This window comes from Bos javanicus, chromosome 6 (assembly GCF_032452875.1).
Source record: "Bos javanicus breed banteng chromosome 6, ARS-OSU_banteng_1.0, whole genome shotgun sequence".
Lineage (NCBI taxonomy): Eukaryota > Metazoa > Chordata > Mammalia > Artiodactyla > Bovidae > Bos > Bos javanicus.
Window position 1 is genome coordinate 86375446 of NC_083873.1, and position 109657 is coordinate 86485102.

Consider the following 109657-nt stretch of genomic DNA (forward strand, 5'->3'; position numbering starts at 1 on the left):
GACCCCATGAATCGCAGCATGCCAGGCCTCCCTCTCCATCACTAACTCCCTGAGTTCACTCAGACTCATGCCCATCGAGTCGGTGATGCCATCCAGCCATCTCATCCTCTGCTGTCCCCTTCTTCTCCTGCCCCCAATCCCTCCCAGCATCAGAGTCTTTTCTAATGAGTCAACTCTTCCCATGAGGTGGCCAAAGTACTGGAGTTTCAGCTTTAGCATCATTCCTTCCAAAGAAATCCCAGGGCTGATCTCCTTCAGAATGGACTGGTTGGATCTCCTTGCAGTCCAAGGGACTCTCAAGAGTCTTCCCCAACACCACAGTTCAAAAGCATTAATTCTGGGACTTCCCTGGTGGTCCAGCGGCTAAGACTTCATGCTGCCAGTGCGGGGGGCCTGGGTTCAATTCCTGGTCAAGGAACTAGATCCCACATGACACCACTAAGACCAAGTAGAGTCAAATAAAATAAATAAATAAATTAAAAAATAAATAAATAAAAGCATTAATTCTTCAGCCCTCAGCCTTCACAGTCCAACTCTCACATCCATACATGACCACAGGAAAAACCATAGCCTTGACTAGACGGACCTTTGTTGGCAAAGTAATCTCTCTCTCTGCTTTTCAGTATGCTATCTAGGTTGGTCATAACTTTCCTTCCAAGGAGTAAGCATCTTTTAATTTCCTGGCTGCATTCACCATCTGCAGTGATTTTGGAGCCCAAAAAAATAAAGTCTGACGCTGTTTCCACTGTTTCCCCATCTATTTCCCATGAAGTGATGGGACTGGATGTTATGATCTTATTTTCCCGAATGTTGAGCTTAAAGCCAACTTTTTCACTCTCCACGTTCACTTTCATCAAGAGGCTTTTGAGTTCCTCTTCACTTTCTGCCATAAGGGTGGTGTCATCTGCATATCTGAGGTTATTGATATTTCTCCCAGAAATCTTGATTCCAGCTTGTGTTTCTTCCAGTCCAGCGTTTCTCATGATGTACTCTGCATAGAAGTTAAATAAGCAGGGTGATAATATACAGCCTTGAAGTTCTCCTTTTCCTATCTGGAACCAGTCTGTTGTTCCATGTCCAGTTCTAACTGTTGCTTCCTGACCTGCATACAGATTTCTCAAGAGGCAGGTCAGGTGGTCTGGAATTCCCATCTCTTTCAGAATTTTCCACAGTTTCTTGTGATCCACACAGTCAAAGGCTTTGTCATAGTCAATAAAGCAGAAATAGATGTTTTTCTGGAACTCTCTTGCTTTTTCCATGATCCAGTGGATGTTGGCAATTTGATCTCTGGTTCCTCTGCCTTTTCTAAAACCAGCTTGAACATCAGGAAGTTCACGGTTCACATATTGCTGAGCCTGGCTTGGAGAATTTTGAGCATTATTTTACTAGCATGTGAGATGAGTGCAATTGTGTGGTAGTTTGAGCATTCTTTGGCATTGCCTTTCGTTGGGATTGGAATGAAAACTGACCTTTTCCAGTCCTGTGGCCACTGCTGAGTTTTCCACGTTTGCTGGCATATTGAGTGCAGCACTTTCACACCATCATCTTTCAGGATTTGGAATAGCTCAACTGGAATTCCATCACCTCCACTAGCTTTGTTCATAGTGATGTTTTCTAAGGCCCACTTAACTTCACATTCCAGGATGTCTGGCTTTAGGTCAGTGATCACACCATCATGATTATCTGGGTCGTGAAGATCTTTTTTGTACAGTTCTTCTGTGTATTCTTGGCACCTCTCCTTAATATCTTCTGCTTCTGTTAGGTCCATACCATTTCTGTCCTTTATCGAGCCCATCTTTGCATGAAATGTTCCCTTGGTATCTCTAATTTTCTTGAAGAGATCTCTAGTCTTTCCCATTCTGTTGTTTTCCTCTATTTCTTTGCATTGATCGCTGAGGAAGGCTTTCTTATCTCTTCTTGCTATTCTTTGGAACTCTGCATTCAGATGCTTATATCTTTCCTTTTCTCCTTTGCTTTTCACTTCTCTTCTTTTCACAGCTATTTGTAAGGCCTCCCCAGACAGCCATTTTGCTTTTTTGCATTTCTTTTCCCCCATGTCCAAGGAGCAGTGGCTGCGCGGGCACAGGAGGGCCTAGAGGAGCTATCCCACGTTGAAGGTCAGGAAGGGTGGTGGTGAGGAGATACCCCTCGTCCAAGGTAAGGAGCAGTGGCTGTGCTTTGCTGGAGCAGCCGTGAAGAGATACCCCACGCCCAAGGTAAGAGAAACCCAAGTAAGATGGTAGGTGTTGCAAGAGGGCATCAGAGAGCAGACACACTGAAACCATACTCACAGAAAACTAGTCAATCTAATCACACTAGGACCATAGCCTTGTCTAACTCAATGAAACTAAGCCGTGCCCATGGGGCCACCCAAGACGGGCAGGTCATGGTGGAGAGATCTAACAGAATGTGGTCCACTGGAGAAGGGAATGGCAAACCACTTCAGTATTCTTGCCTTGAGAACCCCATGAACAGTATGAAAAGGCAAAATGATAGGATACTGAAAGAGGAACTCCCCAGGTCAGTAGGGGCCCAATATGCTACTGGAGATCAGTGGAGAAATAACTCCAGAAAGAATGAAGGGATGGAGCCAAAGCAAAAACAATACCCAGCTATGGATATGACTGGTGATAGAAGCAAGGTCCGATGCTGTAAAGATAAATATTGCATACGAACCTGGAATGTCACGTCCATGAATCAATGCAAATTGGAAGTGGTCAAACAAGAGATGGCAAGAGTGAATGTCGACATTCTAGGAATCAGCGAACTAAAATGGACTGGAATGGGTGAATTTAACTCAGATGACCATTATATCTACTACTGCGGGCAGGAATCCCTCAGAAGAAATGGAGTAGCCATCATGGTCAACAAAAGAGTCCGAAATGCAGTACTTGGATGCAATCTCAAAAACGACAGAATGATCTCTGTTCATTTCCAAGGGAAACCATTCAGTATCACAGTAATCCAAGTCTATGCCCCAACCAGTAACGCTAAAGAAGCTGAAGTTGAACAGTTCTATGAAGACCTACAAGACCTTTTAGAACTAATACCCAAAAAAGATGTCCTTTTCATTATAGGGCACTGGAATGCAAAAGTAGGAAGTCAAGAAACACCTGGAGGAACAGGCAAATTTGGCCTTGGAATACGGAATGAAGCAGGGCAAAGACTAATAGAGTTTTGCCTAGAGAACACACTGGTCATAGCAAACACCCTCTTCCAACAACACAAGAGAAGACTCTACACATGGACATCACCAGATGGTAAACACCGAAATCAGATTGATTATATTCTTTGCAGCCGAATTTGGAGAAGCTCTATACAGTCAACAAAAACAAGACCGGAGCTGACTATGGCTCAGATCATAAACTCCTTATTACCAAATTCAGACTGAAATTAAAGAAAGTAGGGAAAACCACTAGACCATTCAGGTATGACCTAAATCAAATCCCTTATGATTATACAGTGGAAGAGAGAAATAGATGTAAGGGCCTAGATCTGATAGAGTGCCTGATGAACTGTGGAATGAAGTTTGTGACATTGTAGAGGAGACAGGGATCAAGACCATCCCCATGGAAAAGAAATGCAAAAAAGCAAAATGGCTGTCTGGGGAGGCCTTTTAAGAATCAGTCCAACATAATTAGATCAACATTCAGAAAAGGAAATTACTCATTCTAACTGCTGTACACCAATGGAGTTAGATTAAAAATAGGGGGATAAAAACCAGCTAGGAGTCCTTTGCAATAACACAGGCAAGAAGAGACGAAAATTTCAATTAAAGAGGACAGATTCAAGGAAAGATTTGAGAGAAATTTCTAAGGAAACTTGGAAAAAAAGAATGAAAATTGGAACAAAGTGTGGGAAAAGCCACAAAGCAAAGCAACAAAGGTCAGCAAAAGCAAGTAGCCACGTAGTTTCAGCAGTTCTATTAAGATATTGAAAATCTAAATAGACACAAAATAATGATAAGCTCCTCTAGGGTGCCTCTCGAGTTCCACAGTATACTCAACATAATTTTGCTGTGAATAGATCATTAAAAAGATATAATTATCAATCTATTAATAAAACAGTCATTCAACATTTTATTTTCTATTATAAAAGTAATATATTCATTATAAACTTCTTAAAAATGCAGAAAAGTAGAAAAATGGAAAAATACATCCATATTTCTACCACCCAAAGAAAAGGGCCATTGTTTGATCTTGATTAAATATATTGCTTGGGTTTTCCAAGTGGCACAGTGGTAAAGAATCTGCCTGCCAGTGCAGGAGATGCAGGTTTGATCCCTGGGTTGGGAAGATCCCTGGGTTGGGAAGATCCCCTGGAGGAGGAAATGGCAACCCACTCCTGTATTCTTGCCCCCAAAAATTCCATGGACAGAGGAGCTGGTGGGATATAGGCAATGGGGTCATGAATCAATGGGTTCAAGAGTTGGACATAACTGAGTGACACACAAATATATTGTGTAAGAGAAATATATTTCTTTAGAGTCCATTGTACTCTTAATAAGAGTACTGCATTCAAAGTAGTGCTCATAAGAGGGGCAGGCAGTTGGTACAAGTGGGAAGACCTTGAAGTCACCTCCAAGACATAGGAAAGTTACAACTACTTAAAGAGTAGTGACCTAGGAGAACAACCTTAAGATTAGCAGAGAAGATTTCCCACAACTAAAGACATAAAGAAGGAGCCACAGTGAGACAGGGAGGGTAGACATGCAGTATAGTCAGGACCCACATCCCCTGGGTCTGGTGACCCACAAACAAGAGGAATATTTTAATCACAGAGGTCTTTCCCCAAAGAGTGAGGAGTCTGAGGCTTGCACCAAGCTCCCCAGCCTGGTTGTCATGGATCAGGAAGATTAGCCCCCAGCATTTCTGGCTTTGAAAACCAGCAGGGCTTATGTTCAGTAGAGCCAGAGGCTTATAGCAAACAGACTGGACTCTTAAAGGGCATGTGCAATATCTCACATGTTCCAAGTCCCAGCACAGAGGCAATAGTCTGAAATGAACTGGATCAAACCCAGTTAGTGAGGCTCAAACCTTGGTGAGGCAGGAGGCAACTGGGACTTCCCTTTGAGATAAAGACACTGGCAGCAACCATTCGGGGAGCTTGTTCTACTGTGATAACACCAGTGCTGTTAAGTTCAACTTTGGAATCCTCCCTCTAGCTTATTAGCACCAGAGACCCAGCCCTGCCTTATAGCGGGCCACAGCAGCCGCAGCACAAGACACAGCCTTGCAGCCGAATGGGCCGGGGGCCAGCAGGAGTCATTTACCACAAAAGAAGGGCACACACAGTCTACGTGGAGTGGGCACCACTAGAGCGCTCTGGTGACCAGAGGGGAGCATGTTGTTGGACTTCACAGGGTTTCTTTTACAGAACGCCACTTCTCTGAGATCAGGAAATGTAGGGAGCTCCCTGGTGTCCAGTGGTTAGGATTTGGCGCCTTCACTGTCACAGCCTGGATTCAACCCCTGATGGGGGAACCGAATTCCACAAGCTTTACTACAAAGCCAAAAAATAAATAAATAACAAGATCAGGAAATTTAACAACCTACCTGACACATAGGAAATAAGCATAGGGAGTTGAGCAAAATGAGACAGAGGCATATGTTCCAAACAAAGAGGCATAACCTCAGAAAAAACTAAATGAAGTAGAGATAAACAACAAACCTAATAAAGTGTGTGTGTGTGTCTGTGTGTTAGTTGCTCGAACATGTGCCCATGAACTGTAGCTTGCCAGGCTCCTCTGTCCATGGGATTCTCCAGAGAAGAATACTGGAGTGGGTTGCTATTTACTTCTCCAGGTGATCTTCCTGACCCAGGGATCAAACCCAGGTCTCCTGAATTAGCAGGCAGACTCTGCCGTCTGAACCACCAGGGAAGCCACCAACCTGATAAAGAGTTCAAGATAAGACCACAGAGATGCTCACCGAACTGGGGAGGAGGATAGATGAACACAGTGAGAATTTTAACAAAGAGAAAACATACAGAAGGCTCAAACAGAGCTGAAGAAGATAATAACTGAAATAAAAATATACTAGAAGGAATCAACAGTAGATCAGATGATATAGAGAAATGGATGAGTGATCTAGAGTAGTGTTACTCAAGCTGAACAGAAAAAAAGTGTTTTAAAAATGAGAATATTTTAAGAGACCTCTATGACAGCATCAAGCATACTTTTATAAGCATCCCAGAAGAAGAGAAAGGGGCAGAGAACTTACTTGAAGAAATAATAGCTGAAAACTACCCTAACCTGGGTAAGCAAACAGATATTCAGGTGCAGGAAATACAGAGTCCCAAACATGATAGGCCCAAAGAGGTCCAAACAAAGGCACATTAAAATTAAAATCCCCGGAATTAAAGATGAAGAGAGAATCTTAAAAGCAGCAGGAGAAAAGCAACTAGGTACATACAAGGGGACTTTCATAAGGCTGTAAAGTTTTTCAACAAAACCTTTGCAAGCCAGAAGGCACACACACACGCACACGCACACAAACCTACAACCAAGAATACTCTACCCAGAAAAGTTATCATTCAGACTTGAAGAACAGATAGAATTTAACAGACAAGCAATAGCTAACAGAGTTCACCACCACTGGGAAATAGATGGGGAAACAGTGGAAATAGCGTCAGACTTTATTTTTGGGGGCTCCAAAATCACTGCAGATGGTGACTGCAGCCATGAAGTTAAAAGACTCTTACTCCTTGGAAGGAAAGTTATGACCAACCTAGACAGCATATTCAAAAGCAGAGACATTACTTTGCCAACAAAGGTCCGTCTAGTCAAGGCTATGGTTTTTCCTGTGGTCATGTATGGATGTGAGAGTTGGACTGTGAAGAAAGCTGAGCGCCGAAGAATTGATGCTTTTGAACTGTGGTGTTCAGTCCTGGGTGTTCTGGGTGTTCTTTGGAAGGAATGATGCTAAAGCTGAAACTCCAGGACTTTGGCCACCTCATGCGAAGAGCTGACTCATTGGAAAAGACTCTGATGCTGGGAGGGATTGGAGGCAGGAGGAGAAGGGGACGACAGAGGATGAGATGGCTGGATGGCATCACTGACTCGATGGACGTGAGTCTGGGTGAACTCAGGGAGTTGGTGATGGACAGGGAGGCCTGGCGTGCTGCAATTCATGGGGTCGCAAAGAGTCGGACACGACTGAGCGACTGAACTGAACTGAACTGAAACCAGCTTTAAAAGAAACCTTAAAGGGACTTCTCTAAGCCGAAAAGAAAAGGCTGCTACTACTACAAATATAAAAAGTATGAAAGAAAATTATCTCACATACATGTACTGAAAGTGTGAGAATGGAAAAGGTATTCCATTCAAATGGAAATTAAAAGACAGCTAGGGCAGCAACACCTATATCAGACAAAATAGACTTTAAAGCAAAGACTGCAGAGAAGGACGTTCAGTATGATAAAGGAATCAATCCAACAAGATGTAACAATTATAAATATATATGCACCCAACATAGGAGCACCTAGATATATAATGCAAATATCAACATATAAAGTGAAAAACTGACAATAATACAATAATACTAGGGGGAATTTAACACCCATTAGGGGGAATTTTCGGAGAAGGCAATGGCACCCCACTCCAATACTCTTGCCTGGAAAATCCCATGGACGGAGGAACCTATTAGGCTCCAGTCCACGGGGTCGATAAGAGTTGAACACGACTGAGCGACTTCGCTTTCATCTTTCACTTTCATGCATTGGAGAAGGAAATGGCAACCCACTCCAGTGTTCTTGCCTGGAGAATCCCAGGGACGGGGAAGCCTGGTGGGCTGCCATCTATGGGGTCGCACAGAGTCGGACAGGACTGAAGCGACTTAGCAGCAGCAGCAGCACCAGGGGGAATTTCACATCAATTGACAGAACATCCAGACAGAAAATCAATAAGGAAACAATGGCCTTAAATGACACATTGGTACAGATAAACTTAATAGCTATTTATAGAAGATTCCTTATGAAAACAGCAGAATATACATTCTTTTCAAGTACATACGGGATAGATCACGTGCTAAGCTACAAAACAAGTCTCAGTAAATTTGAGAAGACTGAAATTTGAAAAAGAATATCATCCCTTCCCAAGTGATATCTTTTTTCCAATCACAGTTCTAAAAAGCTTAGCCTAAAAGAACATCTATGACATTGATCTTATAAAATTTTTAATATATTCTGTGTCATCCTTAAGATCACCAAAGGGTTTCAGAAAACTGAACATGAATAACTAAAAACAAAATGCAAATAAAATTGAAAAACACCTTTTGCTTTATTTCACAGCAAAATTAATAGAACTTGATTCTTACAGTGGCTTGGATTTTAAAACAGTATAGGAAGTTGTTCACTTCATAAAGGAACATCAAGATTAGCCTCATTTTATAACCTGAGCGTCCCTAAATGTTCCAGCTAACTCAGCCCTTTATGTCTCTGAACCTTATGTAGAGCTGTGATTATAATATTGAACCAAAAGCTAAAAGCATAAGAAACTAGGAACCTGAATATCATCCACCTTTAAAGAAAATCCCTATAAACAGCCTTGCCTGTAAATTTTAAAGGACTCATATGTCAGCTGATTTTCTATATTCATTGTATATAGAATGTACATGGTGAACTCTTTTAGCTAATTCATTGTAATTGATGACATAAAGCATAAATAGAACTGTTTTAAAAGTAAAGAGGCACAAAAGACTCAATATACCGCAAGGTTCCATAGCATGTCAACGTTTCTAACACCGTAGGTAACGTGGCTAACTGGAAAGGAGAAAGCTGGTAATTTAGACTAGATAACATTTTATAGTTTGTTAACTTGGTGACTCCTTTGGCTACAACTGGCCTTTCTCAAAAGTCTGATCTCTTTTCTTCTACCTACAATGGGATTGGTATATATTCTTGTTAAATTCTTTACTGAAAAACTGCAAAATATCTTTGTGAAGGAACCTGACAAGAATATGATACTTATAAATTTCTGCATGCAAAAACATGGTAAGAGAGCCAGTTAGGGACCACTTTGTTATACAGAAGAAATGAGCACAACATTGTAAATCAACTATATTTCAACTAAAAAAAAAAGGCAATTAAAGACGGGTAATAAAATCCTATATCTGGAATGTTATAGTTTTTCTCTTCAAGGCATTATAGTTTATAATTCCTAAAAGGCAATTTTATTTTTTACCAAGACTCCACCCTCAGACTGAAAAGCAAAGGCCCAGCAAAATTCCAAAATGCTACAAAATAGGATGAAGACGCTTTCCCCCATTTTGTTTTTATTACTGCAGGTTGTAGGCTGTTTTAATAAAACAATAATACATAGTTAATAATAACAATTATTTCACCCTATACCAGAACAGGAATCCAGGTTCACAGGACAAATAATTTAAGTAGGCAGTAGCACTGGAATCAACAGGTCAGGAAAATGCCAGAAACTGAAAAACTACTAACTTCTTGAAGTTCGCTTCTTATAAATACCTCCTTTTAAAATGTTTTGTTCAGAAGATTTGGTGATAGTATTAGAAGTCTCACGATAATTTCTTGTAATTTCAAGATGATTTTCAGAGAATAACAATAATAAAAAGGTTTACTTTCCCTTTCAGAGAGGGATAACGACAGAGGGAAAGGCAGACCAGAGAAAGAAGGAAAATCAGGTGGACAAAACGTTACACAACAGTGATTTTTAATTACGAGTCAACATGGATTCTATGCCAGCATTTTGCAGCCGGAACACAAAGCTAAACAGCTGGGAAATACTCGGGCACGTTCAAGGAATCTAGCGTAAGGAATAACAATAGTAACTGGAAATTGTCTTATTCAAAAAGGAAATGTTTATTTATGGGAATTACTGGATCAGTAATCGTTGATTCAAATATTCAAGATAAAGCAACAGTGGCCAATTACTAGCGAGACACGGGCGATATGAAAGTGAAAACTGTCGACCTGTAATAGATGCTTGTCATATAAATTCTAAGCTGTTTGGTTTAAAACGCATTCATGCGCACCGGAAACACCGGAAAACCAGGGAGTTAAAGCAAATACAAGATTTTTATACAGGGCACATGACAGCGAACAATAGAGGTGGGGGAAGGTGGACACCCACCTCTGGTTTCTCACATAAAAAGCTCATAAATCAAAACCTTGAATGAACGGTTCAAGTTATAGTGTGTGCAAGGCAAACGGTACAGTTTAATAAGAGGGTGGGGGGAGCGGGTAGGTTCCTATTTAAAATTAGCTTTCGCCTCTTTTTCAACCCAGATCTTTGTGCCTCCTTGCTACTGATAAAGTTGGGCGGTTACACACACAAGCGCCGCCAGCTATTTCGCCGGGTCTCCCATCGTTCAAGCACCGGGGGTACACACACCTGACCGCTTAGGAGGGCCGTGCCGGGGGCGGGTAAGGACCGGGCTCCCGGCGCCGTCTCCACCCCCGGGTCGGGAGGGAGCTCAGCGCCGCGGGAGCCGGGCGGAAGGTGGGCACTGGGAAGAGGAGGAGGTCGCCCCCTAGGGGAGCCGCGCCGCAGGCCCGGGGCCGGAGCGGGAGGGGCGGGCGGGAGGAGGCGGCCGGTAGGGAGACCGCGCCGTCGGGCGGGGCCGGCCCTCCAGCTGGCTCGGACCCCGGCGGGGCGGGCCGTAGACGAAGTGGCAGGGCCCGGACGCCGGGCCGTAACCCAGGAGAAAGGGGGCAGCGGCGCGGACGGGACGGGGCGGCGGCTGCCCGCCGTGACCCTCTGCTCCCCCGCCCAGGTCTGGGCGCGAGTCGGAGGCGGCGGCGAACGAAGGAGCCAGCATGGCTGAGACCTCGCCGCCGCCCACCGCCGGCGCGGAAAGTTGTAGCGAGGAGCCGGCGAGGGGTGGGAAGCAGCGGCCGGAGGAGCCGCGCCGCGCTCCAGCCGGGGGCGCGGACCGGGAGGACGAGGCGGGGCCGCCGCTGGCCTCCCCCGCGGGGCAATCGGAGCCCGGCTCTCCGGTGGCCGCCCCCTTCTTCCTGCTCTACCCGGGAGATGGAGGCGCCGGCTTCGTAGTGCGCCCGCCGCCGCAGCAGCAGCGCTCCTGGAGGACGCCGCCGTCGCCGGGCTCCCCGCTGCCCTTCCTGCTGCTGAACTACCCGAGCGGGGGCGGCGGCGGCGGCGGCAAACACCGTGAGTGGCGGCGGGGAAGGGAGATGCCGGCAGGGAAGGGGGGCCTCGGCCGGAAGGGTCAGTCAGGCTGCGCAGAGCTCCGCCTCCCGCAGGCTCCCCGGAGCGGAGCGGGGCGCCGGGCCAGCGGGGAGGCAGGGGCGCTGGGGGCTGCTCTCCGGAAGCTCGCGTCCGGGGGTGCAGGGGTGGCGGGGGTGAGGGGGACGGCCGCGGTCCGGGCGCCGGACTGTTTACCTCCGAGTCTCCCCAGGCCTCAGGCTCCCGCCCGGCCTCCCCACCACTCCCCTCCCGGGCCGGGCGTTCGTCCTTGCCAGCCTCCCACGTGCTCGCGGATCGCAGCCCCGGGTTTCGGGTGGGAGTCGTCCCGGGAAGAGTCGAGGAGGGGGCGGCGCCCGGAGCCTGGGCCGCCGGGCAGGTCAGCCGGGTACGGGCTCCCAGCGCCGCGGCCGCCGAGTAGGTGTGGCTGCTGCGCTGCTGCCGCCGCCCGCGTGGCCTCGGTTGGACCACTGAATTTTTTACGAGCGTTCAGTCTACACCCGTAAATATCACAGATCCGTCCTCCCACAGTGGGAAGAGAAATCAGGAACTGTGCGCCGGGGTGATGAGAAGGGAAAGTGTGGCTTGGGGAGGGCACCTCTTGGGATGATCTCGTTTGACAGGAAGAGGCCTCCACCTTTTTAAGAACACTGTCACCGGAGCCCTCTGAATGCAGAGGACCCACTTTGTGCTGGATCGGTCCAAAAATGTCTGGCGCTCCTTGCTAGTGAGCGCGGTCCTAGAGTAGGCAGTGTGTACACAAGACTTGCGGCAGTGTGAAGTCTGGTTTAAGACGACAGGATCTTAAGAGTGTGAAAATGTGACTGAGGATACAAGACCTGAAATAATTGCCGAAAACTTGGCTTGTATGAGTTCTGAAAAGGGAGACTTGCCTAAGGCGAAGAGAGAATCAGTCTATCTCTGTCTCAGGTCTGTCTCATAGCTAGAAATTTCTTTTTTAGCACCAAAGCAAACCCTTTAACTGTTCTGCACTGCCAAGAAACCCTGACATTGCCCTTTCTCCCTCTGATCCGTCCCCTAGAAAAAGATTAACATTAGTTGAATATTTTCTGTGTGCCTGTGCTGCTATGATCGTAGTTAACCCTCACATCGCTATAATTCAGTATGCCGCTTTTTCAGGTGAGGAAGCTGAAAATCAGTGTGTTTAAGTGATTTGTCCTAAGTAACAGTGTGAGAGAAGGAATGAAGTTGACCAGATTCTGCCTACCGAGCCCAACGCTCTTTGAGCGAAGAGCAGACGTGATTGGATGGTTCTTCTCCAAACTAGGGTCCATTGGGTTCTCCTGGAGGGAGTCCTTTGTTAGCTTCTCTGTTTTACTTACCTAGAATGGGGGCCAACACTAACCATTGACTAAGAGTTTTAGTAAAATCTTCCTTTGGGTGTTGCAGTAATCCACTAATCTCCAAAAGGGAGTGTCTAATATTGTCAGAAATGAGTCTTTTTATAAGTAGAGGAGGTGAAGGTAAGAATATTCTCAACACTAGTTTTCATTTTCTAAGGAATCTGCTTTCTGATTTGTTCTTTAAGCACTGCCTTCTTCTTCCTAAAACTGTATTTTTGTATACCGCTTATTAACCAGTCATTGTAGAATGAAGAAGATCCTCCCCTCAGTTCTTTATAACTCTGTGTAACAGTTGTGGTAGAAGGTGTAATGTAGAAAAAATTTTTCAATTATTGGCCAGTATCTGTTATGGGCATTACCTGAATTTCATTGATTTATTTGATTCCTTCCTCTTATAAGGGCTGACTTTTTTTTTTTTTTTTTTTTTAAGTATTTTCAGAAAATTGGGGCCTTAGCTTGATCAAGATCAGCAGTGAGAATTTAAAGCTTAAATTTTGTAACTGTGATTCCTTGGTCTCTACCTTACGATAGTAGATATGTGGCATGATTTGTCCACACATAAAGTTCTCCTGTCCTTTAATTTCTGAAATAGTTTATACGTGTGTAAATACCCAGAAAAATTATTGGGGAAATATGTGTCCCACTTAACACTTTTTATAGACCAGTCACTGAGGGACAGTTTATATTGTAAAAGATCACTGATAACTTACATTATTCAACTATAAAATTGTCTTCAAGTGGTTCTTATTTTGTACTGTTTTTATTTTTATCTGTTATTTTAATATATACTTTAGAATACACAAACTTGGAAGAAGGAATACCCTAGATATTAATAAAAATACTTCCTTGTTGCTACTCTGTAGAGTCAGTGCAGTATTGCTTTGTCTAATGTACTTGGACATCAGAACCTGGGGTCTTCTGATTCCTTATTTGAGCAACCTCAGACCAACTGTTTTTAGAAGACTTCTCACTTCAGTTACCAGGGCAGTACTTAGACTCAACCTCAACAAGTAATGAACATTTGCCTCTTCAACACCAAATTTTTAACTCTTGCTAATGTATTTGCCAGAAGTGTATACATATACAGTAATTTTGACAGGGTGTCTATTAAGGTATTATTATCTCCATTTTAGAAATCTTGACGGTACTCAGAAATTTAAAAAATTAACCTTTACGTTTGAGTTTAGGAGCTTTGTTGTAAATGACACCGATGAAGAATAGCAAAAATGTGTGCAGAGGAAGTAGCCTAAACTGTGTAGGAATCATGATATATAAGGTTTCAATGTAAAATCTTGCAGGATATACGGTCTATAAAAGAACTCAATGAGCTTAAATGCAATATGAAACTTTTCTGATGTGCCAGTCTGACTCTGTGTGCTAGTAATCTGCTAAATTTTTATGCTTCTAGCTTTTAAGTCTCAAAATTCTACCATGCCTTTTTTTTTTTAATAAAAATTACAAGTAATGCATGCATCTGTTCTTACTCTTTAAATGTTTTATAGTGCAAAAGTACACTGAGCACAAAAAAAATAAAAAAGTACATTGAGCACGAAGTGAACTTTCCTCTTTGTGGGCCCTCAAGCCCTCCTGTCCCCCGGCTTCTTCCATCAACACCATAGTTTATTATCAGAGAATACCACCTTTGAGTTTGGTGAGTTTTCTTGCAGAACTTTTGCATGCATTCACACAACTGTGTGTGTTCATATTGCATGGGGCATTCTCCCCCTTGGCGTATGACTGTTCATTCCAATTTTTCATCAGCTCTCTGAGAAGGAGCTTCTTGCATGCCACAGCCCAATACTTTTGAAACCAAGTCCCCCTAAAACACAATTCTTATGCCGAGTTTTTGGTTAAACCCTCTATTGAAGACTTCAATCTCTTTCTTGTCCCACAACTGTTCCCCTCAGGATTAAAGAGTATCAAAGAAAGGGGGGGATTGAAACCAAGCAGGACCCTGTGGGGCCTTTCCAGGAACAAAAGTCATTCTGTGTCCCCCATTTCTTACTTGTAAAAAAAAAAAAAAGACTTTAGACTCAGGCTTTTCCTGAGTGCCAAAGAGTAGCCTCAAGCCAAGGACAGGTTAATGAAGAGGACTGTCGAGTCACAGGATTCCTAGTTTCTCCTGAAGGGATATAGATAACAATCTGACATACACCTTTGAATTGTTCTGTAGAAACTAAGACCCCCACCCAGGTGGAAGATGTCCACCACACGTAGATGTCAAGCATTGTAGACCCCAGACTGGTTGGAACCAGAAAGTTGAGATTCCTGAAGCATAAGCATGTTATCAGCCAATCAGAAGAAGGTTCTTGAGCTGATCACGCATCCTGTGACCCTCTCCTCTTGCTGAAAGCCATCCAGGAGTTCAGGTCTTGTCAGCATGAGCTGCCCATTTTGCTTGCTTGGCATCCTGCAAATAAACCCATACCTTGTTTCAAACACCTATGATCAGAGTTTGGCTTTCTGTGCCAAGGGCACACCAATAACACTTTTAATGCCTTCCTTTTCCATCTTAACTTTTGAGATGTCTTATGGGTGGACAGAATGGACAAGAGATGGCTTCTCCTTCCTTAGTCGGAAGGAAAAGGCACTCCTGCCATCTGCATGGTTATCAGCTTCTACTGACAGCTCTTTTCCTCTTTCAGCTCCCAGATCCACCACAGACATTTGTGTTTAAGGCAGTGTCATGCAAATAGCCCACATCTCTGCCATTTACTCTCTCGAGTACAGCAGTGTACAAAAAAAGTCACACTTTCATAGAAGCAGCTTTCTGTATTTGTGTATGCTGTTTTGAGATGGGAGGAGGGCTAGGAAAGGAATAGAAAGAGGGGAGAAAAAGCCTTGGGGAGGACTGGCAGCGTTACTATGACTACCCACTTCAAAGTTGAGTATACGTAACAGTGAATGCCTTGGTTGAGCCCTGCAAAGTGCAGAGGACGAGGCTTCTAGAAGCATTCAGCTGTTTCTCACAGATGCGCTTTAAGAGTCCATGATTTAGGGAAGGAACTTTCTCATTTACGTATAAAACCATGAATGTGTATTTAAGGGGAGAAAGTCAATTTTATGTTCCCAGTTTCGTACACACATTTACTGTATAAAGATATATATATATATTATATATATATGTGTGTGTGTGTGTGTGCATATATACATTATTTGTATATGTATGTATTCACTGACTTTAGTTTATTCAACATGGATATTTCTATTATTATGTCTCTCTCCTTTTTTCATTGTTTAACAGTACTATAGAAAACATTATACCTGGTTAGGAGTTGAATACACATTAATCAGTTCATCTGCTGTTTGCTTTTTAAACTTTGAAAAGACAAAAGTACTTTTTCTGGTTTTGCAAATATAGAGGCCTCTGCCCCAAATGCAGAGGTACGAAGGGAAGGGTCCAGCCATCAGAATGGAAAAGTTTTGCACATTCACCTCATTAGTAGGTTTCTGCTTGATTTGTGACTTTTAAAAAGACAGCCTTTTGTTATAATCAATGTAAAAGCAGTGCCTTTCTTTACAGCCTTGTGATTCACAAATCTATAACCATCAGCTCTTTTCCAACTGTGTTCAGAATGCAAGCAGCCACTTTCTGATTCATTAAATGCCATTTTGTCAAATGGCAGCTATAAGGACTCGTAAGAAAAGGGGGAAAACCTCAGAAATGCAGCATCTTCAGTGTATAATTGTTTGTAGCTTGGTGACTACCAGAGACCTGTAGTTTAATTCTTGACCTTGCTCAGTTGCTGAGTCCTGTCTGATTCTTTGCGACTCCATGGACTGTAGCCTGCCAGCCTCTTCTATCCATGGGATTTTCCAGGTAAGAATACTGGAGTGGGTTGCCATGCCCTTTTCCAGTTTAGTCCTTAAGAGTATCTCTTACTAAATCGTAATCTATTATTAAATCTATTACGTAATCTATTACTAAAATTATTACTATTTAGTAATAAATTAACCTAAATTACTAAATCGTAGTATCTATTACTAATAAATAAATACTAATTTATTTATTAGTAAATAAATTACTAAATAGATGCGTCCTTTCTACACACAGTTGAAATGCCCTGGGATCCTGAGCATTTCAGGCACTGGGTTGTGCCCCAGTTCCTGCCTCATGACTAAATTAGCTGTCTGCCTCTTGCCTTGCTGATGTAACTTTCATCACCACTGCTGCCTGGACTGTCACAGTTGTCTCCCCAGCCATCTTCTCCCCTTCTTTTCTGCCTGCTTTCTTTTCTTTTACCTACTCTTCTGGCCTGGCATTATCAAAAACTCCTGTTAGGCTCTTAATAGACAAAGCAACAGTTTCAGAATATTAGATGTAATCTCTGAGCCTTTGACTTTGTTTTGGCTGCTTTGCTAGTGATAATCGTGGGTTCATTCATTCAGAGTTTTCTTATTTCTTAGTTCTGATCTTAGCTTCATTTTAGATACTATAGAATCCTAAAAGGCTGTTCATTAGATGACAAAAATTTTACTGTAGTTCTATAACCCAGACAATTATGAATAAAGAACGTAACTAGCAAGATAGTTGTGGTACTTAGTGACTACCATTTCTATGAATAGAATATTTTTATGTGCTAGGCAGGCAGGCAAAAACTTCACATGTATCAGTAGTTACCAGTTTAGGGGGTTATATTTATGAGGTATTTCTTAGAATTTCCATCAGATAGAAGAGCCAATACACAAAACCACTCACTTAACAATGAAAGCTGAAAATAAAAAATGGGGAGGAGGAGTAGTGCATATAGAATTCATACAGGGAAACAGATGGGTGCAACAGATGTTTGTCATCGGAGTATTTGACTCAATCTCTTAAGTGCCTGATCGAAACTATTACGTAAAATAAATTCTGATAGTAACCTTGGATTTAGAAGATTATATTCTGGAGATACTGATTTTTTGGTTTTAGGGAGTCTTATCTCAAATATCAGCACACATCAGATTCACCTGGAGGTCTTGTTAACAGAGATTTCTGACCCTGTCCCTAGAAGTATGTGTGTTTTGTTTTGTTTTCTGTTTTTACTGAGGTATAATTGACATTTTTAATTTTAAATGGAAGCCCACTCCAGTGTTCTTGCCTGGAGAATCCCAGGAACGGGGAAGCCTGGTGGGCTGCCGTCTATGGGGTCGCACAGAGTCGGACACGACTGAAGCGACTTAGCAGCATAGTTGATTAACAATGTTGTGTTAGTTTCTGGTATACAGCAGAGTGATTCAGTTATATGTATACATGTATCTGTTGTTTTTCAAATTCTTTTCCCATTTAGATGATTACAGAATATTGAGCAGAGTTCCGTGTGCTGCACAGTAGGTCCTTGTTGACTATCTGCTATAAATATGGCAGTGTATACATGTCAGTCCCAAACCCCCAATCTAACCCTCTCCCCACCCATCCTCCCTTGGTACCTATTATTGACATATTATGTTAGTTTCAGGTACACAACTTGATAATTCAATATTTGTATATATTGCTTTTTTTTTTAAACTGAAGGATAGAGAATGAATTCACATTCCTGAATAGTCTGAGTATCCAAAGCTCATGAGTTAATCACAGTATGCTCCCTCACCAAGGCCCTAAAGAAACCAGTTTGGAGAGAGGGCAGTAAAAAAAGTTGCTGGGTAGGAGAGACAGCAGAGGAAAGGCGACAAAGAAAGCAGCTTTTCAGACTGAAAGAATAGTATTGGCCGAACATGTTCACCAGAATGTATTTTGTCTCACATCTTTTTCCCTTTGTGACTTTTTAAAATTTATTTATTTTTAATTGGAGGATAATTGCTTTACGATATTGTGTTGGTTTCTGCCATACATCAACATGAATCAGCCATAGGTATACACACGGCCCCTCCTGCTTCAACCTCCCTCCCACCTTCAGAAGCTAAGAGAACATATGTTTCTAGTGTAGGTCATAGGTAGTAAAAAGTCTAGGTGGATGATGATAAGAGTTTAGCCTTATTAACTGGATGAAATGATAACTCCTTGTCAGCTAATATTTTTGAAAATTCCTGAAATAATTAAACAAGTTGCATAAAAGACATGCTGCTTCTCTGTCATTGCACAGGCAACTGGTAGCCATCATAAATAAAAGTAGAATCCCATTTTAATGAACTTTGCAGAATATCACAGCTGTCACATTTCTATACAAGTGTTATTAACATTATAATCTCTTCTACAGTGCAAAGTAGCTCAAATATGAGCTTTTAAATTTATTCTGGGAATAATTTAATAGTATACCAAAGCATTAAAGAATTGATTTGAAATTATGTGAAAAGAAATGCTTTTAGATTTACAAAAGCAGTGGTACTTGAGAGGGTACGTATCAATATGGTCATGCCCTCTACTGTAGCTATTTGAATAACTGTGCAAAGTTGATTCATAGTCTTCCTAAAACATAACAGATCAGGAATCAGGCGCTGCTGGGCCAAGATCATACTCTTTGCAAAGAACATCTTAAGTGTGTGGTTCTAGACTTGCTGTATACGGAGTGGACATGAAACTCCGCATGTGTCGGGTGAGTGGCGTGAACGGTGGGGCAGAGGTGGGAAGTTTTGAAACCTCACAATCCATAAGGAAAGGAGAGATTGGCAGACTGTGACAAGTGGCACATAGGAAGCAGAATAAATTAATTGGTTCAGCGTGTTGCCTTTTAAAATGAGGTTCCTGTCTCTAACCATACAATCTTTTTAGGGACTCTCCACAGACGTTTATCTGCTTCCCCTGCCTTTTTTTAATGAACTTAGGAGATACAGTCACCAGATGTGGAGGCTTGGTAAAACTCTGACCCCTCTCCTCTTCCTTCCTCAAGCCTCAAGAGTTACCCCACCATACCCTTTGCTAAGATCACCTTTTTACTTTCCTCTACCTTAGTCCCTTGAACATTGATCCTTACTGACTCTTATTTCATGTGATGATAGGTTTTTGTTTATATTAGAGTATAATTGCTTTACAGTGTTGTGTTAGTTTCAGCTGTACAACAGCATGAATCAGCTATGTATATACATATATCCCCTTCCTCTTTTTTTTCCCAGAACTCTCAAAGGCAGAATCACTTGTGAAATGATAATAATGGCTGCCATGTACTGACTGTCTGCTTTGTGCAAAGTGCCATGCTGAGCATTTTACTTACGTTATTTCATCTAACTCTGAAGTAGTTAATAGGAGTATCCCCATTTTGTCAGTGAAGAAACGGGCGCCGAAACAAATACTTTGCCAAGGTTACTCAGCTTCTAAGTGGTGGACTAGGATTCACTGTGGGCATTCTGACTTGAGTCCATGTGCTCTCAGCCTCCTTCACTGTCTCCCATAACTGGAATCACATTCCAAACTGGAGGCTCCTCCTTAGGCAGCAGTGGCCCTCAAGTTTCTTGTTCTGCCCAGCAAAGCCCTATTTGCTTAAAAAAAAAAATGAATGTGAAATTCACAAGATACCAGTGTGATAGAAAAAACAGTTATATATGTAAGTAACACTGAATTAGCCACATGTGTCACAGGGACTTCGGAAGTCCTTAAACGCCCATAATTTTCTGTTTCTTGTCTTTGCCTTTGTTCTTTCTTCATATCCATAGTGCCTAGCACATAATACCTTATACATTGTATGGCGTCATCGACTCAATGGACATGAGTTTGAGCAAACTCCAGGAGATAGTGAAGGACAGGGAAGCCTGGCATGCTACAGTCCCCGTGGTCACAGAGTCGGCACAACTGAACGACTGAACAACAACAATACTTGTTAAATGATTGAATTTGTTATGTATAAATGAATAAAGCCTGTGTTAGAATGAAGTGTCTTTTGGGGCATAAATATAGCTTGATTTTCTAGAACTTGGGGTTTTCATGACTGAAGTGAAACAGGAGGGTGGAAATACACCATTGCAAAAATATAGAGTACTTTAAAGTTTCATATCTATACCAACAAGTATCTACTGAGAGTCTGGTATTGGGAAGGTACTGTTTTAAGCAAGTGTGTAGTGGTTTGCAAAACAGGCCAAGTTCTTACAGAGCCTGTGGTCTTGAAGCTAGTTATTTATTTCCTTTTTAATATTTGAATGACTTGAGATAGGATAAATTTCTCAAGATGGGCTACCAAGCAGTTGGTAGCTTTACATCTGTAAATTATTACCTCCTGCCACTTAGCAATGAAGCCCACTTTAGTTATTATGGCAGGAGTTATTTTTGTCTTGTGTTGGTTAATTTTAACAAGAAAAATGTGCATTATAATATTACTCCTGGTGGTGTTTGGCAGTCAGAGTCTGGCCGTCATGACTCAGCTTCTCAGGTTACTCATTGTATATAATATCATTCTTGGCTAATATCTAACCAAGTAGTACTGAGCTTGCCAAATGTATAAACCTAAACTTGCAGCAATCTCAACATCAGCAGTAGATATAACGGAGCTTTGTCTGTGAGAGGGAAGGAAGTGGAGGGAGGATGGGAGCATGTGACAAAGTCATGATCATTCAATTGGATAATCTTATAATTTAGCAGAAACATCTGGTCTTTCCCACGTGTCATCATGATGATAATTCATTGAGAAAAACACTTTTGTGCTCACAGCAACTAGTGAAATTTGAGGGAAGGTAAGACTTTTCTTCTTAAATTGTAAAACCATGACCCAGGAAGCCTTGGGAAACAGAACTTGTGAGCTTCACAAACTGATTTAGTTGCACAAGTTGACTGATTTTAAGAAGCACTATTGTGTGTAGAATAGGAACTCCGTAATAGGAGTAGTCAGCTAACTATAAAAGGAATAAGTGAAGTGGTCTCTTACCTTCAAAGCTGTTGGAGAGGAATTGGCATACCTACCAGAAATCTATTTCTGAAAAGCATCTAAATAATATCATTTAAAAATGAAAACTTACTAGAAATAAGCCAAATGCTCACCAGTGTGAAAATGGATAAAAAACTGTTTATATATAGAATGGACTATTACCTTGTAATCAGCAGCCCGAAAGGTAAAGTACAGCTACACACTACAGTATGAAGATATTAAGAAGAGATGGCAAGAATACACAGAAGAACTGTACAAAAAAGATCTTCATGACCCAGATAATTACAATGGTGTGATCACTCACCTAGAGCCAGACATCCTGGAATGTGAAGTCAAGTGGGCCTTAGAAAGCATCACTACGAACAAAGCTAGTGGAGGTGATGGAATTCCAGTTGAGCTATTCTAAATCCTGAAAGATGATGCTGTGAAAGTGCTGCACTCAATATACCAGCAAATTTGGAAAACTCAGCAGTGCCCACTGGACTGGAAAAGGTCAGTTTTCATTCCAATCCCAAAGAAACGCAATGCCAAAGAATGCTCAAACTACCACACAATTGCACTCATCTCACATGCTAGCAAAGAAATGCTCAAAATTCTCTAAGCCAGGCTTCAGCAATATGTGAACCATGAACTTCCTGATGTTCAAGCTGGTTTTAGAAAAGGCAGAGGAACCAGAGATCAAATTGCCAACATCCACTGGATCATGGAAAAAGCAAGAGAGTTCCAGAAAAACATCTATTTCTGCTTTATTGACTATGACAAAGCCTTTGACTGTGTGGATCATAAGAAACTGTGGAAAATTCTGAAAGAGATGGGACTACCAGACCACCTGACCTGCCTCTTGAGAAATCTGTATGCAGGTCAGGAAGCAACAGTTAGAACTGGACATGGAACAACGGACTGGTTCCAAATAGGAAAAGGAGTTCGTCAAGGCTGTATATTGTCACCCTGCTTATTTAACTTATATGCAGAGTACATCATGAGAAACACTGGACTGGAGGAAGCACAGGCTGGAATCGGGATTGCCGGGAGAAATGTCAATAACCTCAGATATGCAGATGACACCACCCTTATGGTGGTGAAGTGGAAAGGAACTAAAAAGCCTCTTGATGAAAGTGAAAGTGGAGAGTGAAAAAGTTGGCTTTAACATTCAGAAAACGAAGATCATGGCATCCGGTCCCATCACTTCATGGGAATTAGATGGGGAAACAGTGGAAACAGTGTCAGACTTTATTTTTCTGGGCTCCAAAATCACTGCAGATGGTGACTGCAGCCGTGAAATTAAAAGACGCTTACGTTATGACCAACCTAGATAGCATATTCAAAAGCAGAAACATTACTTTGCCAACAAAGGTTCGTCTAGTCAAGGCTATGGTTTTTCCTGTGGTCATGGGTGGATGTGAGAGTTGGACTGTGAAGAAGGCTGAGCAGTGAAGAATTGATGCTTTTGAACTGTGGTGTTGGAGAAGACTCTTGAGAGTCCCTTGGACTGCAGGGAGATCCAACCAGTCCATTCTGAAGGAGATCAGCCCTGGGATTTCTTTGGAAGGAATGATGCTAAAGCTGAAACTCCAGTACTTTGGCCACCTCATGTGAAGAGTTGACTCACTGGAAAAGACTCTGATGCTGGGAGGGATTTGGGGCAGGAGGAGAAGGGGACGACAGAGGATGAGATGGCTGGATGGCATCACTGACTCGATGGACGTGAGTCTGAGTGAACTCCGGGAGTTGGTGATGGACAGGGAGGCCTGGCGTGTTGCGATTCATGGGGTCGCAAAGAGTTGGACACGACTGAGCGACTGATCTGATCTGATCTGACACACTACAGTATGGATACATCTTAGAAAATGCAGTTTTGAGTGAAAGTGTGTTAGTCGTTCAGTCGTGTCCAACTCTTTGCAACCCCATGGACTGTAACCTGTGAGGCTCCTCTGTCCATGGAATTCTCCAGGCAAGAATACTGGAGTGGGTTGCCATTCCCTCTCCAGGGGATCTTTCTGACCCAGGGATAAAACCCCAGTCTCTGACACTCCAGGCAGATTCCTTATGGTCTGAGCCACCAAAGAAATCTTAGAAAATGCAATATTGAGTGAAAGGCTTAGATTATATATAGTATGAAGCCCTTTTTGCTGAAGTTAAAAAGCTGAAGCTGAAATACTACTTGAAAGAAAGTGTTAATTACTCAGTCATGTCCAACTCTTTGTGACCCCATGGACTAGATAGCCTGCCAGGCTCCTCTGTCCATGGAATTCTCCAGGCCAGAATACTGGAGTGGATAGCCATTCCCTTCTGCAGGGGATCTTCCTGACCCAGGAATCAAACCCAGGTCTCCCACATTGCAGGAAGATTCTTTACCATTTGAGCTACCTGGGAACCCCAAGATATTGTTTAGGCATCCATTATTTTTAAGAATAGTTTTAAAATAAGGTAATGGTTTACACAAAATTCAGAAGTAGTTGCCTCAAAAGGGGAGGCAGAAATTCAAAAGAGAAGTGAAAGTCGCTCAGTTTGTGTCCAGGCCAGAATACTGAAATGGATAGCCTTTCCCTTCTCCAGGGGATCTTCCCAGCACAGGGGTCAAACCCAGGTCATTGCAGGCAGATGCTTTAGCAGCTGAGCCACAAGGGAAGCCCAAGAATACTGGAGTAGGTAGCCTGTTCTTTCTCCCGCGGGAACCAGGGTCTCCTGCATTGCAGACGGATTCTTTTAACAACTGAGCAATTGGGGAAGTTATCAGAAGAAAGAAGGCATGTGTAAATGTCAGACACTGGTCTATTTCTCCAGCTGAGCAATGGTTTCATGGATATTAATGTGTTTTTTTTTTAAGACTTAAAATTACGCATTGAAGTTTCTTGTTTAAAGATGTTCTGAAATGAGTCGTTTTAGAGAATAGTTCCCCCCTTCATTTGTCTTCTCACACTTCTGAATGTATCAGGTATTCTTAACATGTTCACCTGAGTAAGTGAATGTGGCAGAAACTTGGCAAGGTGGTTTTTTCAGCTCTCAGAGAGGTGGTACAGTAAGCAAGCGACATCCTTCACGATAGTCAGGAAGAATTCGGTTGACCCTTTGCCAGCACAAGCAGAAAGATCCATACTGGATTCGAAGCCTCTCAAAAAATGCCCACTTGGGAATTCCGTGGTGCTCCAGTGGTTAGAGCTTGGTACATTCACTGCTGGGACCTGGGTTCAATTCCTGATCCTTGAAATAAGATCTCACAAGCCACACTCCAAGGCCAAAAAAAAAGAGGAATAGAAAAAAGGCCCACTTGTTAAGAACCTGAACTAGCTATATAAGGGTGACAAAATAGAATATATAGTTTATGAAGCATTAAGGTGTAAATTATGAAAGCTGATAACATTTTTTTCTTCTTCATATCGTAACTTTGTTGAAATTGATGTTTAGGAAATTTCAAGAGTACCTTGCCTGTGTTACTTTGTTTTTGCTTTTATTTCCTTTTATTTTCCCTGTGATCCTTGGGGTGAAGTGCTGAAGTTGCAAAGTATAGAAGAAAACATGGACTTTAGGGGCATTCTAGAAGCAGCTGGAAATCGCAGATCTGCCACTTGTTAATTGTGTGATCTTGGACCAGTTAGGTGGCTCTGCTTGGCTTCCTTGAATGTAAAGAGGGAATATCAATATCTACTTTGCAGGAGTCTTGTGAGGACTTGCTATAATATTTATGTATGAAGCACCTAACAGAAAAAAGAAATCCAATAAATGATAGTTCCTTAAGTAGTGATAATTTTTCCACATTGTATAACAGGGACACTGAGCATGACAAATCAGTCTTTGTCTTAGGAGCTGAGTAAATATACTTTAAAGGAATGTAACTACTAACTTTGAAAAGTGAATCTCATTTGCTTTCAATCATAATGTGGAAAATTCAAGCTGTGTAAGCAGCTAGAACATAGGTATTATTCAGATCATTATCTTGAATTTAAACTTTACATAGTCTTGTTAATTCTGTTTTACGGCCACAGACTGTACTCCAGGCCCTCACAACTATTTTACAAGTATATGCTGTTATTCACAAGTGCATTCACGTGAGAAAATAGTCCAATACAGCTTATAAGTAGTATGTTTATGAGAAAAAAGTTCAAAGTTTGTATGTTTTGCCAATGACTTAATATTGCCTTTATGTTCTAAGCTAATATGTTTACATAATAAAGACCCAAATGTGAAAACATGACTAAGCAATAATTTAAATTACTTTTATTTATTGGAGAAGGAAATGGAAACCCACTCCAGTATTCTTACCTGGAGAATCCCATGGACAGGGGAGCCTGGCCTGGCAGGCTACAGTCCATGGGGTCGCAAAGGGTTTGACACAACTGAGCGACTGAGCATAGTTCTCTATAAATTGTGCTGGTTTTCATAGTAAATGTATTGCTTATGAACACTGAGCAACTGTCATGTTGAAGACTCAAGAGTGTTTACCTGCAAACAGGTGTAACTTGGTAGAAGTACAGGTTTTCCTGCCCATCCACAGTTCTTATTTCTGAAATAAATGTTAACACCTCCTCAAACTGATACATATGGGAAACTCAACGGTAACCAGTGTGTACACATTTTTCTCTCCTGGGAAAAAGTTTTAGTTGCTTTGGACTTCGCTCCCTGTGCCCTCCACCTGAAGAGAAGGACCTTGGAAGGAATGTTAACCAAGGTACTCTGCTTGTTGACATAGATGTTCATTTTGTGCTGCTATGTTGTAATGAGTCCAAATCTCCTGTTCAGTGTTAAATAAATGCTTTATTGTTTGATTGATGGGAAGATTGTCCATCACTGTTTGTGACCTGCTGGATTCATATATTGGTGTACTGTGCTTAGTCACTCAGTCATGTCTGACTTTGTGCAACCCTGTGGACTGTAGGCTCCTCTGTCCATGGGACTCTCCAGGCAAGAATACTGGAGTGGGTTACCATTTCCTCCTCCAGGGGATCTTCCCCACCCATGGATTGAACCCATGTCTCTTAGGTCTCCTGCATTGGCAGATGGGTTTTTTTTTTTACCTGCTGATACCACCTGGGAAGCCCAACACAGGCAATCCCAGAGCATTCAGATTAATTTATATAATCACTGTTCTATGTTTTAAGAATGTATCAGTGACCTAGAATCTTGATGTCATATGTACAGATAGCCAGGGCTGTTGGATATTGTGGTTCCAGGAACTATTCAGTGTAACTTTGAAGATTTTCAGTTCAGTTCAGTCACTCAGTCGTGTCCAACTCTTTGCGACCCCATGAACTGCAGCACGCCAGGCCTCCCTGTCCATCACCAACTCCCAGAGTTTACCCAAACTAATGTCCATTTTGATGCCATCTATCCATCTCAATCTCTGTAGTCCCCTTCTCCTCCTGCCCTCAATCTTTCCCAGCATCAGGGTCTTTTCAAATGAGTCAGCTCTTCACATTAGGTGGCCAAATTATTGGAGTTTCAGCTTCAACATCAGTCCTTCCAATGAACACCCAGGATTGATCTCCTTTGGGATGGACTGGTTGGATCTCCTTGCAGTCCAACGGACTCGAAGGAGTCTTCTCCAACACCACAGTTCAAAAGCACCAATTCTTCGGCGCTCATCTTTCTTTATAGTCCAACTCTCACATCCATACATGACCACTGGAAAAACCATAGCCTTGACTAGACGGACCTTTGTTGACAAAGTAATGTCTCTGCTTTTGAATATGCTGTCTAGGTTGGTCATAACTTTCCTTCCAAGGAGTAAGCGTCTTTTAATTTCGTGGCTGCAGTCACCATCTACAGTGATTTTGGAGCCCCCCAAAATAAAGTCAGCCACTGTTTCCACTGTTTCCCCATCTATTTGCCATGAAGTGATGGGACCAGATGCCATGATCTGTTTTCTGAATGTTGAGCTTTAAGCCAACTTTTTAAGTCTCCACTTTCACTTTCATCAAGAGGCTCTTTAGTTCTTCTTCACTTTCTGCCATAAAGGTGGTGTCATCTGCATATCTGAGGTTACTGATATTTCTCCCAGCAATCTTAATTCCAGCTTGTGCTTCATCCAGTCCAGCATTTCTCATGATGTACTCTGCATATAAGTTAAATAAACAGGGTGACAATATACAGCCTTGACGTACTCCTTTTCCTATTTGGAACCAGTCTGTTGTTCCATGTCCAGTTCTAACCCTTGCTTCCTGACCTGCATACACATTTCTCAAGAGGCAGGTCATGTGGGCTGGTATTCCCATCTCTTTCAGAATTTTCCACAGTTTCTTATGATCCACATAGTCAAAGGCTTTGTCATAGTCAATAAAGCAGAAATAGATGTTTTTCTGGAACTCTCTCGCTTTTTCGATGATCCAGCAGATGTTGGTAATTTGATCTCTGGTTCCTCTGCCTTTTCTAAAACCAGTTTGAACATCTGAAACTTCACGGTTCATGTATTGCTGAAGCCTGGCTTGGAGAATTTTGGGCATCACTTTACTAGCATGTGAGATGAGTGCAATTGTGTGGTACTTTGAGCATTCTTTGGCATTGCCTCTCTTGGCAATGGGATTGGGTTGAAGATTTTAATGACTCCTTAACTATGTTTTAAAGTGTTGTATGGCTTAAAGTTCAAACTATAAACTATCTCCCTTTAAGCTTTAATATAAAAAGATGGAAATTTGTCTGGCTAGAAAGAAATTGTGCTATAATCAGATGTGAATGTGTTAAATGAAGGCTTATATTCTGTATTTGGAAATTAAGTTTAGTCGCTAAATTGTGTCCAATTCTTTGAGACCCCATGGACTGCAGCATGCCAGGCTCCACTGTCTTCCACTATCTCCTGGAGTTTGCTGAAATTCATGTCCATTGAGTCAGTAATAGTATCTAACCATCTCATCCTCAGCCGCCCGCTTTTCCATTTGCCTTCAATCTTGCCCAGCATCAGGGTCTTTCCCAACGAGTTGGCTCTTCTCATCAGGTAGCCCAAGTATTGGAGCTTCAGCTTCAACATCAGTCCTTGCAATGAATATTCAGGGTTGATTTTTTTGAATTGACTGGTTTGATGTCCTTACAATCCAAGGGACTCTTAAGAGTCTTCCAGCACCGCAATTTGTTGGTACTCAGCCTTCTTTATGGTTCAACTCTCACATCTACAGATGTGATATACATGACTCCTGGAAAAAACCATAGCTTTGACTAGCTGGACTTTTGTCAGCAAAGTGATGTCTCTGCTTTTTAAAAAGCTATCTAGGTTTGTCACTTGTGGCTCAGCTGGTAAAGTATCCGCCTGCAATGCGGGAGACCTGGGTTCGATCCCTATGCTGGGAGGATCCCCTGGAGAAGGGAAAAGCTACCCACTCCAGTATTCTGGCCTGAGGATTCCATGGACTATACAGAGTTGGATGCGACTTTAACTCTCACAGATTTGTCATAGCTTTCCTTTCCTAAGAGCAAGGGTCTTTTAATTTCATGGCTGCAGTTTGCTTCCTTGAAAAAGTGATCTTAAAAAAAAAAGTGTTCTGATCTTACTGCTCCATGCCGAGTGCCTGGCATGTGGAGTACTCTTGGTGAATATTTACTGAATGAATGAAGGAATAGGTCTGGTCCAAATATAGAGGTAATGTTGGAAGAGATTTAAACAGAAAAGAATAAACCTACCTGGAATATTTTGTTTTCCTTATAACTTACTGATTTTCTTCCTGATTATAAATAAGTATATTCATATATGCATTCTTACATTTTGCCAGTTTGCCTTCCCTCTAACAATGTGAAAATGCCTGTTTACCTACAGAATCTGGTCCTTAGTATTTTTTCCTTTGAGCGCAATCTCAAATTTGGGTGGAGGCATTTACAAATTTTTTTGTATTTGTTGTAAACACTTTATTCCAATACAGCTTTCCTTTTCATTTACTTTTTAAAGAATTTTTGTTGTTGTTGAAATATAGTTGAATTGCAATGTTCTATTACTTTCAGATATACAACAGAGTGATTCAGTTATTTATATATATGTAACATTTATGACATTTTAATAATACTCAAGAAGAAATTTTTCTTTCAGTTGTTAGATATCCCTCTCATAAGAAATCCTAGAACAGAATAATCATAAGAAATCCTAAAATAGAATAAATCATCTTGGGACATATTTCTTGAAGTTTTATGTTCCTCTTTAAAACCAGACCCTTCAGCAAAAGAAAAAAAAAATTGTTTGCAACCATCCAAAGCATTTTCAAAGAAAATCTCTGTCATCCCTTATCTCTTTGTTATTTTTGTAGCTCAGAAAACAAGTACCTGAGTTTTCACTTCCAAAGCACAAAGGCCTCATTGGATAATATAGATATGTAGAGGGGTAAACTGGTTGATTGGTTTAAGATAATATGATAGGACTTCCCTAGTGGTCCAGTGGTTAGAACTCCACACTCCCAGTGCATGGGGCACAGATCAATCCCTGATCAGGGAAATAAGACCCTACATGCCTTGTGGTGTGGCCAAAAGATAGAAAAATAAAATATGCAAAATAGAGAGAATATGATAATGTGCACTTAGGATGTTCCAGGGTGGGAGAAATTTTAAGATGTAGCGTAGTTTTATCCTCTTATTAGAAACAAGCTAATGTAGAAACTCGGTGAATACAGCAGTGTCAGAAGTGAAGGAGGGACTGCCATAAATCAGGAAGGATTTAACTTCTAGGTTGTTTTATTTTTTCCTGCACTTCTGTCCAATCTGAAAAATTAAGTCTTTGTATTTTGGAGAAGGAAATTATGAATGCCTGAAAGTGTATTTAAATCAAAAATTTGCTTTAGTTTTTCTTAAAACACCACCTTTAGCAGAGCAAAGAATTTTGATAGCTAAGTATATAAGGATAAAAGAAGTGAATTGTGTGCTTGTTAAATTAATCCAACTACCTCTTTTACCATTTTTGCTGTGCAGCGTTACCCAGTATTAATTGTCCTCCTGTTTCCCAGCCCTTTTATCCTACAGCAAGGGGAATTGATGAGAATACGTGCATTGTGTTATGTCTGATCACAGTTTGACTAGCAGAGTCTGGAAGTGGGTTGTGCACGATGAGAGCAGGCAGCCTAATTGCTCTCCCTGCATCAGCAGCATCTATAAAGCATCCTGGGAATTGCTCGCCCTACGTTCAGAGCAGCTGGTCACATGAGCTTGAATTTTCAGTTCAGTTCATTAGTCAGCCATTTTGGTCAACACCCTGCTTACTGCGCACAACCAATCCTATTAGAACTCAGCATCCCGGCTCCTCTGAGCAGATCCTGGAAGTGATTTCTGCAATTCAGGACTTTTTTTTTTAAGCTAAACAGAAAATATTGGTTTATTTTTTGTTCATTTTTTTCTTTTGTATTTTTTTTTTCTGTAAAAAGAAGGAGGATTTTTCACTTACTCATACAGAGGCCAGTTTTTTTAAAGCCAACTAAGGTAGCATCGGCTGTGCAGGATTTCAAGCCTCTGCCTCAGCTGAAAAAGAAGGGGGTAGGGAAGGGAAGATAATAGGAGAGAAGCTGGAAGAAGATAAGCATCATCTTATTTTGCTATGTGGTAGGAACTGCCTCTGAGAAAACATAGCATAGAATTATTTATCTTGAACACTTGGTGCTTAAAGCATAGGTATTTTTCCGTCTTTTTTTTTTTTTTTTTAAACCCTCACCTGCCTCTTTTCTTGAGAGCTTTGTTTCAGAGCTTCGGATTTGGGGGTTATTTATTTTTGTTTGGGGTGTGTGTGTGTGTGTGTGTGTTGTGGTCCCAGCTGAGTCATCATGTCTGCTCTGACGCCTCCAACCGACATGCCAACCCCCACCACTGACAAGATCACACAGGCTGCCATGGAGACCATCTACCTTTGCAAATTCCGAGTGTCTATGGATGGAGAATGGCTCTGCCTGCGAGAGCTGGATGACATCTCACTTACACCTGACCCAGAGCCTACCCATGAAGGTATGGTCAGAACCCGTCCTCCAGTATCTCACCAGCATCCTCATTGTTAATCAGGCTGGGAGGGTCAGGGAGAGGCAGGAAGAACCCATACTCTAAACTAGCTAATGGCCCTGAAAACCTTTCATCCTTAAACCTACCACCAGCTCCCCTTCTCTACTTTACTGGGGGAAAAGATTTTTTCCCTGCCCTCTGAGGTATCCTTTCAAAAGATGCTGGTGCTTGCTTAGAGTTCTTTGTCTTGAAGGCTGTAAAGAACATTTGAGATCACTTATCACATCTGACCCTAATCAACCAATGGAAAAGCTGTTAATTCTGATTAGATGCTAACATATTATAGAAATTATAGTTGTTTTTAATAGAGGAAGGTAAAATTGCATGACTAATTAATTATAGGAGCGTACGTGATATAGTTGAAGCACTCACGAAGGGTATCCTATCATCAGGATATAATGTTAAACAGGCTGTGGTATCTAGAAAATACATGGTCAGACATTCTTTCTTTAAGATAATATAGGTTGTAAGGTTAGATGAGAAAGCAGTTTTACGTTCAGTGCTTATTTAATGAATATGGTCTCAAAAAAGCATAGTACCTTAAAAGGTTAAGCATGATTGATAAGGTAATTCCTACCTATGGAACCGATTGGGCATTGCTTTTTATAAGTTGTTTGTGGTAACTGTTGACCCATGTGAAATCTCCACTCTCAGTCCCTTTGAGACCTTTGTAGTCTCTTGACTTGTGACTTTCTCCCAGAACCTTTTCTAAATTCTGAGAGGCTTTTATCTTCTACCCCTAAATTTTGTGAACTTAATACCATAAGGAAGAAAATTAATTTGAATCACATTGTTTTGTACCTTTGTGTACTGGCCTCTTAACTAGTGTTTGTTCTCTACCCTTAAAATAATGAAGAAAGAAATGCTCACATATGAGAATAAATTTTACATAAAATCTGCCCAGTGTTTAGGCATACTGCAGGACAGAGGCACAAGGTGAATTGCACCTAGCAGTTGGGTTAGAAAAAGTGATTCCTTGCCCTTGACCAAGCATTGCAATCTTATCATGACTCAGATTTCACTCTTTGTTTCTGAAAAGGATTTTATTTTCCCAGTTAGCCGCTTTTAGAGAGGGTTAACATCGAAGCACAAAGCAGTCATTTGGGTGTGTCTTTAAGGGCAATGTTTAAGTAGTTTCTAAGGCCCTTTGCACCCTTTAACAATTGGTTTGTCTGTTGGACAGCTTCCTTTGGCTCTGTTTCAGAATGTGCTGCATGGCAGTCAGGAGACATCAGCTGGAGGCACATACAATGCCAGTACTGTTTAGAACAGCCTCTCGAGCTTTAAAAATCTTTAGGGAATAAAAGTACATTTTGAGAATGCTACCAAGAAGTCTTTTCAGCGGATGCCTCAGTCTGCATATTTGGTTTTTAAAATACTTATTTTGAAAGTCACACAGTATCATATATTCCCTTAATTATAAAATGTAGTGTGTCATTGTCTCTAATTTTGAACAAATTTAATCATTTGAATGGGCTTCCCAGGTGGCTCAGTGGTAAAGAATCCGCCTGCCAATGCAAGAGACACAGGTTCATTTTTTGGGTCGGGAAGATCCCCTGGAGAAGGAAATGGCAACCCACTCCTGTATCCTTGCCTGGGAAACCCCGTAGACAGAGGCGCCTGGTGGGGTACAGTCTTGTGGGGATCAGGAAGAGTCGGACTCTACTTAGCGGCTGAACAACAGCAACAATCGTTTGCATACCTATTTGTTTTTTGAGCAAGATACCTGTGAGTAAGCAAAAGTGAGCTGCTTGGTTCACGTAAGCATTTGTAGTGGTGCTGTTTGAATTCTCTATGGAGAAATCTGTGATGGAAACATATGAGGGCTGCAACCTAAGCTCAAGTGACACATCCTTGGGTTAGGGGAAACAGACAAATAGAAAGTTTCCAACACCTTAGAATCAGCTGGAGAAGAGGTGGAGGAAAATAGAGAAAGGCTGGCATGAATTTTGGAATTCTGCCTTCAGCTGGGTAAATGAAGCAACAATTTCAAATTATTAGTCCTAGAAGTAATAAAAGAAAGTCCAGGCCCAAGAAAACATCCATAGGTTTAGTGATCTAGGAAGCCAGGTAAATAAAAGACAGGGATTTTATTCTACTGGCTAACTCTGGATGTCTAAACAGTGACTTCAACCCAAGAAATGTCTGCCTTAATATTAATGCTAGAGACAGTTGTTAAGTTTAATTTAGCTATTAACCTTTAAGTGGTGATTGCTGGACCAGTGATAACAGGAACCCTACTGTGTTGACAAAAAATGGAGCACTCGGTGCCCAGACACAGCGAGTGTTCACAGAACACTTCCCAGTTGATTCGTAGACACAAGGAAGGACATCTGACTGTACAAATTCTGCGTTGGGGCTCCCGACTCCCATGAGAGAAAACGGGCAAAAACGTCATGTATCTTCTTAAGACGATAATCTCATTGTGGCCTCATTGGTAGAAGCTTTGAGGTTTCCAACTTGTGTTTTCTGAAAACAGCTCTTGTCTTCACTCTGCTGGCCACAGTGTAGACCAGACCCAGAGTTTCAGCCCACCTTAATTCTTAAATACATGGGAATAAAAACTCACTTCATTAGTTTAGTACTTATTGGTGGTCAAGGAGATCAGCTGTCTCTCATTTCTTTTAGTACACTTTTGTAAAAACCTGGAACAAATGTCCAAATATTTGATTGCAAGAAGGTTCAGGAAAGGCTTCATCCAGGAAGTGACACTTGGACTAGACTCCACCTTGTGTGATAACTAGAGGATCACAGGCAGATACTGTTGTGGGTGGGGAGTGGAAGGGACATTTCAAGCAGCACACAGTGAGATTCTGGGCTGGACTATAGTAAGTTGTTAGGAATGGTAGTCACGATAGTAAGTTAGGAGCATTAAGCAAGATATTTAATGTAAGTTCAGTTCAGTTCAGTCGCTCAGTCATGTCCGACTCTTTGCGACCCCATGAATTGCAGCATGCCAGGCCTTCCTGTCCATCACCAACTCCCGGAGTTTACTCAAACTCACATCCATCGAGTTGATGATGCCATCCAGCCATCTCATCCTCTGTACCCTATAAATGTTAGTTATTTGTGTAATAGTTATTCATGAAACAATGGTTTGAGCTTCAACAGTTGTAAGCCCCATTGTTAAATCTCTTGCCTTTTTAGTATGTATTTCTAGTTTTGTTTCTGTTTTTGTATTTAACCTTTTGGAATAGTCTAAGCTAGACTATTCCAAGCTTAAACTATTCCAAGCTTAAAACTACCACAAGCTTAAACAAGTCTAAGCTTGTTTGCTGGACAGACTAAAGGTGGTTAGTAGCTTAAATTCACATTTCAGCATTGTCCTTTCTTGGGCCTTTGCAAACAGGAAAATAATTGGTTAAAAACAAAAGTCGGTTATTAAGAAATACTTGTTTTCCCATTAACTTTCTTTTAAAGAAGAGGAATCCGACATTGAGAAGTGAATAGATCAGTTTAGTACAGTAAAATAGGCCATTTGGTTACAAAGGTAACTCTTAAGATTTGAATTATTTTTTGACTTAGAAAATACCTTTTTCAAATACAGATAGTAAGAGGCAGACTACAAAGAAATGATACAGCAGCAGACACATTAAGAAGAGAACCTCTGGTCAAGCCTTTGATTTTCAAGTTACAGAGAACTTTGGTTATAGAAAACTGTGTGTGATGACTGACTTCAGACACGCTGTTACTGCATAAGTGTCCAGTTTTCCCCTGGTAGTCACATTTTGCTTTAGTGTGCATTTAGAGTATCTGGCACTTACACAGTAATATATAAGGAGCTAGCTTGTATGTAACATCTGTGATTGTAGTAACGGTACTGTACTACATGTAAGGATCCTGTACTACTGTACTACGTGTGTTTGGTCTGTCAGTTGATCAGAAATATTTATTGAGCATCCCTTGATGCAAAATCCAGTTCTAGAGACTAAGAAATAATGGCCTTTGCCCTGAGTGAATTCACAGTCAAGGAAAAAAGATGAAACAACAATGTCAGAGGCTGCTGTAAAACAAGTGTGAACTACTTGGTTGCTAAAGGACAATCATGTTTCATAGGAACTGGACATGGACTTCTAATCCATAGTGACCATACTTCCCAAGGGACAGTATTGGTGTAGATTTCATATCAGGTTTTCCCATATAGTAGGGGATAATCTGCTGATATAATAAGCAAGGAAAATAATCCCCGGAAGATGAAATAGAAAGTGTTTGTTTTTTGGTGACTGCTGAAAGTGTCTGGTTCTGAGATAACTCCATTGACATTTCCTAATGTATTTTTACTCATTAATATCATTGCACAAGAGTAAAACCCCATTCTGCCTGGGAACTGCATATGTTTTAATGAAAAAAGTGCTTGACCCAGTGGGCATTTTGGCAGGGGAAGCCAAATGGCTGTTGACCAAGAAACTTCATAGCATCAACTTGCTACAGTCTAGTGCCGGGCTTCTAAACCTGGGAAGATGATCCAAAAACTGATATATAAAATTTTTTATGTGTACTTTATTTTTCCTGGGGAAGAAAAAACCTTAGGAACCATTAGAACCCCCAAAGAAAATAAATGTTTAGAAAAACATGCATAATTTTAATCATAAGATCAGACCCTCGGCCCTTCATTCAGCACACACTTAAGTGTCCCACCTATAATTTATGCTCCACGCTATGCTAGGTCCTGAGGTATAGCACAGTGCCCAAGCCTGCTCCTCTGTATTTTCTGAGCTTATTGACAAGCAAGAGGTGGGGTAGTTCAACAAGTATTGATAAAATGGCTTCCCAGGTGGCTCAGCGCTAAACAATCTGCCTGCCAACACAGGAAATGCGGTTTTAATTCCTGGGCTGGGAAGATCCCCTGGATGAGGAAATGGCAACCCACTCCAGTATTCTTGCCAGGAAAATTCCCTGGGCAGAGGAGACGGAAGAGCTACAGTCCATAGGGTCACAAAGAGTCGGACATGCCTGAGCATCCATGCATGAGTGCTATGGTATAGAGCCAAACATGTTTTATTAGGAAGGTCCAGGGAAATTTTCCAGTTGAAGTAAGTCATGTTTGAACTAAGACCTAAAGGATGTGCAAGAGTTAATCTGGTTATAAACTGGAGGCAAGGGACATTAGGGGTGGGGAATGGGTAGGAGACAGCATTTGCTGAGATCCGGATACCAGAGCTGAAAGATTTTCAGTCTCTCCAAATTTTCTTTCCAGTAAGTTTTCACTTCTTTGAGAAAAAATACTAATAAAACTACATGCTCTACCAGGGACAAAATGTTAGGGTTAGTGAAGAAATAGTATATTTCTTCTTTTCTGATTGTGTATAATGTTATTTTTTAACAGTAAAATCTGAAGTGTTTTAATAGTGAATAAGTTCATTAGTGTGTGTGTTTATTTCCATACTTTAATAAAATAAGTATATATTAAATCATCATATAATATGTGAATTTTAATAGCCCTCTTGAATAAGACTTAAATAAGAATTTCTCCCAATTAACAGAAAAATAAAATAATCATTACTCCTAATATTGAATACCAGTAACATGCAAGTTTGTGAGAAGGCTTTCTATTTTCACATATTTATGTGTGAACCTTCCCTTATATTTTTTATGATGAACATGTATTTTCTACTAAGAAAATTATAAACCATGTGAAGCTCAAAGATTCTTAAATGAAACCGCTGTAACTGAAGTTGATGAAAAATCAAGGCTTCAGTTATTTTCATAAGTAAACATATGTTAATGATATCCAAAGCATCACTTGGCTATATATAAATTATCTTTTCTGCATTTGTGTGTGTGTGTGTATATGAAATTATATAAACTGGATTTAAGGCATCCAGCTATCATAGTTTTCTATTATGATTAAACAAATAGTACCATATGTGTTAGGGCATAAAAGAGAGACAGGTGCTCTTTTCCACCACAAAGACTTACTTTTGTCTTCCCTTTTCATTTCCACAACTACCAGGATCTAACTGTGTCACATTCAGATTCCCACACCTATTTTCAGCTTTTCTCCAAGCCATTTCTCTTCCTATTATACTGATTCATTCTTTATAGAATTGCCAAGTAAGTCCTCATGAAAATAAACTTTTCATTCTTGTACAAGAGTCTGTTTCAGACAGTCTTTATATTGAATGTAGAATATTCTTGAAAAAGTGATGGCGACAGTGGTGTAGGAAGAGATGCTGTCTTTTATTGAGCAGCTACTTTGTGCCAGGAACTGTTTCCTCTAAGTAATATATATATGTATTACCTCATTTAATATGTACAAAAACCCACTGAGCCTAGGTACTGTCATCCCCATTTTACAGATTGACAGAGATGTAGTAAGTGGTGGAACTAGGAGTCTTTCAGGCAGCCTGGATCCAACCTACATGCAACTTTCCTATACCAGAATTCAGTGAGTGTAAGTTCAGCAATAGACCCACACATAGTAAGGGACGTCTTCTTCCCAGTCTCTGGTGACATATTTCCATCCGTTTTATACACAGTGGAACATGGCATTGGCCAGCTTATGTCCAGGGAGCACCCAAATGTGGCCAGAAGCATGCCATTTGGGGCATACTTGGCAATTGCCATCAGTTAAATTGGATACCTTAGCATTTTATCCCCTTGTTTGTTTTTTTTCCTCTTTCCATTTTATAAAGTCTGTGAAAATATTTATATGATTGTACAGATGCTGTCAAACAATAAAAATAATGCACTGCTGAGACTGACTTGGTGGGCAGGTGGCTCCTTTATGTGCCAAATTTTAAATGTTTCTCAAATGAAGGTGCAAGGTGACATGGAAAGCTATTTATGGTAGCAGTAATGTTCGTGATTATGGATTGTCAGAAACAATAACTATGTTGAATTCTTATTCTTTAGCCAACTATTCCCGTGCCCTCCTTTTGGATAATTTTACTTATCAAAAGGTTTTTTCAAACTCCTTTTCAATACTTGCGTATTTCAACCAGGCTGTGATTCTGTACTTCACTGAAAAAACGGTTATTCTTGTTGTTAATACTATTTCTGCTTTAAATTCTTCTTACTGACATTAAATTAGAAACCAGAAAGGACCTCTGACTCCCTTCATCCATGAACCTTCTTTAACAAGTCCAGTATCCTTCATCTCCTGAATCATTGGGTTCTGTCTCCATCACTTGATTGAATACACTTGAAATCATTCTCTGATGATTTATTTTAGCCTATGTGATTCATACTTTTATAAAATTATACAGAAAGTTCTTTAGGGCAAAACTTTTCTTTTGTACCCTTAAGAAGGCCTCATATTACTGTATATACTATTTATGGTAGCCATCTAATACACTTTAGGTGAACTCAATGCCCATATGGTACTAGTGGTAGAATCCACCTGCCAATGCAGGAGACCTAACAGACTCGGGTTCCATCCTTGGATGGGGAAGATCCCCTGGAGGAGGAAATGGCAACGCACTCTAAAATTTTCAGAGAATCCCAGGGACAGAGGAGCCTGGCAGGCTACAATCCATGGGGTTGCCAAGAGTCAGACATGACTGAGCATCTGAGCAGACACACAGAAATACCCCATAGTCCCCAGAAAATGATCACTTTTAAAAGAGAAGACTGTTGTAGTACCTTACCTTCCATTACACACAACTATGGTTTCTGGATATTTAAAATTTTTTTTGAAAACACTTAGCTCATAATTCAGACTCATTGTATTTTATTTTGAAAATAGAAGTTTAGTATAACAGATAATTTTTTGTTGAACATATCTGTGAATACTATTCAGTGCTGATGAAAATATAGGAAAATTCAGGTAGAATATTTATTGGCACAGCTTTTTTGAAAATCGCTTTATCAGTGTGAATCAGGTGCCTCAAAAATTAAGTTCCAATGGTTATACCAGACATTTATTGCAATGAAATAATCAGATATGGGCAAAATATACAACTATGTATAAGCATCACAGTATTATGATTTATAGTAGCAAAACTTTAAGTATAACTTAAATAACCTAACAGGAAAATTATTGAATAAATTGTAGAGCATCAGTACCACAAACATTGATACTGATGTTGTGGAAGAATATTTAGTGGTCTAGGGTATTGTTTAAAGTATAGTAAGGCTTTAAAAGCTGTCTCCCAAGCCACATATACAGTGTGATCACAAATTGATTTAAATATAGATACATGTACACCCAAGTGAAAGGAAATGTACCAAAAATGTTAAAAAGTGGTCTTCTCTGGAGAGTGGAACAACAGAGGATTTTTATATTCTTCATACTTCTTTATGTCTTCCAAATATTCTTGTTATTGTTCAGTCGCTTAGTTGTGTCTGACTCATTGTGACCCCATGGACTGCCGCACGTCAGGCTTCCCTGTCCTTCGCTATCTCCCAGAGCTTGCTCAAACTCATGTCCATTGAGTCAATGATGCTATTGAGTCAATGATGCAACCATCTCATCCTGTTGCCCCCTAATATCCTATAAGAGGATATATTACTATAATCAGGATACTGTGTTGTTTTCTCTTTAAAGAAAAAAGCTTTATGAAAGCTCTAATGTATGGATGTACTCATCCATCTGTCTACCTCAGAGTTAAGTATCTTCCATGACAGACTTTCCCACATCCACGAACAGGAACCATAGCTCTAAAAGCAGGACTACTGCTTTAGATCCAACATCCAGTATAATTTTTTAATATTTCTAGTTAGACATTTTGAGTTTTTCCAGGTAACAGGCCAAAAAACATTACTTTTTGGCATACTTTGTTTTCCAAGCTAACTATACGCTGCATACAGTGCACGTGTGGCCCACAGTGTCTAGACTTGGGTGCATTCAGTACAGCATTTAATTTACGCCTATCCTATGCTCAGAAAATAAAACCTGAGTGGGTCAGTTCAGTTCAGTTGCTCAGTCGTGTCCGACTGTTTGTGACCCCATGGACTGCAGCATGCCAGGCTTCCCTGCTGCTGCTGCTGCTAAGTGGCTTCAGTTGTGTCTAACTCTGTGCGACTCCATGGACGGCAGCCCACCAGGCTCCCCCGACCCTGGGATTCTCCAGGCAAGAACACTGGAGTGGGTTGCCATTTCCTTTTCCAATGCACAAAAGTGAAAAGTGAAAGTGAAGCTGCTCAGTCGTGTCCATTCTTAGTGACCCCATGGACTGCAGCCTACCAGACTCCTCCGTCCATGGGATTTTCCAGGCAAGAATACTGGAGTGGGGTGCCAGGCTTCCCTATCCATCACCAACTCCCAGAACTTAGTCAAACTCATTTCCATTGAGTCGATGATGCCATCCAACCATCTCATCCTCTGTCATCCCCTTTTTCTCCCCCCTTCAATTTTTCCCAGCATCAGGGTCTTTTCCAATGAGCCAGTTCTTCGCATCAGGTGGCCAAAGTATTGGAGTTTCAGCTTCAGCATCAGTCCCTCCAAAGAATATTCAGGACTTCCTTTAGAATTGACTGGCTTGATCTCCTTGCAGTCCAAGGGACTCTAAAGAGTCTTCTCCAATGCTACAGTTCAAAAGCATCAATTCTTCAGTGCTCAGCTTTCTTTGTAGTCCCAGCTCTCACATCCATACATGACTACTGGAAAAACCATAGCTTTAACTAGACAGACCTTTGTTGGCAAAGTAATGTCTCTGCTTTTTAATACGCTGTCTAGGTTGCTCATAGCTTTTCTTCCAAGGAGCAAGGAGTGTCTTTTAATTTCAGGGCTGCAGTGAGTAGGATTGTCTATTTTATAGAATCATGTTACTGTTCTTTCCTTTGGCACGCCTCCTTTTGTAATCTGCTCTCAGTGAGAGTACTGGAACATTTGTTGCTACCAACCGGTTAGCCTCAAGTTTACATGGTCAGGTTCTCTGAGTTGTGATTACACGTGTACAGGGCAGTCTTTGTGAAATTCTCACAGTGAATAGATTATAGATTCTATTGCCATCTCAGAAGCCTGCCAGGCAAAGTTTTCTGGACAAGGTTCATTCCTTGTTACTCTGATCTGGAAATAGCCTGGCTTGTCTCCCTTGTACGGTAAGTTTTACCCACTTGCCTCTGGGATTTTATAGAGTCCTGAATCGGGAAGAAATATCAGGAGGGTTCTCTTTGCACCCCAATCCACAAATGAAGCACTAGAACAGCTCTGTGCTGCCTCTAAGCTGCTCTCCCTAAAATTAGCTTTCTTCAGGTCTACTTTCAGTTTCTTCCCAGCTCCTTGTTACTCCTGTCACTGGCATCTGCTTTAGTGCACGGTCATTAATCACGGTGCGTTTCTACTGTCTTTGCTCTATGTTGGTGAGCTTCTTCTGGACCTTTTTTGGATGGAGCTTTTAATGTGTGCCTTTCTTTGTAGTTCACATCATTAATAACTCTTCTGTGGCTCATCAGCTTCCAGTGCCAGAACGTCCTGTGTCTTAAGGTAATCACAGACGTTGTGTATCATTTTCCAGAGGTAAATGCTATACCAGATTATGTAACTAGTACTCAGTGATGGAGCTCAGGAATTCAAGTTTTTGGATTCCCAGGCCTGGGCACCTGTGAGACCTGACTGGGAAGAGAGCATGGCTGTCATTTGAGGGAACCCACAGTATTCTCTGCTCTTTATTTGTTTAGTCGCTCAGTAGTATCTGACTCTTTTGCGACCCCTTGGATTGTAGCCTGCCAGGCTCCTCTGTCCATGGGATTTCCCAGGCAAGAATACTAGAGTGGGTTGCCATTTCCTTCTCCAGGGGATCTTGCCAACCCTGGGATTGAACCCTCATCTCCTTGGCAGGAGATTCTTTACAACTGAGCCACCAGGGAAGCCCCCTCTTCACTCTGGTTCTGTATTATTTGGGGTTTTTTGGTTGTGCCCCTTTTGGGGAAGGTAGAGAGTATAATGGGGCACGATTTTCCATTGTGATTGTTCCAGCTCCCACCAGTCCCTTGGATTGCTATGAAGTGCTCTTCAGTACAGGGAAGTAAATATTAAATTATTTCCCTTGCAGTTTTTCCTATTTGAACTTTGTCAGAGAACAAATAGAAGAATTTGATGAGCTTAGAAATACTTGTGTAGAGGGACAGTGAAACAGACTTATTGTGAAATACCCTTTAAGTAAATATTTTCCCCCATAATTAAAATTAAATCAGTGTATTAAAATTAATGGGGTTCTTCTAGAAAATACATTTAGTATTACTATGTAATATTTTAGTGAAAACAACTTGATTTTTCTAGTTAAAAAATAATATATTCACATTTAAAAGGTCACAAAATACAGAAAAGTAAAAAATATAAAACAGAATTCATCTACAATTCTAGTACCTATCAATAACCACTAGTAGGATTTAGTAACCAGATTCTCTTTTTCAGTATATATACATGGAGTTCATTTACAAATTCACACAATCTTATAAGTTGTGTGTATACCTGAGTTGTGTGACCTGCCTACAACTATATCAGTAGATGCAAATCTGTACCACCTCCTTTAATGCCTTAGTTGTTTGGATGTGCCATAAATTCTTTATGCCCTTATTACAAGCATTTAGGTTATTTTAGGTAAATTAGGCTACCACAAACATTCTTGGTATATCATTGTGTTTCTGACTTGAACAATTTTCATTTTTAGAAGTGGAATTTCTGGCTCAAATAGTAATGTATTTTAATTTCTTATACACATTTCCAAGCTGCCATAAACATTACAAAACTTTAATGCCATGGTATCATGAATGTTCCCATTGGCTACCTCCTTGCAACTCATTTTTGTCTGTGACTGCTGTAGTTGGTTGTGGTTTCTCACACTGATTAAAATCTCAACTCTCCAAGGAAACAGTGTGGTTTTTTAGGATAGTTGATTCAGTAGCTGTAAACTACATAACATTTTATCTGTTTTTCTGTTTTCTTTAAGCTAGTGACAATTTTCTATGCAGAAGAGGATGAGTTTTACTTCTGATTGTACACTGAGAAATTCCATGCTTCTCTAAGATTGCTAGCATTTACTTTCTGGGGTTAAAAAGGCTGCTGGGGCTTCTTTTTTCTTTCTTCTAGAGGTGTAAAAGTTAGGATATTTCTGATATGTACTCTGTCTTATCTGAGAATGTCACCGTGTCCTGTTCTCTGGACAGCAGCTACCCAGTTGAGGTCCACAAAAACTCTTCATTTCTGACACTTCTTATCACCAAATATGTGGGATTTTTTCCAATAGCAGCAATTCTTTAACAAGAGCAGGGTGTCCCACAGTTTAACTCATTTCTAACTCCGTTCCCCTGGAGATAGCATCAGATCCCACAGGTCAAGGGCTCAGATCCTCAAGACTACTCCCTGACCCCCACCACACACAGACTTTGGCTGCAAGTGACAGGTCCCCAGGTTACCCACCATTTCTAGCTGACTGGGCTACAAATCGGAGGTTCCCATGACCTTCTCTCTCTTGAATTCAGTTATTTGCTAAACAGCTCATACAACTCAGGGAAACCTTTACTTATGTTGCCAGTTTATGAAAGGATGTGTTGGAGGATACAAACGTACAGCCAGATGAAGAGACACGTAGAGTGAGGTCTGGAAGGCCCAGAGCACAGAAGCTTCTGTCCCTTTCTAGTTGATGTACGTCACCCTCCTGGTTCATGAATATGTTCACCAACCTGAAAGTTTTCGAACCCCATACTATTGGGATTTTAAGGAGGCTTCCTCATATGGATAAGACCCATTATTAACTCCATTTTCAGCCCCTCTTGTCTCTCCAGAGAAGTGGGAGTGGGGTGCTGATAATTCCAAACTATTAATTATGGGAACCAACTCCCATTTGAGAGACCCCCAGAGTAATCTCATTAGAACAAAAGATGTTTCTAGTGTTCTTATCACTTAGGAGTTTATAAGATTTCAGGAGCCTGTGTCAGGAACTGGAAATTAAAACCAAATATTTGGTTCCAGGATATTTATTATTATAAATCACAGTATCACAATAACTTAATTTTACTTTTTCCAGGATTGTTTGTATTTCCCTGCTAATAGTTTTTTTTGTTTTTTTTTTTAACTATACTTTGGGAATAAAATAGACCTTGGCCTAACTTACTGGTTAATTCTAACAGGACCTCTTAGCTTTTTTTTTTGTTAGCTTGATAAGTTAGCTTGATAGCTCCTTTGCTAATATTTATTATTATGTTACCAACCCAATTACTGTTAGTTTAACAGAGCCTCAATTGCTAAATTTGTCCTTGGTTTACTTAACATTGACTTATGTTATTTCTCTATGTTTAATAATTAGTTTATTTATTTTTTTTCAATCCAGTCTTCTCTATCTCCTTTAAATAAGTATGGCAAATACTTAGAGGACTCCAGTCTGTAGCCAAATCAAAATACAGGGTATGCGTTGGTTTCTTGTAAATGTAAAGTTGATATTTATTACCTATGATACACTAAGTACAGGTACTCTTAAGTAACAATTATGTTCACAACAGTACTTCAAAGAGTTATTTGTGATCAGTGATTGGGTTTCAGGAAGGATTTCCCCTCAAGAAACTGTAATAAACTTTCAAAAAGTAACACTCTAAATCAAAGACACCATGGAAGCACCTTAAATGTCCATCAACAGATAATGGATAAAGGAGATGTTGTGTGTGTGTATATATATATGTCTGTGTGTATATATACATACACACACAATGGACTATTACTCACCCATAAAAAGGAACGATATTGGGTCATTTGTAGAGACCTGGATGGACTTAAGAGTGTGTCACACAGAGTGAAGTAAGTCAGAAAGAGAAAAACATATATTGACTCATATATATGAGTGGAATCCTTTTGTATAGCACAGGGAGCTCAGTGCTCTGTGGTGACCTGAATTGAGTGGGGTGGAGGGAGACCCAAGAGGGAGGGGGTAGATGTATGCATATAGCTGATTCACTTCATCGTATAGCAGAAACTAACACAACATTGTAAAGCAGTTATACCCTCAATAAAATAAAAAGAAAAAAGAAAACACACCTAGCCTCAAGGAGACAGTGTAACTTGTCTCTAAACTAGGCTGTAACTCAGTTGTCTATACTACAGACTCCATAGTAATAATACTGAAGAGAGAATATGTCAAGAAGAGAGATCTCACAAGCATGGATACATAAACAGTGGAGAGGCACTTTGTAGCTATTCCAGCGCTTCTCAGGAGGGAGGGAGCTGCAGCCCTACCCCGCCCGCTCCATCGTTGAGAGAGAAAAGGAATAGCCAACATCAAAGCCAGGGCCTCTTTCCCCAGACACACTGCATCATCATTGAGTTACCATGTACCATAGGAGCAACTGTCTTACAGTATGACTAAATTAAATATTTAATTCAAGTGAATTAGTCTGCTCGTTTAGCCAGGAAATAAGCTATGCTTCCTTGAAAATTCAGGGCCTTTGTACAGTTGCAGCCTGTCTCTTGTCTCTTGACTTAAAGTATGTCTTCATTCAAATGGATCTTAAAAATAAGGTGATAGAGTCTGTTAGGAGCAGCATTTTTAGCCAATTAATCCAAGTGTTTCAAGTGGAGTGGTGGTCCTGATGTTGCGTTGGTCTCATAGCAGCAACCCTGTGACAATCCATACCCCTTTCCTTGTGAGTCAGTGTTCTGAGTGAGAACTGAGTAGCTAGCGTAACTTTGGAAGCAGCCGTTTACCACTTGACATTTAGAGTGCACGTCTGGCACAATTCTGATCTCCACAGCTCTGAACTATGCTTTATCGAGAGCAAAATTTAATCCAGACCTTATCTTCTGTATCAACCAGTGAGGCTCTATATTACTCTTCTTTGCAATCTGTGAATATGTATTATGACAAAAATTCAAGGTAATATAGCTTTTTAGATCAGGTGAAACATACTCGAGGCAACAAACTGCTACTCCTCAAAAAAGGAAATGTTCTGGGAAAGAGACAGGAGTTGGCTCTGCTGCCTCCCACCTCTTTGATTCATATATTAGATGCTTTTGTTGTTGTTGTTTTAACAAGTTGAACGTATTCCAGAGGGCACAATTTTTTAAAGAAATCTTTTATAAATTCTTTGGGGGTTATAAAAGAATATTGTGGTATGCATTCTTTATTACAGTACAATTCTGAGCATGCCAAGGTAAAGTGGGGAACAACTTTAAAAAGAGAACACATACCTGTTACCTTCCAGGGAGCAGGGCTGTCTCTTTTAAACTGATTCTATCACTCTGGCACTCATGATTTTAAGTGTTGTTTTAGAAACAAAACAGAGTAAGTCTGGATGGAGCAGAAAAGTGCTCTAGATGAGACATGCCAAGGGAAAGTCAGAGAGACCCCTTGTACCCACCACCCATTTCTACCTAGAAATTCACTTTCCTGAGCTCTTCTTTGCATAGATCTTGGAGGTTCTTTATATTCTTCTTAATAAGATAGACTTTTATTAGTTGACAAATGTAGTTTTTGGTTAAAGAAATGCAGGCTAAAATAAGAATAGTCCAAGTCTATATAGAAAAATATCATGATTATTAGAAAAATAGGTTCTTACAAATCTATAAGCCTACACAATATAAATCTGTGGCACATTATATTTTCAGAGGATTATACTTGAAAATCATATATGCAAAGATGTCTGTATATGATGTATTTTAACACAAATTCATTGTAAAATAATAGAATTGTGCTTTTTCTGTATGAGACACTTTCTGAGTATTCAACACGTACAGATCCACAATCATAAAATCCAGTAAAAGCTCTGAAAGCGTTTTTCATAAGTTTGCCTGAACTTATTTGGTGCTGAAATATGACCTAAATTTACTTGAGGCTATTTATAGTCTTGATTGATTCTGTTTAATTTGAATATCCATTCATTTCCTGCAGAAATACTAATGTGCTTGCTTGTGACACTGCCCCAGGCTGTGCTAGTTCTGCGTGTTTGTTGGCCTCAGTATTGCCATTTCACCTTTCTAAAAAAATAAAATTCTGAATTTCAAAGTTCATTTGGCCAGAAAATAACCAGATAAAAGATTTTGGACTGATGTTTATTCTTTTACTCATTGCAACAGTTCTGAAGATAGATACTGTTCTTGTCTGTGTTTTATAGATGAGGAGACTCAGGAAAAAGAGATGAAGTCTCTGGACCAAGGTCATAACAGGCAGTGAGGGGTGGAGCTGGGATGTGAGCCCGGGCAAAGTCATTAATGGAAATACAATACAAATGTAATAGAATAGAGATACTTGCTTGCTTTTTATATTAGCTATCTTTGGGTCTGACCTAACAATAATATTTTTATATGTAGTTTTCGTTCCATTTTAATCACATGTCACCTTACTAGATCCCCATCTGCTTCCCTGTTTTCTGAATTTAAATTTAAATTTTATATATTTTTGGTTTTTTTGGTACATTTTTACAGGATAACTGACCATATATTTGACACTGGAATGTACCCTTACACGCCGCTTGAAAATCACTATGCCACATGAGAACCAAAGTTAACCAGTTTAATTACAGTGATAATTTAATAAACTTGTGAGAAAAGGACAAATGATAAATTCTTTTTCTAGATGGTTGTTTCAAGTTATTGCTTCAGATCCAACGCTGACTTCCATGATAAATTTTTTAAGAAAGAGGGCTTATCATGGGCAAAATATTCTTCGCTCACTTTCTTATTTTTGCTATGCTTTATCCTCTGAGAACTTACATTTATTTGCTAAGTATTTATACATATAAAATTCACATGATTTTGTGAGTTTAAGTATGAATGTTGCAGTTGTGTGTAATGGTTTCAGTTTCTGAAGGATGAAGCTAATCCATTTTTTTTTAATTTCTGTAGGTTCTCAAATTTTATAGAACAGATAATGATCTTACAGCTTAAGACACTGTTAGAAGAAACTATAATGAAGTATCGTTTATATTTGAAATCTTGACATTCTTGTCCTTTTGCCTCACATGGACTATTCTGTATACAAGAGTATTGAATTTATAGTGGGGAAGGAAATCCAAAAAAGAGGCTGTGTATACAGGTAGCTGATGTACTCTGCTGTACAGTTGAAACTAACACAACATTGTAAAGCAACTATGTGCTAATCAAATTTAATTTTAAAAAACGTTGAATTTATAGTAAGAGGAAAGAGTACTATACATTAAATTGAGTCAACGTCTTATCTTTATTGAATTATAAGTGATTTATTTTTAACAGCAATTTTTCCTTTATTTTTGTTTTGAGGAAAGAGAACCATCGGGGTGGAGGGCTTGGGACAAGTATTTAGATTGTTCTTTATTTTTACTGTTTAAGCCACCATTTATTTTAAGAAAAGTCACTAGATTTCCATCATAATATTTGGCCTGAGTCTAAAAAACACTCCACATGTGTTTTAGCTTCACAGAAGGTCAAAATAAATATTAAAGAATGCAAATCTTGATTTTCGGTGGGAAAAAAAATCGGTTACTTTTTATGGGATGTACATCTTTCTCTCCTCTGATGAGAAGCTTTGAAATTGTTAATCTTAGCTTTGAGACATGTTTAACAGTCATAGTTGATATATCTGCTTGGTTAGTGTCGCATGGCTCCTTGGGTACGTCCCCAGCACTTTTCACTGCTAATCTCCTGGTTACGCCCAAAGAGTTCTAGGAGTCCCCCTTTCAGTTACCCCTTTTGATACCTTGTTTTTGATAACACTTTTCTTTCTTGGCTTGCATGACATTTTATCTTTCTTTTCCTTTCTTTTTGCCGTTTGCAAAGACTCTTGGGAGGATTTGACAGATTTGGTGGAGCAAATGCGCGATGATACAGAAGGTGCGTGCCACACCAGCATCTTTCAGCCTTTTTTTTTTTTCTTTCTTTCTTTTTCTTTCTTTTAATTTTCTAACCACCTTTTGATCGTTTTCCATAAGAGGAAGTGTCTACTTTAGGTTTTATTTCCCATTGACAGTAGCTGGAGCAGTAAGCTTGTTTGCCAGATTGTCCATGCAGGTGCTTCATACAGGAGTAGGGTTTTCAGAGTCTTGCATTTAAAATCTTTATGGTTCCAAGTAAAGTGGCATTAATATATGTTTATGCTGTTCCTTCAGGATATTTGTTAAATGACATGTTCAAAGGGGACTTTATTTCAAGATTGTATCAATTTTTTCTGTCTGTCTTTTCATTTGTTTCTTAGGAAAATGTAAATGTTTTTATATCATTCATTTAAAAATGTATATATACATATGTGTGTGTGTATGTGTGTGTGTATGTGTATGTGTGTGTGTATATATATATATATATACCTATTTCTTTGAATTTCACAAACAGTTTAAAAACAGACCCCAGGAACATCAAGTATTTGGTCTGGAATGTTGCTCTGATTTGTAGATTTCCATCAGAGTAAGCACCTTGAGCTTAGTCATCTTATAGCATTCCTTTCTGGTGGAATTTCTTTGACAAGTAGCACATACATTTTAATGCATGAAGGCTCCCAAACCAGTAATTATTTCTTCCATAATCAGTACATTACTTTAAGGAGCTCAAGGTGATCTACACTTTTTATAAGAAAAATTGAAGTCTGGCTCCACTTCACTATATCATTTTACTTCCACTTTGGCTGGGCAACTGAAAGCTCCCCAGCTTCAGTGTACATTCTGTTAGCGCACGACCACCCACCGCTCTGCCCACACTGGCCTTTCCACTGACTGCATGAGCTGCACTCAGCCTCCTCTCCTGCCTTGTTCCCGTGACATCCCAACCAGAACATTCACTCCCCTTCTCCCCGCCCCCAGCTCCGCACCCCCAGTCTCTTCATGAGAACTCTACGGAAGCACTCCCTGACAGCTTTGACACAGTTCATTTATCCATAAACTCAAGTCCTGCAGAACCTGGAGCTTAAGGTTTTTTCTTGTTCTCTCCTTCTTGTGTGTTTGCATTCATAGCTAAAGTGTAAAATCCTTGAGAGCAGAGATCGTCTTAAAATTCTTGGTACTCATATCAGCTTGGGACAGTATTGTCCTTGGTAGATTTGGTCACACTGAACAAAAATATGTCAGTTTCTCTCTCCATTGATGCCCAATAGTTTCTTCTTCAGCACTTTACTTTCAGTGAGTCAGTTATCCTGAGTTTCATGCCATTTCCTAGAATCAAACTATCTTTTTATTCTGTCTTAGGTTTTACTTTTAATATAATTAGCTATATGTATTCTAAAGAAAAAAACAGATCAGTATTATCTAGTCCTGAGAGTTTCTAGACGAGGAAAAAAAGAGAGCCGTGTTGATTCATTGCGTGAGTACTGTCTGCTATGTTAGCTGCCATTTTGATTATGATTATTATTTACCAGACACTAAACAGGTTTAAGGTTTTGATTCCTTTAATAGACTTCATACATAAAGGCCAACAAATCTGTGTCCTTCTTAATAGACTTCTTCTCTATGACTTAGTCTTGGCAAAATTCTGTTTCTTTGATATGAATTACTGCTGTAAGATCAAGCCTACTGTGTGAGTCAGCCTCCTCTTTTTCATTTCTTTTTTGATGAAATTTTTGTGAATCATTAGAGGGGAAATCAGAAAGGGAAAAAAAAACCAAGATATGAATTTTTTTAAAGTATAACTGAACTATATTGTATTAATTACTGCTGTATGGCAAAGTGACTCAGTTATACATATAAAGTGAAAGTGAAGTTGCTCAATTTCGTCCGACTCTTTGCGACCCCATGGACTGTAGCCCACCAGGCTCCTCCATCCATGGGATTCTCCAGGGAAGAACACTGGAGTGGGTTGCCATTTCCTTCTCCAGGGGATCTTCCTGACCCAGGGATCGAACCCGGGTCTCCTGTGTTGTAGGCAGACGCTTTACCATCTGAGCCACCAGGGAAGCCCATACATGTATATGTGTGGGTATGGGAAGCCATACCCACACACACACATATTCTTTTTCATATTCTTTTCAATTATGGTTTATCACAGGAATCTGAATATAGTTTCCTGTGCTACACAGGAGGACCTTGTTGTTTATCCATTCTATGCATGCCAGTTTGCATCTGCTGATCGCAGACGACCACTCCATCCCTCCACCAGGGCCCTCCCCTTTGGCAACCACCAGTTTGTTTTCAGTGTCCCTGATTCTGTTTGTTTCATAAATAGGTTACTTTGTGTCATATTTTAGGTTCCACAAATAATAAGTGATGTCACATGGTATTTGTTTTTCTGATTGACTTAGTGTGATAATCTCTAGTTGAAACCAAATAGCATTATTTTGTGCTTTTTTTTTTTATAGCTGCAAAGAACATTATTTCATTCTGTTTTATGGCTTAGTAATATTCCATTGTATATATGTACCACATCTTATTTATTCATTGCTCTGTTGTTGGACGCTTAGGTTGCTTCCATTTCTTGGTTATTGTGAATAATGCTGCTATGAATATAAGGGTGCATGTAAGAAGATGTGAGTTGTATTACTTTGATGATCCCTACCAGTAAAGTGGAATATGGTAATGTTAGCCAAGAACCTATTTACAGGAAAGTCTTACTGCAATACAGCTTAAAAAAGAAAATCAGAGTCAAGGAAGGAAAATGGCTTTACTTGTTAACTCTTTTGAGTCATTGCATCCTTGCGTTTGTATAGAATTTTCTGCATCTTGTGTCTCATTTCAGTTGTATGAAATACTGGAATTTATGAGTCAGGCTTCCCTGATGGCTCAGATGGTAAAGAATCTGCCTGCAATGCAGGAGACGCTGGTTCAGTCCTTGGGTCGGGAAGATCCCCTGGAGGAGGGGGTGGTAACCCACTCCAGTATTCTTGTCTGGAGAATCCCATGGACAGAGGAGCCTGGCAGGCTACAGTCCACGCAGCCGCAAAGAGTCGGACCCAACCGAGTGACTAACACTTTGACTTTCACTATGGAGTATTACCAACACATAACAACCATAGCAGCTCAGGGTCGGGAGAGGAGCCTGCAGTCAGACCTGGAGAAAGCTACTGATGTATGTAGGCTCAGATCTTTTCAGGAGACCCTTCACTGCTGAGCTGTTTTAATTATATTTCTTATCAGTTATTATGGCTGTGTCAAAAGAGGTGGCTTTTTAATAGGCAAAGTGTTAACACTAGCTTCCATTTTCCTGAAAAACTGCTTTTTAAAATACCAAACTCTAGGAGGTCACAGATTTAACTGTTCATTTTGGTGTTTGATTTTTCTTGTGTTTTGTTTTGATTTTGGCAAGATTGAAGGTTTTTCCGGTGAACTGATTTCTTACAGTGATGGTTGGTTTTACAGTCAACATGTCTATAACTTACGTCTGGTAGAATATGAAATGTCTTCTTAGGACAGAATTGTATCATGTTTACAACATTGGTCAATTATCTTACATCTCATCTCATATGTGCTATTAATTCAGGTTGAAAAGTTTTGAAACTCACTAAAAGATTATGAAGACTAAATGAAATAATAAAAGCACATGGTTTACCCTCTTTAGTTCTCACTAAACACTGAATTCCTATCTGTACTTATTACAAACCTTTTAAACAGATTCTGTATATTTGCAGTTACCCAGGTTACTCATCTCTTTGAGCACTGGAGTGGCTGGGATGTTATTTGAATTAGGGAAATAATATACTTATGTGAAATAATACCTGATCAAGATGGCTTACTGGTCCCTTGATGTATTTCATGAGTTAAGACTTGATGTCCGTCATCTTGAAAAATGGAAGGAATATATCTAAGAGATTTGTTTTAGCATCTAGTACTGTATCGGGTTTCCCCGGAGGCTCAGACGGTAAAGCGTCTGCCTGCAATGCGGGAGACCCGGGTTCATTTCCTGGGTCGGGAAGATCCCCTGGAGAAGGAAATGGCAATCCACTCCAGCACTCTTGCCTGGAAAATCCCATGGACGGAGGAGCCTGGTAGGCTATAGTCCATGGTGTCGCAAAGAGTCGGACACGACTGAGCAACTTCACCTTCACCTTCACCTTCAGTACTGTATCACACATATGTTCAATGAAAGTTTTTTTTTTTTTAATTTTTATTTATTTAGTTTTGGCTGCACTAGGTCTTTATTGCTGTGTTATTTCTCTAGTTGCTGTGAGCAGGGACTACTCTTTTGCTTGCAGTGCTTGGGTTTCTCATTGCAGTGGCTGCTCTTGTAGAGCACAGTCTCTAGGGCACATGGGGTCAGTACTTGTGTCACATGGGCTTAGTTGCTCCGGGGCATGTGGTATCTTCCTGGACCAGGAATTGAACACAAATCCCCTGCATTGGAGGAGAAGGCAATGGCAACCCACTCCAGTACTCTCACCTGGAATATCCCATGGACAGAGGAACCTGGTAGGCTGCAGTCCATGGGGTCGAAAAGAGTCGGACAGGACTGAGCAACTTCACTTTCACTTTTCCTTTCATGCATTGAAGAAGGAAATGGCAACCCACTCCAGTGTTCTTCCCTGGAGAATCCCAGGGATGGGGGAGTCTGGTGGGCTGCCGTCTATGGGGTCACACAGAGTTGGACACGACTGAAGCGACGTAGCAGCAGCAGCCCCTGCATTAACAGGCAAATTCTTAACTACTGAACTACCAGGGCAGTCTCTGAAGACTTATTTTAAATTAAATAAAATTGTGTAATTTATCTATGGAGGACCATAATACTTTTGAAAGCTAACAATTTTTTATTCTTAGTACAGTTTAAGCATTTCTAAATATTTAACACCCATGAGCTTGTTTAATCTTCAGAACCCTATCATCATCTTATGGATAAAAGAAGTAAGGCCTGCAGAGTTAAGAAACTTTCACAGTGTAATACTACTCAGCAATAAAAAGGAACAAACTATTGATAACCTGGATGGATCCCTCAAGAATTATGCTGAGTGAAAACAAAAAAATAAAGCCAATTTTAAAAGTTACATATTGTTTGATTCCATTTATATAACATTCTTGAAATGACAGCACTACAGAAATGGAAAATAGATTAGTAGTTGCCATGGGTTATAACAGGGTAGGAGGCAGGAGGGAAATGCTTATGGCTATAAAAAGTCAAAATAAGGGATCCTTGTGACACAGTTCAATGTCACATCCTGGTCATAAGTTACTCTAGTTTTGCAAAATCTTACCTTTGGGAGAACTAGGTTAAGTGTACACAGTATCTCTCTATTATGTCTTACAACTGCTTATGAAGCTACAATTATCTCAAAATGGTAAGTGCCAAAAAAAAAGAAAGGAAAAAAGAAACTTGCTTAGGGTTACACAGCTAAGGGAAGTTCAAATGCCAGCAAACTAGTTTCAGAGCTGTGTCACCCACTGTACCAAAGTTCAAACCTAGTTGACTCTCAAAAATACTTTTCATCAGAACTCCACACACACATCATTGATTTCTACAAAAGTTTCTTAACACATAACCTTAATATATGAGACATACTATAATAAATCGATTTTTTATACCCCACTAAGGAGTTGTGAACTTTAGTTTGATAGTCCAGTTTCCTGTACTGCCTCTCTGTTATATATCCATTTTAGCTCTTGCTACCAAGATATAAGCAAAAGAGCTCTTCCAGCATTGCCAGTATGTTGCGTTCTGTTCCAGCACCCTTTAAAGGCTGAGCCAGTGATCTTGCATCCTTCTATTTTGCTTTAGACCATCTCTTCTGATGAAAACATCTTATTTCTAATCATTGCACCCATTATCCCTTTGCTAGTAATTATCCAACCCCAAACTTTAGTTCGTATTTATAACTGTGTGATAAAAATTATTATAGAATGCTTCCACATCATTGGGTCCTTTTTTTTTTTTTAACCCCTTACTTCCAAAACAGTTATTCAGTGTTTTTCATTTCCATTTTTAGCACAGTATTCCAGGCTCACAGGGTGAAAATGTTAGGTTATTCTTCACTCCTGTTTCCTTAACAGGTACGATTCTTCAAGTTAAGCCATTTTGATCCTCTCCCCCAAATTATTCAAATTTACTGTGCATAATCCTTTTAAGGAGCTTCCCAGGTGATGCTAATGGTAAAGAACCTGCCTACCAATGCAAGAGATGTAAACGATGCGAGTTTGGTGCCTGGGTTGGGAAGATCCCCTGGAGGAGGGCATGGCAACCCACTCCAGTATTTTTGCCTGGAAAATCCCATGGACAGAGGCTGGTGGGCTACAGTCCATAGGGTTGCAAAGAGTCAGACACAACAAGTGACTTAGCACGCACGCAGTCATCCTCAAACAGTGTTTTAATCATATGACTTCCCTGCTCAGAACCCACAGTGGGTTCCCACTGCCTGCTTCCTGGATATTCAGGTCTAGTGTTACAGACCTGTCATTTAACTCTACCCTTCCTGTTTTCTAATTCTCCCCACCAAGAAGAGAGTGCTCCCCACTGTGTTCTTATCTCCCTCACCTCATTTCACATACCCATTCCCACCACGTGGAATACTTTCTTCCATGTTGTCTGTGAGTTCATATTTAGGTTCTGCCTCAAATCCTGTACTGCAGTTATCATGCTTTTATCTTTATATTGATTTGGTATTGTCTCATTTGGAGCATGAGTATACAGTATTCCAGGAAGTTAAATTAAGGGTAGAGATTATGCCTGTATTTTGTCAAGGTTGGGATTTACTCTTCTTACAAACTAAAAAACCATCCTATTACTGTTTCTTGGATACTGGTAAAGGACACGATGAAAAACGTGACACAGTGGGCAGCCTGAGCATCAGCACATTAGTATCAGTTCCTCTTGCATCAGAGTTGCACCTGGGAGCATCAGGAAGATGCTGTGTGCACGGTGTTTCTATGTTGCAGCTGAGGAACACTGAGTTTGGGGGAACAGATGCTTTTATAGGAAGCAGCAGTAAAGCCTCATCATGTCTCACAATGATCAGTTGCAGAAGCAACCCCAGGAAGTGGCCTGGGTAATAGAGCAATCAGGGCCTGGCAGTCTTGATACAACCCATGAAGACTTACAGTAGTGCAGGAAGTCCCAGAAGGATTGTCCTCTCTCCGTATCTTACAAGTTAGATAAAAAGACATGAGAAATTTCCCCAGCATCACTCAGGGGATGTGAGAAAGACAGCTCTAACTCTTCTAGATCAGAGATCTAACTGTTCTAAGTCACAATGTGCCCCCTAATACTTAAATTATTTCTGTGGAATAAATTGAGCAGAGCAGGGAACTCTTGAATTTGTACTTAACACCTAAATTTCTTATGTTGCATCAAAACAAAGAAGATTGACAATTGTCCCAACTTCTAGGTGTTCCCAGAAATAATCTGGGTATTCTTCAGTGGTGTGGAAGGAATTCTTCAGGTAAAGGTACTTGAAGAAGCCTGGGAAACTTGCCGAAACTAAACTTGATTATAGTATCCTATTGGGAGCTCAGTGAAGAGGAGATCAGTGTGATTTCCTAGGGAACTCTTGGACAAGCTGGATTAGAAATGAACATCTTTTAAAAATTAGAAATGGTTACCTAAAAGAAAGCAGTGTTTTCCTCTATTGCTCACAGTGTTCTGACTCTGAATGTGGGTTTTTTCTTTTTCTCACACCCACCAGTTCTCCAACATCACTTCAATTCGGACTCTATCTCTCTGGGGTTAACACAGGCTCCACAAGACGCCCCTTGACTTTCAACGCAGATCACAAGTCTAAGTTGTCACCCGTGCTCTGATCCACCAGCTCGAAGTTAGAGGTTTTCATGACCCCCTCCTCAAGTTTTATAATTTGCTAGACCAGTTCACACAACTCAGGAAGAGTTTACTTGCTAGATTACAGGTGGGTTCTAACAGAGCACAACTCAAGAACAGCCAGATGAAAGAGATGCATAGGAGCACAAAACTTCCATACCTTCTCTGGGCACATCACCCTCCCATCACCTCAGTATGTTCAGAAGCTCTCTGAACCCTTCCATTATGGTTTTTATGGAGCCTCAGTATGTAGGCCTCAAATGATTATGATTTAATCATTGATTAAAACCTGGTTCCTTGTAGCTCAGGTGGTAAAGAATCTGCCTGCAATGCAGGAGACCCAGGTTCAATCCCTGGGTCAGGAAGATCCTCTGGAGAAGGGAATGATGACCCACTCCAGTATTCTTGCCTGGAGAATCCCATCGACAGAGGAGTCTGGTGGGCCACAGTCTGTGGGGTCGCAGAGTCAGACACGACTGAGACACAACTGAGCGACTACTACTACTACTCTTATGATTGCACTCTCCAATCTCCCGCCCCCTCCCCTCCCTGGATTTGTAGGTGGGAAGTGATGGCTGAAAGTCCCAACTTATCGCACCACTGGTTTCCCCTGGCCACCAGCCCCCCCATCACCCCCACCCCCCATCTCGGTTCGGAGGCCTTCTAAAATTCACCGCACTAGCATAAACTCTGATTGAGAGGAAGTTGTTAGGAATAACAAAGGTACTCCTTTTACCTTTGATGTGGAGCTATTTCAGGAACTAGAAAGAAACAGAATATAACAAAAGATGCTCCTATGGCTCTTATCACTTGGGAAATTATTAAGATTTTAAGAGCTCTGTATTAGGAGGTGGGGACAGAGAGAGATTGATTGATTGATCGCTTTATTTCACAATACCTGACTAAAAATGAGTAAGAGTATAGCGGTGAGTGGCTTTGGAATACTAAATATCCAGAAAAACTCATTCATTTCAATGCTAATGGCAGTCAAAAGGGGTTTTTTTGGTTATGTTCAGGGAAGAAGAAAACAGCACTGAATTCTTACTGGAGTCTAGCAGGTAAACCATGACCTGAAGCAAGAGAAAGCAGAAACTATTTTTAATTGTGGAATTTTCCAAGTACATAAAGTAGAGAGAGTAACATAAGAAACTCTTAACTTTTCCATCACTCAGCTTCAATTATTATCACTGTATGCTGATCTTATTTCATCTATCACCCCCACATTTTTCTAGAGTATTTTAAAGCAAACTCTAAACATTGGCTTATTATCTGTAAACATATTCAGTACTACACCTAACAAAATTAACAAAAATTTCCTAATAGTATGTACTATTCAGCCCATTTTCAAAGTGCTTGTCAGTTTTTTAAAATCAGGATCCATATGCTATATTTTATTATGTCTCAAGTTTTAATTTTTTTTTTAAATTAAAGCTTTATTGAGGTATAACTCACATATCATTAAGGGTTACCACTTTAAACTGTACAGTTCAGTGGTTGTTAGTATATTCACAAAGTTGTGGCTTCATCACCACTGTCTAATCCCAGAATATTTTCATCACCCTACAAAGAAACTCTGTACCCATCAGCATTCACTCCCTATTCACCCTTCCTTCCAGTTTCTGACAACTATACTAACCTACTTCCTGTTTCTATAGATTTGCCTCTTCTGGACATTTCATATAATGTTTGTGAAAAATTGGCATTAATTCTTTAAATGTCTGGTAAATTTCAATAGTGAAACAATCTGGTTTTGGCCTCTTCTTTACGGGATGTGCTTTTTATTATGAATTTAATATCTTTACTTACTATAGTTCTATTCAGATTTTCTGTTTCTTCTTGAGCCAGTTTTGGTAGTTTATCTTTCTTAAAAATTGTCCTTTTTATCTAGGTTATCTAATATGTTGGCATACAACTGCCCATACAATCCTTTTTGTTTCTGTGAGGTCAATAGTAGTGTGTCCTCTTCATTTCTCATTTTAGTAATTCTGTTTCTGTTGGGCAGTCTATCCATTTGTCAGTGTTACTGATCTTTTCAGAGTCAACTTTGAGTTTCATTGATTTTTCTCAGTAGTTTTATTTGCTATTGATTTCTACTCTAATCTTTACTATTCTTTTCTCCTTAGGGCTTTCTACTGATAAATGTATTTATTGATTGCCCTTGACGAATCTATCTATGAAATCATGGAATTAGGACATGCTGGAGCTAGAAGCACCAGTTCACTGCTTCACAAACATCAATGCGTATACCGATTGGTTTAGGTTTTGGTTGAAGTGCAGAATCTGATTCAGTTGTAACGCTGGAGGGCAAGTTTTCCCATTTCGCTTCCAGGCAATGCCAATGTTGATGTTCTAGGACCACACTTGGAGTGGTAAGAATCTAGGTCATTTGGTATCAGAGTTGTTAGTGGGGTTTTTCAAACCATGTTGTTTCTCCCCATTCCAGGCATATTAGTGTGCCCCCTGCTTGAGAATTAGTGCTGTGATTAATTATGAGTGATACAGGTATGTGATGTCTCTTTTAAAAAAAGTACTGAACAACTAATTTTACAGTTGAGGAAACAGGCCTCAAAGAATTAAGATTCCCTGCCTGGCATCATATAACAAGCTAATTAGCACAGATGATTCAGGTCAAATAGAGTAAGGCTATTGGGTGGATATAGTCTTTCTGCTGATAAGGCTTGATTTTAGCAAAAATATCTTTGAGTATGCTATTACTAAGAAAAGGTAGCAATCAGGATAAATAAATTTATGGTTTAATTTATTTTATTTATTTATTTTTTGGCCCTACCGCACAGCATGTGGGATCCTAGTTCCCCAACCAGGGACTGAACCCATGTCCCCAGGAATGGAAGCATGGAGTCTTTGGAGAAAAAAAAAAAAATTCATTTTAACATAATGTAGAAACTGTCAAAACTAGGTCTGAAAATATTTCAGGCAGGTAAACTGACAACATGGAAGCATGCAGTCTTAACCAGTGGACCACCAGGGAAGTCCCTCTAGTTAAATTTTCTTAACTCCTTTAACGGATTTCAACCCAGGGAAAATATTACTTAAGTGAATTTCTTCTTTATTACTCTTGAGTAGAAGCTTATTTGATATCTCAAATGACATTAAGGAGAATAGAAACAGATATAGATACATAGATAATCTAAGGGCCCTATATTTTTTAATTGAAAGATAATTGCTTTACAGGATTTTGTTTTCTGTCAAACCTCAACATGAATCAGCCATAGATACATCCCCTCCCTTTTGAACCTCTCTCCCATCTCCCACCCCATCCCACTCCTCTAGATTAATAAAGAGCCCCTGTTTGAGTTTCCTGAGCCATACAGCAAATTCCCGTTGGCTATTTTACATATGGTAATGCAAGTTTCCATGTTACTCTTCATATATCTCACCCTCTCCACCTCTCTACCCATGTCCATAAGTCTATCTTCTATGTCTCTTTTTCCATTTTTTCCATTGCTGCCCTATAAATAAATTCTTCAGTACCATTTTTCTAGATTCTGTATATATGTATTAGAATACAGTATTTTATCTTTCTCTGACTCATTTCATTCTGTATAATAGGTTCTAGGTTCATCCACCTCATCAGAACTGACTCAGATGCATTCCTTTTTATGGCTGAGTAATATCCCATTGTGTATATGTACCACAACTTCTTTGTCCATTCATCTGTCGATGGGACATCTAGATTGCTTCCATGTTCTAGCTATTGTAAATAGTGTTGCAAAAAACAATGGGATACATGTGTCTTTTTCAATTTTGAAAAAGTTTCCTTAAGGTATATACCTATGAGTGGGATTGCTGGGTCATATGGTGGTTTTATTCCTAGTTTTTTAAGGAATCTCCATACTATCTTCCATATTGATTATTTTTAGATGAAGATTGAATAAAAATTCATAATTCTTTTGTATAAATTTGTCATCAAATTAGTTAAATGGTGTTTTATTACAAGGTATTTTTAGTACGTTCAGTAATTTCTTTCACTGTAATGGGAAATTCATTTTATACAATTAGTATACTCTTAAGAACTGTTACAACAGAAGTCCAAAATAGCTTTATTTAGGAATTATTGGTCTTCAGTCATTTTGAACTTCAAGTAAGCTTTCCTTTCAATATCTTTCTGTTAGTTGGTCATTTTAAGTCTCATATTAATGCTTTTAGGTATCATTGGGAAATTTCTCTATGACAACTGTTCTGTTTCACATTTAAGATAAAAGTTATTGTTGTACTACATATGAATCATTCCCACTTTACCAAGAATTGGGTATGATGTAGCATACTTAATATTAACATAGTGTTAAATATAATTTACTTTCCTTCAGTTATTAATAAAACATTTCAGTATTTCTCCATATGTGCATTCATCATTGCATTATGAAAGTGAAAGTGAAGGTCACTCAGTCGTGTCCAGCTTTTTGTGACTCTATGGACTCTACAGTCCATGGAATTCTCCAGGCCAGAATACTAGAGTGGGTAGCCGTCCCCTTCTCCAGGGTATCTTCCCAACCCAGCAATCGAACTCGGATCTCCCGCACTGCAGGTGGATTCTTTACCAGCTGAGCCACCTGGGAAACCCATCATTGCACTATAAGGAGGTAAAATAGGATCTTGGAGAGATGATTGGTTTGCAGAATAGTGTGGCTAAATGTCACTTAGCGACGTGACTTTGGGTCCATTTTTTTCACTGCTATTGACTTGATGAGCACATGACTGTAAAATTTATGAAAACTTCCTCATATGGAAATTAGCAGCCTTAAAGAGGTGTAGTCAAGACCCATATGCTCTTAAAAGGACCTTGATTTGAAAACCAATATAGTTATTATAACTACAGTCGTTTCTACAGGGTTTCTTTAGTCCACTGCTCCTGCTGTGTTTCCCATCAAGACTGTTTATACCACCATCCAAATCTAGAAACAACCAGATAATCACCAAAATTAGAAACACAGAGGTTGCTCTCCATTCCTTCTCTTTCTTCTTTCAATCCATGTGGTCATCAAGTCGTGAAATTCAGTCATTCTACCTCTAGAAGTCTCTCAAAGCCAACTCCCTCTTCTCCACACAGCACCCACTGCTCTAGTTCCAACCCTGATCATAATTTCTCTCCTCAGCTTTTGCAGTAAACCTTACTTGCTCTTGAGCTCTGAGTCCCTTCTGATCCATCTTCTACAAGGCTGCTAGAACAGCTTCTCTAAAATTCAAATCTGTGACATTACACCTCACATCAAAATCTTTGCTGGCTTTAAGGTAAAATCTATGTTCCTTGAACAGAGCCCTTAGCATCTCTCCCTTACCTATTTTCCTTGTCTCATCTCACAGGTCTTACTTATATGTATCATAAACTTACTGCATTTTCTTCAATTTTGGTTTCTTCCACATGCTATGTTCTTCCATATTTCTGTGCCTTCACCCTAGCTGTACTTCATTTCTGCTCCTTTCATGGCTCTCCTCCTAACCCTTCCTTGCCTAATTTCTCTTTATCTTTTAAGACTGAACTTAAAAGTCTCATCCTTTAGTGGTTTCTAGTGGCATCTAGTGGTTTCTATATATTAATTTTGTGCTCTGGTACCTCTGTGAATTATTATGTTTCTGTAAAAACTTTAGTTTGATTTTCTGGGTGTAACATTAGATTGTTTTAGAGCAATAATACATGATCCACGGTTTTACAGGTTATATGTTTCTTTGTCTTCTCTAATTGCATTGGTCTGCCAACCTCAGTACAATGTTATGTAATAGGTGTGGGTAATAGATATTAAACTTTTCTGAAGAATACATCCAATGGCCGAGGAAATCGTATTGGACTTAGAACTTGCCTGAAATCCTACATTAATATCATATCTACTGTCTTTACCATCTGAGCCACCAACCCCCTGGACAAGGAAATGACTACCCACTCCAGTATTCTTGCCTGGAGAATTCCATGGACAGCCTGGTGGGTTACAGTCCATGGGGTTGCAAAGAGTTGGACACAACTGATCAACTCTCACTTTCACTATCTTAGCTTTAAATATATATAAAATTTACATTCGATTCCATAAAATGGATGTATATGGCTCAACATGAAGACATTTTAGTTGTCCTGTAATAAAGTTAATTGTGGTTGAAAATGTTAATGTTTATTCCAAAATTTCAAGCATTCTCTGTAAGCTGCCCAGTTTTGTTCTTTAGGCATCTATTTACCCAAGTTTGATGAATAGTAAGCACTTCAGTGTTGAGGACTAGGTCTTTAATCGCTGGGTTCCCAGCATTAAATACAGTGTCTAACACCCAGTAGATGCTTAATGAATGAATAAACAAAAGTTCAGTTTTGTTTATTTGTCTAACACCCAGTAGATGCTTGAATGAATAAACAAAAGTTCAGTTTTGGAGAAATAGTGTTGAATGTTAGCATTGTGAAGAATTAAAGTTTTAATTATTTTTTCTCATAGAAAAAGTAAGACTAACAACATTGTGAAAGTTATGCATTTAAAAATAATTTTTGGTCTATACAATAAAAATAGAACTTTTAAAAACCTTTTATAGTTATAAGCCTGAAATAGAAAAGATCACATTATAAGTATTCAGCTCAATCAATTTTTAAAAAATATTCATTCATTTAATGACTACCCCTTTACATGTTAATATAGATAACTTACTTTTCATGAAAACTGTATTTCTTCCCCTAAAATGTTGCAAGAAGGTGTCATGTGTTATATTTGGGGATATTTGTTTAATGTCTGGCCTCAGAGAGGACAGCTAGACTCTTACATCCACTTCCACATTTCTTTTTTTTTTTTTTTAATTAGTTAATGTTTTAGGTCCCTGCTGGCTGTCTATTTTATTTTTTAAAGCACATTTTGATGTGGACTTTTTTTTTTAAGTCTTTATTGAATTTGTCACAATATTGCTTCTGTTTTATGTTCTTGGTTTTTTTCTGTGATGGATGTGGGATCTTAGCTCCCAACCGGGGGTCAAATCTACATCCCCCGCTTTGGAAGGTGAAGTCCCAACCATTGGACTGCCAGGGAGGTTCCTAGTTGTTTGTTTTAAATAGAGCAACGTGTATATGTCAGTCCCAAACTCTATCCCTCTGCCCAACTCTTCGTCCCTGGTAAACCAGATGTTTTTTCTCTAAGTCTGTGAGTCTGTTTCTATTTTGTAGATAAGTTCATTGGTATCATTTTTTTTTTAGATTCTGCACAGAGGTGATATCATATGACATTTGTCTTTCTATGACTTCACTTGGTATGATAATCTCCAGGTCCGCCCCTGTTGCTGCAAATGGCGTTATTTCATTCTTTGTGATGGCTGCAGCTCAGTGGTTTTTCACATACTCCCCAAGTTCACAAAACTAACACCACATCAAGCAGAACTTTACCTCCCCTTCATAAGTCCCTCCATACTCTCTTCCAGTCATTGCAGCCCTTTTTTCACAGTGTACATTAGTTCCACAAAATCATTTTATACTTGAGTACAATTCAAGACAGGTAACAAACTGACTAGAGAATTTCTTATGACAAATCAAGCTAATGATGTAATATTCATCGTTAGTAGCCAGAGTTATAAAATGGAGAAAATTTATAAGTACTAATTATTTTCACGTAGTTAAACTAACTAGGAAACAAACTTAATTGTAAGGACCATACTCTTATATACTGCTAACACAAAAATGTTGATAATAAAGCATGAAATAATCATTTGACTTTTGTACTAAATAATTAATAATGAGCAATAAATTCTTTTGAGCTCTTAGGTCTAGTTGTCAAATTACCCTGATTTTTGTTTGGCTTGCTTTCATTTGTTCAGAATAATAGTTCTCCACAGGGAGAAGATGTCCTTCTGCAGACTCTTGGCCATATCTGGGGATATTTGGGGTTGCCATGCCTAGAGGGTGCTACTGACATCTATAGGGCAAAGGCATCCATTACGACTAAATTTAATTCACAAAACAGCCTCACACAAGAAGGAGTTGTCTGGCCCAAAATATAGTAGTGCCAAGGTTGAGAGTAATATTTCCTAAAGAATGGGAGGGCTGTTTATGTTTGACACATGTTAATTCAAGCAGGTTATAGCACCATACTAACCGGAGTCTATTAGGAATTTAATTTCCCTATGCAAACTGCATTATTAGGAATTTAATTTCTTTCTGTAGTTTATGCATCCTAGACACTATAACCAGTTGTCTTAAACATTTCTGCTACTGATTACAATGAGATGAGGCAATGTAGAAGAGCTGGTACCACCACTTCTGGAAAAATGCCTCAAAGCCTGGGGTTTTGTACTTGTTCCAAATCCAGCTCTCCCCACGTGACTGGTTGTCACCAGGTTGGAGTTAGGTTGTGTACGTTGACTAGCAGCATTGTTTAATTTTGTTGTTGCTGCTGAGTCTCTTCTGTCGTGTCCGACTCTGGGCGACCCCATAGACGGCAGCCCACCAGGCTCCCCTGTCCCTGGGATTCTCCAGGCAAGAACACTGGAGTGGGTTGCCATTTCCTTCTCCAATGCATGAAAGTGAAAAGTGAAAGTGAAGTCACTCAGTTGTGTCCAACTCTTAGCGACCCCATGGACTGCAGCCTACCAGGCTCCTCCATCCATGGGATTTTCCAGGCAAGAGTACTGTAGTGGGGTGCCATTGCCTCCTCCGGTGTTCCTTGTTACTACCTCACAAAACAACCACAACCGACCGTCTTATCCTAAACCCTAATTTTGTTGTTAGGGCCCTGAATTAATGGTCTGTTGAGGTCCTTTAATGGACCAGAACCTGGTGGTCCGGAGTCGACCATAAGAAAGTAAAAGAGAGAGAGAGGCTGATATTCCCTGGTTTACGCGGAAAACCAATAAAGTCCTTGACACAGGGCTTGCATCGCTCACGAAGGCACCGGGCGCCCTCTCGAGGGGGTGAAAGCACAGTGCGCCTTCTCAAGAGGGTCTTAGAAGCCCTGGCAGGAGAGTGAGCACGATGTGTTTCTACGCTCCAGAGAACTAGCTGGAGGGAGAGAGAACAGAGAGAAAGAAAGACACTGGGACCCAAGCTCTGATGGAGCAAAGGTGTTTTATTCAACATAGCATGGGTATATATACTGTCTTATAAGGTAGCTATTTTCAGCCAAGATAAAGATCAGAAGTCCAGACTTACAAATTATCAAGGAAACATAAGGCAATCCATATCAAAGAGAGAGGGTTGTAAATAATCACTTTTACTGTATGGTTCATAAAAAGGAAGAGGGTCGCAAATAATTACTTATCACCATATGGAAAAACTAAGGAAGGAAAATGCATGCATTCCTCAGCCCTGGGAGCGGTTTGCCACCCCTCTTAATTCCTGAATATTAAGGAATTAATAAGGAACAGAGGGTTCATGACAGATCCAAAACAGCACACAGGAAGCCTCCTGACAATGGTCTACAGACCTGAGGCCAAGAGAATGGTACCTTATAGACCACCAGTTAATCCAACTCCAGCCATGTTTTCCTGCATTAAGTGGGGAATCCAGCAGCTCTCCACAAACATCCATGCAAGCCCACACACCCCTGCCCTATTCCTTTCTCCCAGGGACTGTGGAAGGTCAGATACAGTACAGTGCACATAAATGCTGGTCATAGTGTTGGAAGTTAATATCTGATAAAGTTCTTCATGGCTCTTTTTCAGGGATAGTTTTTTTGTGTATTTCATTGTCCTTGGGAGATTGTTCCATTCTTGACAAGTTTGACCTGTAGTAAACAGAGAAACCAGATTTGAGCCATGGTCCTAAAACATTTATTGATGTGCAAGAATTAATGGCAACATAGAAGTTCTGACCTTCCTAATAAACTATCCTCTAAAGAAATTACCTCGGAGAATAGTATAACAAACCAAAATTTGTATAAACCTCAAGTTCTTAAACTTAATGGAGAAGAAAGTGAGCTTAGAATTTGGCCAGTTGATTCTGTTCCATTTAACCATGAAAGCAGATATAAATGAAAACATTGTGTGAAGAAAATTACTTGGAACAATTTGAATAAAATAATCTCTGCTTTGTTTCTATTATGGGAGCATGGGCTTTTATTAGTATTACTTTTAGTCCTCCAAAAAAGGTAGAACATTTCATAGTTCTCTAGGTCTTTTCCAATTTGTATGGAAATTTAACATATTTGGTGTTTGGGAGGATGCAGATGTCATAGTGGAAAGAGCATTAAAGAGCATTTCATGCTATAATACATCCAGGTCTATATTCTGCCACTTAGGAAGTGTTTGGCCTTGGATCTCTAAACCGTTGCAGGCTGGCTTTAGCACCTGGAAAGGGGAATAGCACTTAAATGATGGAGTCACAAGAATTAAATAAGATAACTGTGTAAAAGAATGGTCAGCAAGAGGGAAGGATGCACATTATTTGGAGTCACCGATGCGTTTGTAAGTGGATTGTAGTTGTCAGGAGCACGTGGTTTGAAGTCAGAAAGACAGAGTGTAGACTCTGGCTCTGTCATGTAGTACTGGCTGTGCCTGGGGTCAGCTCCTTTATTCTTGGAGCCTCATTTCTCTGCCCTATCAATTGGTGCTCTTGGTGTAACTGTCTCCTAATGTGCAGTGAGGAGGTACTGAGGTCATCATTGTAAGAACCCACAGGACCAGACACAGGGTACGCACCTGTGGAACAAAGATGATTCAGACTTTTGTCAGGTAAAATGTGGTATTTCTTCCCTTTCCCCAGATGGTGTAATTGGTTGATGAGAGCCACGTTAAGTCTATGTTAAGTCTTAAAAATAATTTCGCAGTTGGTTAAGTTCTAAGACTGCATTATACTGATAATGTTAATTGTTCATTTAAGAATGCTCAGTTTAAATAATAATTCTACCTAGTATAAATACTAATAATGCAAATAACATGTTGGGAACAAAGTTTAAGCACTTTATCCCTTTTTTCTACAGTGGCTTTATTTTTTTTGAGCTTCACAAGCTGTAGAGAATGGGTGGGGCGGGGCCAGGGTAAAAGCGGCCTGTGTGGGAGCTGTGCAGTACTGAGTTATGACCAGCCTAGGTCAGGGCAGTGGCAAAGGCGTTGGTAAGAATATTAAAAGACTACTCAAGGTTTAAATTTTCATAAAATAAATACACCTTTTAGTGTTCTGCCAAGAATATTCCCAAGGAAGATTGGCATCTCTCTCTCTTTTTTAAATAGCAAGTGCATGGTGGAGAGGAACACAGCAACTATTACTATAATTTGGTGTCACTGCCTTGATTCTTGCCAAGACACCAGTAGTCTTACCCACTGTGACTTTTGCACCATCAATGCAGATGTCAACGTAGTGAAATTAGACTGAATTTTTAAATGTGCTATTTCCAGTAACCAGGCTCCACGCTCTCCCCCTCGGGTTTGCAGATCCTAATTATCTCATGGCTAACGAACGCATGAACCTGATGAACATGGCCAAGCTGAGTATCAAGGGCTTGATCGAATCTGCTCTGAACCTGGGGAGAACTCTGGATTCCGACTACGCACCTCTGCAGCAGTTCTTCGTGGTGATGGAGCACTGCCTGAAACATGGCTTGAAAGGTAGGCCATGGCCTCAAAATGAGAATGCGCACGCACCTGTTTCCTAGCAATACGTGTTCAAGAAGAGAAGCTTTCCTTATGGAGCCAAAGAATAAGAAGCCTCTTGAATTCATATTAATCCACTGGGATTCGACATGTGGGTACAGAATGTTGGTACATTTGCGTACAGAAATATGTTTGACGGTATAAGGCTTAAAAAAAATACAGATCCTGAAAAGCTAGAGCTGGAAGCACTGTTACAAGTATCGAGTTCTAGATGACAATTGTGCTTCACTGGTGGATATAGCTCTAGAGTGGGGCATGATTTGTTCAAAATCCCACAGCAAGTAGGGGCAAAGCAAGTGCTAGAACTCTGATGTCCTGGCTCTTGCTTCCGTGCTCTTCCCACTTAACCATAAGCTTTCAAGGGCAGGACCTGGCGTTATTCACCTTTGCTTCTTTTCCTCCCCAATCTTTGATAACCTGCTCCTGAGTTACATATTCTTTTCCACTAGACTGTCTTCTTCACTAATACCACACAACTTAAAGCACGATATTATTAAAAATTTTATTGTTCATATACAGGTGGGCCATAAATTCCTCCTGAAAGAGGAAGAGCTGAGTCTTGGGAAGTAGGGAATACTTTATTTTTATGAAATGTTATCAATTCTGAAAGCATGAATAATTTTAAGACTGTCTGATAATCTGGGATTAATTCCCTGAAAAGCACACTGAATAGCTAGTAGGGTATGTTTGTATGTGTGTGTTGAGAGTATGTTTATATAAAAAGTATTAAACTACTGCTTTGTTTTTATCACCTTAGCTAAGAAAACTTTTCTTGGACAAAATAAATCCTTCTGGGGGCCTCTAGAACTGGTAGAAAAGCTTGTTCCAGAAGCTGCAGAGATAACAGCAAGTGTTAAAGATCTTCCAGGACTTAAGTAAGTTTAAGGTTGAATTCTATGTGTCAGGAAAAACATTCTTCTCAACTACTTCCTTTAGGAGTGAGACTGAAGACAATGATGACCATAATGTATTTCATAACAATCCAAAATGCATAATGTTGTTATGAATAGACATTGTTAGGAGGGCCCTGGTAATGTAGAATATTGAGAAGTGTGAGGGATAATTATTATTGACCTAAGAGAAGTTGTCTTCATGTTAAAATACCAAATATTCTCTTATTTTTTTCAAAGCACTGTGGATATCAGCTAGTGAGTCTCAAGAAACCAGATCTAGGGAGGTGGCATTTTAGACTTGTCTTCTGGAGTTTGAGAACCACGATTAAAACAGTTGTCAAGTGAACTGCAGGAACTGACTGATATCCATAACCTGCCTTGAAATTTGAAAAAGAGTAGGTGATTACCTTCCCAAACTAGATTGGCCTAATTTTAATCAGTTAGAGGTCTGAATGGCCTGTGTCCTCGTTCTTGTTATTTGGGTACTTACATGATTCACACTAAACTTAGGATTTACCAAAACAAATCTGATGGGACATTTTCAGTTTGGCCTCCCAGAGGTCTTCAAATTGTAGTCTCATTCAGTAATGAATTCCTCACAAGCGCATTTGTCCCAGCACACCCCGGCCCCCACCAGCCCTCACAGAACTCCTCACACAGGAGTGTGGTGACGGAGGGGCTGTGTGTCAGGAGTGCCTCATTACACGCACGGTACTGAGGGATCATGAGCAGGAGTGAATGAGCCTGTCCCACCGTGGCCTCCGCCGCTGCTTCTACTGGTTTTTTGGTTTCTGTGTTTTCGTAGAACACCTGTAGGCAGAGGAAGAGCCTGGCTTCGTCTGGCACTAATGCAAAAGAAACTTTCAGAATACATGAAAGCTTTGATCAATAAGAAGGAACTTCTCAGGTATGAAGATCTTCTTGTTGAACTTTCTCCTTTTCTCGGTATGTTCTGTATCATATTAGGTTGAATCATATACATTTATCACTTTTGTGGATCAGAAGCAGTTGATTCGTGACAGTTTTACATAGTTCAGCTAATGCCTTCTCCCACATCACACACACACACATGCTTAAGATTAGATGCTTTTCTATTAAGTGTGCTCACACTGTCGCTGTGGCATAGGTATGGTCCTTTGCAGGACAGGTCAAAACTTAACACCTTCAGAAAAACAGGAAAGGCTTTGACACACTCACATATACCCAGGCTCTGTAAGACAAGAAGTTGACATGTAACATTAAATTCCAGTGCAGCACACAAAATAGTTTCAAGTTGGGTCATAGGTACAGATGGAAAAGAGCAAACAATAAAGCTTTTAGAAGACACATAAAGTATACCAAAATTTCTCAAACAGGACACAAAAAGTTCTACCTATAAAGGAAAAAAAAAAAAAAGAATAAATTAGTTACCTTAAAATGAAGAACTTCTGTTTATCAAAAGACACTCTTTAGATTAAGAGTGAAAGGCAACTCATTACTCTAAAGGAGATATTTGTGATATGTGATACATATATTCAACAAATGATGAATATTCAGGGTATATAAAGAACTCAGTCCTTCAATCCAAAAAGAAAAAGGCAAATGAGCAAATATAAAAATAGTAAAGGATTGAACAAGCATTTCACAAAAGAAGAAATTGAAATGGCCAGTAAACACATGAGAAGATCCCTAACTTCACTAGCCATTTGTACATATGAGTTAAAACAAGAGTGTGATAACCTCACACAACCACCAGAATGGCAAAATTGAAAAAGATAGATAATGCCAAGTGTTGAAGAAGATGTATAGTAACTCTGCTGGTGAGTTAATTAATATAGAAACTTAAAAAAACTACCACCCTCTATAAAAGCTGATCATAAGCATTTCTTGTGACCAAGTATCCCACTTCTAGTTATTATATCCAATAAAAAATGTATAGTTATGTTTAACGAAAGGCATGAACAGGAATGTTCATATCTATTAGAATGTACCAGCCCCAAATATTTATAATAGACCCCGAGTGTGTATTCACAGTAGAATAGGTAAGTAAATTATGGCGTACTCATACAGTGAAATACCATGTAGCAGCTACACACAGCCATATGGATTAATCTGGTTTTGTTGGAAACCAGACATGGAAAATACTCTGTGTATTATTCCATTTATATAAAGTTCAGAAACATACACACCTTACCTTTCATGATAGAAGAAGTCAGGAAAGAGCTACCATTGGTGGGGTGAGGGTACTAAATCAGGAGTAGAAGGGAGCATAACGTGGTTTTGGAGGTTCTGATAATCATACTGTTTTTCATATGGTGGTGGTTACATGGGTATGTTCTCTTTATGAAAACACAGTCTGCCGTAGTGTATGATTTGTGTACTTGTCTTTATGCACCTTATAGTACTTTAATATTTACTGAAAGAAATACAAATACAGCATATTGCCTCTGAGAAATAGTATACGAACAAGTAACAGAATTTGAAGACATGATTGAATTTTCCAAAAGTCTAGTTTCTACAAGAAATTGCACTACAGCACCTAATATGGAGCATTGTTTTAATGTTGCTGCAGCTGCATATGCTATTGATTGCTGTTTTCTTGCCTAAGAAAATTAAGCAAACCAGGAGAAAGAGAAACAAGAACCATTCAGGATAGCTTATTTATTTCTACAAAGAGAAGGCTCAACTTTCCAAGGGTCAAGCTTTGATGAGGCGTAGGGTCTAGTGTTCGAGCTGTAGGTCGCTACAGGGAGTAGAAAGAAAGTGAGAAAGTGTTAGTCCCTCAGTCTTGCCCGCCTCTTTGTGACCCCATGGACTGCAGCCTGCCTGGCTCCTCTGACCATGGGATTTTCCAGGCAAGGATACTGGAATGGGTTGCCATTTCCGTCTCCAGAGGATCTTCCCAACCCAGGGATCAAACCCAGGTCTTCTGCACTGCAGGCAGATTCTTCACTGACTGAGCTACCAGGGAGGATACAGGGGAGTGTCTTCAATCAAAATTATTTGAATCAAAATTATTGATTCAAAGTGAGGTCCAAAGAATTTGATCTTTACCCACAGAGCACCAAAGTTAAATGGGTTCAGTCTTATGAACTAGACAGAAGATTTTCAATCACTTTGACTCAGCACTTTCACACCCTGGGTATGTCTTAAGAGAAATGCATGTGTATATGTACCAAAAACCATGTGCAGTAGTGTTCATAAAAGTACTGTCGACTGTACAACTGAAGGAGCAAATAAAACGGATCCACTGTAGTTTATTCCTACAATGGAATACTGTCCAGCATTGGAAGCAAATGAGCTACCATTGCATACAACAATATGTACAAACCTCACATATAAAGCACAAGGGAAGCCAGACAAAGGAAAATGTGTACTGTATGGTTTTGGGGAAAGAATAAAGTGTTAAAGAACCTTTTTCATTCCAATTCTTAGTTTTCTTCACAGGCTATTAATATGTGTGCAGTTATCAAGAGAGATGGTAATTTGCAGATTATCCATGTGCTGCTTTTGAAGTGTTTTACCGTTTGTTAATATTTTTAATAGAGAATCAAAAAGAAAAGAGAAACTCACATCAATGAAATGTATTATTACCAATCATTGAGGTTGACCATGAACAGTCAGTCCCAAGTGACTTTGTTGAAAACAAGTAGATTGCAGTGATGTTTCAGTTATGATATCAAATTGGTTGAAATTAATATTTCAAGTCATTTCATCTGTATGTAATGATAATTTGGGTACATCATGAAAGAATATTTAATTATTCAGGGGTCTTCTAGGATTTTTATCCATTCAGAATCATTCAAGTACTTTGTTTCTCTTTTACTTTTTTATTTCAAAGTCATTTTCAGCACATTATGCCTGGTCTGTGGAATTAGTTGTGGGAACAGGCCAAAACTAGCCTAACTGTTGATTAGAGAGTTGGCTAAGGAAAAGGGAGTTTTGGCTGAACATACTTATACTACAGTCATACAATGGAATGGTATAAAACTAGTATAAATGAAACTGCAGAAAATTATCTATTGAAATAGAAAGATACTCACAGTATTGTTAAGACAAAAAGAAATTCACAATGATTTAATGGTATAATGCCCTTTTCGTTGAAGAAGGCACTGGCAACCCACTCCAGTACTCTTGCCTGGAAAATCCCATGGGCGGAGGAGCCTGGTAGGCTGCAGTCCATGGGATCACTAAGAGTCGGACATGACTGAGCGACTTCACTTTGACTTTTCACTTTCATGCATTGGAGAAGGAAATGGCAACCCACTCCAGTGTTCTTGCCTGGAGAATCCCAGGGACAGGGAAGCCTGGGGGACTGCCATCTATTGGGTTGCACAGAGTCGGACACGACTGAAGTGACTTAGCAACAGCAGCAGCAGCCCTTTTAGTATCCCTCAAAAATAAGTATCAATTCCCTTCAGTTCAGTTGCTCAGTCGTGCCTGACTCTTTGCGACCCCATGAATCGCAGCACACCAGGCCTCCCTGTCCATCACCAACTCCCAGAGTTCACTCAAACTCATGTCCATCGAGTCGGTGATGCCATCCAGCCATCTCATCCTCTGTCGTCCCCTTCTCCTGCCCCCAATCCCTCCCACCATCAGGATCTTTTCTAATGAGTCAACTCTTCACATGAGGTGGCCAAAGTATTGGAGTTTCAGCTTCAGTATCATTCCTTCCAAAGAACACCCAGGACTGATCTCCTTTAGGATGGACTGCTTGGATCTCCTTGCAGTGCAAGGGACTCTCAAGAGTCTTCTCCAATACCACAGTTCAAAAGCATCAATTCTTGGGCGCTCAGCTTTCTTCACAGTCCAACTCTCACATCCATACATGACCACTGGAAAAACCATAGCCTTGTCTAGATGGACCTTTAGTATATGTCTCCATAAATGATCTGAAACATTATATATCAAGGTCTTAACAGGTCATTGATGGGTAGAATTACAGGGTTTCTTGTGTACCTCTTTTTGTGCTTTTTTTTTGTTTGTTTTTTTGGTAATGAAAACTGATTTTATTAAATAAAAGATAACAAGCATTTTAAATCATCCTCAACCTATTATACATGCTTGTTAGGCAACTTCTGCTAATTAGCCTAAAGCGAAAGAATGTAACTAATTTGACAGTTACATTTTTTAAATGTTTATTCACTATGTTAAAGGAATGTGGTACTTAAATAGAATTTAAAATAAAGCAGATCGAGGATGGAGGGATAATTAGAAGTTTAGGATTGACATATAGACACTATTACATATAAAATAGATAACATGGACCTGATGTATAGCACAGGGAACTCTACTCAATGCTTTCTAATCACCTATATGGGAAAGAATCTGAAAAAGAATGGATATATATATATATGTATTACTAAATCACTTTGTTGTATATCTGAATAACATGATATTGTAAATCAACTATACTTCAATGTAAAATAGAAATTAAAATATGTATATTTAGTAAAATAAAAACTAAAGCAGATCAAATAAAAAGGTAGTTTTTAAAAACAAACTTAATGATTTTTTTAGATGCATGAAAGATTGAAAAATTATCCCCTGGTGCGTTGCAAATATAAATATGTGGGAAAGCATGAATACTCACTTCAGTGAAAACACAGTTCTGATCACTTTTCTTTCTGCTAGTCTATTTTCTAGAGTCTGTTCATGTACCTGTTATCTAAAATGAAATATCCAAGTAATATCATAGGTGACCATATTTAACCACAAGACAAATGCTTTACTTCTTGTCTCATGATTACATCACTGGATTCTTGAGGTTTTATTACATAGAGCATTCCATGGATTTCTCTTGCAGTGAATTCTATGAACCCAATGCCCTCATGATGGAAGAAGAAGGAGCTATAATTGCTGGTCTGTTGGTGGGCCTGAATGTCATTGATGCCAATTTCTGTATGAAGGGAGAAGATTTGGACTCTCAGGTATGAGAGAGATATTCGGTGGCCTAGTGTATCAGTCTGAGTTATCTCAGAATTTGGATTCATCAGATTATACCAACCAAATTAGAAGAAATTCTGAGTCATAAATAGAATTTTCTTTAATTTTGATGTGAATATAAAAAATTATACATAATGAATATTTTTCAAATTCTTGTCTTAACAGTGATTTCCATTAAAAATATTTTCCCATTAAAAATATTAAATATATATATATATATATATATAGCTACGTGGTTCAGTGGCAAACATACACACACACAAACGTATAGACCAAAATATATACACAGGAATTTAATAGTAGAATATTTGAAAAAAGAAAAAGAGAAAAAAATGTTAAACCTTAATTAATTTATTTATTTAATATTCAGTTAACCTTAAATTTGGGCTTCCCAGGTGGCTCAGTGGTAAAGAACCTGCTTGCCAAGCAGGAGACTCGGGTTCCATGCCCAGGTCAGGGACTGTAACTGTAACTGGTGGGTTACAGTTCATGGGGTCACAAAACAGTCAGACACCACTTAGTGATTGTAGCCCACCAGGCTCCTCCATCCGTGGGATTCTCAAGGCAAGAATACTGGAGTGGGCTGCCATTTCCTTCTCCAGGGGATCTTCCCGACCCAGGGATCGAACCCAGGTCTCCTGCATTGCCAGCAGGCTCTTTACTGACTGAGCCACCAGAGAAGCCAGACAAAACCTTAAGTTTGTGTTAAGTGTTCTGTTGACTTTCTTAGTCATATCCTACTGACTTAATCTTGAGTCTTACAACCCTTGTCAATTCTGGATTATAATAAAGCATTAAGTTTTTATTAAAATTTCCTAGTAATTATCATGACTATAATACTGTTTTTAAGCGCCTAGAAAGAGACATTTTGTTTGTTGTTGTTCAGTTGCTAAGTCGTGTCCGACTCTTTGCAACCCCATGGACTACATTCTGCCAGGCTCCCCGGTCTTTCCGTGTCTCCCAGAGTTTGCACAAATTCATATGTTATGGCTTGGTAAAAGTATCTAATTTTATATTAAATTCTGAAAATTCTCTCTGTAGGTTGGAGTTATAGATTTTTCAATGTATCTCAAGGATGGGAACAGCAGTAAAGGTAGTGAAGGGTACGTGCAAAGAAAATTTGCTTTCTTTTTTTCTTCAATGTTGTTTGATAGTGTTTAAAGTTTACAACTGTCCTGCTTTAAGAGATTTGCTGAAATTATTTCTGATGATATATCTCTAATAGAGTCTTATAAAAAATATCTATTGTGCCTGCTAAACCCTAAAAGGGGTTTTAGTTCAGTGTATTTTCCTGGTATGTGGTTGAAGGGCAAATAAAATAAAAAGTTTTATAAAGGGAATCTAATGCTCCATCTCTCAAAAGTAGTGTTTGAAAACATGGTCTTCTTGACCAGAAGAACTGCATTCTCAGTTTGCTTAAATTTGCCCTCTGACATGTGCATCTTGGGATTATGTAAAATGTCAACATTACAGGGAGCTGAGTATATGGGAACTCAGCACTAAACTTCTGTAACTCTAAAATGATTTTAAAATTGAAAGCTTTTAAAATATTCATACAGTACCTTGCAAATTAGCAGTCACAAGCTTACCCTTTACCCATTATAAATGTGGCTGCTGCTGCTGCTAAGTCACTTCAGTCATATCCGACTCTGTGTGACCCCATAGATGGTAGCCCACCAGGCTTCCCCATCCCTGGGATTCTCCAGGCAAGAACACTGGAGTGGGTTGCCATTTCCTTCTCCAGTGCAGGAAAGTGAAAAGTGAAAGTGAAGTCGCTTAGTCGTGTCCGACTCTTCGTGACCCCATGGACTGCAGCCCACCAGGCTCCTCCGTCCATGGGATTTTCCTGGCAAGAGTACTGGAGTGGGGTGCCATTGTCTTCTCCATAAATGTGGCAGGTGAAAGCATAATTACCTTGAAGTGTTTAACCTTAGGCATGGAACTAAATTATATTGCTTGTCCTTTAAGTAGTCCTAGAGGTATGTGGCATTGAAGTTTTCTTTCAGTTGAAAAGTCTAACTTTTGTCTGTTCTAGATTAGCTGTTCCCAGAAGTGAACCTCCTTTTTCCACACTTGATTTTCTCATGTAATAGTAAACGTTTGATCTTTGTGAAAGCCCTTTAAACCATTCATTGTGAAACCAAATAGCACTTAAAGGCAAATATATTGCCTTTGAGAACAATTATTATTTTACCCAAATAAGCTTAATTCAATTCCTATGACAAATGGAAAATTGTTCTTATAAATAATACTAGCAGGTCGCACAGAGTCGGACACGACTGAAGTGACTTAGCAGCAGCAGCAGCAAAGCAGAAAAAAAAAATCTTTGAATTGCAAGAAGATAATTTTTTTCTTTAAATGCCTCTAATAGATTATACATTATACCTGTAACCTAAGTTATTAAGGTGTGTAAGCCATAAGAAGGGCTTTATGAATGTGCTGGGAAGGTCTTCACAGTTTTAAACCTCCAGGTCTCTTGTGTCAAGGAAGTTCTAATCAGGTCTGTCTTCTGGTTCAGTGTGTCTGAGCCATAATTTCCTTCCTGTTTTATGAAAATATTGGAGGTGGGACATCTTAGTATTTCTAATGTCATTTACTTTTTCTCTATTTTTTATCTTTTTTCCCTTCAGAGATGGCCAGATTACTGCAATTCTGGATCAGAAGAACTATGTAGAAGAACTCAACAGACACCTAAAGTAAAGAATGAATAAATACTATTACTTTCTGGGGATTTTGGTGTGGGGGAAGGGAAGGGAAGGATAAACTGATGATGAGCAGTTAGGATAAATTCAGACAATACTCAACAAATATATATATAGGATTCCTGCTAGCACAGCTCTGAGCCTAGGCACTGGATATGTGGTGTTTACCTGTTTTGGTGGGCTTTAATGAAAGGTAATATAAAATTAATATATAATTAGAGTTTTAGTGATTATGTAAACATACTCAGTGAAGAACTCTTAAATTTGTGCCATAGAGACTTGAAATTGGAGGTCTTGGTTCCGTAGAGCCAGTCATGTATTTCAGGACCATGTCTTAGGTGAAGCACTCACCACTGTAGTGCCTTTAGATTAATGATTTCTCATTGGTCCCTTATATTTTTCATATAGTGGATCAATAGTATTAATTTACCCTCTTTTCACCATCACTACCATTAATTTACCAGGTACTCACCAAGTATTTTTCATGACCAGAACATAAAATAATCTCTCCTCTCCTGAGGAGAGCTGTCCAAAATTTATTGGCATTCTCAAGTACATTGATGGTCTAAAAAACTGTTGAATAATTCATAAAAGTGAATATATCCATTTAATTATCTTATTTATAGTTCTCTTGTGAAAGATAATCATTTTAATTTAAGTAAGACCTAAAATGTGATTACACCAGTATGAGTATAAATTACAGTCTTGGTTCCATCTAGAAAGCTCAAAAACAATTTAAGTACATTTTTCTGGGGGCCAAGTACTAATAATGAACTAGCAGTGACCTGTGGAGATGTTAGCTTAACCAAGATACGGTTACAGTTGACAGTGAATGTGCTGTGCTATGCGTAGTCACTCAGTCGTGTCCAACTCCTTGCGACCCCATGGACTGTAGCCCATCAGGCTCCTCTGTCCATGGCGGTTCTCCAGGCAAGAATACTGGAATGGGTTGCCATTCCCTCCTCCAGGGGATCTTCCCAACCCAGGGATCAAACCCAGGTCTCCAGCGTTGCAGGTGGATTCTTTACCATCTACACCACTAGGGAAGCCCAAGAATATTGGAGTGGGTAGCCTATCCCTACTCTCCTCCCGACCTAGGAATAGAACCAGGTCTCCTGCAGTGCAGGCAGATTCTTTACCAGCTGAGCTACCAAGGAAGCCCCTGAATTATAAATATAACAGTATTATTTATTTTTTCAGTGCTTTTGTTTCTTTATGTATAGTTAGAGGTGCCTCGGAGGAGGCAATGGCACCCCACTCCAGTACTCTTGCCTGGAAAATCCCATGGACGGAGGAGCCTGGTGGGCTGCAGTCCATGGGGTCGCTAAGAGTCGGACACAACTGAGCGACTTCCCTTTCACTTTTCACTTTCATGCATTGGAGAAGGAAATGGCAACCCACTCCAGTGTTCTTGCCTGGAGAACCTGGAGGACCGTGGGCTTCCGTCTGTGGGGTCGCACAGAGTCAGACATGACTGAATCGACTTAGCAGCAGCAGCAGCAGCAGCAGAGGTGCCTAGCACATGGGGTTGTTGAAAGGAGTTAATGAAATTGTGCAAGTAAAAGCATTTAGAAGAGTGCTTGGTGTGTGACAAGCACATCATAATTCGTGTAGCCTACTATTATTATTAAATAAGTAAACCTTGAAGTACAGTGTAGTGCATGAACTTTTAAATTTCATCAATAAATGCTTGTTAAGGAATTTCCCTGGCCGTCCAGTGGTTAAAACTCTGTGCTTCCACTGCAAGGGTCGAGGGTTCAATCCCTGGTTGGCGAACTGAGATCCCATATGCCCCATGAACCTCACAAAAAGCCTTTGGGTGTGTTCATTTTGATTTGGGGGATGAAGTATTTATAGGCTGAGTATAAGCCCTAATTGACTCACTGACAGAGAAGTAACCTCTCAGGGGCCAATACTTTGGCTGGATGATTAACATGAACAAGATCTGAGTAAACAGTACTTTTCTCCCAAGGGGAAAAAAACAACACAAATTTTAGTGCCAAGAATGTAGCAGGTAAGATACCCATCACCTTGTAAGTGTCTTAGAGCCTATAAGCCTATTGAGAATTGTAGACAGTAAACAATGAATGATAAGTATGATGGGTGTTTTAAAAGAAAATATAGGATATTGTTCTGCATCTCAAAAGAGACTGTTAATTTTTTTCTTCTCTTCATAGTGCTACTGTAAACAACCTTCAGGCAAAAGTGGATGCATTAGAAAAATCCAACACTAAACTGACAGAGGAGGTAAGTGTTCTAGAAATTGTTCGATTGACTTAATAGAATTTAATAAAATGCATTAGTGGAAAAGAGTTTCTCTGAAGCCTCAGAAATATAGGACTTGATTTTTCAGATAATATCTACCCTAGTACTCCTTGTTCTGACCAAGAGTGGCCAGCTGGCTTATGTCAAGTATCTCAGTTATCCAGTTGGACTATGTAGGGTTAGAACCTGGTTTGATCAAATATTTTGCTTTCTGTGTGAATGTTTTATCTGGTCTAGCCTAGAGTTAATGTTCAGTAAGATAATGTGTTTATCATTTATTTATTCATTGAACATTTTGGATACTATGTATGTCCCAGAGCTAGACAAAGACTCACATCTGCCAGGCATTGATTTATGTGTGCTGGATTGGCGAGTTCCCCCCTTTACAGGTTTTATTTTCTCCTTGGGGTGATAGAGTGATGAGGTATATAACCTAAAGAACACTGGTCAGAAGACTGGTAATTCCTGCTTATATGTCATGCTTTAACACGTCATGTGCTCCTGAGCAAGTAAGTCACTTGACCCTCAAGAGACCCAGTTCCTTCTCTGGCAAAGTAGTGTTTCCCCTTTTAGCCTCACAATTACCCTGAAGATCAGATGAGAATATGCATGTGAAAACTTTTAGAAAAGTCCCTAAAATAAGAATTAAAATATAATGTCATACTTTACTTCTGATTAATATTTTTTCCCTAGCTTACCAACAATATATTTTTTTCTTCAATAGCATTAAATGTTTCTATGAGAAACCTTAAATAAAATTTTTCAGATGACAAAGACTTTATCTTCTCTTTTTCAAATTATAACTATCCTATAGTGAAATAAAGTTGGTTAAATACCACAACATAGATGGACCTGGAGGCTATTATGCTTAGTAAAATAAGAATGAGAAAGACAAATACTGTCTGTTATCTAAATGTGGAATGTAGAATCTAAAACATGAATCAAAAAAATGAATATAAAACAAAACAGAAACAGACTCAGAGATAATAGAGAACTTGCTAGTGGTAAACAGTGGGGAGGGGGCAAGATAGGGGTAGAAAAAATTAAGAGGTACAACTGTTATGTATAAAATAAATAAACTACAAGAATATATTATATAGTAAAGGGAATATGGCTTCCCTAGTGGCTCAGTTGGTAAAGAATCAGCCTGCAATGCAGGAGGCCCAGTTTTGATTCCTGGGTCAGGAAGATCCCCTGGAGAAGGAAATGGCAACCCACTCCAGTATTCTTGCCTGGAGAATTCTGTGGACGGAGGAGCCCGGACGGCTACAGTCCATGGGGTCACAAATAGTCAGACACAACTGTGCGACTAACTTTCACTTTCAGAGGGAATCTAGCCAATATTTTATAATTTTAAGGTTATAATATATAAAAGTATATAATCTATTGTATATACAGAAGTATAACCTATAAAAATATTAAATCACATGTTATCCACCTGAAACCAATCTAATGTTGTAAATCATCTATACTTCAAAAAATAATTTGGTCTTAAAAAAACAAGTTAGGGACTTCCCTAGTGGTCCAGTGGTTAAGACTCCCTAGTTTCCACTGCAGGGTGTATGGGCTCAATCCCTGGTTGGGAAACTGAGATTCCACATGCTGTGCGGCATGGCCAATAAATAAATAACTAAAGTACAAACAGAAAAGCAAGTTAAAGCACTAGTTAAGAAATGCCATCTAATCAGACTTTTTTCAGAACTAACGTTTTCACTGTTATGACTTTAAAACACCTCCCTTACTGCTCAGTTCTGTGGATCTTATGTTTGGACATAGATTCTTAAATTATATTAAAACTTTTAATTTATGGATACGATCCTTAGAATTTTATCCCACAAGGCTTTCGAAACATTGTGCATAAAAATTTTCTACTGTGATTCTGTTGCTGGTATATTGGGGCGATGTGGGATAGCAGTTAAGCATGCTCTCCACAGCTAGGCTCTTTGGGTTCCTGTCCCTGATCTGGTGCTTGGTAGCTCTCTGATCTGGGGCCAGTTACTTAAGCTTCTGTTCTTTGGTTTACTTATCTGCAAAATGGGGCAAGAATGATAATAAACTTTTTGTGTGCATTAAATGATGTTAATACATAAGGACCTGGATAGTGGGCTTCCCTGGTGGCTCAGCTGGTAAAGAATCTGCCTGCAATGTAGGAAGACCTAGGTTCGATCCCTGGGTCAGGAAGGTCCCCTGGAGAAGGGAATGGCCACCCACTCCAGTATTCTTGGGGCTTCCCTGGAGGCTTAGAGAAGCCTGACGGGCTTAGTCCATGGGGTTGCAAAGTGGGACATGACTGAGCGACTAACACTTATCTAGATCAGTGCCTGACACATCCATCACATGCACTCAGTAAATAAAATCATTAATTTTATTTCCTAAGTCATGGGACTTGTCTTCTTGGCCTAAGTTTATTTTACCAGCAATATTAATCATGGGCAAGTACTGTGTGTGGACTTTATAAATAACAGATAAGGCTAATAAGGTCTTCCCTCTCTCATTTCCATCTATTTTGGATTTAAAGGGACCAGTTAAAAAAACAAAACAAAACTAAACCTAGAAGGACCTCTCTTCCCTCCTGAAATCTGAACTAGTAGAACAAGGTGGCGCTAGTGGTAAAGAACCTGCCACCAGTGCAGGAGACACAAGAGACACGGTTCATCCTCTGGGTTGGGAAGATCCCCTGGAGGAGGAAACGGCAACCCACTCCAGTGTTCTTCCCGTGAAAATCCCACGGACAGGGGAGCCTGGCAGGTTACAGTCCATAAGGTCACAAAGAGTCGGACACGACTGAAGCGACTGAGCGCACAGGACAAGATGAAAAGAACTGAGCAGATGAGGATAAATAAATATCCACTTTGTGTTGGTAAAGCTGACTTAGAGAGTCCACTTGGGTCTGGAGTCGTCATTCCTAATGTTTATTTGACGGTGAGACCTTGGAAGAAGCCACCTGAGGTGCGCTTGGATCAAGAGCACCAACGTGCTTGCCCAGAGTCACTTCTGAGAGAAATGGGCTGTCAGACCCACCTCTAGAAAGCTCACCAGAGCCTGGATGCTGTACTTACACAGTAGAACAGGAGCCAAGTAGAGACAACAAAAAGGGAGACCAGCGTGGCTGAGAGGAGCTGCTCAGCGCCTTTCCCAGCCTCCTTCAGGCCCCTCGCCGTTCTCTCAGGAGCTAATCTCCACACATACAGAGAAGGAGAGTGTTTCCACCGCGTTCTTCCTTCCCTTGGGACAGGGTTATAAACATGTCCCCTAAAGACACACTGCCAATAACATTACCTTGTCTTTAGGCACTGAAAAGAAACAGAAAAATCTCTTCGATGTTTAAAGGCATCTTTTCGAGTGAGAACTTTGGTCTTTTTGTCTTTTTTTTTTTTTTTTTAATTTTTGGCCATGCCACAGGGCATTTGGGCTCTTAGTTCCCTGACCATGGATCAAACCAGCCCGCCCCTGCATTGAAAGGGAAGAGAGCCTTAACACCACTGGACCACCAGAAAAGTCCCTAAAAACAGGTCTTAATGAGGGTGTGTAAGATGGGTCCCAAAGCATGAGGTGACCTCTCAAACATTTTAGAAATAGGTTTTGTAGCTAAATATAATTATGAGTTATCTATGGGGACACCCTTGAGGTAAATGATCATAACTTAACATTCTGTTACTGGAAAAAAAAAGTTTTTACACAAAAAGCAGTAATAAGAGATATTTGTCTTTCAAGATAGCTCTCCTAAGTTTTTGTGGGGTTATAGATAGTTTTCTTTCCTTCTAGAATACCTAAGCGTGAAAATCATGTCCTTGCAGATTATGAATTATCTTATTCTGTGTTTAATAAAAGAAAGATTATTTTCAAAATTTTATCAACAGCTTGCAGTTGCAAACAACAGAATTATCACCTTGCAAGAAGAAATGGAACGAGTTAAAGAAGAAAGCTCCTACATATTGGAATCGAATCGGAAGGTGAGAGCATGTCACTGTGTTAACAGTGAGGGCGGGGGTGGGTGGGTGGCACGCTCAGAGGGCTGCTTGAAAGCAGCGAGCCTTTGCATATGTTAAGTGCACTGTTTTCCCTGAGACTGGGTGCAAAATTACTTGAATGATGAAGGTTATGGGAGGCTGATGCCCCTCTCCTATTGACACTCCTTGGCTTCACCACCATGTACATCTGTTTAGAGACTTCAAGAAGCAGTCTAATTCAATGTATTTTTTTATATACACCATTGCATTTTATATACATTATATACATTTTTATATAATGATTTGTACTATTTTTAGAAATAATGGTACTGTTTTATAAGAAGTATATCTCTGATATCACTGGGAAAGAGTTCCCATATAAATGAATTTTCTGGATAACTCAGTCCCTTTTATATATGTCTCAACATATTTTGCAAACCTTTTGTGTACTGCACAATTCTGAGCCTTCTTAAGTAGAGGATAGAATTTACTCCATGTGGCCCTTTATGGTGACTGAAGATCATAGTTATCAACATTGGCAATTCTGTACTATGTTATAATGGTGCTGCTCAAGGGGGCTGTTGAAACTGATAGAGCTTCTAGAACCTATACTTAATTGTCCCAGATTCTTTTTTTTTTTTTTTTGCCTTTTATTTCACTGGCATCTTTTATTTCTTACTGCTGTTAGCATTACTCTTTCTGGAAATGCTCCCTACTCCTTAGCCTCATGTTTCTAACCTACTGTGACCTAGGAATCCAGAAATCCAGTTTTTTAAATTGTTCTTGAAGAGTAAGTACCTAGCCTCTGAGTGGGAACCAACATAAATAAAAAGAAAGTGGAGTCGCTCAGTCGTGTCCGACTCTTTGGGACACCATGGACTGTAGCCTGCCAGGCTCTTCTGTCCATGGGATTTTCCAGGCAAGAGTACTGCAGTGGGTTTCCATTGCCTTCTCCAGAGGATCTTCCTGACCCAGGGATTAACCCAGGTCTACCCTCATTATAGGCAGATGCTTTACCATCTGAGCCACCAGGCAAAGTTTGACTTTAATGCATGGATTTTGTAAAACAAGACAACTGTGACTGCTCAGAGGTTTCTGGTGAACTGTTCATTTCCCTGGTGGCTCAGCCGGTACAGAATCTGCCTGCAATGCAGGATACCTGAGTTTGATCCCTGGGTTGGGAAGATCCCCTGGAGAAGGGAACTGCTACCCACTCCAGTATTCTGGCCTGGAGAGTTCCATGGAGTCACTTAGAGTATAGGCCATGGGATCGCATAGAGTCAGACACAACTGAGCGACTTTCACTTTCCTTCTTCTTTCACTTTCCTTCATCTTTCACTCTTATCTCGCTGTCGGGGTGGAGATACCAGATGTGAGATCTTTTGGAGGAGGACTGAATAACTGAAACTTTGGCCCAATTTATAGTTTACAGTGAATGCTATTTTGTTTCTTAGAGGCTGATATTTTGAAACTTCTACCACTTGGTTTGGTAAGCTGCAAGGACTTGAAACAAAATGGCAAAAATTTCCCAGTTCAGCTTAGAATATTTATGGAACCTCTGCAGTTTCTTTATTGTCTTCGTTCATTGTCATATGTGCTTTGGTGTGATAATTTTCCTTACTGAATAGGAGTGCTGGTGTCCGATAACTGTTGGATTCTCTACATCCTCAGATGTGTACTGTTTTACTTACCTTTTCAAGGGTCCTAAGCCAGACCGGACTTCTGAGGGGCAAGCACTGAGTGAAGCCAGGAAGCACTTAAAGGAAGAGACACAACTGCGACTGGTAAACTGTGCTTTTATGTCCTCATGGTTCAGCAACATGTTAAAATACCCCCATTTAGGGGTTTTATCTCATAGATCAAGGGAATATCAGTAGTACTGTAACAAATTTTATGGATCCTGTGAATTTTTTTCTCATTCTTTTAATCCTTATTCCCTACAGTGTTTCCTCAGTCCTTGCTCTGAGTATTCTCAACAACCAATAGAATTTTGCCAATCTTCATTTTTAATTTATTTTTGCTTTTATAGTTTGTGTTGCAAAAACGCTAGGTATATAGAACCTACTTTTTAAACTGTATGATCTCTCTTACTGCCTCAGTCCTCACCCCTGCAAAGACATGTCTCCTCGGATAGGTCAGCTCCTCTTCTCCTTACTAAGAGTCATCACTGTAGACTTGTCCTCTTTTACTTTTAGTTGTTATTTCTGAATTTATTCTTGTTTTTATACATAAATAGAAAAATGCGACATCAGTATTAGTCTTAAGATATTCATAGAAATTAATTTATATACATATATAAGAATGTATAATAAGGGCTGAAATACTTCTGCAATTGATTTTATCCAAATATTAGTATAATAATAAACCTGTGTCTTCCCAGGTGGCTCAGTGGTAAAGAATCCACCTGCCAATGCAGGAGACGTGAGTTTGATCCCTGGGTTGGGAAGATCCCCTGGAGAAGGAAATGGCAACCCACTCTAGTATTCTTGCTAATGTTACTTTAGCAATGTTATTTTAACATCCTTGAAATAATTACCATTTTCCTTCTATATGTTTGTAGATTCAGTCTCAAAATACCTTCCATAAAGAAGGTCCTAGAAATAATGTATGTCAGTGTTTAAAAATACGGTTTGAGTTGCCTTCTGTCATGGTCGCCACGTACAGTGGAGTGCCTCAGTTAAGGAGCAAATGAAAAAATGGTACAAAAAATTTTCCACTTTGCCATACCACATTATGATAAATGTTTTGTTAACAGAGAAAGAAACCAAGCAAGTAGGCAAGGTTCTAGATGTGCCCTGGGCACAGCGTGGATGCAGAAGAACCTCAGGTCTTTGTATCTGTGATCATCCAAATAACACAGCAGTAGTAAGGTTGAAACAAAAGCAGGCCTCGTGTTAAGTGAATATAAAAGTTCAGTTAGCCACTATATTTATTTTAATAATAACAACCAAGGTTTATTTGACTTTGTTTTATGCTGAGAACTTCATATAAACATACATGCATCTTTTTCATGTAATATTTTTAAAATTTCAAGATGATAGAAGTAAATGAGCATAAATGTATTGCATCACTTTCCCTTTCAGGACACTGAAATAGATCCCACTTAGCGTCAAGTCCAAATTGCTGTTTTACGTTTAGGGACCTGTATATCACCTGCATTTTCATTCTAATAGTCATTGGACGTTGAATTCATTTCTCTTAGTTTCATGAAATCTTCTCTTTTTATTCATCCAGCCATACTGACCTCCTTTCTCGATTAGAGCATATATACAAAAAGCAGTGTATCAGTGATTAAATACAGAGCTCTGTGTTCAGCCTATTTTTGAGTTAGCTGCTATATTTGAAATAGATAACCAATAAGGACCTACTATAAAACACAGGAAATGCTGCTTAATCTATAAAAATGGAAAAAGAATTTGAAAAAGAATACATCCGTGTACATGTATAACTGAGTCACTTTGTTGTACACCTGAAACTAACACATTGTTAATCAACTATGCTCCAATATAAAATAAAATAGAAAAAACTCAGCCATATTGACAGTTCCCAGTAACTGAGATGTTACCTTGAGGACCCAAAGTATCTTTTTGGTCCCTTGGGATCTTGAAAATGTCAACAACCTTCAAACTAAAGAGAATTCCAGATGCTTAATTTTGTGCTGGCTACTGTAATACTTCATATTTTTATAACAGGACATGACACAGTTGTTTGTTTTAATATCTAATGATGTGCCTCAAGTATGTGTGTATTTTAGGCATATTAGATAGCTCTACCTTTGGCCTACCATGTTTTTCAGATTTGTAAATTCTTCAGTAAATATTACTATAATTATCCTGGTTATTCTTATTCTTAGTTTTAATGTCTCTGTATTCAATGATGGCTTACATCTGTTTTGCCAGACTTCAGACCTGAGAATTTAGGCCTGCCTTTTCCTGCAGAATTTTGTAGTTTGTACATAGTTGAGGAAAGAGAGAATAAGTAATTTGTCTCCCTCTGGGGGCAGGATGTTGAAAAAGAACTGGAAATCCAGATCAGCATGAGACAGGAGATGGAATTGGCTATGAAGATGCTGGAGAAGGACGTCTGTGAGAAGCAGGATGCCCTGGTGTCTCTGCGGCAGCAGCTGGACGATCTCAGGGCTCTTAAGCATGAACTTGCCTTCAAGCTGCAGGTACGAGAAGCACAAGGAATGGGCTCACTGGCTCTCTAAATCCCAGGGCTTCCCTCTGTCCCTCTTCTTCTCTAGAATCGCACTTTAAATACAAGAGGAAAGAGTGGTGTCACTTTGAGGCTGAAAAGTGAAAGTGTTAGTCACTCAGTCATGTCCAACTGTTTGTGAACCCATAGACTGTAGCCCACCAGGCTCCTCTGTCCATGGGATTCTCCAAGCAAAAATACTGAAGTGGGTAGCCATTTCCTTCTCCAGGGGATCTTCCCAACCCAGGGACTGAACCTGGGTCTCCTGCATTACAGGCAGATGCTTTACCATGTAAGCCACCAGGGAAGCCCTAGCTGCCAATAAACCACTTTAGGAATCAGACCATCATAGGATCCTGTATGCTTATTCTGGAAAGCCACAGCCACTTTTCACATTGTCACATCTACTCTCAAGTCTGACCTACCAACTGAGTTATATAGATAAATTGATGTACTTTCTGATGTTGATTTTTGAGACAAAACTGCAGATAACAACACTAATATTAAATGTTGCTTCCTGCTTTTCTCTGTTTGGGAATTAACTGATGGACAAATATTAATATATAAGCATTTCTATTTCTTTACTTCCCATTAAGGCACGTGTGACTTTTTTCAGGATTTTACGTTCTATATAAATGTAAACATTACTCATAATTCTTTTCTGTAACAGAGTTCAGACTTGGGAGTAAAACAGAAAAGTGAACTGAACAGTCGCTTAGAAGAGAAGACTAATCAGATGGCTGCTACCATTAAACAACTGGAACAAAGGTAAAATTGCTGTTTCTCTAGTGAAACACTTAGGGCATTCAGTCCTGGAAGTGAGAAGAACATGCTGTAGATTTGACAGAGAGTATGTGGAAATCGCCCAGCTTATCACCAGGCATGTTCATAGAAAGAAAGCCAATTAAATGTTGTTTTTTAAGATGTGACTAAAAACCATTTCAGTGTCATGTGTTAGAGGAGGGATACGTACAAGGATGAAAGGACTTTTAAATCTGTGTGTGATTCTGTTACTGTTTATTACTGAAGTCTTTGAAGACTTTAGTGCTAGGTGATCGGGGGGTACTGTGAACCTCTTTCCCTCCTTTTTCATCTCCCTATTCTCTCTGCTTTCTCCTCAACAGTTCCGCAGCTTCCGCTGTCACCTCCTGCCCACAGTGCTTAGATCTGTCGATCTCTAGTTCTGTCTTCCTTCTATATTTTCATCCCCTGACCAGCTATTTCCCACTAGTGCCTACAACTCAGTCTGCCCAAAGTACATCTTCTTCCTATGCTATTCTTCTGTCTTTCTGTCTGAAATCACCACATTCTTGCTAGTGACTCAGCTGCCAGGAGAAATGGCTAAGGCTTCAAGATTAAATGAGCCACAGTACCCCTGGTCATGAAAACTTTGCTACCTGTAACACCCACTGATCACCCTTCTTGCACTTGAGCAAAACTACACTACTAACTGGCCCCTGGACACACTTCCCATATTCCCCATCCGTGTCTTTCCTAATTGTTATTGTTCAGTCATTAAGTTGTGTCCAACTCTTGGAAACCCCGTGGACTGCAGCATGCCAGGCTTCCCTGTCCTTCACTATCTCCTGGAGTCCACCCAAACTCATGTCCTTTGAGTCAGGGATGCCATCCAACCATCTCACCCTCTGTCATCCCCTTCTCCTCCTGCCCTCAATCTTTCCCAGCATCAGGGTCTTTTCATTGGAAGAGCCAACGTTGGCTCTTCACATCAGGTGGCCAAAGTATTGGAACTTCAGCTTCAGCATCAGTCCTTTCAATGAATATTCAGGGTTGATTTCCTTTAGAATTGACTGTGTTTTCTAATAGTTTCATCAAATAGAAATGTCCTTCCTCTTTTCACTCCCTTGTTCTTCAGATACATCTTTTATGTTCAGGCTAAAATGCCACTTATCCAAAGCTTCCTCTGATACTTCTTCCCAGCTAAAAATAAACTGCCAGTTTGTCCTCGTTGGAATTCCTATAGCCTTGTATCTATACCTAGCCATACTGCTCATAGCACTTCTCACTTCCTGTCTTACCTTATAAACCTTTATATAGGTATCTTATCTTCTGATGAGAATGTGAGTTCCTTGAAGCTAGTTAACTGTACCCTTTAGGTTCCCTTGTTGGATCTATCACAGTGCCAAGTGTCCAAAGCATTCATTGAATAGACATGTAAATGAATAGGTGAATGGATGATTTCTTTTATTCGAGTGGTTCTTGACCAGGGTAGGTCCTGAACAGCACTGCATATTATTGTTGACTCAGAAGTTAATTGTAAATTAATAAATAAGCTTGAAACCTCTGGCTTGGCTGATTGTAAATGAAAAAGTTATCAGTCTATCTCAAAAGTTGTCTTGTTCATAAAAGTTGTATGTTTATGATTTAACAAATCAATATTAGTGTTCGTAAATTGTGTTTTTGAAATGTGTCAGATGATTTTTCAGTGGATTTTTGTTTTGGTATTTAAAGCAGACAGAACTGAAATAATGACTTATCTCTTCAGGTATTAAGCTGACTTATTCTCTTGCTATTTTTGTCTTTCCTATTTATTCATTTTCTCATTCCCCTTTCACTCCATTTTTATTTTTATTTGTATTAACATAGTGAAAAGGATTTGGTGAAACAGGCAAAGACCTTAAACAGTGCAGCAAATAAACTGATCCCAAAACATCATTAGGCATTTTACAGCTGGTCACCTCACAAGTTGGATATCACAACTTAATTGTAAAAGGAAGAAATCTGAAAGCGATTGCGTTTATGCTCTGATTCTATATAAAATGTCACCAAAAATTGACTTTGAATTTGCTGGACTTTAAGAAAAACAGTTTGATATATAGGCTGTGTTTTTTCCTTCTTCTTTATTTTCTCCCCAGAGGTAGCAAATTTAGTATAAGTTCTTAATTAATTACCAAATAAACTTTGAAAAATTACTTCTGAGTTGACCAATATATAAACACCCCTTTTAAAAAAAAAATCCTAGGGAATGGAAGCTCTGTACATACATGATTGATGCCTTTACAACCCAGTCCCCCATAATACGAGTTTCTAGGTACAATGTCTGTGTCAGTGAGCCTGTTCTGCCGTTGTGATGTAATGAACTAGAGGTGACGACCACACGGTTTTGGACTCTCCTAAAGTAGTTCTGTATCTCGTAGGCCATGACCCCTTTTCACTTTGGTTATCTAGGTTTAATCCCCAAGCCAAGGATAAGTACTTAGTATTTCACTACAGTCCTCTTCTCCATAACCAAGATTGCTTGCAACTTTTTTGCCTTAGTGACTTCAGGGGGTAAAAAACAGCATCCTTCCAGTTCTTTAAAGTCATAGAGATAAATTTAGTGATTAGGTAACTTATGATAACATAATAATATGGAAGCTTGGGAAGACCCTCCTAATATTTGTCATCTTCTACCTCTTCCATTTTCCTGCAGTTCCACTTCCTATTTAGGTAGCTCAGAGAAAACAATTTTAATACAGACACTCCTCTCCTATATAAAAAAATAGGCTACACACTTTTCAAATCTATTCTGCTTTTCCTTTTGAAGTAAAGATGACGAGGCATGGACCCAAGTAATGGTTCCCTGCCTCTTGTCTCTTGTTGACAACCTCTACTTAAGAGTTTCTATTACTTTTTGTTCAGAAAGGAATTTGCTTAAGTTTTCAGAAAAATAACAATCTATTAGAAAACCATTTCAGAGTAGGAAACAGACAAATTTAAATAAACTTATATTTGTTATTATTTAGTCTAAAAATAAAGATTCCCAGTAGGTATTCATAAACAGTAATTAGCAAGGCTTCTTTTTCTAAGTGACCACAGATCTAATCCTTCCTAGACTTTACATTGTAATAATCCTATAAATACTTTGATTTTTATAATGACTTGATTTGGGGGGACAGGCATTACATAAGCCTTTATTACTTCAAAAAAGGCTTGGCAAAATTTTTGTTTTTCTCTTTTGTCTCATTCTGATGGGATTTGCAGCATTTCAGCTGCTTAAGTGGGGACAAAGATAACCCCTTTGCTTCCAGCTGTTGAAATTCTTTATCACCTTAGAAAAACCAAGATTAAGAGGGTAAGATAGATTTTTATAGGTGTGTTTTTATAGGTCCTTGCAGACTTGAGCCAAAGTCAAGTCAAAGAGCCTATGGCCAACCTCATGGAAGCTCCTGTGCTTTTGAACTTAGTTTATTTCTTATAATTTTGCATCTACTCTTATCTTCATCACCCTTTTATGGTGATGAGTTGCCTTTTCTATGAGTATTTGGAAGGAGTGCTCAAACACCAAAATAAAACATTTTAAAGACTACACATAGCATGCTTCCAAATTCTATTAGAGAGAGCCCCAGATACTTCACCTTAGAACATACTTTTTATAGGTGCAAAGTTATAGGATATATGGGAGAAAACATTCATCAGAATCTTCCAGAGAATATGGTCAGGAATCGTAGGCAGGCCCAGTGCTGAAACGCTTGTCCACTTAGTCACACACTATGTGGTAGATATGGAAAAGGAAAGAGATGTCCAGACTCTGACAAAGGCTTTTCATTATGTCAAAACCCGAAGCCTGGGTAAAGGTTGATGTATAGTGTCCAGTGATTTAATATATTTGTGGTTAAGGAAAGGGACAAGGAAGATGTTCTAATTCCGTATCATAAGAAGGTAGTTGCCCATTTGCAAGTTCCAGTTATGAGTGTAAAACAGAAATATAAAGTACCAAACCTATTAGGAAATAAAAACAAACAAAAAAAGTGGATTTAACTTTAATTACTGTGTACTTGAAGTTGGCTTTGGTATGGATTTTCTAAAAAGTGATGTTTTATTGTTTATCATCTAATGGCTGTAAACTGTAGTACTAGAATAAAAAAAAAAAATGGAAAATCAGCTTTTCCTCTGCCTGGTTCACCTTCATCTTGCTTTTTTTGGTTAAAGGATTTGTTCCTCCTCCATCTTTTTTCCCCCCATAATTTCTTCCCATGTCCTGCAGAGTTTATTTTCCTCTCTGTGTATCCCCATGCCTTCTTCCTTGGGTTGTTTTATTTTGTGCTGTGAACTTGGTCTTCCTCCCCGCCATGGCTTTTGTTTTTTATCACACGTTCATATGGCTCACATCCAGATTGCGCCAGGCTGAGCGAGGCCGCCAGTCTGCTGAACTGGACAACCGGCTCTTCAAGCAGGACTTTGGAGACAAGATCAACAGTCTGCAGCTGGAAGTGGAGGCGCTCACCAGGCAGCGGTGAAGAAAGCGCAGCTTTGGTGGCCAGGGCGGTCGTGGGAAGTACTGATGCTAGACAGCCAGGGGGTAGGGGGGAGTCTCCTGCTCCAGCCATTTCCATTCTGTCTCTGCCAAGTCCTTTCTCCAGAACTAGAATCCAGAAAGCTTCACGTACACCAGCATTCCCCAAATCTTGTCAGCATCTTTTGCTACCAAAGAAACAGGAAATTAGAACCCAAGGTCCCAGATAAATAGGATGGAGTAAAAGACTGTAATGGCCAACACCACACTAATAATAACAGGATCTCCTGAATTCTTACTGTGTGCAGGATACTTTACTAAGCACTTCATATGCAGTTTCTCCTAACATCTTCCCTTCAACCCTGTTTGTGATCTCATCACCCCTACTTTCAGATGAAATGGAAACTTAGAGGGGTTAAATTGTCCAAATTCACGTAGCTAATGTGTAGCCACATTCAAAAAGCCTATTTCTCTGACTCCAAGCCCTTAACCATTCTTCCACGCACGTGCATGCTAAGTCAGCATATTGTGTGTGGGTGCTAAGTCACTTCAGTTATGTCTGACTCTTTGTGACCCTATGGACCGTAGCATGTCAGGCTCCTTTGTCCATGGGATTCTCCAGGCAAGAATACTGGAGTGATTTGCCATACCCTCCTCCAGGGAATCTTCCTGACCCAGGGATCAAACCTATGTCTCTTTACATCTCCTGCATTAGCAGGTGAGTTCTTTACCACTAGCACCACCTGGGAAGCCCATTCTTCCATACCATCTCTCAGATGAGACTCAACTCTGTGCCAAAGGCACTGCTTTCAAACAAATATAAGTTTGTTGTTGGATATACAAGTACACAGCTACTAAGGACACTGGTGGTTGAGGGTGTAACTGGGGATTGACTGCATAACTGTAAAGAGATAGCTAATTAAAATGTGATGGGACTTACAGTGTCAGTGCTTTCATACGGTATCTTGAAATTTTAGGAGTACTATCCTTCAGTTATAGTGAATCCTACCAGCATTCAGTTGACCATAACTATTCATTACGAGTTAGTGTTAATTGTCAATACTCAAGAGTAGTGCCCGCAGGCACTGGGAGATCCTAAAGTACATTCTTAATCATCCCAGGAAGCTTAAATACGTCGAATGTATTCTAGTGCTACTAGTTTTATTGTGTTGTATTTTACTGTAAAACCTGGTTGTCCATAGTGTGGACATACCATAGTACCACTAGGTGGCACTAGTGGTAAAGAACCCACCTGCCAATGCAGGAGACCTGAAGAGACGCCGGTTCAATCCTCTCGATTGGGAAGATCTCCTGGAGGAGGGCATGGCAACCCACTCCAGTATTCTTGCCTGGAGAATCCCATGGACAGATGAGCCTGGTGGGCTACGGTCCACAGGGTCACGGAGTAGGACACGACTAAAGCAACTTTGCACACGTGCACTTTAAAACCTGGTTGTCCATATATACATGGCTGTTTCTATTGTTGTTGTTCAGTTGCTAAGTCGTGTCTGACTCTTTGCCACCCCATGGAGTGCAGCATGCCAAGCCTCCCTGTACCTCACTGTCTCCTGGGATTTGCCCAAGTTCATGTCCATTGAATCAGTGATGCTGTTAATCAAGTATTAAAATTTAATTACTGAATTCTAAGAAAAGGGTTTGGCATTCTTTAGAAAACAGTACAGAAATCCAAATTTTCATCATTTTTTTCTCCCACCCATCCCAGGAATCATCTTGAGTTAGAGCTAAAACAGGAAAGAGAAAGAAGGTTACAAAACAGCAGGAGCATCCCAGGAAAGGGATCCCAGAAGCCAGAAGAACCCAAAATGGTAATGTTTGTTATTCCCTTGTTCCTTTACTTCAGAGAAGGCAATGACACCCCACTCCAGTACTCTTGCCTGGAAAATCCCATGGACGGAGGACCAATTTTTAGAGGTTACCTTGATGGACCAGGCTATTTTCTCTTATGGAACACATTTCATTACTATGGCCTTGAGTACCTAGGTGGTAGGCAGGCGCTGGGGTAGACACATGGAAGCTTGATTCTAAGTCTGCCTCTAGGACACTCTAACTTGAATTCATTTGGAAAAGGAGATTGATAACCATAATTTCCAGTGACCATCTTTTCGTTGTTGTTCAGTCACTAAGTCATATCGGATGCTTTGTGACCACATCGACTGCAGCACCAGGCTTCCCTGACCTTTACTTCTCTGTCCTACAGTGACCATCTTAATCCTTTCAATTTGTTAAGATTATTTTAGTAGCTAATATTTTTAATAATATGGTATCACCATCCCTCCCTAATCCTGAATTCCCCTTTAACAGAATTGTCTTAAATGTTGATTTGCTTCTGTACACCGTTTTCCAAGTCATGAAGATTTCAAGTTTAGCATACTCAAGGTGCTTCTCTTGGGAAATTTAGAAAAAGAGGGAACTAGGCTTGGGAAATGGGAAATAACACAGAGTGGTTTAAAGAGCAGGAGTAGAAACTTCTAGAGAACAGTGTTAGGAAAGAGACCTCTAGCACCTATAGTGGTGAGAGAGCCAAAATTGGATCATCTCTGGGACCCAGGAAACAGGGTTTTGTCCTAAGAAGTAACTGATACCTTGAGCCCATTTTGTAAATAAATAGGATATATTCTGAATTTCATTTCAGTCTCAAGAATTAAAAAACTATCTACTCTGAAAATCATTTGTTGCAAGTCTTATCCAAATAATTTGTTAAGAAACTACTTAGAACAAAGAATAAAAGCAAATATCTTGAAAGTTAAATTCCTCCCCTAACCTTAAAAAAAAAAAAAAGCTGCTTAGCTTCATACCAAGCTAGGACAACACAGAAGAAAATGTCTGCATGGTTGAACTTGTTTGGCAATCTGAACAATTAACAAACTGGGCTGTTTTCTTTTGGCAGGATGGGAAGCACAAAATCCAAGAGGAAAATGTTAAACTAAACAAGCCCCTGGAAGAAAGCCACAGGTGTTTACTAATAAAGTACTAAGATATAATGCTCTTTTGGGGTGGTGGGACAGAGGGAGCTTTTGTTAGACATTGGCAGTGACTCAGATCAGACACTGACTTGTAATATTAATATTCCAGAAAGACATTTTAAAGGGAGAGTGAATAAGGAATAAACCAGATAACACATATTGAACCAAACCCATTTAGTCAGTTTCAGAAGAAATAAAGGTGATCAGGCTGTCTGTCTTCTGATTCTTTCCTGGTTAATCCCCAAACTATCACTTAAAAGATTAGCTCTGATCTCTACTGGATCAGTAGGACAAGTGAATGAAAGACAAATCATAGCATTTCCTGGGTTCTTAATGCACTTGAGCATGACCTGCTTCCACCTGTGTGCTAAGTGAATGGAGGCTATGTTTCAAATAAATTCCCTTATTTCCCTTATGTTTTTCTCTTAAAGAGAAAAATAGTTTATTTTTCTTAACTCTTCATCTCATTTGCTCACTGAAGAACATGGGATCCCTTCCAGGAAGTTGACTTTTAACAAATTACTTTAACAACAAAATATTACACAGTGCCACTATATTAAAAAATGAAGGAGGTCCAACTACATGACCTTCTGGAAAAGGCAAAACCATGGAGATAGTGATTACTAGGGATTAGGGGATATGGATAGATGAATTGGTAGAGCGCAAAGGATTTTATAGGGCAGTGAAAATACTCTATGACACTGTAATGATGGATATATGTCGTCATATATTTGTCCAAACCCATAGAATGTACACCACCAAGGGAGAAGCCTAAGGTAAACCATGACTCACAGCATGTCAGTTTAGGTTCAGTAACTGTTCGCATCGGGTACCATTCTGGTGTGGAATGTTGATATTGGGGGAGGGTGGGAGGTCCAACAGAATATATAAGCAATCTGTGTCCTTTCTGCTCAGCGCTGCTGTGAACCTAACACTGCACTAAAAATTAAAGTCAATTATAATGACAACAATAACAAAAGATTAGTATCAAGGAAAGATACCACAGAGGAGTTTTGAGAGACTTATACAGTATATATTTTTGGCAGCTGAATCTGTCCAATTTTTGATGCCCTAAGAATGAGATAATATGTCATCTGGAGCAAAACTAGCTGCTGGAGAAGATAAATCACACAGTCCAACAGCAGGATGATTTTGCAGGTGCTTAGCCTAAACAGTCCTTCCTTGCCTCCAAGGCCAGAGTGATTCCAGTACCTTTAAGTTTCACTCCCAAGAGAACATGGTCTGATCCAGGACCAGCCTTAAACTCCTTAAGATTAGAGCTAATCTTCCTACAGACCATCATGGGCTGTGGGAAGGAATTAGACCATAAAATTAACCAAGGCTTAAAAGGGCCTTTCAGAGTCAGCTCATGCCAGACAAAAATCAAGTCATTTACTTTCAGGAGTGTCTTACATGTCAGGTTCTGATTTTAGGCCCTAGAAATAGACAATACAATGACTATCCCTTGGCATCCAGGGTTCCAGGAGCCCCTTCAGATATCAAAATCCATGGATGCTCAAGTCTCTTACAAAAAATGGCCTGGTACAATGAACATAATGCGCTGTATCTGTGGATTGTGCCTCTGGGATTTAACTAACCACAGATGTGGAACCTGAAAACCAGGAGGCATGAGTATACTACCTTATATATATATTGTACTCTGCAGCTTAAAAAATGTGTCACGTTCATTGTCTCCTTACAAATTTGCTACTGCTAAGTCACTTCAGCCGTGTCCGACTCTGTGTGACCCCAGAGACGGCAGCCCACCAGGCTCCCCCGTCCCTGGGATTCTCCAGGCAAGAACACTGGAGTGGGTTGCCATTTCCTTCTCCAGTGCAGGAAAGTGAAATCGCTCGGTCATATCCGACTCGTAGCGACCCCATGGACTGCAGCCCACCAGGCTCCTCCGTCCATGGGATTTTCCAGGCAGGAGTACTGGAGTGGGGCGTTACAAATTTACTTCTCCTTAAAAAAGCTTAATCATCTACTCCTACTTTACAGGTGAGAAAAATGAGGCACACAGAGACCCAAGTTGCCTCTCTTTATCATGTCTTCCTTTGTCTTCCTCTGCACTAAATAAAAGCTGCTTCCAGGGCCTCGCCTGGCAAGAACTGCCATCCTAAAACATACCCAAAGTTGCCTTGGATTGTGGTCCAAGGAACAGCTGCCAAGCTGGTCATATTAATGGTCACACTGCCATTCAACTGAAGAGAATTGGAATCATTATAGATCTGTGGTCCATTTCCCCCAGAATTTAATGTGGGCTTTGCTTCTCTTGTATAAGTTCTGTTCCAAGTTGGGAAAATTGGGGTTAGCTCAGCTGGTCTCATGAAGAAATAGTTCAATCTAAATGGATAACTTGGGAGAAGGGACTAATACATGACATATGAGAATCAGCAGGTTTCCATAATACTAGATAGGAAAAAAAGCTATTAAAATGCATGGCCTCAGCCACTGGGGCTTTGTAGGTTGGGAAACATGAAGACTATTTTCTTGATAGTAGGAAGAAAACAAAATATAACTCTCATCTATTTTTAAACAGGAACCTAGACTAATATAGGATCTTATCCTAGTAATAGATTTAACAACCAAAATTTCCTCTCCTTGGAGGTCAACATTAATAATTACTTTGGTCCCAGCAACATAGAAGAACCATGGTATTGCTTTCTCCATGCTTTGAAAATGATAAAGGAGATATAAGCCGCTGTTAGTTACTGTTTTTACTTTCCTGTTATAGGCTGCAGTCTCACCCTGTGGATCAACAGGTAACTGAGTCTCCTGTCCTAAAACATCTTGTAAAAAATTAGGTAGGTAGTTGGCTGGGCCCTGCCTAGTTGTAAACAGGGCAGCAAGGGAGGTAGGTGAACGCATACAAGTCTCTGTGCCCCATCCTTTTAATATCCTAAACATGCATTTCCCCGACACTCTCACAGCAAGTAGGACAGTTTTGAGCAATTTACTAAGTAAAACAGCAGTGCTCACTTCCTATTTGAGATTCTCTTTGACTTACTGTGAGACCTCAGAGAGCTCACCAGACCTCCCTTGCCCTTAGCTTTCCCTTAAATAAAAGGAAGAGAAAAAGTACCTCTTGATCACTTGGAAATAAGCAAACATCAACGGTTAAGAAATACATTACAAAATATAGTGGTAACTCCATGAGAAAGATGATAAATGCTACTATGTCTGAGTTACCATGGTCTTTTATTTACTAGGTATACTGAAGCCTACTCCCTTCCATTCCTCATGACAGAATAATACAAAAGGGATGGAGATTTTTACATTTATATACATGAATTTCTATCAGTAAAATTGCCTGTTACTCTATTATAAAAATTAAGAGGGTCAACAAGGATAATGATATTATCAGAGTTGTATTAAGGTGGTAAGACTATATATATATATATATAAAACTTGTTTTTCTAGTTTCCAATAGTCTGCAGTGTGATTATATAATTTTGTAACTAAAAATGCATATTCTGAAAATATATTTCTGGGGCTAAGGGAGACTGACTGGCTCACTGTGTGGTTTAGGATCAGCCGTTGCCCTCCGAAAAGCCACCGAAGTATTGTCAGCTATGCCAGGAAGACTGCAGCCTAACAAAGGTAACGGTGATGAGAAACAAACAAGTTCTTCGTAGGGACGCCCACTGCATGACTAGCTGCTTCTGATGACAGGGACTTTGCCATGTAGAGTGCAGAGTGGGGGGTGGGAAGCAAAAGGAACAGCAGTGAGTGTGTACCTATTATTTTCAGTCCTATTAAGTCATATCAGTAAATCCCCAAATATTAAATACAGAATTTACTACATAATTTAAAATAAACGAATGTATAAATTTGTTCATTACAAAAGGATAATGAACAAAGTGTACATGAAGTCCTGGTCTCGTTAAGCTTATGTCCTTTGTGCCATCATTTTATGAAGAGCCTTGGGCTCAGAGGTGTCACCTGCATTTCCCAGTTACTGAAAGCTCAGATGCAGCCTGACTTTGGCTGCAAAGTCTACACTCCTTCCAGTACTCCATCCTGTTTAGAACAGAGAAGACAGGTTAGGGAAGGGAATCCTTTGAACTAGTTGGGGAAACACCCTCTGAAAGGAAAACAAGCTCTCTTTCCACCAAACCACTTGTTTTCCCTTTGGATCCTCAAGGGTCTCTGTCTGAGCACCTTCCCAGCTTGTCATTCTAGAGTCAGCTGGGTGAAGGGAGCACCCAAGGAAGAGTAAGCATCTTTGACGGCCACATCTGTGCCTTGCTCACAGTAGGATCCCCCAGTATCTACTATGTGCCCAGTTCATAGCAGATGCTCAAGAAATGTTACAGACAAATGAGTGTCAGGAACAAGTGCATAGAGGAGATGGAAACATGCCCAAATTCTACATTACAACCCAATTGCCAGTGTCTGTGATCGTGCTAAAATTTTAACAAGCAAAATTGTAGTATGACCTAGTCTTAAATTAGCAGAAACAGATAAAGATGGACTGCCTTTATAGAATTGGAAGTTGTAGTTAGAGAAATGTGTTCCAGAACAGAAGAGGCTGCTAATCTAATTCTGGCTTTTCTTGTCTAAGACCTGCAAAGTAACTGCAATATGTCAGAGGAAACATTCCTCCCAGGCTTTCAAATAAGATTGATTCCCCCCTACTCCACTGCACCCTCAGAAAGATGAATTGTTTAGGCAGAAAGGAGCATTATTTATGGGGAAGATTATTCTTCACAGCCTTTATACAGGGCACCTTGGAGCTGTGTGTGCACTGTCTTGTCACTCTCTGCAACACGGCCATAATGACCCACATGCTGTCCCCCAGTTTGGCTACTAAAGACTCCAAATGCTTAGTCACTCAGTCACCTCCGACCCTTTGGACTGTAGCCCACCAGGCTCCTCTGTCCAGGGAATTTTACTTAAGTGGGTTGCCATTTTCCTCCGCTAGGGGATATTCCCAACCCAGGGATTGAACCCGCATCCCTTGTGTCTCTTGTGCTGCAAGCAGATTCTTTACCCGCCGAGCCATCAGGGAAGCCTTTGCTTAATAGATTAATTTCCCAAATAGAAAGGAGGCAGGCAGCTGTGCCTGCACTGATATCCCAAAAGATGTGCTCGCAGAACATCACAGGAAAACATTAAGCACATCATGTATTAGAAATTATGCTTTTAGTTCATGCTCAGCAAAGTTTCTAAGTGTTTTGCTGGTTACCAAACCCACGGCTAGGTCACCGCTTGCCTTATTTGGAGTATGCTTAGGTAACAGCAAACTAATTTTAGAACTAGCCCACCTAAAAGTGAATATAAATGGAAGTATATATTCTGTGAAGATAAATAATCTGTGTATTATCTGTTCATGTGACCTCTGTGGAAATGCTTGTCTTCATTTAGATCTAAGAACTAGACTGTGCACTTTGTAGACAGGTTGTTTGGTCCGATACTGTGTGGCATACAGCACATATTCAGCCAGTATTTTATTGGACATTAAGCATCCGTCATATTTGGTCTTCTGCATCCCATGCATACTTATGCCCTGCTCTTCTGTTACCCACCTGACCTCGCTTTCTCTTTGTAGAATGTATGTAGGAACTGCAGAGGAACCTTCTGTAACATCTGTTCAACAAACGAACTGCCTCTTCCTTCAAGTATCAAGCCTGAGCGAGTTTGCAATCCCTGCCACGAGCATCTGATGAAACAATATTCTACCAGTCCATCGTAAGATGGAGGCCAAGATCTGGACCAGAATGTATCCACCCACGTTAGATGTCAGAATCCCCTAGAGCAGACTTTAGAATCAACTCGAGTTGATAGGAATGCTTTAAATAAACCAGGTCCAGGAAGAAAAGGCAGTGGTTAACAGTGCTGGAAATTTTGCGTGTTTTCTCTAATAACTGTATGAATAAAAGTTACTCATTTGAGCCTCTCTCTGCTAAATGTAAACAACCTCACTTTGAAGCATTGATCTGATAGCTTGTCTTTGGAAGGGCTATTCATTTTTATGAATAGTGATATTAATACTGAGCTGCATGTTAAAGGAGAGAGGGTCCTTAGTAAGGAAAATGATCATCCCTTTATTATATTTGGAGATTCAAGAGGGAAAGATCATTGTTAACCGAGATTGAAATGATAGAGGTTACATGTTCTCTCAGGTGCTGCTAGACAAACATTATTTCCTCTTTACCCCTCCCACCTACCTCTTCTTTAAAGGATCTCTACCAAACTGTGAACCCAAACTCAGGGAAAAGAAATTAAAGAGTAATATAAATTTTGAATGTACTTAATATTATAATGTATTCTGGTTTTAGGACCAGAATTTTCTAGTTCTGGCCTACACGTTTTCACTGTCAGAATAAGGAGGAAGAATGTTTGCCGTTTTTCCACTTACTGACTTCAAAAGTAAATACCTGCCCTTTTCAGAATCTGCTATGCAGCAAGCCAGCTCTTCCCCAGTCTCCCTCCTCTCTGGGTCATGGAAATTATAAGGGGTTTTAAAGATAGGGTTTGACTTTTGCAAACAGGAAGTACTAAAGCAAAGCCATGTCAGGTGTAGAGTGAAGAAATTTAATTTGTCCATGGCTGAGAATATTTGTTAAATTCTTTTGTGAATAAGGGATTCCTTATTCCAAGCCAAGATTCAGAACTGGTAGACAGGTTTTTTGGAAAATATACTCAAAACAGTTCTTAGCAACAAACCCTTTGGGGAAAAAAAAAGAGATGTGCATTCAGCAGGGGAAGGCAGGAAATGGTCTATGCTCCTTTGATTATGTTGCATGTACGTAGATTGTTTGATTCCAATTAAGACCTAAGAAGATTCTGTTAACTGGTTTAGAGTTATGGGGTGGAAACATCCTGGAACTATGATATTTGATAAATTCTGTCTCCTAAAAAGAGTGACAGCCCAGGAAAGTTGTTATTCCAGAAGTCTGACCTGTTACATGGTGGATCTGAATTTTAAGAGTCCTAGGGAGAAATAAAATTAGTTAATTCCAACATCGTTTGTTGTCATTTTTTCTCTTTAAATATCTATTGCTTGTGATTCTCCATCTTCCTTATTTTTGACTACATATATGTGTCAGCACTGTTCTAGGTTCTACAGAAAATGGGGGGGAGGATTATCCTAAATTAGCAAAAGTTATTTTATAATTAGTTTTGAAGTAAATTGAAGAGGCCACTCTGTACATGGCACGTAAGGAGAAATAAATAACTAGCCACTTGAGATTTGTTTTGGAAATGCACATAAGCTGTTTAGTGTTTCGGTTATTTTTTTAAGACCAAAGCTCCAGAGATTTGTTATTAGTGCATATGCCCACGAAGCAAGGGGACCAAGTCATGAATACCTTGACTTAACGATAGGCCTTTCTTCCTTAAAAATTGTTTCCACTGTTTACAATACAGTTTCCACTGTTTACAATAGCATCACCAAGAATAACATATTAGGAATACACTTAACCATAGAAGCAAACGACTTGTATACTGAAAACTAAAGCACTGCCAAAAGAAGATACCAGTACATGGAAAGACACCTCATATTCATGAATTGGAAAACTTACATTATTGACCAGACGTATTAATACGTCTTTTGTTACCCAAATGTTACTGACCAGAGACATATAAATACATTTTTAAAGAGTGATACAATTAACATCACTGTGCAGAGTTTTTAGAATGTAAAATTGATCAAGGGTTCATTATACAGCTTAAGATTGTCATAATCATTCGCATTTTACTGGTAGGTTTTTGTTCCTACCTTGTGTATGTTATAAATGTAAGTTTATTAGCATAAAACGTTAAAAAATGACACATCGTGAAGTTTTGAGATAAGAATTTGTCTGTGGTTTTATGCAGATACTTTTGATTGTCCAAGAGACATATATACTAGTGTCTCAGAAGATGGTATTCTTCAGAATATAGTTGATTCAGATGATGTGAATGTTACACACACCAAAAAAGCCTTAATGACTGATTCTAATAGAGAAAGTGAAAATGAGACTCACAGTGCTGGAGACGACAGGTATGTCAGGTATAACTATTGAATGTAATAACCCACAAAGTGTTACAACACAATTTTGGGCCAGCCAAAATAAAAATCGCTGACCACAAGCTTTAGTTTCTGAAAAATTCCCTCAGTTGATGATGCGTTTATATCTTTTAAATGTCAGTACTACCTCAACCATCTACAGATTCAGTGTAACCCCTATCAAAAATCCCAATATCTTTTGCAGAAATAGAAGCATTTATATGGAACCTCAAGAGGTGCCTCAACAGCCAAAACAATCTTGAAAAAATGTTAAAATGTCTCACACTTCCTGATTTCAAAACTTACAGAGCTACAGTGCTGAAGGCAGTATGGTAATGGCATACAGACATAATGAGCCATCAGAGTAGAGGGCACAGGAATAGACCTTCACATCTACACTCAAATGATTTCTGACAAGGGTGCCAAGACTATTCAATGGAAAAAGGATAGAATTTTCAAACCTGATACTGGGAAAACTAGATATGCACATGCCAAAAAAACTAAGATGGACTTTTATACCATATACAAAAGTAACTTGAAATGGATCAAAGATCTGAACATAGACCTAGAACTATTAAATTCTTAGAACAAAGAGGAGGAAGATTCATAACACTGGGTCTGGCAGTGACTTTTTTGGATAAGACCAAAAACGCAAGCAACGTAAGAAAATAGGTTAGCTTCGTCAAAATAAAACTTTTAAAGAAACTGGAATCCTTGTGCACTGTTGGTGGCAATGTAAAGTGGTACAGCCAGTACAGAAAATAGAATGGCAGTTCCTAAAGAAATGAAAAGTTCCATGTAATACAGCAGTTCCACCTCTGGATATATATACCCAGAAATGAAAGCGGGGTTATACCCACGTTCATAGCAGCATCATTCACAATAGCCAGAAGGTGAAGCCACCTAAGTGTTCATTTATCAGTGAATGGATAAACAAAATATGGTAGATACATTCAGCCTTAAAAAGCAAGGAAATTCTGACACATACTACAACACGGATGGACCCTGACATGAGATAAGCCAGTCACAAAAGAACAAATAGGATTCCACCTATGTGAAGTATCTAGTTAAATTCACCAACAGTAGAAAGACAGACAAACACAAGTTACCAAGGACTTGGGGAAGTGGGAAATGGATAGAGTTTCAATTGGTTGGGAGGTGGGGCAGGGATGAAAAGTTCTGGTGATGGATGGTGGTGGTGGTGGTGTTCGTACAATATGAATGTACTTAATGCCACAGAAATGTACACTTAAAAATGATGAAAATGGTAAAATGTTTGTATATTTTACAACTTTTAAAATACCACGCTTTCCAATTGGATACAGAAAATAGATATGTATGTGTATATGGGTGGGTACACAAACATATATCCCCATGTGCTCTGAGGGTCTGGAAGCTGACACCCCAGTAACAATGGGCACATCCAATGCCCGGTCTTTAATCAGAAACCAAAGCTTGGTTTATAATACCATTCTTCAATAAAAGGAACCAGGATTCATTGGAGAAATGGCTGATTCTAGGTCTGGGGCATCTTGCAACATCAAAAATTAAGGAAGTGCTATTGAAAAAAAAAAAAAAAGGAAGGCATAGCAAAGGTATACAGGAGAAAACTAGAAGCTTCCAGTGGGTAAAGCTGAAAAAATGTGAGCAAAATAATGCAGAAGTATTACCCAGAGAATAAATGAGTCCATATTAATATGAGATTACATAAATGACAGAGAAGTATCATGTCTCCTACAAAGAAAAATTCCAAGAAATTTATGTAGCTACTATTCCTTCAAGAAGTGGAGCTTACCTCCCCACCTTTTGAATATGGGCTGTGCTTAGTAATTTGCTTCAAAAAAGTAGAATATAGAAAGAGAAATAAAGCGGTTTTATAGTAACCAAGGAAACACTGTTTCGGCCACGTGATCAAAATTCACATGGTCAGTGATGTCATGTTGATAATAAGAATCCTTGATAAGGTGAAAGCAGTGAGAATAATTCCTTTGTATTCTTCCTCCCAAAACCAATAAACCTAGTCTAACCATGAGAAAACCTTAGAAAACTCTGAGGGACATTCAACGAAATATCTGACCAGTACTCTAAAAGTATCAGGTCATTCAAAACAAGACTGAGGTTAAGGAGACACAAAGACTAACATAATGTGGGATCCTGGAATGAAAGATACTAGGGAAAAGCTAATAAAATCTGAACAAAGTGTGGAATTCAGTCAATGGTTATGTATTAACATTAACCGTGACAAATGTAGCAATATAAAATGTAAACAGGGAAATTAGGCCAGTGTTTACAAGAATTCTATTGCTTTTGCAACGTTTTTGTGTACCTTAAACTATTCCAAAATAAAGTTTATTTAAATTTAAAAATTTGTGCTTTCATATTCCAAGCAACTATAGGTCAGACTTTACAGAACTTGATTGAACTCCCTTAAATGCAGTTTATTTACAAATAGAACCTGAGGATTTTCCTCAGCATGAGGATTTTAAATTAGATCTGTAGTTCAGCACATGGCTCTTTCATTGTTTACAGTCAAGTTATAAAAATGATAATTTGAAAAGATACATGCACCCCTATATTCACTGCAGCACTATTTACAATGACCAAGACATGGAAGTAACCTAAATGTTCCATTGACAGATGCAAGGATAAAGAAGATGTGGTATATATACACAATGAAAAATTACTCAGCTATAAAAAAGAATGAAATAATGCCATTTTGCAGCTATGTGGATGGACCTAGAGATCATCATACTCAGGAAGTAAGCTAGACAGATACAAGACAAATACATGATACCGCTTATTTGTGGAATCTAAAAAAAAAAAGGATAAAAATTAACTTACAGGGACTTAGCTGGTGGCACAGGGGTTAAGAATCTACCTTGCAATGCAAGGGACTATAAACGAGATCCCACATGCCACAGAGCAACTAAGCCTGCACTCCACAGCTGGAGATCCCACATGGAGCAACAAAGACCCCGAGGGCCACAACCAAGACCTGATGCAGCCAAATAAATACTTTAAAAAATATATACAAAATAGAATACAAATAGACCCACAGACATAGAAAACAATGATTATCAAAGGGGAAAGCAGCGGGGAGCGAGAAATTAGGAGTTTGGGATTAACATATATATACTACTACATATACAATAGATAACCAACAAGGGCCTACTGTATAGCACAGGGAACTATCCTCAATACCTGGTGATAATCTATAAGGAAAAAAAGGATATATGTCTATAATATTTATCCATACAGATATACATGCATAACTGAATCACTTTACTGTATACCTGAAACAAGCACTTTTAAATCAAGTACATTTTATAAAAACTTAATGAAAAAAAACTGCAAACTTGTTAATAAAAAAGTGAAAGTTGGAAAAAAATGTATGAAACTCTTAAAGGGAATTTTAACCATTCTGTGAAAGGACTCCAGGTATAGCCTACTGATTTTGAAGTAACTCTCAGGGCTACTGTCTATATTACAGCCTCATTTCAGCTTTGCCCAGCAGAAAATGTAGGCCTTTCTAAAGAACTGTATTTCAGAAGTAGCACGTTTTGATTTAAAGTAAAGCATCTTGCTAATAACTTAGCCTGCTGCTGCTAAGTCGCTTCAGTCGTGTCTGACTCTGTGCAACCCCATAGACAGCAGCCCACCAGGCTCCCGTCCTTGGGATTCTCCAGGCAAGAACACTGGAGTGGGTTGCCATTTCCTTCTCCAATGCATGAAAGTGAAAAGTGAAAGTGAAGTCGCTCAGTCGTCCTAATAACCCCCAAATGTTCTCCTGGGTCAAATCTTAATGAGTCTTAGACTTTTGTTAGCTTGGGGATTGTCCATTATTAAGGTCTTCTATTTTATTCTCACCATTCCTGAGGACAGCTGATTTTGTTAACACATTAATTACTTTTGTATATAAGATTTGTGCAAGCATGTCAATCTACCAAATCAAAAATTAAGTATCTGATAAGGAGTTCTACACCTATAATACAAGACAAACTTTATTCAAAGAGTGTATCACCTTGAAATGTAAACTTAGTTAAAAACAGAACCAGTGACCAGCTGTAAGCATTGCTGAGCATGTAAGTAAGCTTGGTAAAGATAACTCGGGCCTCCAATGGGCAGGTAGAGTGGAAAAACCTGCTCAAGTCTCCAGATAGCCATAGTGCCATGCCATCCTGGGATGCTACTTCTCAGCACAATGCTGCTGTGCTGCTAAGTCGATTCAGTCGTGTCCGACTCTGTGCGACCCTATGGACAGCAGCCCACCAGGCTCTTCTGTCCATGAAATTCTCTAGCAAGAATACTGGAGTGGGTTGCCATTTCCTTCTCCATCTCAGCACAATAGGATCATTCATATTCAATTGTAAGGTCTGTCACCAATAGGTTTGTTCTTGTAAATTAGAGGTTAAAAATTAGCCAATATTACCACCTGTATTCCCCTATTTGCTCTCTTGAGGGGGCAAGAAACGGACGGAATTATAGCCAGCCTACTAGAAATTCCAAGTAACTCAGCTTCTTATTAGTTCTGGTCTACATTTCCAAACGTCATCAAGTGACAGAAAGGTTGAGGGCCTCTCTATTTCAGTTAGAACAAAGTGAGTTTTCAAATCACAAGTCTTTGAATATATTTGTGAAATTTCACAGGCTTCAGATTTAGTCTGGAACATTTGAAAAGCTTATTCTTAAATGTACTATAGTGATGTTTCTTGAGTTTCTTGGAGTAGTCCATATCCTAGAGTCAATTTGGCTACACACCTTCATGCTTTATCACCAGGTGCTTTCAAAATCACTTCACTGGAACCTCCTAGTTCTGACACAGAACCCAGAGGCCATAAAAAAGGGAGATTTAAAAACCTACCACGTAATTTCTGCCATGAAAAGCCAATAAAGTGACAAACTGGGGGGCGGGGGAGGGTGTGTTTAAAGCCAGCTCATTGTGAGAAGGGCTCTTGCCACTTAACTAAGAAAAAGACCACACACAGTAGAAAAGTGGTCATTTGACATCACTGAAAGGCGATCAGTGAAACTCAAACTCAGCCTGTAGAAACCACTAAAGGTTCACAGCATTTCTCCAATAAATAAAATGGAAGGGGAAACATAAAAGAAACAAAAAACAGAAACTTCAATTTCACTTAAGATATTTGGTCAATAAGCTTACAAAAATATGCTTAACATCACTGATTGGGACAGTAAATTAAAACCTTT

The 109657-nt window shown here is 39.7% G+C and overlaps 1 protein-coding gene and 1 long non-coding RNA gene across 16 annotated transcripts; one reads left to right on the top strand and one right to left on the bottom strand.

Moving 5' to 3' along the window:
* Window positions 1–10585: 10585 nt before the first annotated feature.
* RUFY3 (RUN and FYVE domain containing 3) lies at window positions 10586–103422 on the top strand. 15 transcript variants are annotated; one of them, XM_061420402.1, is made up of 19 exons: window positions 29219–31196; window positions 48871–48924; window positions 68080–68253; window positions 69056–69173; window positions 69997–70098; window positions 74980–75103; window positions 76161–76222; window positions 77750–77815; window positions 79999–80068; window positions 83947–84039; window positions 85737–85820; window positions 88040–88207; window positions 88904–89001; window positions 93350–93469; window positions 95193–95295; window positions 96378–96457; window positions 99191–99218; window positions 99985–100056; window positions 102008–103422. In XM_061420402.1, exons 1-19 carry the CDS (start codon window positions 31019–31021, stop codon window positions 102149–102151), a joined length of 1938 nt encoding a protein of 645 aa, XP_061276386.1. In that variant the 5' UTR covers window positions 29219–31018; the 3' UTR covers window positions 102152–103422. The 15 variants fall into 15 exon arrangements, 14 of the variants coding, with proteins under 14 accessions (XP_061276390.1, XP_061276392.1, XP_061276394.1 ...); XM_061420400.1 differs by lacking the exons at window positions 29219–31196; window positions 48871–48924 and adding an exon at window positions 10588–11137; XM_061420401.1 differs by lacking the exons at window positions 29219–31196; window positions 48871–48924 and adding an exon at window positions 10590–11137 and having other exon boundaries at window positions 96378–96442.
* Window positions 71817–74967, bottom strand: LOC133249674 (uncharacterized). The gene is made up of 2 exons (XR_009737053.1): window positions 74767–74967; window positions 71817–71913 (listed from the first exon to the last, which is right to left on the bottom strand). It is a non-coding gene; the product is annotated as an uncharacterized LOC133249674 (long non-coding RNA).
* Window positions 103423–109657: the final 6235 nt, after the last annotated feature.

Excerpts from the sequence above, each read along its gene's own strand:
- RUFY3 (XM_061420400.1), top strand. The coding sequence starts at position 10,786 with ATGGCTGAGACCTCGCCGCCGCCCACCGCCGGCGCGGAAAGTTGTAGC. Across the intron at positions 89,002-93,349 it reads ATTAAACAACTGGAACAAAG|ATTGCGCCAGGCTGAGCGAG; the intron begins GTAAAATTGCTG and ends GCTCACATCCAG. Across the intron at positions 95,296-96,377 it reads AGCCAGAAGAACCCAAAATG|GATGGGAAGCACAAAATCCA; the intron begins GTAATGTTTGTT and ends TTCTTTTGGCAG.